This window comes from Drosophila yakuba, unplaced genomic scaffold (assembly GCF_016746365.2).
Source record: "Drosophila yakuba strain Tai18E2 unplaced genomic scaffold, Prin_Dyak_Tai18E2_2.1 Segkk4_quiver_pilon_scaf, whole genome shotgun sequence".
NCBI classification, from domain to species: Eukaryota; Metazoa; Arthropoda; class Insecta; order Diptera; family Drosophilidae; genus Drosophila; species Drosophila yakuba.
This window is the reverse complement of record NW_025048816.1, coordinates 540,665-684,843: the sequence shown is the minus strand read 5'-3', so window position 1 is coordinate 684,843 and position 144,179 is coordinate 540,665. Positions and strand designations below refer to the sequence as shown.

The 144,179-nt window shown below is 42.3% G+C and overlaps 6 protein-coding genes across 8 annotated transcripts in view; all 6 read right to left on the bottom strand.

The window, feature by feature from the left end:
* Positions 1-5,087, bottom strand: part of LOC26535034 (mitochondrial import inner membrane translocase subunit Tim17-A) — a 21,269-nt gene extending 16,182 nt beyond the window's left edge. The window contains exons 1-2 of the mRNA XM_015199087.3: positions 4,825-5,087; positions 4,546-4,723 (exon numbers count right to left, since the gene is read on the bottom strand). Coding sequence (XP_015054573.1) covers positions 4,546-4,723; positions 4,825-4,968 — 322 coding nt within the window. The 5' untranslated portion in view covers positions 4,969-5,087. The remainder of the gene's footprint in view (positions 1-4,545; positions 4,724-4,824) is intronic.
* A 47,051-nt stretch (positions 5,088-52,138) lies between these two features.
* LOC26536296 (programmed cell death protein 6) lies at positions 52,139-73,819 on the bottom strand. Of its 3 annotated transcripts, none has more exons than XM_039377315.2 (4): positions 73,686-73,819; positions 73,256-73,631; positions 53,190-53,340; positions 52,139-52,286 (listed from the first exon to the last, which is right to left on the bottom strand). In XM_039377315.2, exons 1-4 carry the CDS (start codon positions 73,742-73,744, stop codon positions 52,252-52,254), a joined length of 621 nt encoding a protein of 206 aa, XP_039233249.1. In that variant the 5' UTR covers positions 73,745-73,819; the 3' UTR covers positions 52,139-52,251. The 3 variants fall into 3 exon arrangements, with proteins under 3 accessions (XP_039233249.1, XP_039233250.1, XP_015054721.1); XM_039377316.2 differs by having other exon boundaries at positions 73,256-73,596; positions 73,686-73,816; XM_015199235.3 differs by lacking the exon at positions 53,190-53,340.
* Positions 73,820-84,980: 11,161 nt separating this feature from the next.
* Positions 84,981-85,895, bottom strand: LOC122319658 (craniofacial development protein 2-like). Its single transcript, XM_043207255.1, has one exon. The coding sequence runs from the start codon at positions 85,893-85,895 to the stop codon at positions 84,981-84,983; it is 915 nt and encodes a 304-aa protein (XP_043063190.1).
* A 5,842-nt stretch (positions 85,896-91,737) lies between these two features.
* LOC122319657 (craniofacial development protein 2-like) lies at positions 91,738-94,895 on the bottom strand. Its single transcript, XM_043207254.1, has 2 exons — positions 94,805-94,895; positions 91,738-92,735 (listed from the first exon to the last, which is right to left on the bottom strand). Exons 1-2 carry the CDS (start codon positions 94,893-94,895, stop codon positions 91,738-91,740), a joined length of 1,089 nt encoding a protein of 362 aa, XP_043063189.1.
* A 13,795-nt stretch (positions 94,896-108,690) lies between these two features.
* LOC120322271 lies at positions 108,691-114,503 on the bottom strand. The gene is made up of 2 exons (XM_039377322.2): positions 110,111-114,503; positions 108,691-110,014 (listed from the first exon to the last, which is right to left on the bottom strand). The coding sequence occupies exon 1, from the start codon at positions 113,449-113,451 to the stop codon at positions 112,525-112,527; it is 927 nt and encodes a 308-aa protein (XP_039233256.1). The 5' UTR covers positions 113,452-114,503; the 3' UTR covers positions 108,691-110,014; positions 110,111-112,524.
* Positions 109,405-109,827, bottom strand: LOC122319656. The gene has a single exon (XM_043207253.1). It carries the CDS (start codon positions 109,825-109,827, stop codon positions 109,405-109,407), a length of 423 nt encoding a protein of 140 aa, XP_043063188.1.
* Positions 114,504-144,179: the final 29,676 nt, after the last annotated feature.

Sequence of the window (144,179 nt, the reverse complement as noted above, 5' to 3'; positions counted from 1 at the left end):
AAGTATCTGTAAGTTCGTCGAAGAGTTAGAAATTAAATCATTCACAATATCGAATAAATTTATGTTAGAAAATAACATCAATAATACCGTATTATACAAAAATGCATTAAATAATACAATTAAAGTAATCATGAGAAAATTGCCCAGAAGATTAATTGTGACTCTTGCTGGATATGACATTATGGCACAACAAGAAGGTGGATACGAAATAACTTTTAATGGCCGAACAAAATCCCATAATCACTCTAACCCTAACACAACCCAACCCCAAACTATCAAAACTTCGTGAACAATGCTATGCAAAATACAAATAAATAAAATCCAAACACTAATTCAAGATCCGCTAAAATAAACCCGAGGTTAGCAAGTGAACTCACACAAAAACTAAATACAAGTAGAATCCAGAATCATTTAAATTTTAAACAACGAAGTAATAGTGCACCAAACACTCCCGTCAAACGACAGAGAAAAAGTGCTGCTAATGCCCAATACTGAATGAACACAGGATGCGAAAATTTTCTTCAACCTTCTTCAGCCTCGGAATCAGAAAACGATTCAGAGGAGGATGTCACACATTCTTAAAAATTAAAATGAATAATATAATGAAACAAAATTTCTTTAATTTTTCAATAAAACCTTCTATAATAAATGTCCACACCATAATATTGAACCAAAGCGTTTCATTGCATTGAAGCAAACTTTGTCCCATTAAACAAACATTCTATACTCACAACTTTTCAGAAAAATATGATTTACTATTGGGTAGAAACTATTTAGAGCCAACACTTAAATTATTTGTTCGACACAAACAGTCAATATAAATGGCTATTCATTCAAAATGTCGTACGATCACATCTCTCATCACAAACTCTCTACATACACCAAAAAACGAAAAACCCTCCGGAAAGTTAAGCGGAAACCCCACTTAAAATCTGATGAATTAAAGGTTTACAATGAGTGCCCCAGATAATCTATCCCAGAGGAAAACCCTCTACGTACCCCAAGAAAGGAGAAAACCCTCCGGAAAATTAAGCGGAAACCACACTTAAAACCAAATGAGTCAAAGGTTACTAACGAGTACTCCAAACCATCTAATTCAGAAGAGTCCAAGACTACCTATGAGTGTCCTAAGTCTTCTAAATCTGTGGAAAACCGTCTTATTGCCCCTTACATAGAAGAAGCACTATCCTCTATCTACGCCAAAATTTCGATTAGTCATAGACTATGGTAGTCTCAACAAGATAACCATTGATGACAAATGTCCTATTCGCGTAATGGATGAAATATTAGACAAGCTTGGACGCTGTTAATATTTCACAACCTTTGATCTAAATAAAGGTTTCCATCAAATTCAAATGGACCAACAATCAATACGCAAAACAGCATTCTCAACGAAACATGCACTTTATAAATATACTCGTATGCCCTTTGGTCTAAAAATGCACCTGCAACATTTTAATGATGTATGAACAACCTTCTAGAAGACATAATTGGTTAATTTATTTAGATGATATAATCATTTATTCCACTTCATTGGAGGAACACATAATGCCATTGAAAAGGGTATTTGATAAATTGCGATCAGCTAATCTAAAATTGCAGCTTGATAAATGTGAATTTCAGAAGAAAGAAACATAATTTCTCGGTCACATTATCACGACAGACAAAAAACCAAACCCTAACAAAATAAATGCAATTATTAATTTCCTTATTCCTAAAACCACAAAAGGAATAAAATCTTTCCTTGCACTCTGCGGAATCTACCGTACGTTCATTCTCAATTTTGCACAAATAGCAAATCCTATGACCCTCAAATTAATAAAAAGAAGCAGTAATTAACACGAAAGATAATGACTACTTGTCTGCCTTCAAGAAACTTTAATATACATACTTTAAATATACATATAAAACTATACCCCAAAAGTAATTATAAAATTCAAAAATCAAACCCTAAATAACGAAAATATTATAAGTCCTGAAACAGATAATATTGTACCCCCAATATCCCTGTATTGTATTCTAATCTAAATGCCTGAGGACAGGCTGTTTTCTTAAGGATGGGGAACTAACAAATCCATTTTTCACCTCCCCAACCACACACACTATTGTAACAACTCACACACACACATTAATGTCTAAGTACAAAATGTAATCAAAGATCGAGAGCCCCTTGATTAAGCTTAGCTGTTATTTACGCACAGTCTGACTCTGTGTCGAGCCACCGTCCCCTAAACATTCGATCACTTGGCGAGCCAACTGAAGTAACAACAACTTCCGCCCACGCAATTGTCTCAGGATTCTCCAATTCCTCCTATTTTTCAGGAGCTCATCTCTCCACGTGAGAATAGACGTTTATAACTTAATTCTCTTAAACTTCGTAACTAAACTATCCCAATCTGCCTATATAAACGCAAACATGTCTCCATGAGTTAGTTCATCATTAGCTATCAATTGCGAAAGCCGTGCTAAGCCAACTTCAATTTCGAAGTCCATTATCCAACCTAGTGACAATCCGAAGTTTTGTTATGTCGTCTAGTCGAATTATGTATGCAATGTTGGCAATGAATGAAAAAAAACTTAGGAACTGGCGTCTGCGAGACCCGACATACATTGTAAATTTCTAAATTTCTAAATTTTTGCAAAGCGTTGAAGTAGCACCTTCGCACTTCCATTGGCTGAGTAACCCGTTACCCGGGTTACATTCTGTCATTAAACTTTTCACTTAACATACTTTTAATTTCGTCAAAATCCAGTTCTTCGAGCTCGTTAAATTTTTTTTTTAATGTTTGCGGAAGCTCATCGGTCAGCTCACATGCAGAACGGAATCATCAAACGAAGTTAATGCAGCGCCTAATAAGGAGTCCACTAAACAATGCACGTGCTTGGCGCCCAAAAATGTCACCTTGTTTGTATCAGCGGTAACGTTCCCATAATTTTTAGCAGCTAAGGTAACAACAACAAAATGCCTGGAAGATGGGCGCACAGACAATTAATGGCTGTTATTTGGCTATGTACCCATCCCACTAGTTTAATACTTGGTTGGGTATCCCTTATTACCAGTAACAGAATCGCAACGTTTTGGTAAGGAATCAACCAAGTCCTGGCACCGTTTTAAGGATATTTGTCTCCAGGACTCCTTAATTATACCCAAAGTTATTTGTTGTTAGTTGGCTTGGAAGCTACAACTGCTTTTCTCATATCTGACCAAGAATTTTTGATGGGATTTCGGCCTGGGGACTGTGTAGGCCAATCCAAAACAGGAACAGATTTATTTTGGAACGAATCCTTGGCTTTCCCGCTGGTGTACTTGCGGTCATAGTCTTGTTAATAGTATTCGGAAAAGGGTAGCATCATCGTCACCAAAATATCCACAAACACATATTGATCCATGCTGGTTTTTATCCATGGTATATTATGGTATTTCCCCAACTACATAGTAGCTTTAAATGGATCCTTCTAGCTCTCGGACACTAGCCTTTTGAAGAGATGTGTGCCCAATGATTGTTTTCTCCCACGTTTTTCGGGATTCTCGTTGTAGGTGATTGCATTTCCTATCATTTTCTTTTCGCATTGAAGGATTAGACCAATATTTCTGTGTGATTTTCCTTCAGAAATTGGTTCTTTGACCACGTCACGTTTATCTGAAGTGCAATGCTTTCCTCGTCCAATTTTAATAATTTATTTAAGGTATGTTTAAAAAATAATTTTGGAAATAGGAATACAAATGTCAAGTTTTATAACCATGTGCTTTTCACTAAAACAAACCGCCAAAAAGGATTTGAAAAAATCGATAGTGCTGCTATTTTTGTTTTCGCCTCATTTCAAAACTTGCCGCCCAAAAAAAAAATAAAGGTATGGACAATTCAATTTTTTTGTTCATTTTTGGCTGGTAAATATATCTAGCAATATGCGAAAAATCTTTATTTCGTACCATCGGTACCGCAACCTTAATTTATTTGATCGAGAATAAAATACGTTATGATGCTGCTATTATATTTTTCGCAACTGTATGTCTTATAATTATGATTCTTTGTTTTTTGGTGGTTGATGTATGAGCGAGCGACTTAATTGCAGAACAAACAGAAGAACGCTTAGCCATAGTTGGAAGCGATCGAGATAAAAAAGAGAGCGCGAGAGAGTCTTTATCAGTAAATATGGTGTCCCACATTCTTAGAGTCAAAGATTCTTGCCCATTGCAAACGCTTAATTTTTTAAGAAGTGTTAGCAAGACGCAACAACGATCTAGGCCGTAATTGTCTTACTCATTCGCAAATAGGCCAACTATAAAGGTAAGCTTTTGAAAAAGTAGTGGTAATTTTTATGCTATCTCTTAAACCTATCGGTTGAATTAATTGGTGAAAATGCAACGAAACTTTTTATAGTTAAGAGAATAAAATTCTCTTTTCCACGACGTATATTGATATGCGTAATCTGTAATAGTATTGAAAAGGAAATGCAAAGGATTCCCAAATGCATTGGCAAGATACGGCTTCTAAGATTTAAATTAACGAATAGTTTTTGTTATTCAGTGTTTGCAGGACGTACCATTTCGAGCAGCTAATATTCCTCCTGTTGCAGCGCCGCTTATAATAGAATTCCACGGATCTTCTTTTTTTCGAAAGTGGACAAGTGTACAATCAATAGTACTGAACATGCCACCCCAGACAGCAAAATTTCCTGCTATAACAGGTGACCGAGTTTTTATAGCAATTATACTTCCGATCTAAGAAAAAAATTGTTTAATTGCATTTTACTTTTAAAAAATTAAAGAATGCTACAAACTTTTATACAATACTATTACACAATATATTGTAAAATTCTTACCAATCTTCTATTTATGCCAGAAGGTGCATTGCGAAATCCTTTAATTGCTTGAAATACACCGCCACCTATGCATCCCATAGCAAATGCACCACCGCAATCATCAACTATTCTGTACGGACATGGTTCTCGAGCGTATTCCTCCATATTATATTACTTTCAAATTTTCTGATTTAAGGGCTTGTGCAATGATTTCACGTGTTATTGTAATTAATCTGTCTTTTTTTCTGCAAATAGAAATGATTTAAAACGAACGCAGGGAAATTAATTGAATTTAGATTCATATATGTAAATATCGCTTCGGATACATAAAATTAAGTTTGAAACGGTATGAAATGAAACAGGAAATTAAGCCATTATGGTGTTTATACCCGTTACTCGTAGAGTAAAAGGGTATACTAGATTCGTTGAAAAGTATGTAACAGGCAGAAGGAAGGGTTTCCGACCATATAAAGTATATATATTCTTGATCAGGACCAATAGCCGAGTCGATATGACCAAAGACATTAGAATAACAAGATGCGTAACGGCCATATATTGGTTTTGCACTATGCAGCCACTTTTTTGGTGACGGCCGAAATTGCTCTCTTTTCGCTCGCCAAAAATTGAGAGCGTAAAAATCTAAAAATAGAATTGACTTGCTTGTGTGAGTAAAAACAATAAAGGAGATAGTGTGTATGTGTGCGTGCTTGTGCTAGAAGATGATTTTCGGGCCGAAATCAATTTTGATCTAAGAAACAAATTTGATTAATGTTTTGGTCAATTTCGATTCGTAACTATTATGGTTTGAAAGACTTTTTTTTAATATTCGTTTGATAAAAGCGCCGCTCGAATTAGCTACCGTTTACATATTTATATTTATATTGATAATTAATAATACGTAATATATTATAATCGGTACCCAGGGAACACCACGGGGAGGCCATTACAATTGTAATGGGGTCTTATATTTATATGACCTTTAACATTAAAACATTTCCATGTTCCCCAACTAAGCTAGTTTTCTAACTATTGCTTTTTATTATATATCGGCTCTTTTTTTAATTATATAATTTAATTTTTAAAGTCGTCAATTATTTGAATGTTTATATTTTTTTCACTTATGAGATAAAATGCTGAGTTTAGCTTGACTTTTTTGTCTATTAGCAATAAAAGTCCACTTGCAATACTTAAAAAGCAAAACTTTTATAAGTTTTTTTAAAAGATCTATTTTATGCTCATAACATTCATAATTTATCTGAATCTTATTTTCATTTTAATATTGAAAATTGGTAATTTTTATACTAGTAATTTGACTAAATAACTATAATAAATAATAAAAACATATACAAAGTAAATTTTAAAAACTACTGTAATTTAAAACAAAGAATTTAAAAAAAAAAAAAAGAAATTACATATAAAATATAAATATTTCATAAAAATAATTCATAAAGTAAAATATTATTTATAAAATAAATAAGAATATGGAATCTGTTTATTGCAAAATTGATTTCTTGAAGCACGAAGTGCGGACATAAGCACCGAAGAATCATTGTCTTCTTATATTTTTCACACGTCGCACGCTGAATACTCTAATGACAATTATTCTAATATAAAGTCATCTTTTAAAATTATTATGAATTTTTTTGTACATAGATTGTGCTATTATTACTTCTGTGTTAAATTTGAATAATTGTTATGTTAAGGCAATGCAAGACTAGAGTTTTTAAGTGGTGTCAATTTATAAAAAATAATATAGATTTAAAGTCTAAGAACTTCTAAGATGAAGGGCATATTTTGTCATTTTTACAATGCATGTGCATACGTGTGCACCAATACAGTAGTCAGCTGTCGCTGTATGCGTACAAGAGAGCTGGTGGCTCTAGAGCTCTCCGCTCTCTGGCTTTTAAATAAAATTTCGAGAGAGCGAAAAGCCACTTGAAAAGCCACCACGAAAAAATCGTGTGCAAAAAAATCGTATGGCGTTACGCATCTTGTTATTCTAATGTCTTTGATATGACCATGTCCGTCTGTCTGTCCGTCCGTATGAACGCTGTGATCTCAGGAACTACAAAAGCTAGAAAGTTGAGATTAAGCATACAGACTCCAGAGACATAGACGCAGCGCAAGTTTGTCGATTCATGTTGCCACGCCCACTCTAACGCCCACAAACCGCCCAAAACTGCCACGTCCACACTTTTGAAAAATGTTTTAATATTTTTTCATTTTTGTATTGGTCTTGTAAATTTCTATCGATCTGATAAAAAACTTTTTGCCACGCCCACTCTAACGCCCACAAACCGCCAAAAACTGTGTTTAAGACTCTCCTTCTCCCTTCCACTAGCTGAGTAACGGGTATCAGATAGTCGGGGAACTCGACTATAGCGTTCTCTCTTGTTTTTAATTACTGTTAAACGCAATACTAAGTCAAGAGATAATCTATAGGCGAGTTTCTCGACCATTAGATACCCACCACTCAGCTTGGGGGAGCACGTCTGGGATATATTTCCAATATTTGGAAAAACGGTCTGAAGGTGTGAAACCGGCATAACGTTACGGCTAAATTTGGTTAAATAACAATATATTCCACTGATGTGAATCATTTGCGGCAACTTTTGAGGGCTTAAGATTTGTATTTGATTGGTAATAAAGCGGTGTTGCTAAGCCTGGCTGTTAAAATGGGTTTAGTGTTTTGGAATAAGAAAGACCAATTGGTCAATGAGTAACAGACCCAGCGATAAAGCGGAAAAGAATTGCGTTTATATTTCTGACAAAACTGCCAAGGGTTATAAATTAACATTGCTGACTTTTAAGTCGAAATTAGCGCCGCTCTAGACCACAACGCTCCTAAGACTGAATTGCCGCTTACCTTCTCGCAGATCTCTGGCATAGAATCAAACCTTTATAAAAAGTACATCGAATTACAGAACGGATTCTTAAGTTACTCTTCACTGGATTCTATCTCATCCATCTTCGTGGTCGATACTAGTTTCGAACATGGTAGCGGAGATTAAAGATCCCAGCAATATTGAACCTCTACAACACTTTTGACGGACAAAGAGGAAAGCTGACCCAAGAATGCGCATTTCGAGCTGAACGATGAAGTCTTGCGCCAGGAAGCAAGGAAGACTGTAGTCGAATCGACCGCTGCTGTGCAAACTTCTAATTTACTGGTTATCATCGAGGGATTCTCGTCACGCCTCAAATTGCTTAGTGTATAGTTTTCGAAGAAACACTGTCACCGACTAAATATTGGAATACAGTAGAATCCGGTTATAGTGACTTTCAAGGGACCGACGATATAACGCCGTTATACCCAGAAGACGTACTAACAGAAAGGTGTAAAAGCAGAGACGTACTAACCGGAGGTGCTTTCACATAACTTTGTATGGGGACCCACCAAGCCATCGAGTTTCCGTTGCAATAACCGGACTGAAGCTATAAGCGGAGTCGTTTTAACCGGATTCTACTGTAGTTCAATAGCACGAGTATCAAAAAGAAATGGAAAAAGTTCGTAAAGGCTCCAAAGTTGGCCCAACTCTTTAACAATTGAACCCATTTATTCTTGAGGACACGACAACTTGGTGCAACCTTTCATTGTTGCGAGTTGGGGGTCGACTAGCTAACGACCCTATATCACACGATGCCCAGTTTACTATACAAAAATCAAATTGTTGATGACAACGGATCGTTGCATTCGACAGGCAATAGTTCAAAAGGGTTGAATCCAAAAAATGATTCAAATCGGTTCAGTATTTAAGAAGTTAACCGTGTTCAAATATTAACCTTTTTTGGATTGCAAAAGAAGGTTTTTTTTTGTAGAAAATTCGCACTTTGCGGTCGATTTTTAGGTAAAATATGTAACCGACCGGCTTGGTTATGGTCTGTATGGAAAGGGTCATCAAATCTGGGTAAAACCAATGTAGAATAAATGTATAATATTCTTTGCACGTGCAGGCATACCTGTTTTACCGAAGTACTAATTTTCACCTATTTTTCAACTTTGATGGAAAAACATCGATCTTACACCGACTAATTGGTTTGGCGTATGAGGTGTTTTCCTTGAATATGTTCTTTAACATATTCAAAATAGATCGGGTCCTCCGACGCCCCACCCCGAATTTCCCAGGCAAAAGATACTTTCAACACAGCTTAAAAAACGCGCGGCTTAGTGAAAACTCTGCTACAAGCGCAGTCGCTGCGCAGTCGAAATTGTATGGTGGGCAAACATTTTTTCCTGTATTGGTGGCTTGTTTTTCAATCCCTGACTTTGTAATGAATTTAAATGAATGTATAATGATTAATTATTCTATAAAAATATTAAATAAAGTAAAATTGAATGATTATTTCGAACAAAAAGTGCTTACATTTTAGCTAGCTGTTCCGTTAGCTCCCTCATCCCCCTTTTAATGTATTATGTGGTATGAAATATTGTTTTCGAGATTTATCGGTGCAGGTAATAAAGGATAAAAAGGGGTTGGCTAGATATAAAACTAAATATGTGAATTATAGTTATGGTTATAGATGAATTATTTGTAAAAAAAAGGTAAAAATAGATAAAAAATTTACAAAAAAAAATGTTTTTCCTTTTAAAATGTATTTATTTTTTGTTTTTAAAACAATAAATTTGTACCATATTAGCATTTTCAGAGAAAACATATAAAAAGTATTTGTCGAAATTGGATAAAAATTGAGAAAACTGCATCATAAAACATTAATTTACGAAAATAAAATCTACTATTTATCACTTAATCAAAAGTTAATAAAAATATATTTAAAAAAAAAAAGAGCTATGATTTTTGTTATCATAAAGTATCTCAGGCGACACAGTGGGACGGCATAATCAGAGTAGTTAACCTTAAAAGGAGCGATGGAGCAATGATTCGGAGGGCGATACACTTTCTGGCGCCGCTGAAAATTTGTTGATATAAAATGTTGTGGTTTATTGTTTTTTTTTTTTTGTGTGGAGTCAAAAATTTTGAAATGTGGAGGAAGTTATATTAGGGCATGGCGGGAGCATAATGAAGCTCTCTGTCGCTTTAAGTATGATCATGTGGAAATAAAAGTTATGTCGAAACCGTCAAGTGCACACACAATCTCTTCGTCACCCGTGAAAAAATTAAATATTTTTGATACCAAACTTATTAGTCGTTTTAAATAAAACTTTTGCCCCTCCAGCAAAAAGGCAGCTTAACCTAAAGACGCACAGTGAAAAGAGTCTCATTTGTGCAGTTGATAGCCAGCATGAAGGTTTCGAGGAGCCACCACCGCCATCGAGAACTGGTCTATTGGTGGGCCGATGAAATCGGGGAGGCCCGCAGAATTTGCCTACGCGACTCCAGCAGACACATCACATTTAACATTCCACCGGATATGCCGTTGGGAAATGGCCAGGGCCACATCGCTGTTAAGCTAGGCATAAATGAGCAACTCGAAGCATTCGCTAATGTCTTCAATCAGTGCCTCACGGTAGGAGCGCTGGAAAAGACAGAAGCTGATAAGAACTCAAGTCCTATTTCAGTGACCGAGTGTGACTTTACGACCCAGACGGACGGACACGTGAGCATAGGGTAACCTGCGGAGTCCCCCAAGCCTTAGTACCCGAGCCACTGCTGACGATATTGCCGTAGGTTTAGTGGTAAAAACCGTGTCAGAAGCAGAGTGCCTTGGATCTCTAATGCACCATAGTGTGGTGGCTCTTATATGTTGGCCTGGACATTGCACACCACAAATTGGATCATGTCGGCCAGAGCGAAAAGATACCTAGAGGTCATGCTAAACACTAGGCTGTCGTTCAAAGAACATCTGGCGAAAACGAACAGGAAGGCGGCAAGCGCCGCTATGCTCAACTGCAGAGGCCCGCGGCAGGGACGTACTGTCCTGTCTGAAGGACGACAGTACTGTAGGTAGCCACCATATGGGCCGGAGCTTCAGAGAAAAGTGTAGCACTGCTCAGAGCCGAGACATTAAAGCCAACGTTGGAGCTCATATCTTGGAGAGGTGGCAGAGACGGTGGCGGAATTCGACGAAGGTGCTTTGGACTCACAGGATTATCCCGTATGTGAGTATATTTACTTTAAACGTCATGGCGAAGTCAATTTTTGGCTTACCCAGTTTCTAAGCGGACATGGATGATTCAGGAGCGACCTAACCAGGTTTGCCCACGACGATGACCGCAACTGCCCAGAATGCAGCGTATAGCAGGAAATTTTTTATCCCCTACCACAGCCGGCCGAATAATTTTTCGTACATTTTGCGATGAGAAATACAAAAGATGTGCAAAACATTATTAACAAAAGTGAATCGCACTTTATCTTCGTAAATTGCCCATATTACATATGTATGTATATATGTACATATAGTCACCGTTTACCAGTTATATTCGCTGTTGCTAGACAAGCAATTTGACGGCAACAACAACAACCAAGTTGTTAACGGTTCCATTACGTCTCGACGCTGGTTACCTGTATAATTTTGCCGTAAAAGTAAAGGGTGTTTCTTGCCTCTTGGCTCGGTAGAAGTTGTACCGAGCCAAACGCTGATTCGGTTAATAAATTTGGCGCGAGTGGAATTGATCAATTTCCTAAACTTGGCGTTTGATTTGGCGCAGAAATCGTTGGAAAATTTGGATTTTACGGTTATCTCGAGTGACCATCAGTTTGAATTTTTCGCAGTTTTCATGGACGCAAAACTAAACCGAGGATTAGTTGCTCATCGCAGGTCGCGATGAATCTTCAATGGCTGCGAGTTCAACATCTATTGACGTTACTAACAATTCGGATCTTACTTTTCGAACTGGGAAGCCTCGGTTACCCAATCTGAAAACTGTTCGTTTGTGTGGATCCTATTTTGATTGGCCGGACTTTCTCGCAACTTTCCGATAAGCGGGAAATTATATTAAAAAATACAATATCTACCGTCGAGCTTTGGGGGCGTAGCACTGGAACCCTCGAAAGCCTATTATAAAACGGCTATGAATTTATTGATTAATCGATTTAATAATAATGATTTACACTTTCAGGCACATGTTCATGTAATATTTGGTTTAAAAGATGTCAAGAAGGGTTAATCAAAGGGTCTTCGGGAGCTCAGTGATTGTAGGAATTCCCATCTACGGGCAATTCAAACCCTGGCCACTGCGCAACAAATTTCGGATGGACTTCTCATTCACGTCGTCATTCGAAAACTGGAAAAATGGGAAGAGGATTTATCAATCAAAGACCTGTGTACCTGTGATACTATGAAGTCGTTTTTGGAGAAAGGAGGATGATAGAAAACACCAGGCCAGCATGTGGGAAAGATTTTGCAAAAATATGGCTTCTGCTACTAACTTAAATCAATCGTTATGTTTATTTGGCGAAGCAACGAATCATTCTTTGCAAAGTGCTCTCGATTTTTAAATTTTTGTCCGAAACTTCGATATGGAAAAGCAAAGAAGTTTCACCTTTGCCTTGAACTGTTTGTGCAAGGGGAAAAGTTTGCAGCAAGGCAAGTCGACTCACTGCAGGTATTGTCGCATGAAGCACCACTTCATCAACATTAGTATCATGCTCTCATTCAGCATAGCAACCGTATCATCAGATAGCAAACCCTCCACCAAAACCCTTAAATAATATGTAGATCGATTACGAGTTGCTTCCAACTACTATTATTTACGTAAAAAATAAAATTGGGTCACTTACCTTGCCCTGCAAAATCATGGAGGATAACTCAAAACATTTCAATCGCTGATGTTTATTTCAATCAATCACAAAGAATTGACCTTTTAATTGGCGCCGGTTTGTCTTTCGGAATAGTGGGACAACTTTAATTGGAGAGGTAGTTGCCAACACTTCAAAACACCAAAGCTGGACATCTGGAGGGATGTCGAGTATTCCAAATTATAAATCGGTTTTAGCAGCCATCATCAAGGACCTCGCTGATCATTTTGATAATAACACACCTACCGCAATAGTAAATCGATTTTGGGAAATTGAAAACTTAACTTCGTCAAAGCCATCTTTGTTGCCGGAAGACTTGCAATGCGGGCAACTATTCAATTAAAAATGCACTAGACTTGAAAATGCTCAATACTCTGTTCGCCTCTCATTCAATCCAGGATTCGAATCTCTAGGTAATTTCTATAATAATTAATAATAATATAATAATAATATAATTTCTATAAAGCCTATTATTAATTTTTAAGGGAGTATAGAGATCTAGGCCACATGTCTCTTGTAACAAAGGAACCATCGCTACCACAATTCTTTATGCCTCACCTATGCGTACATAAGAAGGACAACACAAAGCTTTGTGTCCTAAAACTACTTCTGGTAGCTATCTAAGAGCCTTACTTCTTGCAGAGCCAACAATTCAGCAAAAATCTGTAATATACTGCTTCGTTTTCGATTTTTTAATGTGTCCTTTTATGTAGTACGTGGATGATTTAATCTCAGAGAGGAAGACATTATAATAACAAGATGCGTAACGGCATACATTGGTTTTGAACTATGCAGCCACATTTTTGGTGACGACCAAAAGTGCTCTCTTTTCGCTCGCCTAAAAATGAGAGTGTAAAAATCTAAAAATAGAACTATCTTGCTTGTGTGAGTAAAAACAATAAAGGAGATAGTGTGTATGTGTGTGCATGTTTGTGCTAAAATGCGATTTTAGGGCCGGAATCAATTTTGATTTCACAAATTTGATTAATGTTTGGGCAACTTCTATTCGAAACTATTATGGTTTGAAAGAAGTTTTTTATACCCGTTACTCGTAGAGCTTTTTTACACCCATAATTGCGCGCTTTTTTAAAAACATAAAAATAAAATATAACAACATAATTCGACTGAATCTTATTTGCATTTTAAATACTGAAAATGGGTCATTTTCATACTAGTAATTTGACTAAATATCTAAAGTAAATAATTAAAACGTATACAAAGTAATTTATTTGAACTACTGTAATTTAAAACAAAGAATTTCGAAACAAAGAAATAACATTAAAAAAATAAATATTTCATAAAAATAATTTATAAGCATAAATATTATTTATAAAATAAATAAAACTGTGGAAACTGTTTATTGCAAAATTGATTTCTTGAAGCACGAAGTGCGGACATAAGCACCGAAGAATTATTGTCTATTTTTATTTTTCACACGTCGCACGCTGAATACTCTAATGACAATTATTTTAATATAAAGTCATATTTGAAAATTATTATGCATTATTATGTACATAGATTGTGCTATTATTTTTTCTATGTTGAATTTGCATAATTGTTATGTTATGGCAATGAAAAACTAGACTCTTTAAGTGGTGGCAATTTATAAAAAATAATATAGATTTAAAGTCTAAGAACTTCTAAAATGAAGGGCATATTTGGTCATTCTTACATTGCATACGTGTGCACCAATACAGTGGTCAGCTGTCGCTGTGTGCGTACAAGAGAGCTGCTGGCTCTAGAGCTCTCCGCTCTCTGGCTTTTGAATTTCGAGAATTTTTTATTTGAATTTCGGGAGAGCCTGGAGCCAGTTCTAAAGCCAGCACGAAAAAAACGTGTGCAAAAAAATCGTATGGCGTTACGCATCTTGTTATTCTAATGTCTTTGGTTGAGGAGTTGATAGAAATTCGTCGTCAGGTGAAGGAGCTACTGTCGAAAGCCCACTTTCCAATCCTTAAAGTGTGTTCGAATGAGTCAGCAGCACTGAAACGAGAGTTTGACAGCAACAAGGAGCAGATATTTAAATTGTACGATGCATCGGATATCGCCAAAGCATTGGGATTAGCCTGGGATTCTGGGGCTCTAACTGGAACCGTTTGCATAGACAATTCATCGAACTAAAAATTTCACAACTCTTTCGATAAGTTGCAGTGCGTATTTGCATATGGGCAATTCCACGCGAGGGTCAACCACTTCTTCCATTTTTCCCCGTGTGACAGCGGTAGTTTTTTGCAATTATCTTCAAAATGAAAAGTTGGCCGAACTCAACTTTTTCACCAATAATAGAGCTATGGAAGAGTAATAATTAAAACCTACTCGCCAAATTTAAAATGCTTTAATTGTGTATTTTTTTTCCTTTTAAAGCGTACAAATTTCCCCTGCGACAGCATGGAATTGCCCATATTTTCATCGTTTCATTTGAAATTGCGGAGGAGATCAACTCGTGAACTGTACTTCTTTTAAGAAGGTTCACTTGGCGATAAAGTATGGATTTCTATGCTATGTTCGCAGAAAAGCAAGCAGAAAGTTTCTCATAGACGTATACTTGGTTATGATGGGTAACTTCGAGTCGGCGGGAGGATTTAGAGCACCAACTTGAACTACGATATGATGCACTCGATACTTTTACCAAAGAATCATCCAGTCACTAAGGCACTCATTGTTTATTACAATGAGAAATATTTACATCCAGGACCTCAGCGGCTAGTTGCCACATTACGGCAAAGGTTCTGGCGGATCGAAGGCCGGAACTACTTTGCAAGTGTCATCAATAAATGCGTCCGATGTTTTAAAATTAATCCTTTCACACTGCAGATAAGTTAGAGACCAAAAACATGGCATCCTATAAGTGCTATATCGCGGTCTTTGTTTGCTTATCCAAGAAAGCAGTTCATTTGGAAGTTAGCCTTTGAGGCAGTCTGGGTACCATTTTGAGTGACAATGCTACAAACTTTGTCGGTGCAAAGAGCGAACTTGCCGAACACCAAGAGCTATTTACGAGCGAACCGCACACCGAATCGATATCTTCTGTCTGCTTAGCTGATGGTATAGATTGGAAATTAATCCCTCCGCGTGGGGGTGCTGTTGTGTCGGTTAAATTTCACTTCTACAGAGTCGTCAGTGCATTTATCTTAGCAATCGAAGAATTAAAAAACTCCCGTCCACCCTGTCCAAATTCAGAAAATGCTGAAAGTCTAACGCCGGCGAATTTCCTAAAAGGGTTCCAGCTACAGAAAATATCCTGAGCCTGACATCATTCATCTTTGCGAAGGCCGCCTTAACAGATGGCAACAACACTTCTGGAAAAGATAGAACTTCGAGTATTTGTCTCTACTGAAAAAAACGAGCAAAAGGCAATATCAAGGTTGGAAGCATAATTTTGCTAAAAGGTGGACAACATTCCACCATGCGTGCAAGTTAACACAAGCCAACGAACTAGAACAGTTGACTCAGTGTATGAAACATAATATAAAAGTTCTGACCCAGCATTGGGGCGGAAACCCGTTCGCAGCCGGCATATTTGCGTGGCCGCTGCGAGTCTTTGTTAGCTTTAAGAATGATTTTAAGTTTCAGTTTGAATTTGCATTTACCGGAATAAAGAGCGGCAGCTCGTCAACTTCGACTAAACGTCGTAAAACACATTTTTATCACTTACTCTGCCAGACCACAAGGCTGGCAATTAAAAGAGAAAAGTTCTTCTCAACGTAAATAATAATATTCTTCTGCTCCCCGGACCCCCCGGAGCAGCGAAGGAAGCCCTTCACCTCTGGAGAAAACCTGACGGATGACAATATCGCAAGACGGTGCGATCCATCTTCAAATAATTGGCGCTCAACTAGTGGTAAAAACCATCACCCAACACCAACACCGCCCACACAGCTTCTAAATTTGCAGCAAAGCAAAAGACAGCGGCGCCTGAAAAGTAAAGGGAATAAGTGACGAAAAAACACATACCGAAAAAAATCATGTGAGTGGGAACCGATGCTAAACGCATTTTAAGTCTGTTAATATTTTTATATACCACAAACCGCTGCACAGAAGCGTTTAAAAAAAAAAACAAGAGAGAACGCTATAGTCGAGTTCCCCGACTATCTGATACCCGTTACTCAGCTAGTGTAAGTGCGAAGGCCAGTTTTTGGCGGTTTGTGGGAGTTAGAGTGGGCGTGGCAAAAAGTTTTTTTGCAAATACATAGAAATTTACAAGACCAATACAAAAATTAAAAAATATTAAAACATTCTCCAAAAGTGTGGGCGTAGCAGTTTTGGGCGGTTTGTGGGCGTTAGAGTAGGCGTGGCAAAAAGTTTTTTTGCAAATCGATAGAAATTTACAAGACCAATACAAAAATGAAAATATATTAAAACATTTTTCAAAAGTGTGGGCGTGGCAGTTTTGGGCGGTTTGTGGGCGTTAGAGTGGGCGTGGCACCATGATTCGACAAACTTGCGCTGCGTCTATGTCCCTGGAGTCTGTATTCCTAGTCTCAACTTTCTAGCTTTTGTAGTTCCTGAGATCTCGACGTTCATACGGACGGACAGACGGACGGAAAGACGGACATGGCCAAATCGACTCGGCTATTGATCCTGATCAAGAATATATATACTTTATATGGTCGGAAACGCTTCCTTCTGCCTGTTACATACTTTTCAACGAATCTAGTATACCCTTTTACTCTACGAGTAACGGGTATAAATATAATAATAAAAAATTTGTGTATCCACGCCTATGTTACAGTGAAAAAAATTATTTCCAACAGAAATTATTTTAAACAAAAAAATTATTTTCAATAGAAATTATTTTGAAAAAAAAAAATTATTTTCAACTGAAAGTATTTTAAACAATACTTTATCGGGCCAGGCCGCCAATAATGAACTCGCACAAAATAAAATGCGTCAGAAAATTGAGCTGGCCAGCGCGTTGGCAGCAACACATGTCGCGTCCACCTCAGCCGTGGCCCCGTAATTAGAACCTACGAACCCATAGTGTAATTATTATATCCCATCATCATTAGATCCAGTGAATCAGTATCTTTATTTGATTTTTAATGCTTCACATTGTCTATATGGTTTTAGTTCTTGAACTCCTATTTTATCATTGCTCAAAGACTGAAGACTCATTAAAGACTGACTTTTACTTTGTCTTACAGAGTCCAAGCTAGACAAATGCAATCCGTCTGCGCCGGCAGAGAGGCTGTCGGCAAAGACGTTGCTTTGTTCATATGTACTTAACTTAGGCAGCGAGAGCGCCGCTGTTTGAGAGATTCATGTGCAAATAAAGATCAAGTAGTCGCGCATGTTAAATATGCCTGGTCTTCTGGTCTGAATAGCATTCTTGTGTGGTCAGATTACTCGAGATATGATTGGGAATTGAAGTCTTACATAAACATTGTTGCAAAACTGCTACAATGTGATTGTTCCCAATGTTCTGATTTGATACAGCGCATATTCGATATGTATGCACATTACAATAGATATAACTAATAATTCTCCATGTAGCGTGACTTTAGACGCTGTTAAATATTTGCCTGAATTCTCGGGGTCGCAGGAATCATTTGTTTCGTAGCGCAAGCGGCGATAGCTGCATATCGCATATTTAAAAATTTCAACGGCACCTCTCGCCATTACGAGGCAGTGACAATTATTAGAAACTAAGTTAGGGGCGCGGCCGATAACGTTTTATCCTCGTTTGGCACTGTACTGAATTTCGATGCTATTATAAATCGGCTCAATTTTACTTACAGAGACAAGCGTCTAATGCATGTCATTGAACAATACATGAACATTTTAAGACAGAGAAACAACATGACCCTGATACAGTATTATGATGAGGTCGAGAAAAAACTCACCTTACTCACAAATAAAGCTCATATGTCTCACGAGGCATCGACGGCAAAAATATTTTGCGAAAAATTCCGAGACGCCTTGCGTATTTTCATCTCGGGACTTAAACGCAACCTCACTGACGTGCTTTTCGCGGCAAAGCCGAAAGACATGCCGTCAGCTCTGGCCTTAGCGTAAGAAGTGGAATCTAACCACGAGAGGTACGTTTTTGCAGAAAGTCATGAAGACAAAGATCGCAAACCTACTGCAAATGCGCAAGGTCGTCAACTTGACGGGTAAGACCACCATGACCCACAACATAATACGAGTAATACCAAAAATCCGTATTTCAATAAGCAGCATAAGGCACAGGTTCACGCCCAACCGCAAAATGTCAAAAATTACAAAAACAACGGCACACCAGAGCCTATGGAGGTCGATCCCTCATTTTCTAAATTGCTGCAGCCGACCCAGGCAAATGCCTACCAGAACAGAAGACCAGCCATATCTGAGCGAACAGGCGCCTTGAGGAAAGAACAAAAAATCCCATAGCTGGGAGCCATAGGTCCAGGTCGTTTTTTGGACGGAGTTGTAGAGTAAGATCTTATATTCTAGTCTAAGTGAAGAGCTAATATTAAGAAGCCAATGTAGTCTATTGGCTTTTAGTTTGAGGTGTGTTCTTTTTGCCTCGATGTGTCTACGCCAAGTGAGTCGTCTGTCAAGATGAATACCTAGATAAGTAACTTCATTTGATTTTGGAATAACAGTGTTATTTAGTACGAGCGAATGGAAATCGTGTCTGTTGAGGGTTAAAGTTACGTGCTTACATTTCTGTTCATTGACTTTTATTCTCCAGTCAGAAAGCCATTTCTCAATATGTGCCAGGTAGAGAGCAAATTGTGCAGTAGTTTCCGTGGACATTTAGAGCGGCTCAGGATTGCAGTGTCATCGGCAAATGTAGATATGGTTAGCTGCCTCGATGTTGGTATATCGGCCGTATATATATATATATATATATATAAGTCTACACTCCCTGAATGCACCCATAAGCTTTTAAAGTCGTATTTGCACAATAGATATATATATATAAGCTTATGGGTGCATTCAGGGAGTGTAGACTTAATTTTATGCATTAGGCCATCTAACCAGACTCTGTCAAATGCTTGGGCCACGTCGAGAAAAATGGCAGTGCAGTAGTCTCTATTTTCGAATGCAGTTCGAATTTCAGATGTGATTCGATTGACTTGTTCGATTGTTCCACGTTTCTCCTGAAAACCAAATTAATACTCCGGTACTTTGTTAAAAGTTCGGAGATAGGATATAACAAAGGTCAGCAGACATTTTTCGAAGAGTTTTGGCATACATGGTAGTATGATGATGGAACATGATGATAATCGACTTTTTCCATATCGAAGGGAAATGACCAATTCTATTTATTGAATTGAAGAGCTGGCAAATAGTTTGGACGGCACAAAATGAAAGTTCGATGATCATCTTAGGTGTTATTAGATCGCTGCCGGGGTTCTTATTAGGTTTGTTGATCAAAATTCTATTTGTTGCTGGGTTTGGCTAAAACCCGTTTTGAAGGTGCTCCGCGAAAGTAGAAGCTCTATGTTTATTGCTGCGGATACAATCGCCTGCAGAATTTCTTATTGGCACAACAGATTCTACCAGGGGCTTAGAGATGGGCGTGCTCTCCATAATGGGTATTTTGTGCTAAAAGGTGATAATTGCTCTATGTAGCGGCGCATTCCTGCTCGTTGATTAGCTCCTTTCTTAATCTACGAGTTGTGTTTTTAGCCTCTGTTTTGCAAATGGCGATCTATAAGATTGCCATTCTCGTCGTAGGCGGCGCTTTTCCAACACAAGCTGCTCAATTTAAACATTTGTCTTACGTTGCATATACTGTACAGTTTGTTTTTCCGGGGTTGAGACATGGGCTGCTGCAACAAGGACAGACTCCAAAAGTTTATTGGTGTTTTCTATGTCAGCCTTATTGATCATTCTTGGGTTCAGTTCAATGTTCAATTTCTTGTATTTTAGCCAGTTAGTTCTTTTGGATGTCAATCGAAAGGGTGCATTTTTCGGATCCGGACATTGAAGATAATTAAGGAGCACCGGCGAGTGATCAGAAGATAGGTCTGGGAGGGATTCGGCCTTTATATGATTATATGAGATATCGTAAAGCGAGGAGGGCAGTATACAGCAGCAAGTGTTATTTGTCCGTTACCCAGCTGTATATTTAAAGATGTTGCCTGTAAGTAGTTTGTCGCAAAGTCGTTGCGAAAAGTATGTTTTATGCGGTTTCTAATCAGGACTCCAGTGCCTCCATGTGCCGTAGGTGCCGTAGAATATATAACCACTTATTTGAAACTTGTACTTGTTTGAAAGATGTGTTTCAGAAAGGAGCATTACATCGATATGTTTGCCTTGCTTTGTTCAGCAATTAGGAATGGAGTTGTAGGATTTGTAGTTGCAAGACCTGATTTAAGCCCATTGCAAATGTTACGCTCCTGTTGGATCATCATAGCATCATGGTCACTTGTTGGTGTAGCCGATCTTTTAGATCCTTATATACAGGGCAACCTCTGTAGTTTGCAGTGTGGTTACCTCCGCAGTTACTACACTTTTTCATGCCGGGGTCAGATTTGGGCAGTTAACAGAGCTGCGAAGCTCACCACATACAGTGCGAAGGGTACAATAAGTTTTTGTATGACCATATTCATGGCAATTTGCACACTGTACGGGTCCTTTGCGCTTATGCGGCTCTTTAACAGAGATTCTACTGTGTAAGAGATATTGCACTTTATAAATGGGGTGACTCTCGTTTTTCTTCAATGCCCAAGAGTCTGGTTCATGTTTGACCTTGAAAAGAGGTTGTGGCTTTTTATCTTTGTTAAACATGTTGTTAACTGTTTTCGGCTTAAAACCTTGTTCTATTAGGGCTCCTAATATTTCCTCAGGATTTATTTATAACTATTTGTAGTCCCTTGCTAATTTTTAGCTGGTACGTATACAAAGTAGTCAGTAGTAGCAGTTGCGATGCCCATAGTGTAAACCGCACGAATTTATCTGTACGGCGCTCATTCCTTCTTCTTTTTATTATCTACCTACATTAAGCTTGGGCGCAGCATTCGGCTGTCTGTCCCGCCAATTACCACTTCTTCGTTTTTCGGCAAAGACTTAACTTGTGCATTCGATATAGCTCTTGGTCGGCCCTAGCTGGCAGTATAATTAACCAAATAAACAATTACGGAAAATAGGCAAAACGCAACAGAAAAAGCTCAATAGCTAAACATTTGGTGACCCCGACGTGCTCGTGTTAATTTGCATGCATTAATTAATGTACATATCCCGTTTACATAAATATATTAAAAAGCAATCGGTTAGACAAGCGAGTGGATATTCGGTGATAGTGTCTGTGTTTAAGCAAGCCAGCATTGTAACTGTTCGAGCGCTTGCATGTACATACATATATATTATTACATACATACATTGCTATATATATCAAGTGCAGCCGCCCCGTTACGTGCATTGACTCCGCTTGCATTTTCGTCATTTGTTTTGTGCTCATCTTCCCGCCGAACCGAATTTAAAGCGATTTGTTTCTATGCTCGCTGAAAGTGACAAAAACAGGGTGACCTTTATAAAGCGCAAAGCCAATGCGTTGTTCAGCAGGTTGCAGAGGCTACAAACGTCGCTGTCTAATGAGACGCTAAGCTGTTACGACGAACCCACTCTTACAGTGAGGCTGGAGCAGATTGATGAGCTGCAAAGTGCCTTTAATGTTCTGCATACAGAACTGGAGGAATTAGATTTCGACGAAATTGGCAGTGAAATGAGTGAGAGTTTCGATGAATTCATTGTAGAATTCAAGGCTAGTGTCATCATCAGGCTAGTGGTCATCAGACGCAGCCGCGGCCGATGCCGTTGCCGCCTGTACAGCTGTAACAGCGCCCGTGCGGTAGCACCTTAATAGCTTCACGCGTTCCTTCCTCAGCCAGCGAGGAAAACAGTCCCGCCCAATAGTTCAAGCCACGAAGGAGGAGGTAGTCGTCACTCTGGGCGCATGGACCCGCCTATCTTATGGAGCCTGGAAGATATTGGCCAACAGCTTTTTGTCCTGAGGAACCGGTGCTTGAGCTTCGTCGAAGTGTGGTCATCCTAAAATCACCCTACGTGGATGTAGTTGCTAGCTTCAAATTTGCAAATTCTTACCTCTCACTGCAACGAGTGTTTGCATACATTTACAATATTTGTACTGGAATTCGTGATCCTGGGCTCACCGTCGCCCACATTTAAGAGGGTACTCAGATGATGCTGCGCTTAGTGCATCGTGCCCAGTTATGGGAGGACATGCAGTCCCTAAAAACGCTGGGAAGAGTTTTCTCGTCTAGTCCCATGTCCTCGCTTTCGCCGTTCCTGGACCAATTTGGGCTTCTCAAAGTAGGCGGTCGCCTCCGGAATTCGTCATTGGGCTTTGATGGCCGCCACTCGAAAATCCTTTTCCAGGTCCCGTCCGGTGACTCTGGCAATTATTTCGCATTACCATGAAACCAATCTTCATCGCGGACCTCGAGCTCTTCTGGGTGCAATTCGATCCCAATATTGTCCTATTGGGGGGGAGGTAGACGGTAAACAAGGCCGTGAATAGATGCATCAGATGTTTTCGGATTAAGTCGCGACTGATAGAGCACATAATTGCGGTTCTTCCCAAGGAGCGCTTGGCGGAATCTCACGCTGGTATAGACTGCTGTGGACCCCTTTTTCACAAGTCGGATAATCGCAACAAGCCTGCGGTTAAATGCTACGTCTGCGTATTTATATACTTAGCAACCAAGGCAGTGCACCGGACTCAAGAGGTTCATATGCACCCGGCGGACGCCAAAGCCAATTCGGTCAGACAACGCCACCAATTTTGTCGGCGCCAAGAATGAACTTCTGGAACTTCGAAGGTTATTTCTCTGCAGCGAACATCAATGGTCCGTTCAGAAATTTTGACTTTCGGAGACTAATGTCTGGCGGTTCATCCCTCCACGGTCGCCCCATTTCGGTGGACTTTGGGAAGCGGCTGTGAAAACGGCCAAGGTTCCCATTTCAGAGAACCCTGCCGATCTGGACGTCCTCACTCCGACGCATTTTCTCAATGATGGCCCGCCTTCGTCGTTTGACGAGCCAGATGTAACGGGCCTTAACTATAATCGGCATGACTCTTGGCAGCGCATCTCCTTTCTCCAGCATATCTTTTGGTCGCGATGGAAGGAAGAATATTTGACGCTCCAGCGGCGGTCCAAGTGGCGCCCCTCCAAGCCTGGCGTTGCCGTGGACAACGTCGTTCTCGTTACGGACGAGAATCTACCCCCAACGAGATGGCCTTTGGCGAGAGTCATACAGTTGAGTCCTGGCGGAGACGGCGTCGCTCAAGTTGCAGAATTGAGGACCGCGTCTGGAGTAGTAAGGCGGGCAGTAAACAAGCTGTGTCTGCTTCCCCTTGAGGACTCTGTTGAAAGCCAAGCTTCCAACGGGGGGAGGGTGTTGGGTCATGCAGCCTCCAAAACTGTGCAGTAGACTTATACTCTTAATATTGTAAGCCGAAGTAGTCAGTTGTAGCAGTTGCGATGCCCATAGTGCAAACCGCTGTTCTCGCACGAATTTATTTGTACGGCGCCATTCCTTCATCTCTTTGTTATCTACCTACATTAAGCTTGGGCGCAGCATTCGGCTGTCTGTCCCGCCAATTACCACTTCTTCGTTTTTCGACAAATTCTTAACTTGTGCATTCGATATAGCTCTTGGTCGGCCCTAGCTGGCAGTATAATTAACCAAATAAACAGTATCGGAAAATAGACAAAACTTTCTTCGGCTATTTAATATTCGCAACAGCTATTGAAAAAGCTCAATAGCTAATCAGGTCGCTTTGATGGATAGCAAGACCGCGCTCTCTCGATTGTTGTTGGTAAGTCGTGGTTTTTAATTGGGTCAGGGGTGATTGACCGTACGACTAAGTACGCGTTGTTTTGTTGCGAAGTGAGGCGACGTTGGTCATGCTCAAGTTGACGCTAGGCCCGAAGGTTTAGTTTATTAGTTAGCGTCTTTTTGCGTCTTTTTGAATTTTGCCTATTTCGGATATATTAAAAGGCAAAAATGGAAGTGTATACAGAAATAGATCCCGACATATTCAAGCACAATTCACTGAGGCGCAACAAAATTCTTTCGAAAAACTGCGCAACATTTTGGCATCCGAAGATGTTATGCTCAGTTACCCGGTTTACAAGAAACCATTCCATCTAACGACGGGTGCTTCATGCTACGGAATTGGAGCAGTGCTTTCACAAGAAAACCGTCCTATTACAATGATCTCGAGGACATTAAAGGATGAACTACGCCACAAATAAAAGGGAATTATTAGCCAAACGATGGCGTTGGCCAAACTGCGACACTATTTATATGCGGTGAAAGATATAACTATCTTCACTGACCATCAGCTATTGTCATTCTCGGTGTCAGATTCTAACCCTAACGCGGAAATTAAAAGGAAAGGTCGCATCGAGGAAACCGAAGGTATTATATAAACCGGGAAAAGAAAATTTGATTGCTGATGCCCTGTCTACCATTCGCCCATTCACAGTGAGATTTCCCTCACCCACACCATAGAAACAGGCCCGCTTTCCGCAAAAACGTTCTTTCGTTCTCTTTAAACGACACGCGATCAACTTCACCGACAAGAAGTCATTACTCAATGACCTTGCGGATGCAATAGTCCCCAAGGGCGTAAACGCCCTCCATTGCGATTTGCACACGTTGGCAAAGGTGCTGGACGACTTAGTGCGGAGATTCCCGACTACAAAATTCTGGCACTGCAAAAACCGTGTTACAGATATTTTTGGGGTCGAGGAAAGAAGGGAATTCATAGTAGCAGAACACAAAAGGGCCCACCGGTCGGCCCAAAAAAATGTGAAACAGGTCCTCACAGAGTACTACTTCCCAAAAATGGACAAACTGGCCAATGAAATTGTCCAAAACTGCAAAACATGCGCGAAAGCTAAATATGATAGGCATCCGAAGAAACAAGAGATTGGCGAGTCACCAATTTCTTCTCATGTACGAGAAATGCTACACATAACATTTTCTCAACGGATAAAAAATATTTTCTCACTTGCATTGACAAGTTTTCGAAATTCGCCGTCGTACAGCATGTGCCGTCAAAAACAATTGAGGATTTGAAACCGGCCTTGTTACCGGTCATGAATTTCTTCCCAAAGTGATTTACCGCGACAACGAGCCGTCGTTAAAATCGCACACGATCACGGCCATACTAGGCAAACATTGTCTAAACATGTGTTTAGACATGATAAGTAGATAAACAATAAAAATGTTCGATTTATGGGCTACAATAAACATGTCACGGGACAGCATAAGCGGCAACTATAGGTATGTACGATTGCAGTGGTCTATTGCCGAAGTGTCAAGAGATATGACGCGGAGGTGATTAGCGCGATCATAGGCCTCAAACATAGATTTAAGAATAAATCTCAGCTGCATTGACCAACGCAGACTGCAGCGTCTTACAAGCGTTGCATTATATATTTAGATGATAAGAACCTAAGTAAGAATGAATAAAAGGCGATGCCCTCGCAGTAGCGAGTCAGTTAGATTCAAACACCCGAATTGAACTCATTAAGTGTACGCATTAGTTTATAGTGTGAAGCTGCTCAATTTAAACATTTGTCTTACGTTGCATATACTGTACAGTTTGTTTTTCCGGGGTTGAGACATGGGCTGCTGCAACAAGGACAGACTCCAAAAGTTTATTGGTGTTTTCTATGTCAGCCTTATTGATCATTCTTGGGTTCAGTTCAATGTTCAATTTCTTGTATTTTAGCCAGTTAGTTCTTTTGGATGTCAATCGAAAGGGTGCATTTTTCGGATCCGGACATTGAAGATAATTAAGGAGCACCGGCGAGTGATCAGAAGATAGGTCTGGGAGGGATTCGGCCTTTATATGATTATATGAGATATCGTAAAGCGAGGAGGGCAGTATACAGCAGCAAGTGTTATTTGTCCGTTACCCAGCTGTATATTTAAAGATGTTGCCTGTAAGTAGTTTGTCGCAAAGTCGTTGCGAAAAGTATGTTTTATGCGGTTTCTAATCAGGACTCCAGTGCCTCCATGTGCCGTAGGTGCCGTAGAATATATAACCACTTATTTGAAACTTGTACTTGTTTGAAAGATGTGTTTCAGAAAGGAGCATTACATCGATATGTTTGCCTTGCTTTGTTCAGCAATTAGGAATGGAGTTGTAGGATTTGTAGTTGCAAGACCTGATTTAAGCCCATTGCAAATGTTACGCTCCTGTTGGATCATCATAGCATCATGGTCACTTGTTGGTGTAGCCGATCTTTTAGATCCTTATATACAGGGCAACCTCTGTAGTTTGCAGTGTGGTTACCTCCGCAGTTACTACACTTTTTCATGCCGGGGTCAGATTTGGGCAGTTAACAGAGCTGCGAAGCTCACCACATACAGTGCGAAGGGTACAATAAGTTTTTGTATGACCATATTCATGGCAATTTGCACACTGTACGGGTCCTTTGCGCTTATGCGGCTCTTTAACAGAGATTCTACTGTGTAAGAGATATTGCACTTTATAAATGGGGTGACTCTCGTTTTTCTTCAATGCCCAAGAGTCTGGTTCATGTTTGACCTTGAAAAGAGGTTGTGGCTTTTTATCTTTGTTAAACATGTTGTTAACTGTTTTCGGCTTAAAACCTTGTTCTATTAGGGCTCCTAATATTTCCTCAGGATTTATTTATAACTATTTGTAGTCCCTTGCTAATTTTTAGCTGGTACGTATACAAAGTAGTCAGTAGTAGCAGTTGCGATGCCCATAGTGTAAACCGCACGAATTTATCTGTACGGCGCTCATTCCTTCTTCTTTTTATTATCTACCTACATTAAGCTTGGGCGCAGCATTCGGCTGTCTGTCCCGCCAATTACCACTTCTTCGTTTTTCGGCAAAGACTTAACTTGTGCATTCGATATAGCTCTTGGTCGGCCCTAGCTGGCAGTATAATTAACCAAATAAACAATTACGGAAAATAGGCAAAACGCAACAGAAAAAGCTCAATAGCTAAACATTTGGTGACCCCGACGTGCTCGTGTTAATTTGCATGCATTAATTAATGTACATATCCCGTTTACATAAATATATTAAAAAGCAATCGGTTAGACAAGCGAGTGGATATTCGGTGATAGTGTCTGTGTTTAAGCAAGCCAGCATTGTAACTGTTCGAGCGCTTGCATGTACATACATATATATTATTACATACATACATTGCTATATATATCAAGTGCAGCCGCCCCGTTACGTGCATTGACTCCGCTTGCATTTTCGTCATTTGTTTTGTGCTCATCTTCCCGCCGAACCGAATTTAAAGCGATTTGTTTCTATGCTCGCTGAAAGTGACAAAAACAGGGTGACCTTTATAAAGCGCAAAGCCAATGCGTTGTTCAGCAGGTTGCAGAGGCTACAAACGTCGCTGTCTAATGAGACGCTAAGCTGTTACGACGAACCCACTCTTACAGTGAGGCTGGAGCAGATTGATGAGCTGCAAAGTGCCTTTAATGTTCTGCATACAGAACTGGAGGAATTAGATTTCGACGAAATTGGCAGTGAAATGAGTGAGAGTTTCGATGAATTCATTGTAGAATTCAAGGCTAGTGTCATCATCAGGCTAGTGGTCATCAGACGCAGCCGCGGCCGATGCCGTTGCCGCCTGTGCAGCTGTAACAGCGCCCGTGCGGTAGCACCTTAATAGCTTCACGCGTTCCTTCCTTAGCCAGCGAGGAAAACAGTCCCGCCCAATAGTTCAAGCCACGAAGAAGGAGGTAGTCGTCACTCTGGGCGCATGGACCCGCCTATCTTATGGAGCCTGGAAGATATTGGCCAACAGCTGTTTGTCCTGAGGAACCGGTGCTTGAGCTTCGTCGAAGTGTGGTCATCCTAAAATCACCCTACGTGGATGTAGTTGCTAGCTTCAAATTTGCAAATTCTTACCTCTCACTGCAACGAGTGTTTGCATACATTTACAATATTTGTACTGGAATTCGTGATTCTGGGCTCACCGTCGCCCACATTTAAGAGGGTACTCAGATGATGCTGCGCTTAGTGCATCGTGCCCAGTTATGGGAGGACATGCAGTCCCTAAAAACGCTGGGAAGAGTTTTCTCGTCTAGTCCCATGTCCTCGCTTTCGCCGTTCCTGGACCAATTTGGGCTTCTCAAAGTAGGCGGTCGCCTCCGGAATTCGTCATTGGGCTTTGATGGCCGCCACTCGAAAATCCTTTTCCAGGTCCCGTCCGGTGACTCTGGCAATTATTTCGCATTACCATGAAACCAATCTTCATCGCGGACCTCGAGCTCTTCTGGGTGCAATTCGATCCCAATATAGTCCTATTGGGGGGGAGGTAGACGGTAAACAAGGCCGTGAATAGATGCATCAGATGTTTTCGGATTAAGTCGCGACTGATAGAGCACATAATTGCGGTTCTTCCCAAGGAGCGCTTGGCGGAATCTCACGCTGGTATAGACTGCTGTGGACCCCTTTTTCACAAGTCGGATAATCGCAACAAGCCTGCGGTTAAATGCTACGTCTGCGTATTTATATACTTAGCAACCAAGGCAGTGCACCGGACTCAAGAGGTTCATATGCACCCGGCGGACGCCAAAGCCAATTCGGTCAGACAACGCCACCAATTTTGTCGGCGCCAAGAATGAACTTCTGGAACTTCGAAGGTTATTTCTCTGCAGCGAACATCAAGGGTCCGTTCAGAAATTTTGATGTCTGGCGGTTCATCCCTCCACGGTCGCCCCATTTCGGTGGACTTTGGGAAGCGGCTGTGAAAACGGCCAAGGTTCCCATTTCAGAGAACCCTGCCGATCTGGACGTCCTCACTCCGACGCATTTTCTCAATGATGGCCCGCCTTCGTCGTTTGACGAGCCAGATGTAACGGGCCTTAACTATAATCGGCATGACTCTTGGCAGCGCATCTCCTTTCTCCAGCATATCTTTTGGTCGCGATGGAAGGAAGAATATTTGACGCTCCAGCGGCGGTCCAAGTGGCGCACCTCCAAGCCTGGCGTTGCCGTGGACAACGTCGTTCTCGTTACGGACGAGAATCTACCCCCAACGAGATGGCCTTTGGCGAGAGTCATACAGTTGAGTCCTGGCGGAGACGGCGTCGCTCAAGTTGCAGAATTGAGGACCGCGTCTGGAGTAGTAAGGCGGGCAGTAAACAAGCTGTGTCTGCTTCCCCTTGAGGACTCTGTTGAAAGCCAAGCTTCCAACGGGGGGAGGGTGTTGGGTCATGCAGCCTCCAAAACTGTGCAGTAGACTTATACTCTTAATATTGTAAGCCGAAGTAGTCAGTTTTAGCAGTTGCGATGCCCATAGTGCAAACCGCTGTTCTCGCACGAATTTATTTGTACGGCGCCATTCCTTCATCTCTTTGTTATCTACCTACATTAAGCTTGGGCGCAGCATTCGGCTGTCTGTCCCGCCAATTACCACTTCTTCGTTTTTCGACAAATTCTTAACTTGTGCATTCGATATAGCTCTTGGTCGGCCCTAGCTGGCAGTATAATTAACCAAATAAACAGTATCGGAAAATAGACAAAACTTTCTTCGGCTATTTAATATTCGCAACAGCTATTGAAAAAGCTCAATAGCTAATCAGGTCGCTTTGATGGATAGCAAGACCGCGCTCTCTCGATTGTTGTTGGTAAGTCGTGGTTTTTAATTGGGTCAGGGGTGATTGACCGTACGACTAAGTACGCGTTGTTTTGTTGCGAAGTGAGGCGACGTTGGTCATGCTCAAGTTGACGCTAGGCCCGAAGGTTTAGTTTATTAGTTAGCGTCTTTTTGCGTCTTTTTGAATTTTGCCTATTTCGGATATATTAAAAGGCAAAAATGGAAGTGTATACAGAAATAGATCCCGACATATTCAAGCACAATTCACTGAGGCGCAACAAAATTCTTTCGAAAAACTGCGCAACATTTTGGCATCCGAAGATGTTATGCTCAGTTACCCGGTTTACAAGAAACCATTCCATCTAACGACGGGTGCTTCATGCTACGGAATTGGAGCAGTGCTTTCACAAGAAAACCGTCCTATTACAATGATCTCGAGGACATTAAAGGATGAACTACGCCACAAATAAAAGGGAATTATTAGCCAAACGATGGCGTTGGCCAAACTGCGACACTATTTATATGCGGTGAAAGATATAACTATCTTCACTGACCATCAGCTATTGTCATTCTCGGTGTCAGATTCTAACCCTAACGCGGAAATTAAAAGGAAAGGTCGCATCGAGGAAACCGAAGGTATTATATAAACCGGGAAAAGAAAATTTGATTGCTGATGCCCTGTCTACCATTCGCCCATTCACAGTGAGATTTCCCTCACCCACACCATAGAAACAGGCCCGCTTTCCGCAAAAACGTTCTTTCGTTCTCTTTAAACGACACGCGATCAACTTCACCGACAAGAAGTCATTACTCAATGACCTTGCGGATGCAATAGTCCCCAAGGGCGTAAACGCCCTCCATTGCGATTTGCACACGTTGGCAAAGGTGCTGGACGACTTAGTGCGGAGATTCCCGACTACAAAATTCTGGCACTGCAAAAACCGTGTTACAGATATTTTTGGGGTCGAGGAAAGAAGGGAATTCATAGTAGCAGAACACAAAAGGGCCCACCGGTCGGCCCAAAAAAATGTGAAACAGGTCCTCACAGAGTACTACTTCCCAAAAATGGACAAACTGGCCAATGAAATTGTCCAAAACTGCAAAACATGCGCGAAAGCTAAATATGATAGGCATCCGAAGAAACAAGAGATTGGCGAGTCACCAATTTCTTCTCATGTACGAGAAATGCTACACATAACATTTTCTCAACGGATAAAAAATATTTTCTCACTTGCATTGACAAGTTTTCGAAATTCGCCGTCGTACAGCATGTGCCGTCAAAAACAATTGAGGATTTGAAACCGGCCTTGTTACCGGTCATGAATTTCTTCCCAAAGTGATTTACCGCGACAACGAGCCGTCGTTAAAATCGCACACGATCACGGCCATACTAGGCAAACATTGTCTAAACATGTGTTTAGACATGATAAGTAGATAAACAATAAAAATGTTCGATTTATGGGCTACAATAAACATGTCACGGGACAGCATAAGCGGCAACTATAGGTATGTACGATTGCAGTGGTCTATTGCCGAAGTGTCAAGAGATATGACGCGGAGGTGATTAGCGCGATCATAGGCCTCAAACATAGATTTAAGAATAAATCTCAGCTGCATTGACCAACGCAGACTGCAGCGTCTTACAAGCGTTGCATTATATATTTAGATGATAAGAACCTAAGTAAGAATGAATAAAAGGCGATGCCCTCGCAGTAGCGAGTCAGTTAGATTCAAACACCCGAATTGAACTCATTAAGTGTACGCATTAGTTTATAGTGTGAAAATTTTGGTGCTTCGAGAGATTCTGTTGTTTTCCCCCACCAGTGGTAAGAAACACAGAAGAAAAAACCAGCGCTTCAAAATAAAAAGAGCAAGGTCCTTCGAGAAATTCGGTTGTTTTCCCCACCAATGGTAAGAAACACAGAAAAAGACCACGCCTTAAAGTACTAGGACGATAAGGTGAAACATTGTGTACTTGCTTTTCCTTGGCTGATCAATCAGCTGTGAGTCGAGGCACAGCTAGGTCAACTGGGCGACCAATCAAAAAATCCTCCAACGGATCACGCCAAAGAACACAAGCAGAAAGCACAAAAAAGTCACAGTGATTGTTTTCCCAAGATGTTGTCGGAAAGATCTGTGAAATTGATGCAAGACCAATGAGAGCTGCAGAACAAAATACTGCAAGCCATCAAGGAAAAGGCATCTATACCAGTAATAGAAGCATTGGTAGTCCGATTTACTACTAACAACAATGCGCTGGTAAAATCGGGAGTTGGCGATCATCAATATTTTAATGATAAAATATTTATTAAAACTATGGTTGCTATCAAGGCCTACAAGAAGTCGTAATTAAAGGTAGAAACACTTGAAGAGATAAATATACCAAGTGGATTAAAATCGAATCAGCTCGGAGCTCCAGTCCAGTTGATATTGGTGGGCAGAAGAGCGGACAGGGTGAGACAACAGATGAGCCTAATCTACGAAACCCTAGATAGTTCAATGATGATTGCCACTAGTGGCAATGATGAAAATTCATTGGTCCAACGTGACGGACACACTATAACTGCTTGAAAACAAGTATGACAGAACTGCCTTTGATCAAGATGAGGCAGACATTCTGCAATCTGAAGTTTCCGCACTAGAGATGGTACTTCAGAGGAAGTTGGAACAGTTCAAAAGTTCCAACTACGACGGGCCAGAACTCCCAAAAGTGGACATTCCAACGTTCACTCGAAATGCGAAGGAATGGCCAATATTTTACGAGCTTTTCTCTGAGCTAATAGACAGCAGAAAGGATCTCAGCAACACAAGGAAGCTGGGATATTTAAGAGCCTACTTAAAAGGAGAAGCTCAAATGGTGGTTAGCCATTTGATAACGACATCAGCGGCTATCTATGTAGCAGCATGGGAGCTTATCTGCAAACGCTATGAGAATAGCAGTAAACAAATTCTCCCAACACTTCAACAAATTAATGGAACTGGAGTGCTTGCTGCCCCATAATGAGAAAAATTTAGGGAAGTTTTTGGATACTGCGACCGAGAGCATATTCATCATAAAGCAAAAAGGAAAAATAGGAAGCTCTACTGACGCAATTTTAGCAGAAATTCTGCTGCGGAAATTTTCGCCAGAAGCCTTGCAGCTGTATGAACAGCATGTAAATAAGGCAAGAGATATACAGTCCTTACAAGATGTACTGGAGTTTATTGAGCAACAACACAACTCATTAAATGCCATTACCAAAAATACCGCTCAGCTTGCTACAAGAAAAGTGTCTCAAATTCAAAGCACAATCAATCGAAAAGAGAAAAGAATTCGTTTAAAAGAACAGCATGTGCTTTAGATGCTTTGGAAAGCATAATGCTATCGACTGCAGAAAGGAAATTACATGCAATAGATGCTCCAAAGGACACAACAGCCTTCTTCATGGAGACACAAAACGCAGTATCAACAGCAATAGCCTTAAGCAAGGCCAAGACACACTATTGGCTACAGCTGATGTTTTAGTGAAAAACAAAGCTGGAGCTTACAACGAGTTGAGGGCGCTTATTGACGGTGGATCCCAGAAGACGGTGATTTCAGAGAAAGCAGCACAAATATTAAGGATTTCCACAGTAAGGAGTACTATAGAGCTCGAAGGTATCTCCCAGACTACTCAAATATCAAAAAATAGTGTCCACGATCAAAACAAAAATTCCAAGCAGCTTCAATACATCAACGGAAGCATTAGTTTTACCAACACTTCATAGAGCGCTTCCCAGCAAAAAGTTGATATCAACAAAAAGTGGAAGGGCTACAGGCTTGCAAATCCACGATTCAACGAGCCAAGCAGAATTGACTTGATGATAGGTGTGAATCTATTTCCCCTGATTATGATGGAGAAAATAAAAATCGTGAATGGAATCTTGGGACAAAAAACCAATTTTGGATGGATTGTGTCCGGAAATATAACTCGAGCAGCAAAGCAAAAAATTATATGTGCCACTACAACAATAAATCTAAAGGACCGGGAACGCTTTTGGGAATTGGAAGATGAAGCCGATGAGACGATTACAGACAATGCAGAATGCGAAAGAAAATTCCAAGAAACAACTGTCATCAACGAGGAAGGCAGATTTGTGGTTTCAATTCCATTCCACCAAGAGCCAAAGCTGGGGGACTCTCGCAAACAGGCAATGGCAAGGCTTATGCAAATGGAAAAGAAGTTTTAAAGAAACCCAAAGAACTGGGCTGCATACAACGAATTCATGAAAGAATACCTTAAGATGGGCATATGGAATCTGTACAGACAACGGGTCAAGGTAAATACTATTTACCCCATCAAGCAATCATCAGGCCTGGAAGCTTAACTACGAAGCTACGAGTAGTTTTTGACGCATCCGCAAAGACGACAAATGGACTAAGCCTACATGAAGTTATTATAGCTTCAAAGGAAATTGAGACAAGTGATGGAGAAAGCCCGCATGCATCTGCGAAAATGGGTTGCAAATGACGAACTTATTTTAGCCGACATTCAGGACGACGGTGCTACGGAGAAATCCTGCATTGAGGAGAATGAATCGATCAAAATCTTAGGACTTCAATGGGATCCAAAGAAGGATACATTTACGTTTTCGGCAGAAAACCTAATGCTAACACGCATAACAAAGCGGTTAGTGTTATCACAGTTGTCCAGAATTTTCGACCCACTAGGATGGTTGGTACCTGTAACGATTCAAAGCAAATGTTTCATTCAGGAACTGTGGAAGTTACCGATGACTTGGGACGTTGAATTGGAATCCAACTTAGCTAACTGGTGGATGGAATATGCTAAAGGTCTATCATATTTAGAAGAAATTAGCATTTCACGCTGGACTGGATGCTCCAAAGGTATTCTGCGATGCATCAGAGAAAGCATATGCAGCGGCTGTGTATACAAAAGTAGGCGGCAGAGTTACTTTGCTAGCAGCAAAAAGCAAAGTAAATCCTATAAAAAACAGGAAAACAATTCCAAAGTTGGAATTATGTGCTGCGCATTTACTAGCAAAGTTATTAGCGAAAGTGCAGGCTATATGGAGCAACAAGATTACAACGCATGCATGGAGTGATTCGAAAATTACTATTGCTTGGATACAGAAGAAGCGCAGCAAAGATAAGTTCATCAGAACTAGAGTGGAAGATATCAATAAACTAATTCCCAGTGTCAACTGGAATTACGTTAAATCGGAAGAAAATCCAGCAGACGTGGCTTCAAGAGGGATATCACCTCAAGCTCTTAAAATCTGTGAAATTTGGTGGAGAGGGCCGAATTGGCTTTCTATAGATGCACAACACTGGCCCACTCAAAAGAAATCGGAAATTGTTGTGGTATCCACATTGATAAAATCCGAATATCTGCAAAACCATCTTTTATCGAAGTATTCATCGATCGACAAACTTCTTAGAGTAATGGCGTATGTATTACGCTTCATAACAAAGCTGACAGGAAAATCGCAACAGCCGTCACATCATACGGTGGTGGAATTAAAGCTAGCGAAGATTGCGGAGGTAAAGATACAACAACAGCTAGATTTTGGACACGAAGTCAGACTACTCCAAAACAAAAGACCATCAGACCCAAAGAGTAAGTTACAGGCGCTAAATCCGTTTTTGGATAGTGATGGCGTACTTCGAGTTGGTGGACGACTACAAAACTCAATGATACCGTATAATGTAAAACATCCAATTATACTGGATAAGTCACATTTGACTTGGTTAATTGTAAAAGATTCTCATAAAGAAACTCTGCATGGCGGAATTAACATTATGAGAACTTATATTCAGAGGGAGTTCTGGATATTTGGCATACAAAGTTCCTTAAAGAAATATTTAAGGGAATGTATTGTATGCATACGATACAAGCAAGAGATGTCCAGTCAACTGATGGGAAATTTATCAGTTTATCGAGTAACGGCTGATTACTCGTTTCAAAATACTGGAATCGACTACGCCGGACCGTTCCAGATTCGCTGCTCAAAGGGAAGAGGTCAAAAAACGTATAAAGGATACATTTGTGTATTTGTTTGTATGGCAACAAAAGCGATACATCTGGAAGCTGTTAACGACCTTTCGTCAGACAAATTCCTGGAAGCTCTTCGACGGTTCTTTGCAAGACGAACCTATACTCAGATAATGGAACAAACTGCGTGGGAGCTTCAAGTGTATTGGACAAAGAATTTGTAGCTGCCATTAAAAACAATAATGAGTTAGCACCTACACTAGAAAAAGAGTGTCGCCTAGGCCGATAAGAGCCGGAGTACCCCAAGGCAGCGTTCTTGGACCAATACTGTACACACTCTACACAGCAGACCTTCCTATCACACCCTCCCGAAGCCTAACAGTGGCCACATACGCCGATGACACCGCCTTCCTAGCCTCCGCCTCAGACCCCCAAGAAGCATCAGCCATCATTCAAAACCAGCTGGATGCCCTCGACCCATGGTTGAAGCGATGGAACATTGCCGTGAACGCAGACAAATCCACCCAAACTACTTTCTCCCTGCGCAGAGGAGACTGCCCCCCAGTCACGCTCAACGGGGAAACTATTCCATTTTCAAGCACCCCGAAATACCTCGGATTGACGCTAGACCGGAGGCTCACTTGGCGCCCCCACCTAATCGCCAAACGACACCAGGCCGACCTGCGCCTCAAGCAACTCCATTGGCTCATCGGGAAAAGGTCCAAACTTAGGGAGAACCTAAAACTCCTCCTGTACAAGGCCATCCTGAAGCCAATTTGGACTTATGGGATTCAATTGTGGGGCACTGCAAGCGTCTCTAACCGAATCCGCATACAGCGCTTTCAAAACAAGTGCCTAAGGCTAATCTCTGACGCTCACCCATACCACGAGAACTCGACAATCCATAAGGAGCTAGGAATACCGTGGGTAGCAGAGGAAATCTCCCGATTCAGTGCGAGATACGCCAAGCGTCTAGACAACCACCCAAACCATCTGGCTATCAACCTCCTGGACAATAGTAAAACCACCAGGCGCCTCCAGAGGAAACACCCGCTTGATCTCCCCCACTTATAACCCACTACAATGAACCCCCGACCTATCTACAACTTTGTAATCCCTTAAAAAAAAAAAAAAAAAAAAAAAAAAAAAAAAAAAAAAAAACTTTATTCCCCCGGGAAGCCCCCACATGGGAGGTTTATGGGAAGCCGGTGTAAAATCTGTGAAGCATCACCTTAAACGATTTATTGGTGAGAACAGCTTTACATATGAAAAATTTGCATCGCTGCTACGTCAAATCGAAGCAGTGCTAAACTCGCGCCCATTAGTCACTGTAAGGACGATGGTGAGGACATATTAACGCCGGGTCATTTTCTGGTGAGTAGACCTCTAATTGGAGCTCCTGAACATTTTCACGAAAGTAAGACAATCAGCTCTTTGGATAGATGGAAGCTTATTCAACGCATCAGAGGTGATTTTTGGAAGAAATGGAAAGAGGCGTATCTGGTGTCATTGCAACAGCGAACCAAATGGCGCCAAGAAAAGCCAAATCTCAAGGAGGGATAGCTGGTTCTTATAAAACATGAGAACACTCACCCTGCAAGATGGCCAATGGGAAGAATCATTAGTACGACTAAAGGACAAGATGATAAAGTGCGGGTAGTCACGGTTAAAACAAACGATAGAGAAGTCAAAAGATCGCTAAACAAGATCTGTCAACTTCCTGTTAGCGAAGCAAAACCAGCTGGAGCTGCAACGCCATCTATCACGGAGTCAATGCATAAATGAGAGACGACTACTGGCCGTACATTATCCCCCCGGAGAATGTCTAAACATGTGTTTAGACATGATAAGTAGACAAACTATAAATATGTTCTATTTATGGGCTGCAATAAACATGTCACGGGACAGCATAAGTAGCAACTACAGATAAGTACGATTGCAGTGGTCTATTGTCGAAGTGTCAAGAGATATGACCACGCGGAGGTGACTAGCGCGATCATAGGCCTCAAACATAGATTTAAGAATAAATCTCAGCTGCATTGACCAACGAAGACTGCAGCGTCTTACAAGCGCTGCATTATATAATTAGATGATACGAACCTATTTAAGAATGAATAAAAGGCGATGCCCTCGCAGTAGCAAGTCAGTTAGATTCAAACACCCGAATTGAACTCATTAAGTGTACGCATTAGTTTATAGTGTGAACAATCATTTTAGCGTCAGCATCACGAATGCGCCACCCCTTCACAGTGTCTCAAACGGGCAAGTGGAACGTTTTGACAGCACTCTACTAGAGCTCGCCAGGTGCCTAAAAATCGACAAGGGCATGAGTGAATCTGTGGAGATAATCTTATTAGCCACAACCAGATATAACAAACCAATCCATTCAGTCATCGATAAGAGGCCAGTCGACGCAATACAAGAACACACAAGAACGGATTGCCGACCAAATTAAGAGTGCCCAAGACACGCTCAAGAATGCATCTCGACAAAACAGAGTCCTCAAAGTGGGCGAAAAGGTTTTGGTCAAAACTAATAGAAGGCTTCGCAATAAACTCACTCCCTTGTGTGAGGAAAGACCCTCTCGGCAAATCTTTCGGAATACATGTGCGTAATAGAAGAAACAAGCAGCATGAACGAGATGTTTCCACAGTCTTACATGAGGAAGTTGCTAGAAGTGGACACCTCGTACCTGCGGGACACGTTGGATTCGTGGTCCACCACAGAATCGCAAGGAGCCTATATTTTCTGGGCCCAATGTTAAAGGTAGTAGTGGGGACGCCGGATGCCGGCGGTCTAGAAAGAGTAAGGTTCACAGAGTGGCAGTTGACACAGTCAAACAATAGGCAAATCAAAATTAATACTAGAATGCAAAGTCGAATCAACCAATTAACAACAACTGTAAATCAAATCTTGCAAACACATAAAAATACCCAAATAGAAACCGGCCATTTATATAATACACTGCTGGCTAGGAATAAAATACTAATTATGGAGTTACAGAATTTAATGTTGGCTGTAACACTGGCGAAAACCAATATTGTCAGTCCAAATATCATAGATTATGCAGACCTAAAATCAGTTTGGCTGAAAGAACCCACAGATACCCCTATGGGGGATCTTATGTCCGCATCGTCTGTAAAAATACTACAATCCTCTAACATGATACACTTCATTATCAAATTCCCCAAATTCCCAGTCACTTGCAAAGATGTTATGCTGCGAATAAGTCCATACAATCAAAAACTGCACCCCAACAGCCAGCTGGGGTGCACAGCTTTTGCCAGCTATCAATGGAAAGCTCATGAGCTAGGGAACTACACGAAGGCGTTCTAGAGCATTGCGAGTCGCAACCAAGCTTACCCGCGTGGATGAGGGAATCATCATCATCAATGACCGGACAGCCAGGGTCACGGTGGACAACGGAACAGAAGTCTATCTACGTGGCACACATATCAACGATCGCGTCGTGATAAATAAGACGACATAAGTCACGACAAGGTCCAAATACGAGCTCCAGGGGTAGCTAGTTCCCCATCATTGAATATCACCGCTGTTTAGCTATTGAGCTCTTTCAATAGCTGTTGCGAATATTAAATAGCCGAAGAAAGTTTTGTCTATTTTCCGATACTGTTTACTCGGTTAATTATACTGCCAGCTAGGGCCGACCAAGAGCCATATCGAATGCACAAGTTGAGTCTTTGTCGAAAAACGAAGAAGTGGTAATTGGCGGGACAGACAGCCGAATGCTGCGCCCAATCTTAATGTAGGTAGATAACAAAGAGATGAAGGAATGGCGCCGTACAAATAAATTCGTGCGAGAACAGCGGTTTGCACTATGGGCATCGCAACTTCTACAACTGACTAATTCGGCTTACAATATTAAGAGTATAAGATTAGTCTACTGCACAGTTTTGGAGGCTTGTCTTTCAACAGAGTCCTCAAGGGGAAGCAGACACAGCTTGTTCACTGCCCGCCTTACTACTCCAGACGCGGTCCTCAATTCTGCAACTTGAGCGACGCCGTCTCCGCCAGGACTCAACTGTATGACTCTCGCCAAAGGCCATCTCGTTGGGGGTAGATTCTCGTCCGTAACAAGAACGACGTTGTCCACGGCAACGCCAGGCTTGGGGGTGCGCCACTTGGACCGCCGCTGGCGCGTCAAATATTCTTCCTTCCACCGCGACCAAAAGATTTTCTGGAGAAAGGAGATGCGCTGCCAAGAGATTATAGTTGAGGCCCGTTACATCTGGCTCGTCAAACGACGAAGGCGGCCCACCATTGAGAAAATGCGCCGGAGTGAGGACGTCCAGATCGGCAATGGGAACCACAGTGCGGTAGAAATGACGCTTGGCCGTTTTCACAGCCGCTTCCCAAAGTCCTGCGAAATGGGGCGACCGTGGAGGGATGAACCGCCAGTCATTAGTCTCCGAAAGTCAAAATTTCTGAACGGAGCCTTGATGTTCGCTGCTGAGAAATAACCTTCGAAGTTCCAGAAGTCAATAGTCAATAGTCTCCGAAAGTCAAAATTTCTGAATGGAGCCTTGATGTTCGCTGCTGAGAAATAACCTTCGAAGTTTTAGAAGTTCATTCTTGGCGCCGACAAAATTGGTGGCGTTGTCTGACCGAATTGGCTATGGCTATCCGAAAACATTTGATGCATCTATTCACGGCCTTGGTAACCGTCTTCCTCCCCCCAATAAACCAATATTGGGATCGAATTGCACCCAGAAGAGCTCTAGGTCCGGCATGAAGATTGGTTTCATGATAATGCGAAATAATTGCCAGAGTCACCGGATGGGACCTTGGAAGGATGTTCGAGTGGCGGCCATCAAAGCCCAATGACGAATTCCGGAGGCGACCGCCTACTTTGAGAAGTCCAAATTGGTCCAGGAACGCCGAAAGCGAGGATATGGAACTAGACGAGGACTCTTCCCAGCGTTTTTAGGGACTGCATGTCCTCCCATAACTGCGCACGATGCACCAAGCGCAGCATCATCTGAGTACCCTCTTGAATGTGGGCGACGGTGAGCCCGGGATCACGAATTCCAGTACAAATGTTGTAAATGTATGCAAACACTCGTTGCAGTGAGAGGTAAGAATTTGCAAATTTGGAGCTGAAGAAGGAATGCGTGAAGCTATTAAGGCGCTACCGCACGGGAGCACGCAGCCTATAGATACAAATCAGCCCAGACGAGTTTTTTGAAGCAGTGGCAGTCCTGGCAACAACTTTATCTGACCTACGCACAGAGGCTCATAAAACAGGCTAGCTCCTATTAAAAGGTCAACACGCTGAGCTTTATGAAATTCCGGGTCAGCGAGCTGCACGCTTTCTGGAATCTTCTAGTCCCCAATGTCGACATTTAAGCTTGGCTGGCGATCCGTGATATTGGGAGCGATAACTGCTTTTATGCTCGTTAAGAAATTCGAAGTGACAGACCGCATCGCAATTTCTACCGAGAATCCATCAGTCGCAAAATTGGAATCCCCGATTCCAGTGACGGAGCCAGACAACCTCGACCTCTTAAGTTGCAGTTGATTTGCAAACCGAGAGGTGACCAAGTGCAGTAGAGAGCCAGAATCTAACAAGGCCCCGCAGGGAACGAACAGTCCCGACCCAGAATCGGTTGCAGTGGCTAGCAGCACAAGGTCACTACCGAGATCCTGGGCAATTAGAGTAGAAGAAGTCGGAAGCGGGGCGGAAGGCTCAGTGTGGGAACTTGAAGGCACCGGAACATGTGGCTGCGAGGAAGGCGGACCAGCTAGATGGAGCAGCGTATGATGCCTGATTCCACAGGTGCGGTGATGCGCTGATGACCTGCCTTTAGGCAGTTTAGGCAAAGTGCTAGCCTCATTGCCTCGCGCAGACGATATACTGGCGCTAAGTCTCTAAATTGCGGGCAATAATATATGGGATGCTCTGCACTATGGCACAGCATGCAACCAAGAGAATTTTGGGTGGTACCAACTAGCGTCGAACGATTTCTGCCCACCTGAACGCGTGGCGCATAGGTTGCCATGGCGCAATCCACGGCCTCCAAAGTCCTACATCGCTGCTCCAAGAATGCAGCCATCGATTTTAAAACATGACCGAAGATGCTAAAATTTCTCAATGTTGGAGAGGTCCGGATGGCTGTCGATTATGCTCCTAAACACGGAGTAAAATTCCGCCCATTTTGCGTAGCCTCCGCCAAACGTTGGCAGCTGCACAGGCGGCAACGGCATCGGCCTCGGCCGCGGCTGCGTCTGATGACCACTAGCCTGATGATGACACTAGCCTTGAATTCTACAATGAATTCATCGAAACTCTCACTCATTTCACTGCCAATTTCGTCGAAATCTAATTCCTCCAGTTCTGTATGCAGAACATTAAAGGCACTTTGCAGCTCATCAATCTGCTCCAGCCTCACTGTAAGAGTGGGTTCGTCGTAACAACTTAGCGTCTCATTAGACAGCGACGTTTGTAGCCTCTGCAACCTGCTGAACAACGCATTGGCTTTGTGCTTTAAACAGGTCACCCTGTTTTTGTCACATTCAGCGGGCATAGCAACAAATCGCTTTAAATTCGGTTCAGCGGGAAGATGAGCACAAAATAAGATTAGTCTACTGCACAGTTTTGATTTGAATCGGCATCACCTGTCTACGGTTCATCGGAGCGCGGAGATCTGCTATCCAATTAAACGGGATGATCGCCGAATCAGGACCAGCCGAGGACGGCCGTAATCTTGAAGAGGGAGTAGTTAACACAAACCAACGAGCTAGAACAGTTGGCTCAGTGTATGAAACATAATATCAAAGTGCGGACCCAGCATTGGGGCGGAAACCCGTTCGCAGCCGGCAAACACAGCATATTTGCGTGGCCGCTGCGGGTCTTTGTTAGCTTTAAGAATAATTTTAAGTTTCAGTTTGAATTTGCATTTACCAGAATAAAGAACGGCAGCTCGTTAACTCCGACTAAACATCGAAAAACTTTTTAACTTACTCTGCCAGACCACAAGGCTGGCAGTTAAAAGAGGAAAGTTTCTCTCAAAGTAAATAAAAATCTTCTCCTGCTCCCCGGACCCCCCGGAGCAGCCAACGAAGGAAGCCCTTAACCTCTGCAAAATAATTTGCATAGATATATCATTGCAGCCCTTTTCGAGTCTCTCTTTTTGTTCATCTTTATTCTCTCGCTAAATCTGTCGCATTATCTATTCAGGTTTTATAGGTAAAGTTTTATATTTTAGAGCCAAGATTTCGCTTAGTCGGTCTGCATCTCCGAATAAAACAGAGCCAACAAATACATTTATTAACTTATTTGTGTTTTTTTATTAATTATCCTAAGGGTGGCATATTGGTTGTCTTCCCCATAAACAAAAGCTTTAGGAATAATTAGAGCTTACCAAGTCACAGAGAGCAATTTCGAAAAGGCACTTAAAAAAGGTTTACGATAACGAATGTCTAACCTTTATGAATAATATTTCAACTTTGCTAGGCCTTCCGAAAATATTGCATCAGTCTGCATCCTCCTTGAAGAACCTTATCGAAACCGTTTCACTCTATTATCGATAGGAGAAGGTATAAAAATTTCGAATGCAGTATTCATTTATTTGTTATTGAATAGAGTGACCAAATGGGAGGAACAGCTCGATTATCAGTGTTTACCGCTTTGGTGCAAGACAAATTATTGTCGGGCAAGCCACATAATCGTAGCTCATTTTCGTGTTCTTTCTCCAACAGCAAGCATCAACTTGCAGCTATGGCAATGCAGCAGATCATTTACTGCAGAACTGTAGCCCGTTTAGGCGTCTCTCTGCGATGGTTTGAGTTTGTCAAGTCTGCCTTCTTATATATTAATTGTCTGCGAAAAGGCCATACCGTTTCAAAATGCAAAGGCAAAAAGTGGAGAGATTGTGACCGCTCAAAACACATTTTTCTACATAGATACATAGTGCATGATTACATCTTAGCGTTGGCATATCCCGAAGAACGTAGCATTACCAGCCCCTCATTTCTATAAGTCGCAAACAAATTTTATGTTGAATTGTAAATTGAATCATTTATCGAAATGCCAGCTGTTGGTCAAATTAGACGAGGTCTTGACTATGAAACATTACAACAGATCCTTCTTGTTTGGGGCCGATAAAAATCTGCCGTTAGCATCGATTGACAGCACACTACAGAAATTTTGGTCACTGGAGGAAATACCAAATCCAAAGAAAATTCTGTCATCTAATCATATGTTACGTAAAGAACATTACAGGAAGACTCATGTATTGCCATCAGGTCGGCTTAAAGTTAGGCTGCCGTTCGAAATGGGTTGGACAACTACTTCGATGTTTCGAAACGTCACTTGAGCGAAGGATGTCTCCAGATCCTACTTGGAATTTCATATGTCGCCCTATGTCATATGTCGCCTACAGACAACAAAAGTTAATCTCTAAACCCAACGTTGCCGAATGGGTTAATGGTCCGCGTTTCCAAACCCGCCCACTAGATACACCGTTTCTGATAGCGTCCGTAACGAGATTTGAAAAACGGTCTTGGTAGTAAAGGGGGCTTACATACCACATAAACGTACAGGGTATTTCCGACTGGAAACACTTATGTATATAGAGGGACCGCTACGTTCCTCCTATACACAGCGATCCTTCGAGCTAAACGCAAACTTGAAAAAATTGTGAAGACTGTAACCTTTAAACAAATATTATGCGATTTTACAACAGAAATCGACAACTTTCAGGCAAACGTAGTCATAAAAAAGCCGAGCTGAGCGCAATCACATCACTCATCTTATAGTAAAAGACATCCACAAAGGAACACCTTTTACACAGTTTTAATTCCGATGTTCGCAATTAATTTTTTACTGCACTTTGACCATTTAGGTAATTAAATTAAATAGCATTATTTACAAAGAACACGTGTGGCCCTCCTTTTAATTAATTAATGAATTTTTTTTATATTTTATAAGTATTTTTATCTGCCTGTTTCGTTTCACCAACAGTATGGCAACCTTCGTAATAGCTTTTGGCGACGTACTTATCGACCCCTTACCAAATAGTAAATTGTTCTTGCCGACGGTAACATTTTGTTTGTCAAGTATGAGCTGGGGTCAGAAATTATTTTTTTATAAAATAACTAAGTGGCAGAATGATTTTGTGGTGATGAGGAATAAACATCAATAGACCACTGAATAAACTATTTTTTTCCCTTAGTAAATAAGGCTTATACTTTTTATTTCGGCCAGACAAAAGTGTCCGTTTTACAAATCGAAAAATTCTTACGATTTCAAAAATCGGAGCACCAATTTTTCGATTTCAAATTGAAATCGTAAAAGTCTTACGAATTTGATTACCGGAGCATGCCTGAATACTTTCGATTTAACGTCGCAACTACTGAGTCAAGGGTCACAAGGCACTGAACCAGTGCCGCCGCTGAGCCACTCTGATAAAAATAAAACTAGAAGAGAATTTTTGTTGAACAGTTTTATTTTTATATCAGTTTAAGACTGAATTAACAGTTTTGATTTTATTCTATTGTAGCCACAAGTGGCCTTATGAAGGCCAGCTGGCCAGAGTGGGATATGCTTACCTAGTGACAATTCTGATTGCGCATGTAGCCACAGTGGAGCGGTTGCGAGTTTAGCATCGGAATTCGCTGACTTAGCATCTGACTGATTGGCGGGCTGCGTTGTGGTTATTGTAGATACATATGTCACTTCCCCTCCCTTAAGAGAGAAGCTAATGCTTCTAGCGGCGTTTATGAATATAGTCGGGGTAGGGCTGTTGGATTAGTTACCTCCACTTTTATTGTTTACTTGTTTTTAAGTTTTATTGGTAAACAAAAACATAGTTCGACACCTGTAAAGCTCACAGAGCATCGTCATGTGTTGGTGAAGATCTTGAGCAGGCGTCGAAAATATTAACAGGTAGATTCCTTTGGGGCTGCTTAAAGTTTGGGTTCAAACGCCGCTAGTCCCGTGGGCATTATTCAATAAATATATCAAGAATAATGTTATATTCCCAACAGAAGTTGACTCGGTAATAATCGAATCATCGGAAAAAACCCATAGCCACTCTGCGTGGGTACTTTAGGATTCCAATTTAAATTCGGAATTTGTGGATTTTGGACCCAATCGACTCTTATATGCTGCCGAATTTAGTTGTTAAGCTGATGAGCATCATCAGTTTTACGACTTTCTACGTGTCATTTACAATCGATACTCGAAGACCGTGTGTCCGATTAAAATCTTCTATTTCGCAAAAAATGACTACGTTTTCCTTTGTACAAGTTTAAAAGTTGGATTTCATTTAATTTTTTTTCCTGAGCATACAGACTCCAGAGACATAGACGCAGCGCAAGTTTGTTGATTTATGTTGCCACGCAATTCTACTTTTCTTACTGTGAGACTTGATGCTCGGTACTTTGGCAGACAAGGCAAAAAATGTTTGGTGACGGTTCGAATTCGTTTGATTCGATATGCTGAAGATATCCGTTATTGAAACTGGTGTGAGTGTGCAAGTTATTCGGCTTTGCATATGAAGTTGTACTACAGTGGAGGCTGCTTCGGCGATACAGCCAATCGCTAAAAACATTTACCCTTGATATGGTTCGTTTTTTGGGTGCATTGCTCAGTTTACCTTATATTGATTTAGAAGCCTGTTGACTATCTGCCATGGGCTACTACTTCACGACTAGCAAGCATGCGGTTGCTTAAATGGGCATCAAGATGGCATAGTAGCATGGTAGCACAGATGATGCGAACTGCAAGGGCATAGTCAATTAACGAGTCCAGCCTTTCTTTGTTCACTGATATCCCTCTAGATTTTTCGATCATCGATCATAAATTTAATCTGGGCAAAAACAATCTTTAGTGTGCTAATGACCTCGGGAACCATTATTGATTATAAAATGCTTTTGTCTAACTAGGTGGTATGCTTTTCCTTTCAGGAAATTGGAGAAGCCAGCATCACCGGACTGTTGTGCTAATATATTGTATTTCCGTTCTATATCTCGTTTCTCCGTAACATAAGAACGTTAGTGGAGTTGCTATTATTTCGTATTTTTAAGTACTTCAAACTCCTTTTTTATAAGCTCGACTTCTGCTATGTTGTTTTGCTGTACGCCTTTGGGCAAGGGCTTTCCTGCGATCAGAGGCGGCACCAGCTGGACTTTCGTTTTTTTGTGGGTGGTGGTCGAAATTTCGAATTGTAGGCTCTGTTCGGCTGAACCCTGCGTTGAATTGTCTACCGATGCGATCTCTTTTTCAAACTGTGTACACCGAGTTATTGTAGTCCCGAGAAAACATAGCTTTTTCGTAGAAAACGCGTTCACTAATACCCGGATGAGATTCTAGGATAACTGTTACATTCTTTGTGTGTATTGGTAAACTAAAATTAATTAATTAAAATAATGCACAAGATTCACTCGCGAAGCGAACGGAACTTTTACTAGTACTGATTACGAAATTTAATTATTCAAGAATTTATTAAAATCCACCGCTGGATTTGCCAAACAAAAATAAATTAGCGCAAAAAAAACACGACCGTTCTCTTTGAAGCTAGAAGACGATGTGGAACTTAATTGTTCTAAGCGTATAACATATATGTGTGTGTGTATATATTTATTATTTTTTACTTGCTTACGCGGATCTTGATGGTTCAGTGCGCGTTTACCAAGATTTTTAAAGGAATGTTGCAGCCGACCCTTAAATAACAAGCGTTTAACACCACTTTTTAAATTATAGTCATTTATTTAATGAATTATTTAATTTAACAAGTAACAACAAATCTTTCTCCTTCCATTGAGATCGCACTATAACTGTCCTATTGATTCTTCTCGATATGATACGTCCATTGGCGTAGTCACGATTCGGTCAAGCCGATGTTTGTTTGATGATTACCAAGTCGACTTCTGCTAATAATATGACAGTATACTTGATCTATCTATTTAATAATGCCGACGGGAGTAGCGACGCCTAAACGCACTCTTTACACAACCCCAAAGGAGTCAGTACATGACGATGCTCTGTCAGCTTTACAGGTGTCGGGGTTACCTATGATCGTTTCGTCGCCGCTTACAGAAACATCTATAAGTCCATCCATCAATTCTCGCTTTCGCAGCTTATGCATGCGCGCATTGCCACCCAACTTCGCACAACAAAAATCGTTTGAAACATAGCTAATTAAAAAGCTTATTAGCTCAACAACGGATATCCAGTTAATTTTAGACCCTTTTGCTTGCCCTATCTACATTATTAAATATATTTACAAATCCCAACGATGTATATCAAAGTTATTGCGAGAATCAGCCAATGACAACAAAAGAGACAATTCAAGCGTTCGTCAAAAGCTACAATTTAGCAAGCTCATTTCAGTTACTGAGATATCTGCTTTTGTTGTCTGGAAATGGCGTTGTCAGAAGCTAGTAAAAAGTGAGTTTATATAAACCTTCCTCCAGAACAAAGAGTTCGTATGCTTTGACCTAAACCGACCTTCAAAATATGCCTCAGAATTTCACTGGCATATTTCTTACCCGATTGCTGGATAAATACAAACAAAGCAAGATTTCTTGTGTCTAGCCGATTTTTTAGCAAATTATGAGTTTTTTAAAAGCCGTAGAATTTACCGCCAGAGAGCAAATAGTGACGATGAATCTGAAGAAGTGAATGAAATTTTAAAAGATGTATAAATTCAATGGAAAGAAACAAGTCTAGTATTAATAGGTATAGGTATTAATATTCAGAAGCAGAGATCCCAGAATATTTTCGATAATCGACTATCAATCCAGATCAAGAATATTTATACTTTATGGACGGTCCCTTATTGGAATAGGCCCTAGAGTGGCTACCTTGACACATACGTACATATGCTGGTACACACATATATATGCAATATGTAAATGTTAGCGCCGATGGTTGTTTTTAAAATTTGTTTTTTTGTTATTCTTTTTTTTCTTACTGCGCTGGAGGTTGTGTTCGTGGATGTGTTCGTCGCTAGTGTTGGCTGCAGCCGGTTCTTATCTGCCGGTCCAACAAATCGTCTGTGCTTGTCGTGTGTGTGGAAGCTTTCGTGTATGTGAAAATAAACAATAACATTAATATATGTATGTACATATGTTGGATGATATTAATGTCTGTTTGAATGTTTTGAATGTTTTGGCAATTAATGAAACACCCTATGACCATGCAGATGTACGACGTTGCGTATGTGCCATGTACGCAATGTATGCAGATGCAATGGACATATGTATGTACATCGATCGGCCAACATACATGGAATGTCTGTATGTTTTTGTGTATGTGAAAGTTTGGGTGGCGAATTTTGTTTTTTATTTGGTGTTTTTATTGGAAAGTTACAGAATATACACACGAACATATATTATTGCGCAGGTGGCCACTAGTTGATAGTGAGCGGATTTTGATCGCAGCAATATATATGCGTATGTATATACATATATGGTGGGGATTTTGGCACCGTACTTATCTCGGCAAAGCGCTGGATGATTTTGGGCGAAAAACCAAAATGTAGAGATGTCGGGGGCCGGAAAAGCTGGTGTCGCAAATATTCCCAGAGTTTAATGAAACAAAAGGTGTTGGAGTTCGTCCTTCTCGTTTGGGGTTTTATTTTCAAGTGATGTCGTCATATAAAATAACGGCTTTGTCGGTCCAACTTCCGAAACATTCCGCCAACAGCGATGCTCCGCTGGCGGGATACCGGACTCAGCTGTTCGGCATGAACAAATTCCATTCCACGAAGAGGCAAAGCTGGGGGACTCTCGGAAACAGGCAATGGCAAGGCTTATGCAAATGGAAAAGAAGTTTCAAAGAAACCCAAAGAACTGGTCTGCATATAACGAATTCATGAAAGAATACCTTAAGATGGGACATATGGAATCTGTAAAGACAACGGGTCAAGGTAAATACTATTTACCCCATCAAGCAATCATCAGGCCTGGAAGCTTAACTACGAAGCAACGAGTAGTTTTTGACGCATCCGCAAAGACGACAAATGGACTAAGCCTACATGAAGTTATTATAGCTGGTCCTAAGATTCAAAAGGATATATTCGATATTCTAATTAAATGGCGCAAGTGGCAATATGTTATGGTAGCTGACATTGAAAAAATGTATCGCCAAATAAAGGTTGCTGAGAAAGATCAAGAATACCAATATATCCTATGGAGAGATGATCCAAAATTGCCGATCAGAGAGTTTAAGTTAACAACCGTAACTTAAGGCACCTTCGGCAGAAAACCCAATGCTAACACGCATAACAAAGCGGTTAGTGTTATCACAGTTGTCCAGAATTTTTGACCCACTGGGATGGTTGGCACCTGTAACGATTCAAGGCAAATGTTTCATTCAGGAACTGTGGAAGTTACCGATGACTTGGGACGTTGAATTGGAATCCAACTTAGCAAACTGGTGGATGGAATATGCTAAAGGTCTATCAGATTTAGAAGAAATTAGCATTTCACGCTAGACTGGATGCTCTAAAGGTATTATGGAGCTACACGGATTCTGCGATGCATCAGAGAAAGCATATGCAGCGGCTGTGTATACAAAAGTAGGCGGCAGAGTTACTTTGCAAGCAGTAAAAAGCAAAGTAAATCCTATAAAAAACAGGAAATAATTCCAAAGTTGGAATTATGTGCTGCGCATTTACTAGCAAAGTTATTAGCGAAAGTGCAGGCTATATGGATCAACAAGATTACAACGCATGCATGGAGTGATTCGCACATTACTATTGCTTGGATACAGAACAAGCGCAGCAAAGATAAGTTCGTCAGAACTAGAGTGGAAGACATCAATAAACTAATTCCCAATGTCAAATGGAATTACCTTAAAACGGAAGAATTAGTAAGAGCTACTACGATAGAAGCAAACCGGAATTTGGGAAAACTGACCCAACAAGTCAATATTATTGCAGAAACGATGAAGGAGCACTTTATGGTATATAAGGAGTCAATTAAATTCCTTATGTTATCAAATCAAGTGCGAAACTGGATTGAAGAGGCAGAAAGCCTACAAGCAACAGCGATCTCAATGGTAACGGACATTAGTGAAGGAAGAATTCATCCTACACTAATTGCGCCTAACAAAATGCTGTAGGAGCTCGAAAAAGTTAAGCAAAAATTAGAACGAAAACAAATGCTACCGAGTGGAAATTCAGTTATACAATTACCACTGATCTATAAACTGATGAAGGCACAAGCTATGTTGAAGGATAATGTCTTATTCATTGAAGCAAAATTGCCGATATACAACAATCAGGAAACGGATCTCTTTGAAGTAATCCCAATACCACTGTGGACAAACGGAACAAAGCTTATTCCGAAATTGAATTCTAAATATTTTGCGTTCAATACAGACATAAACGCATATCACCTAATGTCTGAAAAGGAAATGAACCAATGCAGACAAGAGGATTCGACAACATGGCTTTGCGAAAGTAATTGGTCATGGAAAAACGCGGATAATCATTCTTGCGAAATATCTCCATTGAAACCAAGCAACCCACTCATGCGAAATGATGGAATTCCAAAGCAATTCGTTCATCAAAGAGATAAGATGATCCAGCCGTTGGCTATTTAGACCGTTTCGGAACATAACAGCTAATAAACGATGCAACGAACAGCATCAAGTTATAAGACTGCCCAATCAAGGAATTATACAACTACTTGCAGGATGCACAGCAATATTAGGGGATACAACAATAATTACTCCTCAAAAAGTAATTTCGACAGCGTCTGAAATGTCTATCTTCCCCAGTTTACGAATTGTAGATGACAAGGAGACATGGAACGTGGTCCCGCTGAAGCACTTGATTGTCAACAACACTAATGAACTGCAAAATCTTCAAATGCGCATCAAGACTCTGAAAAATAACAAAGTACACATTGATGACTTGATTTTCCACACGGCAGGCGGACACTCGGCTCTAGGGTTGACAACGATTATCATAACTAAAATGGTCATATATATCCGAAGGAACCGCATAAAACACTGCTGGTGCAACGTCGTCATATTACCTCTTAGAGCCACGAAACAATCAATTTTTTTCCAATGTAGGACGTACTATTTCCATTTCTAACGAATTTAAAAAAATCCTTTAAGTCGGTCAAACAAATAAACATATTTATTTAGCTTAGATTATTTAACACTATATTTTTAACGAAAATACCATACTTAAAAACTGTTCGTAATGTATGGTTATGATCCCATCCATGTCAGTGTCGTGCTGGCGGAACGCAGTTGTTAACGTCTGAAACAGAAATATGTAATAAAAATTGAAATATATAAACTATATATATTTATGTATATATACTAGGTGTTGGAATTAATGCGTAGCGTTTTACGAAAGATGACTCTAGCCAACTATTCATACTACTGACATAGCGCATCTTTACCAGTACATTTCCTTATTGTGTTCATAGCAATTGTTGTGCAGTATCAAACATGTCGAAGTTTGTGCCTGAAAAATCGTTCTTGCTGGGAGTGTTACTTTATTATTTTAACGTTGCTCGATGAACACCCGTGCCAAACACTTCTGGAGTTGCATGGCCATTCTATTAAAGTCTACGCATATTTTTTACTTATGAAAACTCAAAAACTATTGTTATTGCAGGGAGAAAAATTAATTTAAAACAAAAGAGTTTCCCGGCTATCTGATCAGCTTGTGGAAGTACAAAGAAAAAAATTTAAACACTGACTGTTCTCAACGGTTTGTGGGCGTTAGAGCGGACGTGGCTAAAATATTTTTGCCAAATCGAAAGAAATTTACTAATATCTTAACTTTTTTAAAAGTGGGCGTTGCAGTTCTTGTGAGCGTTAGGGTGGGCGTAGCAAGAAGCTCTTCTGCAGATCGATAAAAATTTACAATACTGATAAGAAAATGAAAAAATATCAAAACATTTTAGAAAAGTGTGCGGTCAACAGCTTTGAGCGGTTTGTTGGCGTTAGAGGGGTCGGGGCACAAAACTAAACACAAAACGAGGGGTACAAAACTAATACAAAAATTAAAAAATTTAAAGGCTAACAAATATGTGCAAAAATATCTAAACATTTTTCAAATGTGTGGGCGTGGCAGTCCCATTTTGATATTTTTTACATTTCTGTTAGTCTTGTAAATTGCTCTCTATTTGCCAAACAACTTTTTGCCACAAACCTCCAAAAACTGTCAGTGTTGAAGTCCCTCCTTCCTTCTCTAGCAACGAGTAACAGATAGTCGGGGAACTCGAATATAGCATTATTTGCATTTCTGTTGTTTTATCTTTTATATAAGATAATACATCTGATGATGTTTGATCAGGGGAAAGCTGAAAAACAAAAATTTGTTTCTTTAGTGGAACTACCGTACTGCAGATTGTGTATTCGAAAAGCCATCTTGTGCTGGTAGTCCGCACTCACTCAGACAACATTAGTTTTCTTTTTTTCGATTCGGACCGCGGTACAACAAAAAAGCACACAGTTAAAACATGTGAGCGAGCTGTTACATGTACCGCAAGGGAACAGTCTGCACACTTAAAACTTTAGATTTTTCGTGGGATAGTGAAACAAACAGCACTGCAGAAAACGCACGAAAAAGAGAGTAAACAAAACAGAAATACAGAAAAGCACAGATTTAATCACTCGCAAAGCGATCGTAGTTTTAATAATTATGTTTACAAAATAGAATTATAAAATATAAAATATAAATAATATATAAATATAAAATAGAATTATAAAGAATTCATTAAAAACCGCCGCCGGTTTCAACAAAAATAAATGCGAAGGGCAAAAAAAAAAACGATCGTTGGTTAATAAGAACTTGAAGAACAATAAAGTAATCTGACCGATTAACGCTAGCATCTTGCAGAACAATAAAGTAATCTGACCCATAAACCAAAGACATTAGAATAACAAATTGCGTAACGCTATACGAAGTTTTTGCAAACGATTTTTTCATGCTGGCTCTAGAACTGGCTCCAGGCCACTATGGGGAATTTGACCTGTTTTTTTGGCATAAATGTATTTTTTAAAGTGTTTCAAATTTAAAAATTTTTTTTTTTAACATATTAAGAATTGATTAAAGATTTATAATCTGTAACGCAAATGTTAAATTAACAGTCCTCTGTTAAAATTAACAGCTGTAAAGTCAGCTGTTGCAAACACAAAGCACATGCCATCGGAGAGCTTCTTTTTTTAGTGCTTACTAAAATTAATATTTCTTGAACCACAATTCCTAAACCTTTGAAATGAATACTCATTCTTGAGATGTGTACTATTTTTTTCTACTAATATGTTGCTTAGTTCGTGCGCGTAAGCTTAACAATTTGTATATTTATCAAGTGATGTTCTCGTCCAACTTTCAAAATAAAATTTCAACTTTGAATAGAGTTTTAAAAAATTGTTCAAATTTGTTTAGTAAGTGTGTTAGTCCATGTTGTAGAGTGATTAATTCCCTATTTAGAACACATAGGTTTCATTTGCGAATTTTTGCGACTTTTCGCGAAAATTAAATTATTAGGTAGCAACCTCTCAATTTTCAATGCGGCCCTCCTAGTAGCAAGGCGCACGCATTGTTGGGCATATCGACGACAGTCTTCTTGAAATTAATCAAGATTACTTATGGCATGTTTCATAACACTTTTTTGCATAAATGAAAAATAAAAATAAATAAATAAATGAAATAAAAAGCTTTATAATACCCGGCCTGGACGGAAGGCAAGGCCCGTTGAACATCATATGAAAACTAGTACTGAAACGGCTCTTGCCTTATGACGAACAAAAATGAAAAATACAAATTTCATATTTTTCAACGTTAAAATAGATACTGAAGAATATATTGGGTAGAAAAAAAAATCGTAAAGATAGGGGGCGGGAGGCTGATGTGGGCGGTTGTTCGAAGGCGGCAACACGCCCACTTTGCCAAAGTGATTGTAAAGGTGTGTATAAGAATAGACAAAAAAATTATCATCGTATCTTAAATATTTTACGAGATATTAATTTATGCCAAAAAAAACAGGTCGAATTCCCCATAGTGCAGGCTCTCTCGAGCCGTACTTTTGTACGCATACAGCGACAGCTGACCACTGTATTGGTGCACACTTATGCACATGCATTGTAAAAATGACAAAATATGCCCTACATTTTAGAAGTTCTTTGACTATAAATCTATCAGGCATGCTTCGGTAATCGAATTCGTAAGATTTTTACGATTTCGATTTGAATCGTTAAATTTGGTGCTCCGGTTTTAAAAATCGTAAGAATTTTTCGATTTGTAAAACGGGCACTTTAGTCTGGCCGAAATGAAAAACAAATTCCTTTGTTTATATCAAATCAGATCTTATTTACTAAGGGAAAAAATATTTAACTCAGTGGTATATTGCTGTTAATTTCACATCCCCACAAAATCATTCTGCCACTTAGTTATTTTATAAAAAATATATATCTGACCCCACCTCAGATTGGACAAACAAAATGTTGCCGTCGGCAATAACAATTTACGATTTGGTAAGGAGTCAATAAGTACGTCTCCAAAAGCTATCGCGAAGGTTGCCATACTGTTCGTGGAACGACACTGACAGATACAAATACTTATAAAATATAAAAGAATTAGTTAATTAATTTAAAAGAGGGCCAAAAGTGTTCTTTGTAAATAATGCTATTTAATTTACTTACTTAAATGGTCAAAGTACAGTAAAAAAGTAATTGCAAACATTGAAATTAAAACTGTGAAAAAGTTGGCAGCTCAAGATTTTCTCAAGCCCTCCAATTTCTGCCTTTTCTTGGCTTCAAATATAACAATTGCAAATATAACAGCCATTTCTGACGTACTTTGATTTTGACAAATAATATAAAACAGGCGTTTGAGCAGCAAGAAGCAATGAGAAACGAAACATTCCGATAGCAAAACGATAGCAAACATTTTGCGAAAACCAGAGCACCTAGAAACGAAATCGTACGATTTGGCCCAAATCGAAATCAAAAAAAACTTACGATTACCGGAGCATGCCTGTATATTATTTTTTATAAATTGCCACCACTTAAAAAAACAAATAACTACCAAATCCTCATCGACCATCTATATAATCACTTCTTACCAAAGCAGAACTCAACGTTTAAGAGACATCTATTGCTGACGGAGTCGCAGGAAGAAATTCGCAAAGCTTTCTTTCAAGAGCGACTCCTGGAAGCCCGATACATTAACAAACATCTATCCGTTTCCTAACGAGCTCTCAGCGGGAAAACGGTATATTCATTCCAACATCTTTGAGAGTAAGAATATTGGACGAAGGCCGGCATTTGTCTTTTCTTTGCAAAGTTTTTCGAAATGGGAAATTGTTACGAATGACGTCAAGTAAATATATGAAATTTTGTATTATGTTGCAATTGTTTACGAGCTTAGCTGTTTTGTAAATTGCCTTGTAAAATTTTTCCATAACGGTAAAAAGCTGATCGACAACAAAATAATGGGTTTAAGCAAAGACATTAGCATAACAAGATGCGTAACGCCATACGATTTTTTTTCCCACGATTTTTTCGTGCTGGCTTTAGAACTGGCTCCAGGCTCTCTCAAAATTTTGTCCAAAAGCCAGAGAGCGGAGGGCTCTAGAGCCAGCAGCTCTCTTGTACGCATGCAGCGACAGCTGACCACTGTATTGGTGCACACATGGACATGCATAGTAAAAATGACAAAATATGCCCTTCATTTTAGAAGGTCTAAGACTTTAAATCTATATTATTTTTTATAAATTGCCACCACTTCAAAAGTCTAGTTTTACATTTCCTTAACATAACAATTATTCAAATTCAACATAGAAATAATAATAGCACAATCTATGTACATAATAATGCATAATAATTTTGAAATATGATTTTAAATTAGAATAATTTTCATTAGAGTATTTAGCAAGCGACGTGTGAGAAATATAAGAAGTCAGTGATTCTTCAGTGCTTATGTCCGCACTGCGTGCATCAAGAAATCAATTTTGCAATAAAGAGTTTCCATATTTTTATTTATTTTATAAATAATATTTTAGTTTATGAATTTATTTTTATGAATTTATTTATTTTTTAAATTTAATTTATATTTTTTGAAAATTTATTTTTAAATTACAGTAGTATGAATAATTTACTTTGTATACGTAGTTTTAATAATTTACTTTGTATACGTTTAAATTATTTACTATAGTTATTTAGTTAAAATTACCAATTTTCAGTATTTAAAATTCAAATAAGATTCAGTTAAACTATTTTTTTATATTTTATTTTGATATTTTTAAAAAAGCGCGCAATTATCAAAAGTAAGAAAAGTTCTACGAGTAACGGGTATAAAAAATTTCTTTCAAACCATAATAGTTACTGTGGCGACCGGCGTTGCCAACAACCAAGCAACGGAGAGACACTACCGATCGCCTTGTGTCTGAGTGAGAGAATGTATTACTCCTGAGCGGACTGGCAAGCAGCGTGGATGTGCGAATACCATAGATCTGAATAAACGAACTGAATATATATAACTATAAATCATAACGCGTGTTACTCATAGTAAGTGGGTCATTACATTGGCGACGAGTGGAAAAGTCGGTAGATGATAATGATAATAACTAAAACTTTGGTAAATTTGATGAATTAGGAAAAAGGCGCGAAATTACGGTAAACGAGTGGCGTGATATAGGCTGTGCGTGAGTGTGTGTGTGATGGAACGTGCCTACCGGCATATACATACATAAAAATGTGGAAAGAGGAGAGAAGGAATAAGCTGCGTGAGTGCAGATTGCACGTTGCCAACATAAAATGACGTTAAGCACAAAGCGGAATGAGTAATTTTATATGCACAATTTTTCGCTCACTCTCATCCAACACACATGCACTCCGACAGATAGGCTGAGTGAAGAGAACTCTTCGCAAGCTTAAGAGAAAGTGAGATAGAGAGACACTCTCTAGCAACCAGGATATAAGAAAAATAACCAATAATAATAACTCTTTACAAGCTTAAAAGGTGAGCTGGAGAGAAATTTCTCTAGCAACCAAAGAGTTGCAAGGGCCGAGTACGCATTATAAGCTCTAAGAGAGGAGCCGACTAGTGGTACAAGCCAAAGCATATTTTGAAAAAAAAAGAAAAGAAACAGAACACGAAATATATAAATAAATAAATATTTTAATAATTAAAAAAAAAATGTAATTTAAAAAAAAAATAAAAACGGAGGAAAAAGGGAAAAATATTACAAGCTTTTAAGAAAGAGCTGGGTAATCGGTTTGAGTTGCAAACAAAAAGGTTAAAGGTCGGGTGGAGCAGTATTCTCTCCACAAGCCAAAAGAATTCATAAAATTTAAAAGAAAATACGGAAATAACAAAACACAGGCTCCTAAGAGAGCCGGGTATTAATTACAAGTCAAGTCGTAAATCTAATAATGTCTTTCGTCGTAAACTCCAATTCTAGGTCCCGTATTGAAAATGACCGACAGTGTCATGAAACCGTTTCTGTGCGAGGTGATCGACAAGGCAATCCTCCGAAATGAATGGGAGAAGTGGTTGAGGGCATTTACAATATACCTCGAGGCCGAGGGTATTGATACCGAGAAGCAGAAGAGGAGTAAGCTACTGCATTTGGGAGGAGTCCAGCTACAGTCAGTAGTATACTCTCTACCTGGTGCGCTGGTGGAGCCCAGCGACGGAAATAAAGAAGACATCTATAAAATCCTCATCGACCATTTAAATAAACACTTCTCACCGAAGCAGAACTCAACGTTTGAAAGACATCTATTCAGAGGCCTGACACCGTTGGACACAGAAAGCTTTGGTGATTTCATGCTGCGACTCCGCCAACAAATGCAACGATGTGCATTCGAATCCTCAAAAGCGGAGATTGAGAATATATGTCTAAAGGATAAAATCATTGATGTGTGGGCACCTCTAGACCTCAAGAAAAGACTTCTGGGAAAGGAGTATTCACTAGAGGAAGTGATCGAAGCATGTCAGGTTGAGGAGCAGATCAACAAGGAATCAAAAGAAATGACATCAAGACCAATTGCGGAACCCATCTGTAAAATTACACATCGTGGTTTTAAACAGAGTGGGGAGTGCCCCAGATGTGGAAAATTCGGACACACACACAAAGACCCATCAGGTCCGGCAAGAAATGTGACTTGCAATAAATGCTCGAAGCCTGGACACTTTGCCAGGAAGTGCCGAACTAACTTGAACGGCCGATTTCTTAAGTCCCAAAGGAATAACCTGAAAAGGCATCGCACGTATATTCGCTCTGTCGAAGAGGAGGCCACCAGCTCCAAACTCAAAAAGGGCGAGGCACTTTGCTTTAAAGTGTCAAGCGAAGATGAAGAGGAGTTCATACGATGCCGAGTGGGAGGCCGTGAAATTTCTTTGATTATTGACTCGGGGTGCAAGTTTAACCTTATCAGCCACGCGGACTGGTCTCTGCTAGTGAAGAGAAAAGCCATAGTCTTTAACGTAAGAACTCATACAGAAAAGCAATTCCGAGCCTATGCCTCTAATAAATTACTACGAGTAATGTATATTTTCGAGGCCCCAATTTCCGTTGAGCCGGGTACCGAAGAGATTGCCTCATTTTATGTGATTGAAAATGGAGAACAATCTCTGCTGTGCCGAGACACGGCTATAGAATTAAAAGTCCTCCGACTGGGAAGAAACATTAACCGTATTGAGGAAATGGAGCCTTTTCCAAAATGGAAAAACATTGAAGAAAGCCTTTCCATAGATTATGATGTGAAACCCGTTTAACAACCAGTGAGACGAATCCCGGCAGCGCTCGAGGACAAAGTTATGGAAAAACTGGATGAAGCCCTGAGTCGAGATATAATTGAACCAGTCACGGGCCCGAGTGCTTGGATATCTCCCATCGTGCTTGCGTTTAAGGAGAACGGGGACATCCGCTTATGTGTCGACATGCGACTGGCAAACAAAGCAATCCTACGGGAAAACTACCCATTACCAACTTTCGATTGCTTTATGACCAGACTCAAAGAGGCTAAAGGCTCAAGGACGCCTATCACCAACTGGCCCTTGATGAATCGAGCCGGGAAATAACAACGTTCATAGCTCCAAGGGGACTTTTCCGCTATAAGCGTTTGATGTTTGGAGTAAATTCTGCTCCCGAAATTTTTCAACGCCTTCTCGAGCAGATGCTATCTGCGGTACCTAACGCCATGAACTTCATCGATGATGTCATCATCTTTGGCGCAACTGACCTCGAAATCGACAGCGCCGTAAAAGAAGTATGCCAGATCTTTCAGGAAAATAATGTCCTACTGAATAAAGAAAAGTGCATCTGGAAGACAAGCAAACTAAAATTCCTCGGACATATTTTATCCGACAAGGGAATAGAAGTCGACCCTGAGAAAATTGACGTCATCCGATCTTTCAGAGACCCAAAGAACAAAGAAGAAACGGGGAGCTTCCTCGGTTTGGTGACCTACGTCGGGAAGTTCATTCCGGACCTTGCAAGTCATACAGATCCTCTAAGAAAACTGCTGAAAACTGAAAGCAAATTCACCTGGGGCGAAGCCGAGAAAAATGCTTTCAGCAACCTAAAGAATCTCCTATCCAAGGTACCCAAATTATCATATTTCAATCCAAGGCATCGAACACGGGTGATTGCGGACGCCAGCCCGGTTGCCCTTGGGGCTGTGTTATTGCAATTCAAAGTCGACAACGAACCTTTAATAATTACCTTTGCTAGCAAGGCGCTGTCGGAGGTGGAGAAACGCTACTCCCAAACTGAAAAAGAGAGCCTAGCGCTGGTTTGGGCAGTGGAGAAATTTTACTACTATCTGGCAGGCCTGCACTTCGAACTCGTAACTGATCACAAGCCCTTGGAAGCCATTTTCAAACCAACATCCAAGCCCCCAGCTCGCATTGAAAGGTGGCTGCTGCGGCTCCAGGCATATACGTTCACCGTTATCTATAAATCCGGAAGAGACAACATATCAGATGCGTTGTCTCGACTCTGTCAACTACCGGCGGTAGAACCAATCGACCACAAGACGGAATACAGCATCCTTCGCGTCGCACAGAGCTCTATCTATAGATCTATGACAATTCATGAAATAGCAGAGTCTTCCAAGAGGGATGAAGAGATTATGGATGCAATCAGTTGCCTGGAGAACGACTCCTGGAAGCCCGATAGTTCAGTGGGCTTCTACCCGTTTCGGTATGAGCTTTCAGCGGTTGGCTCGCTCCTTTTGAGGGGAAACCGCCTAGTCGTGCCAACATCTCTGAGAGTAAAAATACTGGAGTTAGCCCACGAAGGACATCCCGGCGAGACAGCAATGAAACGCCGCCTGCGATCGAAAGTATGGAGGCCACAAATAGACAGAGAGGCAGAAAAGTTTGTCAAAGCTTGCAGAGATTGTTGCCTGGTATCACAAGACATCAGGCCACCCCCTATGGACAGGAATCCTTTTCCCTGGCCCTTGGATTTGGGTAGCGTCGGATTTACTAGGTCCGCTTCCCAACAATGAATATGTTCTAGTCTTCATTGACTATTTCTCACGATATATGGAGCATAAGTTTCTTAAAACCATATCTTCAACGACCCTGGTAGAGGCAATGAAAGAGATCTTCTGTAGACTGGGATATCCTGAGCACCTACGAACGGATAATGGACGCCAATATGTTAGCTAGGAGTTTTCTAACTACTGCAAAGCGTGCGGCATTAAACAAGTTCGAACTCCACCGTATTGGCCGTATTGGCAGCCGACAAAAGAAGAGGGGCAAAGGAAGTCGATATAGAAGTGGGCGACAAGGTGCTTTTGAAAAACGTAGTGTTCCCAAACAAACTTACACCAAACTTCGACAAGACGGAATTTACGGTTTTAGAACGACACAATAATATTGTGGTGATCGAAGGGGGTGGTAGAAAACTAACAAGAAATGCCTCACATCTTAAGAAAGTTCCAGCTAGCCAAACGTATCCAGCCTCCTGCCCAACGCCGCAACCAGATGACAGCTTACCGGAATCAACACCTACCTCGGAGAACGCAGTACTCCAGCCCACAGAAGGAAGCCCCGGGATCCAGCCACCCCTGCCGCCATTAAAGCTAAAACTCGTTAATAAAGGAGGGATGTGGCGACCGGCGTTGCCAACAACGAAGCATCGGGAGAGCAGCGACGGGAGAGACACTACCGATCGCCTTGTGTCTGAGTGAGAGAATGTATTACTCCTGAGCGGACTGCCAAGCAGCGTGGATGTGCGAATACCATAGATCTGAATAAACGAACTGAATATATATAACTATAAATCATAACGCGTTTTACTCTTAGTAAGCGGGTCATTACAGTTACGCATCGAAATTGACCAAAACCGTAATCAAATTTGTTTCTTAGCACGCACACATACACACTATCTCCTTTATTGTTTTTACTCATACAAGCAAGACAATTATATTTTTAGATTTAAAGGCTCTCGATTTTAGGCGAGCGAAAACAGAGTAATTTTAAGTTTTGAGTTAGTCGAGTTGAACCTCTGTATATGACACGGCACGCAGAAAATTGGGAAGTAACACGAGAACTTTGCTGGCTTAAGTCCGCAGGTTTTCTTAGCGGAACCATAGACATCTTTCGTTGCGCTATAGGGAATTACGGCCTTCAGCTACGGTATAGCTATTTGCTTTTGCAATTAGTGGTGCAATTCTTGCATCTTTCGTTGCGCTATAGGGAATTACGGCCTTCAGCTACGGTATAGCTATTTGCTTTTGCAATTAGTGGTGCAATTCTGGCAGCACTGTCCACATACAGGCAGTAATTTCACGTGTGGTCAAACGAATAACATTATTATATTAAAAATTGTATGGCTCGACGGTTAGGATCAGATTTATGTTGCCTGCTAATACAGTTGAAGTCAACGGTTTTATTGTTAGGGGGGCCGGTTAGTTTGGTTTGCGAACCAAATGCTAAAGCGCAGTCCATAACTAACACTCTCAGACTTTCGGCTGCTGGACCTGGCGACTTTCCTCTTTTTAAAAAAATTTAAAAAACTCATAATGAATATTTGGTATTTCGACACTGAGCGAAAATTGGTATATGCGACACCAAATTATCAGAGAAGAATTGTAACATTAATGATTTCATACATTTTCTTAGAACTTTTTATTTATATATTATCAAAACTTGTGTATATAAAATTTTGAACAGAATAGAAAAGTTCCGTTCATTATTTATCTTGTCTTTTAAGTAGTGGGGTTTCGCAGTCGCCAGCAGTTTCAAAAATTATATTTTTGTTTCGTGCCAGCATTGAAGACACATTTTATCTATACGGCACGTCAACTGTGCTTTTCTTATCTAAGCTTGCAAAAAGTTTTTTGGAAAATCGATAGAAATTGACAAGACTAATACAAAAATGAATAAATATCTAAACATTTTTTAAAAGTGTGGGCGTGGCAACTTTGGGCGGCTCCTGGGCGTTAGAGTGGGCGTGGCAAAAAGATTTTTGGCAAATCGTTAGAAATTTACAAGTCCAATACAAAAATGAATAAATATCAAAACATTTTTCAAAAGTGTGGGCGTGGCAGCTTTGGGCGGCTCATGGGCCTTAGAGTGGGTGTGGCAAAAAGATTTTTGGCAAATCGATAGAAGTTTACAAGACCAATACAAAAACAAGAGAGAACGCTATAGTCGAGTTCCCCGACTATCTGATACCCGTTACTCAGCTAGTGGATGTGCAAAGAAGAAATTTCAACACTGACAGTTTTTGGCGGTTTGTGGGCGTTAGAGTGGGCGTGGCAAAAAGTTTTTTGGAAAATTGATAGAAATTTACAAGACTAATACAAAAATTAAAAAATATCAAAACATTTTTCAAAAGTGTGGGCGTGGCAGCTTTGGGCGGTTTGTGGGCGTAAGAGTGGGCGTGGCAAAAAGTTTGTTGGCAAATCGATAAAAGTTTACAAGACTAATACAAAAAGGAAAAAATATTAAAACATTTTTCAAAAGTGTGGGCGTGGCAGTTTTGGGCGGTTTGTGGGCGTTAGAGTGGGCGTGGCAACATGAATCGACAAACTTGCGCTGCTTCTATGTCTCTGGAGTCTGTATGCTTAATCTCAACTTTCTAGTTTTTGTAGTTCCTGAGATCTCGACGTTCATACGTCGATGGACATGGCCAGATCGACTCGGTCAAGAATATATGTATATACTTTATATGGTCAGAAACGCTTCCTTCTGCCTGTTACATACTTTTCAACGAATCTAGTATACCCTTTTGCTTTACGAGTAACGGGTATAAAAATATGTAATAATTGGTACCCAGCAAACATACGGGAGGTCATTAAAATTGTATTGGGGTCGTATATTTATATAACCTTCGAGTCGATTTGAAATATTTCCATTTTTCCATATTATGCTCCGATATATTTCAATTATATATTTCTTTTTATTAATTATCATTAATTTCATCATTTATGAGATAGAATGCTGAGCTTAGCTTGTTATTTTTTCGATCAGCTTGCAATGCTTGAGAAGTATATAATATAACATACATATATTATGTGTATATATATTATATTATAGAACATACTTATGTATATACATTATTTAAGTATATATATATATATATGTAAGATGAGATTTACTCAACTTTGGTTTTTATTATTATAGGTATCTAAATATCAGTATTATTATTAACGATGAATGTTACAAGTTTAGTTTAAGTTTTCTGCTTTTGATTTTTCTGCTTTCTTAACTCGTTCTCTGACGTCCGTATCTGCTGACTTCTACTCTCCGAATCCTCTTCTCTCGCTCTGCTGCTGTTCTGCTGTCGCTCTGCTGCTGCTCTGCTGTCGCTTCTCCTGCTTCTCCGCTGTCGCTATTCTCTTCTGTCGCTCTGCTGTTTCTACTGCTCTCTTCTGTCGCTCTGCTGTTTCTACTGCTCTCTTCTGTCGCTCTGCTGTTGCTCTGCTGTCTTAATACTTTTTCTGCATCTCTTCTTAAATCTACTCGAGTACTGCTTTTGTTGAGAAGTCCCAATACCCCGTCTTACATTCGGCCATTCCTGACTATTCATCTGTCCCAGATGACCAATCATCCTCATTGTCCTGGACATACCTCCACAACTTCATGTAATCACAACTTGTGGAAGTCTTACATGGGCCTTCAAAACCTGCTGCCTTTCGAACTTCGTATCTGCCGTTCCTCTTGACAGTTAAAACTTCGTACGGTCCCATATATTCTCCAGCCAACTTCTTTCCCGCAACAAATTGTGTCCGGCGTATAGCGACTAGGTCTCCTACTTTATATGCGACTTCTGGTTTCCGCTTAAGGTCAAAATTCCTTTTATAAGATTCCTGTGCGCGTTGAATCTCGATCTTTGCATCCTTTCTCAGTTGCTGTCGTTGGTCGTCAAAATTCAAATACATCTCCTCCTCCAAAAGCTGAAGCTTATTGTTCATTTGCACTCCGAATAGCAGCTCAAATGGTGACTTCTTGGTTGATGCATGTACGTGTGAATTGACCGCTCTCTGCACGTCTGGCACTGCCTTAAACCACTTGGCTGGTTCATCCGCCGACATCTTTGAAATAATCGACAAAATTGTACGATTCACCCTTTCAACTTGTCCATTTCCACGTGGAACCCCTGTTGTACTCCAAACGTGCTCGATTCCGTTTTCCTTCATATGTTCCGCAAACAAGTTGGCTGTGAAAGCGGAGCCTCTGTCCGAAACCATCCTCACGGGGTTGCCAAAAACTTCTGACCAAATCTTCAACTTCTTCAGTGTCTCCTCACAGCTTGTAGTTTTCGTTGGGAACAGCCATATAAACTTTGTAAATGAATCCACCATCGCAAATATGTACTTGTACTGTTTTCGTAGCATCCATGGGGCCCAAATGATCAACGTGCAGCGTGTGAAGGGGTTGATCACCTTTATCAATACAGCTTAGGAATCCTTCCTTCTTGCCAAGTTTCTTGTTGAAAATGATGCATCTCACACAGTTGTTCACTACCTGCTGAGCCTTCTGTTCTAAGTGAGGAATCCAATACAATTGTTGAACAGTTTTCTGTAGTGCAAAATGACCTGCACTATGGGCTTCAACAATTACTTCTTTCTCCATCGATTTCGGGATCACAAGGAGGTCATTGCCGTTCACCTCCTTGAAGACAAGTCCAGCTTTCATCTTGTAGCCCTCATATGGCCGACTCTCCAGAATTTCCATAATTGCCTTTAGCATCTCATCTTTTCTTTGTGCGACTTTGATTCGAGCTGTGATCTCAGAGGACACGAGCATCACACGATCGGGATAGCGACAAAGGCAGTCCACATGCTTCAACCGTTCCCCAGGGCGATGTTCCACTGCAAACTCGAAATCCTGCAGGTAAACAATCCACTGCGTGACTGCCCTCGGCACATCCGCTTTCTGTAGGGTTTGTTTAAAAGCAGAGCAATCCGTAACCAGCTTAAACGGCGATCCCAGCAGATAATGTCTAAATTTCTTCACCGCTAGATAAACGGCCTTTGCTTCTAGGATATAACTGTGCTGGCGGGACTCAGCTTCTGACGTCTTCTTACTCCAGTATTGTATTGGATGGAGTCTGCCATCGAACCACTGCATTAAAACCGCTGCAAATCCATCTTTTGATGCATCCGTGTGTAATTCAGTTTTGGCCGCTCTGATATACAACTTTAAAAAGGGTTCCTTTGTCAACGCATCCTTCAAACTATGGAATGCATTCATCTGCGGATGGGCCATTTGAAAGCAAACATCTTTTCGCACCAGGTCAGTTAATGGGCGTGCAATCTGCGAATAATTCAATACAAATTTTCTGAAAAATCCAGTCAGCCCTAAAAAAGCTTGGACTGCTCTGACGTTTTTTGGCACCGGAAATTTGCTGACCGCAGCTGTCTTTTCCTGTCCAGGCCATATGTTTCCGTCCTCAATGTTGTTGTGTGCAAGAAGTGACATTTTCGCCACTTTATCTTCAGGCCAAACGCTCCAGCTCTGTTAAACACGAGTTTAATCTTTTCCAAACATTGCTCTGCAGTCTCGGCGTGGATAATTATATCATCCATGTACAAGTCGAGTACATCTCTGCTCATCAGCTCTTGGAACACGTGATTAACGTAACGAATAAAAACAGCTGGCGAGTTCCGAAATCCAAACGGGGTTCTATTGAATTCGTACAATCCGAATTTGGTGATGAAGGCTGTGAATTTTTTGCTATCATTTTTGAAATCATTCTCCAAGTCCATTACAGTAAAAAAGCGTGCTTTTTGCAGCTTTTGCAGAACGTCGTCGATTATAGGAACGGGAAAACAGTCTCTCAAAACCATCGAGTTCAGCTTTCGAAAATCGACGCAAATACGCCGTGTGCCATCTTTTTTGTTCACCAGTACAAGACGGCTAGCAAAGTTAGATGTAGATGGGCGAATGATTCCAGTATCTAACCATTCGTTGATCTGCTTTTCCACGTCATTCTCTTCGGCAATCGCAAATCTACTTGGGGATTGACGAAATGGGATGATTTCACCATCCGGAACGATTCTTAGCCTCACTGGGACTTCGGCTACCGAATCCACCGCCTTGTAGTTATTGATCAGCAGCGACACCTCTTTAGCGAACTGCGGAGGAACATCTAATTCATCATCTGAATTTATTATGTTGTAAATACTCATCTGATTTGGTTCCTCACAAGCTTTCTCCCCCAGCGGGGAAGAAAACTTGTATCCGTCGGCCGACAGCGAAAAGTCAAACTTCGATACAAAATCAAAACCGAGCAGCGCATCATACTCGATGTCTTCATCCTCCACTACGACGAAATTGTGTCTAGTCATCTCCTTGTCCACCGCAACCTCCGCCAAAAAGTAGCCAACTGTGCACGTAATCTTCCTTCCCAGCCCACGAAGCTTCGACGCACATCTCTCCAGGGTAACATTTGGTATCTTGTTAAAGATATACTTGCGCAGTATAGATACATCGGCTCCCGTATCTACCAGACACTCCACTGCCACATTGTTGATAGTGGCATTTTTCATGCGACTTGAGCTGCGTACGACTTGGACACCAGCAGCTGACCCAGGGCAATCTCTTGACATGTGACCCTCTTTGTTGCAACTGAAGCATTTTACAGCAGACTTGCAGTCCTTACGATGATGATCTAATGATCCGCAGTTAAAGCAGTGACTCTTCCTGTCGTGCTGTCCCTCGTGCTGCTTTTTCTGGCTCGACGTCCACTTTCCCTCGTTAGGATTAAATGGCTTCTCGACCACACGGTCGAACACCTCATACTGCTCCTGTAGTTCTTTGTAAGACTTGCAACTGTAGAGAGAGTATCTGAAATCACTTCTCATGTTCAAGCCGTCAACAACATAGCGGATAACTGAACGTACATCAATGTTGCCAAGTGAAGCGATCTTTTTCATCTGTAGTAGGTATTCGTGAAAAGATTCCTGCTTGCGTTTCTTGCGGTCGCGGAGCTGCTCGTGTACATCCGCGCTGCACACATATTGTCGACTGAACTCTGTCTCCATCAGCATACGCATCTCTGAGTATTGGTGTACATACGTAGAGTCCAAAAACAACTTCGCTGTGTTCGTCATTTTGGCGCGAGGCTGAACATACATCTGCTTAATGTTCAGATCGTAGGCTGCCGCATTCATCTCAAAATTTTCAAACCAATTTTTAACCGGCATGGACTCTCCGTCAAACTCTGGAATGATCTTCGCAAAGCTTTCTGCCGTAATCGAGCAACCGTTGTTTCGCTCCTCCGCTCCAATCTTAATAGCAAGAAGCTGCACTAAATCTTTCAGCGTTCTTGTATTTTCGTCGATCGAGCTGCTTTCGATTAAACCAGCTGCGCCACGTTGCTCTCCACTTGTCCCGACATGATTCTGCATGTTGTTTCTTGCATTCCCACCTTGCTCTCCGCTTGTTGCGACAAGGTTCTGCATGTTGCTTCTTGCATTCCCACATTGCTCTCCGCTTGTTGCGAAAAGTTCTTGCACGATTTTCATTTCTTTCGTATTTTCATTTCCACTTATTTCGCAATCGCTTTCCAACGGCGTACTCATTTTAATCTGTTTGTCTGCTGCAGCCACTGACCTTGTGTAATATGGCTGTTTTCCTTTTGAAATTGGAATCCGCGACGGCTCTTGCTTAATTTCCTTCTCACTCACACGCATTCCCCGTTGCTAACCGGCGTCTGTCAAACTCTTCTTCTTCGTCTTTTAAGACTTCTCGGGGCAACGTTGAGACTTTTCGGGACGGCGTCACTTGCAATTTTCAGGTTAGGACGAGCCCCCAAATGTAAGATGAGATTTACTCAACTTTGGTTTTTATTATTATAGGTATCTAAATATCAGTATTATTATTAACGATGAATGTTACAAGTTTAGTTTAAGTTTTCTGCTTTTGATTTTTCTGCTTTCTTAACTCGTTCTCTGACGTTCGTATCTGCTGACTTCTACTCTCCGAATCCTCTTCTCTCGCTCTGCTGCTGTTCTGCTGTCGCTCTGCTGCTGCTCTGCTGTCGCTTCTCCTGCTTCTCCGCTGTCGCTATTCTCTTCTGTCGCTCTGCTGTTTCTACTGCTCTCTTCTGAGGCTCTGCTGTTTCTACTGCTCTCTTCTGTCGCTCTGCTGTCTTAATACTTTTTCTGCATCTCTTCTTAAATCTACTCGAGTACTGCTTTTGTTGAGAAGTCCCAATACCCCGTCTTACATATATTATATTATATATGTTTATAACATTAATAAGATTATCTTAAAAGATCTATTTTATGCACAACATTTATCATTTCAGAGAAAACATAATGAGAAATCATTACTTTTTTTTGTGCACTTAATACATTGCTCCGATTCTATCGAATGTATGTTTTAAGAAAATATTTTATAACAATAATACATAATTAAAATCTATTATTTATAAAATAAATACAAATATGCAACTTGTTTATATCTAAATTGATTTCTTGAGGCACGACGAGCGTACATACATCAGCATCTAAGAATCTCTACCCTCAAATATTCTTTGTACGTCGCAAGCTGAATACTTAAACGACAATTGTTCTACTATAAAGTAATTTATAAAATTTATTATAAATTATTATGTACACATATTCTAGAGCCCAGCAGACAAGGAGCGGACGTAATGCGGATGGATCTGAAAAATGTCCGCTAGATATTAAATACGGACGTAGAATCGGAGTTTCCGCACTAGGTTCGTTGAATGCTCAAAAATGAACGCTAAAATGGAGAAAAATCGGAACTGTGGCGCCCCTAAAAAAAAGTCCGAAAAAGTATTGGTAACGGACACTGAAACGTACAGTAGGCGGACAAATAACAAACTTATCGCAAGAGGTTATCCTAATTAATGAAACCTGGCGCGAAAACGGCGCTGTATAAGTACCGCAAATGTCTCGCTAACTGACACTAAAACGGACGGCACGCGACATTTGCCAGCTAATTCTCTAGAAATCGGTGATCAGTTCTCCTTCTTCCTTATTTTGTTGCGTGCCTGTTTTTTATTATTTTTTAAATAAATGAATGAGAGAGAAGATGTTCTTGACCGGCAAAGAGTGCAGACGTGAGTTTTGTTATTTAGTGAGTGCATGTGTTTCAAACGGTAAGTATTAAATTTATATTTATTATTCCTTATTTTAATCAGTATATATTTAATTAATTAATATCTATCTATATTTTTAATATCTATATGACTAAATTATTCAATTACCTCTTGCAAGCGCCACAAAAGAAAATTAGCCGACACAAATCTTCGTTTGAGGCGCTTGGCAACAGGAATGCAAAAATGTTGTGTTTTATTTATTCTGAAGAAATTTTTTTGTACTTTAACCATTATCAACGGTTCATGCGACTTATTTGCAACTTATAATGACGCTAAAGGCCTTTAAAAATATTGACGAATTGAAGATATTTGCGGTCACTCAAAGACTCCAATATTTTCTCAAAACTTTATTTAAGATAATACTTAATTGAAAAGAAAAACTAACAGGATATATGTATAATTATTTACATGTAATAAATTTATCCGTCTATGTTGGCAGGAATTGCTTGCGGATGAAGTGGCGTGCCAATGTACCTGGCGTGGGACTGATGCCAAATTATGTATTCGTGGGATGCTTATAACGTCATCCGTCAGAGGTATCTTTTTTATCGTTTACCTTTTTAATAATTATTTACTTATAATAATTTGTATTCTTACAGTCGCTTTCAAGAATAAATTTGCGTTGGAGGACGCCGATTTCGACCGCATTACCCAAAATACTTTTCAATATGCACAGTATAAAATAACATAAACAAGAGAGAACGCTATAGTCGAGTTCCCCGACTATTTGATACCCGTTACTCAGCTAGTAGAAGTGGGATGGAGAGTCTTCAACGTTAAAGTGGGCGTGGCAAAAAGTTTTTTTGCAAATCGATAGAAATTTACAAGACCAATACAAAAATGAAAAAATATTAAAACATTTTTAAAAGTGTGGGCGTGGCAGTTTTGGGCGGTTTGTGGGCGTTAGAGTGGGCGTGGCAACATAAATCGACAAACTTGCGCTGCGTCTATGTCTCTGAAGTCTGTATGCCTAATCTCAACTTTCTAGCATTCGTAGTTCCTGAGATCTCAGCGTTCATACGGACGGACAGACGGACATGGCCAAATCGACTCGGCTATTGATCCTGATCAAGAATATATATAATTTATATGGTCGAAAACGCTTCCTTCTGCCTGTTACATACTTTTCAACGAATCTAGTATACCCTTTTACTCTACGAGTAACGGCTATATGTAACTAACAATAAGAAAATAAAAACTATTCTATAAATTATGAAATTGTTATTATTAGTAAATATTATACAAATCAAAATAACATTCAAATAATAATAATACATTCAAAAATTTTTTATTACTGGAAGTAGTTTTTAAAATAGTATTTAAAACGAAATTATTCGAACACTTTTATACACTTTTATACACTTTTATATACATGGTATAAAAGTATCTCAAGAGATACCAATTCCGTAAATCGTAAATAATATTAAAATGTATCGCGAATAATACAAATCCGTTCGGTAAATAATTTTAAAAAAGTATCGCGAATGATACAAATCCGTTACTTAAATAATATTATAAAAGTATCGCATTTGATATCGTAAGTTGTCCGCAAACTCAATCATTTTCGGGTTCGAATACGATAGCATTTGCTGCCACACAACCACTGACAGATGATTAACTAAAGTATCGTGTTTGGATCTGAAATCGGACGTTTTATCGGCCTAAAGTTCGCAAAACTATCGTTTGTAATATCATAAACGAAGTTTGTGTCTTGTGCAGTCATGCTAATTAAGCCTTTTTTCGTACAGATCTGTCCTGTTTTTTACTGCTTCATCCGGAAAAAATGTCAAACATCCCCAACCCGGAAATTTGTCCTTTTTAAGTTTTTTTTTTTATCCGGAAATCTGTCCTTTTTAGACAATGTTACAATTTTTAAAATTTAATTAATATAATTTTGTATAAATTCAATTTTATTTGTTTGTAAACCAGGTAGCATCTCTTCTAAGCAAAATGTTATCGATATTGTGTGTATTCGAATGAATATCGGCAATTTTTGGCAAAGAAGAACACATACAAAGTACATACATTTTACCAAAGACGGATAAACAAAAGTTTCGCGATTTCTGGCTTTACCAGCCAGAATTTAAAAACTTGTTATCTAAAGACCTAAGTGATAAAAACAAAGCCTTTTGCAGGTACTGCAGATGCAGTATCAATGCAAAACGTGACCAAATTCGTGCTCATATGGAGACCAAAAAGCACGTGCAAAATGCCAAGTGGTGGTCAAGCAAAGAAAATACATTTTTTTGCCTCTTAGGACCGATGATGTGTGTCGCCAGGAAGCTGCAATTGCTATGTTTGTAGCACAGCATTGCGCTATTGAGCCGGTGGCACACCTCGGTGAATTATGCCGAACTTATTTAAATAAAAAATTAGCAAAAAAATCTGTTCTGTTTTCCATCCATTTTTGAAATTTTCAATTTTTCAATCTATTCTTTTTTTCAGAAAAATATTGGCATCACTGGTCTTGTGGGAGCAGTTGGCTTTAGAGCGCTCTCTCTCTAATGTCTTTCGTCAGACGGAAAAGGCCGGATTGTGTCGTCTAGATATTTTATTCAAGAATATTAAAAACGCTTCTGCTACCTATAATATACATTTCAACAAACCGATTATACCCTTATTCTACGAGAGAGCAATATTTTTTCATTGTAATATCAGTCATACTTACGTATAGTACAATACAACATTGAATAAAATCATCAAAAAGGATTGTACCACGTCCAAAGCGATCAAATTTTCGAAGTAAAACGTCGATTAGATGGTCAGATAAACGATAACCAAATGATGTCAGTGCTGTTTTCAGTTCAGTTTTGTCAATGTTTCCAGAGTTGTCTCGATCAAAGGAACGAAAACAGTTTTGCCAATCCGTCACATACTTCCACAAAGCTCCAAAATCTTGAAAGGACACAGTCCCTCTATTTTCACGATCAAACATTCCAATCATCAAACGGATAGTTTCCGGATTAAATGCAGACCATGTACCATTCGAAAGGGCCACTTGTAGCTCATCTGCCGATATATGACCACTGCTATCTTTGTCCACTCTAAAAATAATCTCACTTTTTCTTACGCCCTAATATTTTTTTGACGTGTGTTACCTTTGAAAAACATCCCAAAGAAATTGTTGATCTGGCATTCCACTATAATTGTACGCCATTGCTATGTGCAATTACACTATAACTTTGCTAAATTAGTCAGGAATATTTGAGGTTATACAATTTTTGATTAATATCGATTTGCAAATATTTGACATTTTCAATTAAACTATATTCCAGCAGATCTAAATTATTAAATATAGGCTATTTCCACAGAAATAATATCTTAAAAAGTATTAAGTAACTATTAAGTTTTCTCGAATATAAAGGGAAAATATAAATGATTGTGAAAAGTGCTCCAACATCAGCAGATAATTCTGATGATATATGCACCAAATTGGATTTTGCGATTTCCGGAATATAGATTAAAAACCCCTGTAAATAACGAAACTTTCATATCTCTAAACCTGAAGGCTGAACCTATAAAAAATTTTTTAACATTATACTTTTTAAGTTATTAAAATTACCAGAATAGTAATTACTGAATGTTTGCGTAATGAAAACACCACCAAACCACTGCTCCAATTCTGTAGTGTTCAGGCGTTTTTCATATGCTATTCCTGCTTTGCCCGTGGTGCTTTTTATTTACATTCCTTCATTATTTAGCCAAACATATGAGTTGCCTGCTTTGGCACTCTTTGGTTTTTTCATGTTGTTTAATATTCTAGTTATGCTCCTTTGGCTTCTAGGCAATCTACTACTTGTTTTTATAAGGGATGCAATTTATAAATAAACGTCAATACAAAAAAAGCTTTGTTGGTAATATGCTTGCAATATGTTATTTATGATATTTTAAAATCATTTGTTAAAGTCGGAAATATAGTGAGTTTCTTTATAAAGTCAATATTATCATTATTTTCGATACCAGTAAAAGGTTTTCCTATTTTTGCAAGATTTGGACTGAAGAGCGATTTCGAGATTTTTAAAATGGGACTTTCACATTATTGTACTGCCAATAGAACATATAACAACATATGCAAAACAAAAAAACATCAAAATCATAATCAACTCCAAGTTCTCACCAATTGAAAAAATTTACAACAAAATTAAAAATTCCAAAAGAATACCAAAAGTCCCGTCTTCACTACACAACACAATAGAACAATTAAAAAAAAGTAAATATTGATGTATCACCCGAAACAAGCAGGAAAGAAATAACCCCACACTGCACTATGGGGAATTTGACCTGTGTTTTTGGCATAAATGTATTTTTTAAAGTGTTTCAAATTTTGAAATTTTTTTTTAACATATTAAGAATTGATCAAAGATTTATAATCTGTAACGCAAATGTTAAATTAACAGTCCACTGTTAAAATTAACAGCTGTAAAGTCAGCTGTTGCAAACACAAAGCACATGTCATCGGTGAGCTTCTTTTTTTAGTGCTTACTAAAATTAATATTTCTTGAACCACAAGGCCTAAACCCGTCAAATTTGAAATGAATACTCATTCTTGAGATGTGTACTATGTGTTTCTACTAATATGTTGCTTAGTTCGTGCGCGTAAGCTTAACAATTTGTATATTTATCAAGTGATGTTCTCGTCCAACTTTCAAAATAAAATTTCAACTTTGAATAGAGTTTTAAAAAATTGTTCAAATTTGTTTAGTAAGTGTGTTAGTCCATGTTGTAGAGTGATTAATTCCCTATTTAGAACACATAGGTTTCATTTGCGAATTTTAGCGACTTTTCGCGAAAATTAAATTATTAGGTAGCAACCTCTCAATTTTCAATGCGGCCCTCCTAGTAGCGTGGCGCACGCATTGTTGGGCATATCGACGACAGTCTTCTTGAAATTAATCAATGTTACTTATGGCATGTTTCATAACTCTTTTTTGCATAAATGAAAAATAAAAATAAATAAATAAATGAAATAAAAAGCTTTATAATACCCGGCCTGTACGGAAGGCAAGGCCCGTTGAACATCATATGAAAACTACCACTGAAACGGCTCTTGCCTTATGACGAACAAAAATGAAAAATACAAATTTCTTATTTTTCAACGTTAAAATAGATCCTGAAGAATATATTGGGTAGAAAAAAAAAAACGTAAAGATAGGGGGCGGGAGGCTGATGTGGGCGGTTGTTCGAAGGCGGCAACCCGCCCACTTTGCCAAAGTGATTGTAAAGGTGTGTATAAGAATAGACAAAAAAATTATCATCGTATCTTAAATATTTTACGAGATATTAATTTATGCCAAAAAACAGGTCGAATTCCCAATAGTGCACTGGCTGGTGCAGTAATACAAGCACTAACACCTCACTACACACCTCATCCAAAGCAGAAACTGCACCATCAATATACCAACCAACTTTCAATGAATTAAAAAACACACTAGCAGGCAGACCCTTTCTTTACACAGATGGATCCAAGTCAGCTAGCGGAGTCTCATATACGAGCGTAACAACGGAAACAGAAATTATTTACCACCATATACTTCCACAATACTCCTCCATATATACAGCCGAAATAGCACCAATTCTGACAGGATGCAACCACGCCAGCAAACAACGAGGAAAATTTGCAATCTGCACAGATTCCCTATCAGCCCTAAAAGAAATTGAAAACATAAAAAGCCAAAACTACTACACCACCTGCATCAGAAATATCCTAAACAAATATAAGAGAAATAAAATCTTAATTCTATGGGTCCCGGGACACTGCGGGATTCCAGGAAACGAGCTCGCGGACGAAACAGCAAAAAACGCACATTATTTCCCTTTGATTACCCAAAAAAACTTCAACACATCAGACATCTTGGAACACATCAAACTGAACACTGAAACCTTTAAAACTTCAATTTTTAACAACTCCTCCTACAACTACAAAAATATTAGCCACGACAGCACTCCGACGAAAAATATCTCACGATCAGACTCAATAAAATTCGCAAGAATAAGACTAGGACACACCAATCTAACCCACAGCCACAAACTCCACCACCAATCTGCACAACCTGCAACACCAACATAACATTACAACATATATTACTCGACTGCCCTTCAGCAAAACAGATCGAACCTCTTGAAACAAACAATTAGAGAAATCACCTCATTTGAAAACATTCACCAAGCAATACAATTCTTAAAAAATACAAAACTTTACCATACAATATAAGCAAAAATAAAAATAAATAATCATATCCATTAATATCAACACTACACATAGCTACACGTAGCTTTAAAAAACTACTACATAGTTATTAACCGTAAAATAAGAACCTCACTTATACATATAATATAAGCAAACCCAAAAAAAATGTATATAACTTAGCTTAAGGCCCTCAGCTGCTATAGCTAATCCGAAATTCCGCATAATTTTAATTATACGTTAATTTCTCAATAATAATAATAATAATAATAATGTACTGCTAGAAAGTTGAGCTTAAGTATGCACACTCCAGAGACATAGACGCAGAACAAGTTTGTCGATTCATGTTGCCAGGCCCACTTTAACGCCCACAAACCGCCCAAAACTGCCACGTCTGCCAATTTTGAAAAATGTTTTAATTTTTTTTCATTTTTGCATTAGTCATTTCTAGGACTTCTTTCGATTTGCCAAAAAACGTTTTGCCACGCCCACTCTAACGCCCACAAACCGCCCGAAGCTGCCACGCCCACACTATTGAAAAATGGTATGATATTTTTTCATTTTTGTATTAGTCTTGTAAATTTTTATCAATTTGCAAAAAGCTTTTTGCCACGCCCGCTCTAACGCCTAAAAACCGCCAAAACTGTCAGTGTTGAAGTCTCTCCTACGCACTTTTACTATCTGAGTAACGGGTATCAGATAGTCGGGGAACTAGACTATAACGTTATCTCTTGTTTTTATTGTGGTTGCCATTGCTTGTGAATAATACATTATTGTCATCCGTCTAATGCCAATTTTGTAATAATAATAGTTGACTGACTTACACAAAACAAGCTTCGTAAATGTTCCTCCAGGAGTTCCGGTTTGATCTTTAAACTAGACGTTGCACTGTTGTTTTTTTCACCTTTTTTTTCAGAAATTCGAAATGTTGACCTATCTTCATCAATTTTGGTTTGTGTTACTCTTTCTTTCCCCCAAGATGACTCACAAAGTTTCAAACGATCTGGTCAACTTATTGCTGCCACATATAGGTGCCATATAACCGATCTGGCCGATATGCCATAAAAATATTTATCTTACCAAAGAAAAAATTTTTTTTATCTATATTTAATTATTTACCAATGAAATACAACATTTATTTAAATTATTCTGACGAATTGTTTTGAATATATGCTGCCTAACTGCATCCTCAGAGCGACTATTGTTGCTTCAAATGTCTAGCAGCTCTGCATGCACAAACAAATATTCAACTACAAAAACGTGATTTTTTCAAAAAGGAACAAAAAGGAGCATATAAAACTAGTTGTATAATTTTATACACATGTTAGTTTCTTTTGAAGTGGTTTGCCATACAAAAGTTATATTCCACGAAACACAGCTACATTTGTTAAGTTGACTGTAAAAACGGCACATAAACCAAACACGATAAAACTACACAAAAACATACACAAAAATGTTAGTGAACTACAAATCTACATACTGTGCTACTGTTTTCCATGAAAACACCTTAAATTTTTTTAATTCTCTGAGGAAATATAAATATAAATAAAATGATTTGCCGCCAATTTTGTCTTACGCATATTATCGACAATCAGCTGTCTTTGAGAGGTGGGCGATAAGCCTGTCTTGCATATAAAAGTAAAAATCGGCTTTTTTTTATCTAATTAGACTATCCTAAATATAAAAAAACCATAAATGGTTTTATTCCGTTCAAATTTTTATTTGACTTTCTGCCAAAATAAACAGAAAAAAAAAAACACTCGTTGTGAAATCCTAGCTATCTGATCTTCTCGGAATCTCCGCATATCGTTTGTTAAGCGGTTAAGCACGTATTTAAATCGTCTGATAAACGAACTAATGTTGATTGGCACAAGCATGCACAAGCTGAAGGATACTTTGTTCTTACAATTATCTGTTTACTTGATTGTCAAACAACTACGAAATTACTAGGACCGACTGCGCCAATAAAATATTAAGGAGTTCATTTTAGAAAAATATATAATTTGTGTTTTGTTTCCGCTCTTGTTTCCTTCTTATATCGAACGCATTTTTATTTTCGTCCTGTATCTTTTGATGTTCTCTCGCGATTATTGAGACTTCTCTCTCCAACTCTTTTATGTAATGCTAATACCAATTGTTGTTTTTAAAGTATCAATTTGGAGAGATACCTTGAATAACCTTTCAGGTTATACGACAAAGGCCCAGCAATGGATGTGTACCCGCTTCTGAATATTTGGAAATACGAAGTGAGACCTAGGAATCACTGAATATTTGGATATACGAAGTGAGACCTAGGAATCACTGAATGCCTTATTTGTCACGTGGTTGTAAAAAGTTGTTTATAGTTTTTTGGGTCGCGATTACGAAAATGACAAAAAAAATTCAAAATGGCGGAAATTTTCGCAAAAAATCGTGCGTTTTTGCTGAAATTCATATTGAAAGTGATTTTTGGGTCGCTGATTACGAAAATGGCAAAAGAAATTGGTGGAAAAGGACGGGCATTCAAAAAATGTTTATTTTTTGTTTATTTGAGGATTTACTAGCACATTCATCAACAAAAAAGGCATTGTTTCGCTACTGTTTCAAAGTAGAATCATTAAATATGCTAATAATAGATCCATCTGTAACATTGCCACTGCCATCTCCTACGCTATCATCACTATCGTCACTCTCGTCACCCTTTTCATATGATAAAAGTTTAAGCGCTTTACAAGCCAAATTTTTGCCTTTTTTTGGCCGAGATTTTCTTATACTGGAGATAAGGGGATCTGAAAAAGCGAGGATACGCATAAAAATATCCTTAATGTTCTTGACTCTGAAACATTTCCGCGAAAAACTCAATCGATAGTTTCTGACATCCTTATTCCGTGACTCCTGCGCTTCTTCTGACAATTGCCCTATTGTCATAATTGATGCCTCGATGATCTTGGGTCCATGAATGAGTACCTTGTGCACTGTGGTAGACATATTATACTATTTATATTTTGACACAAACAACTGGGCAGTCTCGTGACAGTATTTTTTGAATAATTGCACTTTCACATTATAGGCACTCGACAAAACTTGTAAAATTATGTGGAATCTTTCAACTAGTTCAAGATCAATACCCAAAATACTAGCTAAAACAGTGTATTGTTCAAATAACGTGTTTCCATCATTCGAATTTCCCATTCCTAGTTTGGGACGATCAATAATCAAATGCAATTTGAATCGCCTTTTCAATCACGGCTTTACCGTTAGCAAGCGATTGTTTCACTTCTTCACTTCGAAACTGCCATGATTTTGTATCCTACATGCAAAAGACACAAAAACGTATCCAACAGTGCAAAGTAGATAAGCCGTATTGGTAGTTGGAAGTGTCGACGACAAGTTTTTTCATAGCTTCAACGTAGCTGAAATTTTTTGAAGTAGTTTAGCACAAATAGCATCTCATCGATGATGTTGTTTTAGTGACCACATAGCAATCTTTACCGTCTATCATTGTAAAAGTGAGTTCAAAGTTGACGCCTATACTTCTACCATCTTGAAAAGTATTAAATTTTGTAAGAGATGTTATTTGCTCGTCAACAAAACGCTTCTCTTCAATTACGGGGTACGAATTTTCATCGTAATTGGGTAAAAATTTACATTTTTGTCCGCCATATTGGCGACGCCATTTTGAATTTTGCAATTTGACTTCGAATTCGGATTCAGCATACCAGAAAACCCCAAGTATTTCTCAGATTTGAATTCTGAACATGCAATGCGCGCCAAGTTGCTCTGTACGTGCTCACGCACGAATGAACCAACACTGCCGCAAAAAATTCGATTTTTCAGCCAAGGGGCAAAAAAGGGCAGGCAATGGCAGCGGTTTCGGATAGCACATTCCTTGTTACGCGTAATACCGTTGCCACTTTTTCAGGATCTATTGGGATCACAACTAATTCTCTACAGATGTAAAAGAAAAATATTTCGGCTCGCTGACATTTCATTGTTAATAACATCATCAAAATTTCACGTATTTGAGTTATCACCTGGCCCTTCTGCTGCCTCATATTTTCGGAAAGAGTTCCTGGTTTTTCAAAACAAACAATTTGGCAAGTAGGACATGTGGTATGCGACTTGGAGTGCCCTGTGATAAAGGACTAATGAAATTCATGCCCTCATTTAGTTGTATAAGTTTTGTCTGAATATAAATAGCATTAGAATAGCGAACACTGTCGGCCTTCTGGAACTTCCAACTTCGGCATTTTAATTGTTTGTGAGGACCCCTTTTGGGTCCCTCGCCCTATACATAAAATTCATTTGTAGTTTGTAGGAATAAGTAGGGCTTAGGTAGGTAGGATTAATTGGTTGGTTTAATTAGGATTAATTCGTAGAGTAAATTGCTAGGATTAATCGGTAGGATTAGGGCTTAGGATTAATTTGTAGAATAAGGGCTTAGGATTAACTGGTAAGATAAGTAGGATAGGCCTTAGATTTACGGATAGGATAATTTTGGGATTTAGGGTATACATATAAGTTAGAATAAAAGACTGTGCCCTATGAAGGGCACATAGACTAAGCACCCCATACACACACCCACCCGCGCGCCAGCGCAACATCAAGCCCGCAATACCTGCAACACGGGCCCAGCAACATCGCAACCGCAACACCGGCGGCCAAGCACCGGCCCCACCGGCCAGCAGCCCCGCAACATAAGTGGCCAAGCCCCGCCACACGGACCCCGCAACATCGGCAGAGCTCCAGCGACGCAAACAGCCAAGCCACGATCAGCCGATGCACATGGTAGCCGGCAAGCCGAAGCCCGACGCCGCCACGTGGTTTTCCACTTCGGGTCGGCCGAGGCGACAACGCTTGTGCGGTCGGCGGCTGGACGAACCGCTGCCCGCCCAGCGGGACACTTAAATTTGTAAATACCAGCGGCCACGTGGACAGGAGTGCGTTTTTGCTGAAATTCATATTGAAAGTGTTTTTTGGGTCGCTGATTACGAAAATGACAAAAGAAATTGGTGGGAAAGGACGAGCATTCAAAAAATGTTTATATGAGGATTTATTAGCACATTCGTCAACAAAAAAGGCATTGTTTCGCTACTGTTTCAAAGTAGATACATTAAATATGCTAATGATATTTCCATCTGTAACATTGCCACTGCCATCTCCTACGCTATCATCACTATCGTCACTCTTGTCACCCTTTTCATATGATAAAAGTTTAGGCGCTTTACGAGATAAATTTTTGCCTTTTTTTGGCCGAGATTTTCTTATACTAGAGATAAGGGGATCTGAAGAAGCGAGGAGTCGCATAAAAATATCCTGAATGTTTTTCACTCTGGAACATTTTCGCGAAAAACTTAACCGATAGTTTCTGACATCCTTATTCCGTGACTCCTGCGCTTCTTCTGACAATTGCCCTATTGTCATAATTGATGACTCGATGATCTTGGGTACATGAATGAGTACCTTGTGCACTGTGGTAGACATATTATACTATTTATATTTTGACACAAACAACTGGGCAGTCTCGTGGCAGTATTTTTTAAATAATTGCACTTTCACATTAAAGCAACTCGACAAAACTTGTAAAATTGTGTGGAATCTTTCAACTAGTTCAAGATCAATACCCAAAATACTAGCTAAAACAGTGTATTGTTCAAATAACGTGTTTCCATCATTCGAATTTCCCATTCCTGGTTTGGGACGATCAATAATCAAATGCAATTTGAATCGCCTTTTCAATCACGGCTTTACCGTTAGCAAGCGATTGTTTCACTTCTTCACTTCGAAACTGCCATGATTCAACTTCTTTTTTGTATTCTACATGCAAAAGACACAAAAACGTATCCAACAGTGCAAAGTAGATAAGCCGTATTGGTAGTTGGAAGTGTCGACGACAAGTTTTTTTATAGCTTCAACGTAATTGAAATTTTTTGAAGTAGTTTTGCACAAATAGCATCTAATCGATGATGTTGTTTCAGTGACCATGTTACGTCGGTGTATTCGTGCATGTGACCTGGGAAAGGACTCAGGCCGAGGGATGGGCATCCGATGTTCAGGCACCAAGATGCCGGCGTAAGCTCGTCGATTTTGGGTCGTGGGATCTTGGTAAGCTCCTCACCTCTTCAACATAACGTGAATAAATATTAGTGGTGCTTGAAAAAGTTTGTACCGTTCGTCGGTCAGCAGTCCTCACTGGCCACCAAGCTGTAGCTTGATCGTAAAATGATCGGGCAATATTTTGGCCACGTTCCCTCTCCTTCATGCATCCGCGTGCCTGATGGATCGTCGCGGGCCGCGCAATACGATCCCCTTTTGTCAAGGTTGTCCGTCAAATTTTATGTCATCGTTTTTGACCTACTCGACCACTTCTCGCGTCAACACCCCTTCTGGAAATGTTTACCTACTCATTTTGTTGTAGTTAAAATAGCATAATTTTATTGGGTAATATATTGTTGGCTAGTGCCATGTAATACAAAGAATAGAATTAAAAAGCTAGTATAAAAAAATTATGATACGTTGGCTATAACTGTTTTTAGCGAGGAGTATCGAATTCATCAACAAGCAAAGGTGTGCACGTCAACAAAAATTGTTGGCTATTCACGTCTACAAACGTCGCTCTGAGGGCTCTTGTTTTTGCATAACCAAAACAAGGCGGAAACTCGTCGTTGAAAAGTAATTTTTATTTATTTAAAGTTTATTTGTTTTTTTTTTTTATTCTTATTTTTTATTCCTCTCGGGAACATAGGGCTTCTACGTGAGCTTTCCATCTAACTCTATTTTGAGCTGTCTGTTGTCGTCTGTAACGCGCCAAAGTTCTGTGTTGGCTATTCTGTTTGGCCAGAATACCCCACATATGACTCTCAGGCATTTGTTGCTGAAAGCCTGTAGCTTATGCGTTATTTTCTTCGTGGCGAGCCATGCTATACTTCCGTATAGCAGTATGGATTTCACACACGCATTGTAGATCCTGAGCTTTGTTGGCCGGCTGATTTGTCGGTCTCTCCATATGCGGTATAATCTCCCAAATGCTGAGCGGGCTTTGCCAAGACGGCTGGAGACATCATCATCCACTCCACCACTGTTGGATATGATGGTGCCAAGGTACGGGAAACTGGTAATGAACTCGATTGGGTTCCCATTTATGTTGATGTTTCCTTCACTGGAGTGGTTGAAGCGCATAGCTTTTGTTTTCGCTATGTTTATTTCGAGCCCTACGCTGCTGGCTATCCTGACAAGGTCGTCACTTTTCCTCTGTATGTCGTCGAGTGTGTGCGATATGAGACAGATGTCGTCTGCGTAGTTCGTCCTCAAGGTGTCTGGTGAGGTTCCACGTAATTCCGCGCTTGGAAGAGCATACTTCGCTCATTAACTCGTCGACTATGATGTTGAAGAGGAGTAGTGACAGCGGGCATCCTTGCCGAATTCCGGTGTTTGTCTGGAAAGGTGCACTAGTTTTTCCATTGTGCAGTACCGCCAAGTTGGCATTGTCATACATCAATTTGATGATGGCGATGAGATTCGCAGGTACTCCTTATCTTGCAAGTGCTCGCCATATTGCTGTTTTTTCAACTGAGTTGAACGCCTTCTTGAAGTCGATGAACAGGAGGTAAAGCGGGGCTCTCCATTCCACAGCTTGCTCGGTTATTATGCGTAGTGTATTTGCCTGGTCTACGCAACTCCTGTGTGGTCTGAAGCCTGCCTGTTCGTCTCGGATTGATGGCTCAATTTTTTCCTGGAGGCGTTCGTTCAGAAGTGTAGCTAAGATCTTGTAGCTGGTGTTGATCAGTGTTATCCCTCTCCAGTTGTTGCAGTCACTAAGGTCGCCTATTTTTGGGAAGGTTCACAATGATTCCGTTTTTCCAGGAGGCTGGCACCGTCTCGCCTTCCCATATGCGTGAGAAATGTGGATGCAATATTTCAGCCATCAGTTGGGTGTCAACTTGAAGCAATTCGGCTGGTATGTTGTCTTCGCCAGCTGCCCTGTTGTGCTTCAGCTTCTTTATTGCATTCACGATTTCTCTTACATTCGGGGGTGCAGAGGGTATCCTGCTACTCCCACTTGGCGGCACAACACTCCTGTAGTCTATGGCCACGTTTGGTGATGTGGTGTGGCTAATTCCCATGAAGTGTTGGCGTCATCTTCGGATTTGTGCGTCATCATTGGATAGGAGGTTACCTTCTAGATCTCTGACTGGTTTGTTCTGTTTGTGATGGGTGGTGGTTCCTCCTTCTAATCAGGTCCCAGGTTCTTCAAATATCCAGTCCGATCTTCCGCGTTGTTGCAGGCCGTGGTCCTTAGTTGCCTGCAGGTGTGCTCCCATGGGTGGTCTTCTAGGGGGATCTGCTGTTCTCGCAGCGTGGACGTCATTCTCGTCTTCAGAGTAGAGTCGCTAAGGAGGTGCAGGTTCAGAGGGGGCGCTCGCCGGTGTTGACTGTTGCCAGTGTTCCTTGAGTGGTTGCGGTTGAGCTTTATTAAATGTTCTGCAATGACCAACTCATGGTCACTGTCTATAGATGCTCCCCTTTTGTTCCGTACGTCCAGTAGCGAGTGTCTCCATTTCCTGCTAATGCATATGTGGTCGATCTGGTTGCGCGTATTACCACTTGGAGATGTCCAGGAGTATTTGTGGACATCTTTGTGTGGGAATATTGTGCCGCCGATGACCATTTGGAATAGCTGGCAGAGTTCCACTAATCTTTCTCCGTTATCGTTGCGAGTCCCAGTTCCATGCTGGCCCATGACAGATCTTAGTCCGGTGTTGTTGGGGCCAATTTTTGCATTGAAGTCACCCATGAGGATGTTAATATCACCTTGCCGTAGCTTGTTGAGGGTTGCTGCAAGGGCAGTATAGAAGTCGTCCTTAGTGTCGTCGTTTGCGTCTTCCGTCGGGGCATAGCATTGAGTGATGTTTATTATGTATCTAGCTCTACATCTGAACCTGGCGGTCATGATTCTATCAGAAATGGGTTTCCAGGAAACCAGTGCCTTCTTTATGCACTTGGACACGAAAATTCCCACTCCATATCTTCTGCCGTCACTGTTGCCACTGTGTAGGACTAGATTGCTATCTAATGTTGTTGTTTCCCCACTGCCAGCCCACCTTATCTCGCTGATTCCAGCTATTGCAATGTGAAGTTTCTCCATCTCCGCCTCGAACTGTGCTAACCTAGATGGTTCTCTTAGAGCTCTAACGTTCCATTGTCCAATTCGTGTCCGTTTTGAGATGCCTACGGTCGTTATCGAATTTGGGGAGCCGTTTATGTTTAAATTTCTCGTATTAGTTTCAGTAATCGTTGTAAGTTTTTCGACCGATCTGGTGATTGGCCAAATGCAGCTTATCCCAGTGGTAGGGCTGCCACCTGTCGCCATCGGGGATTGACGTCTACGGTCTTGTGATGTTATTCGTAGAAAAGCGAACAGTCTGGTGGCGCGCTCGCCCTGCTGGGTGTTGTTGCTGTTCGCAGAAAAACACAGGGTGCGCTTGGTACTATGTGGGTGCCCCCGGGGCGTTGGGGAAAGTGGAAGTTGCCGAAAATTGTTGTAATAATCATTTATTATGTGGAAGAATACTTTCTAAAAGTTAGAAAAGCATTTCAGAGAGGAAGTTTTTGTGTGGCCATGCTCTCGTCATGGGTGGGGTTTGAACCCACGACGCCGTGGTTAGCAGGTAGTTAAAGCAATATTGAAAACAAAATATTTAACTTCTATAAATAAAATAAATGGCCTGGAAGAGGCTAACAATAAGATATTTTCCTTTACACCTGACACAAATATACTTAGATCTACTAATGTTGTAAAAATAAAATGAGATCGAGAATATATGTATATATATATGAATATAGTAAAAACTTGGGAACAGGGTTCTGTCAAACTTACCCCATTTTAATCCGGAGCGAAGAGATCTCGACGCGTTGGATCCTGGGTGTTGCTATATATAGTGATGGAGTTATACATACATATACCTTTGTGCACCAATTAATTGTAACCGAACAATAATAAGATATACACAAACACAAAATAAAAAATAATACACTAAGTGGAGTATGCATATATATATAATATAAAATGAGTTGGGTTTCTGTTTTTTTGAAGCGCGGTTTGGCTGTTATTGGGCTCCCAGGTTACTTGGAGCGAGCACTTGCTGTTGTTTGTTTTTGCTGATGTTCACTTTAACGGCCATGCACCGGTTCACAGTCAGGAAGATCAGTATAGCAGCGATGAATTCCAGGGTATGTTGTACTCCTTCTATTTCCTGTAGCGGCATAGAGCTTTTTCTGATCTATTGGTCTTCTATGCCAAGTGTTCCCACCTAGGAATCATATTTCTCGCTTTACCCTGTTTTGGGGAGTCAATACCCCCTTCGGTGAAGTGTGCCCGGAACTGGTGTAGATTTTCTTTACTTTCTGCAATCTATTGCGGCCGCTGACCGGGTCATCGGAGACTCGGTAATTGTCGACTTGCATTTTCTTTGTCGCAATCCAACTGAGTGAACGGGGTAATGGTACCCCTTCCCCTGCTTTTAGATTCTGGTTTTGAATCTTCAAAGTCATACGATAAGAAGAGTTTCTCACGCCGATCGATAAGCACTTTTAGTTTTGTTATGTTATGTGTTATATAATGCATCTACAATCACGAGAATAAGAATTACATCACTCCAAAATGACTTGTTATGTGTTAGTCATTTTGGAGTGATGTAATTGAACAAGTACCGTTAAATTCTTATTCTCGTGATTGTAGATGCATTATATAAGTATGTGTTGCTATATCCTAATAGAAGTAAAAAAATTTATTTATTTGTTGAGCCCCCTTTAGTTATCACCTGGCCCTTCTGCTGCCCCATATTTTCGGAAAGAGTTCCTGGTTTTTCAAAACAAACTTGGAGTGCCCTGTGATAAAGGACTAATGAAATTCATGCCCTCATTTAGTTGTATAAGTTTTGTCTGAATATAAAAAGCATTAGAATAGCGAACACTGTCGGCCTTCTGGAACTTCCAACTTCGGCATTTTAATTGTTTGTGAGGACCCCTATTGGGTCCCTCGCCCTATACATAAAATTAATTTGTAGTTTGTAGGAATAAGTAGGGCTTAGGTAGGTAGGATTAATTGGTTGGTTTAATTAGGATTAATTCGTAGAGTAAATTGCTAGGATTAATCGGTAGGATTAGGGCTTAGGATTAATTTGTAGAATAAGGGCTTAGGATTAACTGGTAAGATAAGTAGGATAGGCCTTAGATTTACGGATAGGATAATTTTGGGATTTAGGGTATACATATAAGTTAGAATAAAAGACTGTGCCCTATGAAGGGCACATAGACTAAGCACCCCATACACACACCCACCCGCGCGCCAGCGCAACATCAAGCCCGCAATACCTGCAACACGGGCCCAGCAACATCGCAACCGCAACACCGGCGGCCAAGCACCGGCCCCACCGGCCAGCAGCCCCGCAACATAAGTGGCCAAGCCCCGCCACACGGACCCCGCAACATCGGCAGAGCTCCAGCGACGCAAACAGCCAAGCCACGATCAGCCGATGCACATGGTAGCCGGCAAGCCGAAGCCCGACGCCGCCACGTGGTTTTCCACTTCGGGTCGGCCGAAGGCGACAACGCTTGTGCGGTCGGCGGCTGGACGAACCGCTGCCCGCCCAGCGGGACACTTAAATTTGTAAATACCAGCGGCCACGTGGACAGGAGTGCGTTTTTGCTGAAATTCATATTGAAAGTGTTTTTTGGGTCGCTGATTACGAAAATGACAAAAGAAATTGGTGGGAAAGGACGAGCATTCAAAAAATGTTTATATGAGGATTTATTAGCACATTCGTCAACAAAAAAGGCATTGTTTCGCTACTGTTTCAAAGTAGATACATTAAATATGCTAATGATATTTCCATCTGTAACATTGCCACTGCCATCTCCTACGCTATCATCACTATCGTCACTCTTGTCACCCTTTTCATATGATAAAAGTTTAAGCGCTTTACGAGATAAATTTTTGCCTTTTTTTGGCCGAGATTTTCTTATACTAGAGATAAGGGGATCTGAAGAAGCGAGGAGTCGCATAAAAATATCCTGAATGTTTTTCACTCTGGAACATTTTCGCGAAAAACTTAACCGATAGTTTCTGACATCCTTATTCCGTGACTCCTGCGCTTCTTCTGACAATTGCCCTATTGTCATAATTGATGACTCGATGATCTTGGGTACATGAATGAGTACCTTGTGCACTGTGGTAGACATATTATACTATTTATATTTTGACACAAACAACTGGGCAGTCTCGTGGCAGTATTTTTTAAATAATTGCACTTTCACATTAAAGCAACTCGACAAAACTTGTAAAATTGTGTGGAATCTTTCAACTAGTTCAAGATCAATACCCAAAATACTAGCTAAAACAGTGTATTGTTCAAATAACGTGTTTCCATCATTCGAATTTCCCATTCCTGGTTTGGGACGATCAATAATCAAATGCAATTTGAATCGCCTTTTCAATCACGGCTTTACCGTTAGCAAGCGATTGTTTCACTTCTTCACTTCGAAACTGCCATGATTCAACTTCTTTTTTGTATTCTACATGCAAAAGACACAAAAACGTATCCAACAGTGCAAAGTAGATAAGCCGTATTGGTAGTTGGAAGTGTCGACGACAAGTTTTTTTATAGCTTCAACGTAATTGAAATTTTTTGAAGTAGTTTTGCACAAATAGCATCTAATCGATGATGTTGTTTCAGTGACCATGTTACGTCGGTGTATTCGTGCATGTGACCTGGGAAAGGACTCAGGCCGAGGGATGGGCATCCGATGTTCAGGCACCAAGATGCCGGCGTAAGCTCGTCGATTTTGGGTCGTGGGATCTTGGTAAGCTCCTCACCTCTTCAACATAACGTGAATAAATATTAGTGGTGCTTGAAAAAGTTTGTACCGTTCGTCGGTCAGCAGTCCTCACTGGCCACCAAGCTGTAGCTTGATCGTAAAATGATCGGGCAATATTTTGGCCACGTTCCCTCCCTTTCATGCATCCGCATGCCTGATGGATCGTCGCGGGCCGCGCAATACGATCCCCTTTTGTCAAGGTTGTCCGTCAAATTTTATGTCATCGTTTTTGACCTACTCGACCACTTCTCGCGTCAACACCCCTTCTGGAAATGTTTACCTACTCATTTTGTTGTAGTTAAAATAGCATAATTTTATTGGGTAATATATTGTTGGCTAGTGCCATGTAATACAAAGAATAGAATTAAAAAGCTAGTATACAAAAAATTATGATACGTTGGCTATAACTGTTTTTAGCGAGGAGTATCGAATTCATCAACAAGCAAAGGTGTGCACGTCAACAAAAATTGTTGGCTATTCACGTCTACAAACGTCGCTCTGAGGGCTCTTGTTTTTGCATAACCAAAACAAGGCGGAAACTCGTCGTTGAAAAGTAATTTTTATTTATTTAAAGTTTATTTGTTTTTTTTTTTTATTCTTATTTTTTATTCCTCTCGGGAACATAGGGCTTCTACGTGAGCTTTCCATCTAACTCTATTTTGAGCTGTCTGTTGTCGTCTGTAACGCGCCAAAGTTCTGTGTTGGCTATTCTGTTTGGCCAGAATACCCCACATATGACTCTCAGGCATTTGTTGCTGAAAGCCTGTAGCTTATGCGTTATTTTCTTCGTGGCGAGCCATGCTATACTTCCGTATAGCAGTATGGATTTCACACACGCATTGTAGATCCTGAGCTTTGTTGGTCGGCTGATTTGTCGGTCTCTCCATATGCGGTGTAATCTCCCAAATGCTGAGCGGGCTTTGCCAAGACGGCTGGAGACATCATCATCCACTCCACCACTGTTGGATATGATGGTGCCAAGGTACGGGAAACTGGTAATGAACTCGATTGGGTTCCCATTTATGTTGATGTTTCCTTCGCTGGAGTGGTTGAAGCGCATAGCTTTTGTTTTCGCTATGTTTATTTCGAGCCCTACGCTGCTGGCTATCCTGACAAGGTCGTCACTTTTCCTCTGTATGTCGTCGAGTGTGTGCGATATGAGACAGCTGTCGTCTGCGTAGTTCGTCCTCAAGGTGTCTGGTGAGGTTCCACGTAATTCCGCGCTTGGAAGAGCATACTTCGCTCATTAACTCGTCGACTATGATGTTGAAGAGGAGTAGTGACAGCGGGCATCCTTGCCGAATTCCGGTGTTTGTCTGGAAAGGTGCACTAGTTTTTCCATTGTGCAGTACCGCCAAGTTGGCATTGTCATACATCAATTTGATGATGGCGATGAGATTCGCAGGTACTCCTTATCTTGCAAGTGCTCGCCATATTGCTGTTTTTTCAACTGAGTTGAACGCCTTCTTGAAGTCGATGAACAGGAGGTAAAGCGGGGCTCTCCATTCCACAGCTTGCTCGGTTATTATGCGTAGTGTATTTGCCTGGTCTACGCAACTCCTGTGTGGTCTGAAGCCTGCCTGTTCGTCTCGGATTGATGGCTCAATTTTTTCCTGGAGGCGTTCGTTCAGAAGTGTAGCTAAGATCTTGTAGCTGGTGTTGATCAGTGTTATCCCTCTCCAGTTGTTGCAGTCACTAAGGTCGCCTATTTTTGGGAAGGTTCACAATGATTCCGTTTTTCCAGGAGGCTGGCACCGTCTCGCCTTCCCATATGCGTGAGAAATGTGGATGCAATATTTCAGCCATCAGTTGGGTGTCAACTTGAAGCAATTCGGCTGGTATGTTGTCTTCGCCAGCTGCCCTGTTGTGCTTCAGCTTCTTTATTGCATTCACGATTTCTCTTACATTCGGGGGTGCAGAGGGTATCCTGCTACTCCCACTTGGCGGCACAACACTCCTGTAGTCTATGGCCACGTTTGGTGATGTGGTGTGGCTAATTCCCATGAAGTGTTGGCGTCATCTTCGGATTTGTGCGTCACCATTGGATAGGAGGTTACCTTCTAGATCTCTGACTGGTTTGTTCTGTTTGTGATGGGTGGTGGTTCCTCCTTCTAATCAGGTCCCAGGTTCTTCAAATATCCAGTCCGATCTTCCGCGTTGTTGCAGGCCGTGGTCCTTAGTTGCCTGCAGGTGTGCTCCCATGGGTGGTCTTCTAGGGGGATCTGCTGTTCTCGCAGCGTGGACGTCATTCTCGTCTTCAGAGTAGAGTCGCTAAGGAGGTGCAGGTTCAGAGGGGGCGCTCGCCGGTGTTGACTGTTGCCAGTGTTCCTTGAGTGGTTGCGGTTGAGCTTTATTAAATGTTCTGCAATGACCAACTCATGGTCACTGTCTATAGATGCTCCCCTTTTGTTCCGTACGTCCAGTAGCGAGTGTCTCCATTTCCTGCTAATGCATATGTGGTCGATCTGGTTGCGCGTATTACCACTTGGAGATGTCCAGGAGTATTTGTGGACATCTTTGTGTGGGAATATTGTGCCGCCGATGACCATTTGGAATAGCTGGCAGAGTTCCACTAATCTTTCTCCGTTATCGTTGCGAGTCCCAGTTCCATGCTGGCCCATGACAGATCTTAGTCCGGTGTTGTTGGGGCCAATTTTTGCATTGAAGTCACCCATGAGGATGTTAATATCACCTTGCCGTAGCTTATTGAGGGTTGCTGCAAGGGCAGTATAGAAGTCGTCCTTAGTGTCGTCGTTTGCGTCTTCCGTCGGGGCATAGCATTGAGTGATGTTTATTATGTATCTAGCTCTACATCTGAACCTGGCGGTCATGATTCTATCAGAAATGGGTTTCCAGGAAACCAGTGCCTTCTTTATGCACTTGGACACGAAAATTCCCACTCCATATCTTCTGCCGTCACTGTTGCCACTGTGTAGGACTAGATTGCTATCTAATGTTGTTGTTTCCCCACTGCCAGCCCACCTTATCTCGCTGATTCCAGCTATTGCAATGTGAAGTTTCTCCATCTCCGCCTCGAACTGTGCTAACCTAGATGGTTCTCTTAGAGCTCTAACGTTCCATTGTCCAATTCGTGTCCGTTTTGAGATGCCTACGGTCGTTATCGAATTTGGGGAGCCGTTTATGTTTAAATTTCTCGTATTAGTTTCAGTAATCGTTGTAAGTTTTTCGACCGATCTGGTGATTGGCCAAATGCAGCTTATCCCAGTGGTAGGGCTGCCACCTGTCGCCATCGGGGATTGACGTCTACGGTCTTGTGATGTTATTCGTAGAAAAGCGAACAGTCTGGTGGCGCGCTCGCCCTGCTGGGTGTTGTTGCTGTTCGCAGAAAAACACAGGGTGCGCTTGGTACTATGTGGGTGCCCCCGGGGCGTTGGGGAAAGTGGAAGTTGCCGAAAATTGTTGTAATAATCATTTATTATGTGGAAGAATACTTTCTAAAAGTTAGAAAAGCATTTCAGAGAGGAAGTTTTTGTGTGGCCATGCTCTCGTCATGGGTGGGGTTTGAACCCACGACGCCGTGGTTAGCAGGTAGTTAAAGCAATATTGAACACAAAATATTTAACTTCTATAAATAAAATAAATGGCCTGGAAGAGGCTAACAATAAGATATTTTCCTTTACACCTGACACAAATATACTTAGATCTACTAATGTTGTAAAAATAAAATGAGATCGAGAATATATGTATATATATATGAATATAGTAAAAACTTGGGAACAGGGTTCTGTCAAACTTACCCCATTTTAATCCGGAGCGAAGAGATCTCGACGCGTTGGATCCTGGGTGTTGCTATATATAGTGATGGAGTTATACATACATATACCTTTGTGCACCAATTAATTGTAACCGAACAATAATAAGATATACACAAACACAAAATAAAAAATAATACACTAAGTGGAGTATGCATATATATATAATATAAAATGAGTTGGGTTTCTGTTTTTTTGAAGCACGGTTTGGCTGTTATTGGGCTCCCAGGTTACTTGGAGCGAGCACTTGCTGTTGTTTGTTTTTGCTGATGTTCACTTTAACGGCCATGCACCGGTTCACAGTCAGGAAGATCAGTATAGCAGCGATGAATTCCAGGGTATGTTGTACTCCTTCTATTTCCTGTAGCGGCATAGAGCTTTTTCTGATCTATTGGTCTTCTATGCCAAGTGTTCCCACCTAGGAATCATATTTCTCGCTTTACCCTGTTTTGGGGAGTCAATACCCCCTTCGGTGAAGTGTGCCCGGAACTGGTGTAGATTTTCTTTACTTTCTGCAATCTATTGCGGCCGCTGACCGGGTCATCGGAGACTCGGTAATTGTCGACTTGCATTTTCTTTGTCGCAATCCAACTGAGTGAACGGGGTAATGGTACCCCTTCCCCTGCTTTTAGATTCTGGTTTTGAATCTTCAAAGTCATACGATAAGAAGAGTTTCTCACGCCGATCGATAAGCACTTTTAGTTTTGTTATGTTATGTGTTATGTGTTATGTGTTAGTCATTTTGGAGTGATGTAATTGAACAAGTACCGTTAAATTCTTATTCTCGTGATTGTAGATGCATTATATAAGTATGTGTTGCTATATCCTAATAGAAGTAAAAAAATTTATTTATTTGTTGAGCCCCCTTTAGTTATCACCTGGCCCTTCTGCTGCCCCATATTTTCGGAAAGAGTTCCTGGTTTTTCAAAACAAACTTGGAGTGCCCTGTGATAAAGGACTAATGAAATTCATGCCCTCATTTAGTTGTATAAGTTTTGTCTGAATATAAATAGCATTAGAATAGCGAACACTGTCGGCCTTCTGGAACTTCCAACTTCGGCATTTTAATTGTTTGTGAGGACCCCTATTGGGTCCCTCGCCCTATACATAAAATTAATTTGTATCTTGTAGGAATAATTAGGGCTTAGGTTTAAGTAGGTAGGATTAATTGGTTGGTTTAATTAGTGGGATTAATTCGTAGAGTAAATTGCTAGGATTAATCGGTAGGATTAGGGCTTAGGATTATTTGTAGAATAAGGGCTTAGGATTAACTGGTAAGATAAGTAGGATAGGGCTTAGATTTACGGATAGGATAATATTGGGATTTAGGGTATACATATAAGTTAGAATAAAAGACTGTGCCCCATGAGGGCACATAGACTAAGCACCCCATACACACACCCACCCGCGCGCCAGCGCAACATCAAGCCCGCAATACCGGCAACACGGGCCCAGCAACATCGCAACCGCAACACCGGCGGCCAAGCACTGGCCATACCGGCCAGCAGCCCCGCAACATAAGAGGCCAAGCCTCGCCACACGGGGCCAGCAATATCGGCAGAGCCCCAGCGATGCAAACAGCCGATCCACGATCGACCGATGCACATGGTAGCGGGCAAGCCGAAGCCCGACGCCGCCACGTGGTTTTCCACTTTGGGTCGGCCGAAGGCGACAACGCTTGTGCGTGCAGAGCGGTCGGCGGCTGGACGAACCGCTGCCCGCCCAGCGAGACACTTCAATTTGTAAATACCAGTGGCCACGTGGACAGGAGTGGGACGCCGACCACCACGACTGGAAGATCACAGGAGGATCAGGGCGAAGGACAACTGGTGCTGGCAGCCACCATGGATAGGCTGGCCACCATCCCGGAGGAGTAAATTTGGGTGAGCCAGCGACTAGTTCTAGGAAGTTAATATATTAATAAAAAATTGTAAATATATGAGACCGAAAACCGGAAAATTTCAATCCTTTTTCCGCAATCACTCTTCTTTCCCCCTCTTGCCCCGTTCGGGTGCGGCCCGGACGAGACTTTTCCCCTCGAGCCCCGTTCGGGTGCGGCCCCGCGCATTGCAGCCGTTTTCCCCGGACGAGACTGTTTCGGCCCCGCGTATCGCAGCCATTTCCTGTGTGGGACATTATATTCGCAACGCCCCTGCGGCGACCCCTACATCCCCTACATTCTCGCCCTTTTCCATATTAAGACCCCGGCCAGCAGGTCCCTTTAGCCCACCTGTCTCACAAACAAATATTTCTGTGAAGGATCCTGGACTGGCTTAGTATATATCTTGGCCCGTGATTATAAACCTTACATCTTAAAACGCTTGGCTAGCTGTAATGTTTATATTAATATAATAATAAATATTAATATTAATAACTAAAGTAATAAACAAAATTTCGCAATTTTTAAATCTATGTCTAAGTTTACGTGTCTTTAATCTCCCAACTAGTTGCTTAAACCAACCATTTTCACGTCGATCAGCTGCATGCGCGTAATGCGACAAATTATTCAGGGATCGAAACGAACCAAACCATATGTGCATACATCAAACAGATTTATTTGATAGAGAGAAAATTTGAGAGAGACAAAATTCAAAGATATTTTGCACACCTTTTGTGAGTGTTTCTAAATATTAAAGCTCCACACTAATACAGTTGAGTTTTAAAGAATCGAAACAAGATACAAAGTTACATAAATTTACTTGACGTAAGCCGTGACAATTCCCCCATTCGACAAACCCAACAAAGATCAGACAAGTAAACCAAATAAAAAACTACATCACATGGGCTTCGTGAAGACATGAAGACAACAACAACGTTACACGCGCTCGCCCTTTATGCTTTCCTAAAATGACAACAACAACAAGCGCGGCAGACAGGCAGCGGCTAGACGATCAGGCGACCATGGGGTCGATGCCTGTAGACATCTGCTTCGCACCATGCAATTGCTGAGCATGTTTGATATGCCTTTCGTTGTTGTCAGTAAAAAACAAGAGAGAACGCTATAGTCGAGTTCCCCGACTATCTGATACCCGTTACTCAGCTAGTGTAAGTGCGAAGGCCACTTTTTGGCGGTTTGTGGGCGTGGCAAAAAGTTTTTTTTGCAAATCGATAGAAATTTACAAGACCAATACAAAAATTAAAAAATATTAAAACATTTTTCAAAAGTGTGGGCGTAGCAGTTTTTGGCGGTTTGTGGGCGTTAGAGTAGGCGTGGCAAAAAGTTTTTTTGCAAATCGATAGAAATTTACAAGACCAATACAAAAATGAAAAAATATTAAAACATTTTTCAAAAGTGTGGGCGTCGCAGTTTTGGGCGGTTTGTGGGCGTTAGAGTGGGCGTGGCAGCATGATTCGACAAACTTGCGCTGCGTCTATGTCCCTGGAGTCTGTATGCCTAATCTCAACTTTCTAGCTTTTGTAGTTCCTGAGATCTCGACGTTCATACGGACGGACAGACGGACGGACAGACGGACATGGCCAAATCGACTCGGCTATTGATCCTGATCAAGAATATATATACTTTATATGGTCGGAAACGCTTCCTTCTGCCTGTTACATACTTTTCAACGAATCTAGTATACCCTTTTAGTCTACGAGTAACGGGTATAAAAAGCTGACTTGCAGTTCCTATGCGTTTAATGACCAAACTTTTGGCTTTTAAAAAAATATAAGGGAATAATACTTCGGTTTCTCTTAAAAAACGTTTCGCTCAATCGTGGGCGGAATTCTGGGTGAAGTTCGAAGTTTGATTGAGTGAAAATACTTGATATTCTCAAACCGTAGCAATACGAGCCTATTCTGGTCGATTTTGCCCAGAGAAATTTTCTGTATTACTAACTTGGCCAAGAGTCCGTCAGTCGGGTGATGGACAAGGGGAATAACGTGTAGTGTCAAGCTTGCTAGAAGAACGCGCCGTAACTGTCTATACACCCGGAAGTGCGACTATACTCTCCACGCGAGGGCGGCTGGAAACAGGTCCCCTGGCAAGGTTATGTTCCTGCCAAATGATGCAGGCAAAGGGTAGTCGGGCGTCCCGGGCCGGACTAAGGCGTCATTCGACCCGTGCCGAGAGCCAGCCTGACTGAGGGCCCGGGTCACAAAATAGATCAGTCTCAAACGGAGAGCTCAGGGTACCTGGCGACCCCTGTTCTAAGAAGCCCTACCCAGGCGTCGCGAATCTCCTTTCTTAAAAACGGGTCCTTCGGCTGAGTGGATGAAAAAGGTGGAATGGGCTAAATCCGTTTTGCCAAACTTCGGCAAGGAAGCCCCCAAGCCACGCAAGCCCACAGAGGTCAAAAAGCGACCTCCACCTAAGAGGGAGCGCTCCCAGGACGTCCCCTCCCAACCCTCGGCAAAGCGGCAACGCGTGCAGCCAGGGCGATCCTTTGCGGAGATCGCGAAAAACCGCATTTTCCCGGACGTGGTCGACAGAAACGACCCGAGTGGCAGGATTCCACGTAATAAGTGGAAGTGGGTAGAGGCAGCCCTAGCCATCTCAATGCTTTGAGATTCTGGCCAAGAAACCTGGCCCCCCTCCTGTCTGCTAAGACGTGGGAGGGTTCCAAGCCGGCGTCAAGGTAATCGCCTGTGACAATGAACGCTCTGCGGAGTAGCCGCAGTAAAAGAGTTGGGGGAGTTGTATGAGGAATTGTTTCGCTAAGCTGGTCCGACGTATCTTACCGGCCCCGGGCATCCATCAAGGCGCCGGACCAGATCCTCACCATGCTGCAGCGCTGCAACCTGCACCTTCACACCTCGGACTGGCGAGTGGTGAAGGTTGACGAAATGGAGGGACCAACAAACCAGGCCATCCTCATTCTAAACAAGGAGTCCCTAGCTCCCATTGAGGCCGCTCACGGGGAGCTAAACTTCGGGTTTAGCTCAGTGACCATAAGGGCCTACAAATCGGACTCCGCCAAGGAGGATCAGGAAGGCAGTGGAAGAGGGATCAAGGAGATCGCCTCCGAGATTGATTCATCAAAAACCGAGGTCGGCTACTCGACCGATGCTTCAATCCTCCACAGCCTTGCGAACATGGGTCAATAGACAGACCTGGACACATCGGACGAGGAGGGAGCCGATACAACCGTGGTGGAAAGGCCCACAGCAGATGTCCGTGAGGCTTCTGCAGATAAACCTCCACCACAGTAAGGCAGCTTCTGCTGCTCTTCAACTCCATCTGGCTGAAGATGGACTCGACATAGTCCTAGTCCAGGTACCTTGGATAGTGGGAGGAAAGGTTTCAGAATTAGGGACTAAGGAATATATATTTCTAACAGCTCCCAGCGAAGGTAAAATAATAGCCTAAGGTAAAATAATTCTAGCCAAAAAGCACCTTAGCATTTTTCTGCTCCATAATTACAGCGATGCAGATAACGCGGCAGCTACCGTGGAGAGTCACCCATCTCCGTTCCGAGTGCTGTCATCATATATGGCCTACGAAAGGCAAGAACCGCCGGATGAACTGGTTAGGAAACTGGTAGAAGACAGCGAAAAGCAAAACATAGGCCTACTAATAGGCTGTGATGCTAACGCACACCATACACAATGGGAAAGTACAGACACAAACGACCGCGGTGAGTCTCTTTTTAACTTTATCTTTAGTTCAAATCTCTTGATATGTAATAAAGGTAATCACCCCACCCTTATCATTAAGAACCGAAAAGAAGTAATAGACCTAACTCTCGTCTCTAAACCACTATTAGAGACAGTAACTCACTGGAGGGTGCTAGATAAGCACTCTTACTCGGACCACAGTTACTCACTGCAGGGTGCTAGATAAGCACTCTTTCTCGGACCACAGGTAAATAGAAGCGACCCTCACAGTCAACCCCTCAAAACCAGAAGTTTTCACAAACCCAAGGAAAACGGACTGACAAAAATACAAAAATATTTTACGGAAAAAAATCCCAACGGATCCCTCTCACCCCCCAACAAACAAACGCCACACTGGCAAGTATCGAACTGTTCATAGACCCAAAGGTCGTGCCTTGGACCATACACAGCTTTAAACCATACAAATCTGCAGGTACAGACAAAATCATACCCGCACAAATCCAGCATGCGGGAAATATAGCCATAAACTGGCTTCTTGACATTTTTAAGCGGTCCCTACTTCTTGGACACCTACCACAATCGTGGCTAGAGTCCCGTATTGTCTTCATCCCCAAAACTGGGAAACCATCACACACGATCCCCAAGGACTTCACACCAATCAGTCTGTCATCCTTCCTACTAAAGGCCCTTGAAAGAATCATCGGCCTGCATCTGAGATCAACTTTCAACCCTAGTCTCATCACAAACACGCAACACGCCTACAAGAAAGGGAAATCGACAGAGACAGCACTACACTCAGTAGTATGCGCATATGTAATATTAAGAACATTAAAACATTAAACATTAAATTAAGAACATATTAAAAGTAGCACACTTTGTTTCTATGTTTATGTCAATAAACTCCAAGACGGATGCAACATGATCGTTCGCTTGAAGGCTACAAAGTATAAGTGCATGGTCAGCATTCCCACGCCGACCAAATGTACAATACATATGTGCATAACTCACTCTCGCGATAAGCAAAGATATATAAGATATACATGGCGTATCCGGCAGCGCAGCTACGCGGTTTAGGCTTAGCCGAAATATACTTAAGATCGAATATGCAGATACTTGTGAACCGTTGAACGGGCAGAACCTTTTCATTAAAAAGAAACTTGTGACTTTAAACTGATGACTTGTGACATTTCTCTACAACTCTCTCGTCCCCAAGATAGAAAAATCAATGTCCCAAAAGGAATAATAACTGGTAGCTATCCTGGACATAAAAGGAGCTTTTAACAACGTCATCCCAACGGCGATTACCGGAGCCCTGACAGACCTTGTGGTGGACCGCCACTTGGTGGGACTCATAAACCAACTGCTCACCTGCAGGAAGGTTATGTCTTCACTAGACGCGTCAACCCTCACTAGGCACGTCAGCAGAGGCACTCCGCAAGGAGGCGTCCTCTCCCCACTTCTATGGAACATAGCAGTCATCTCGATACTACGCGACATTAAAGGGGGGCTGCCTGATAATAGCCTATGCGGATGACGTTGCTATCATCTTTACAGGCAAATACCCCCAAACGCTATGCGATCTCATGAGCGAAAAACTCAGTGTTTTGTCCAGCTGGACCAAAAACAACGGATTAGGAATTAGCCCCTCAAAGACCGAGCTGGTTCTCTTCACTAGGAAGTATAACATACCAGACTTAGTCCCACCTATCCTCAACAATCAAAGACTTTCCTTCAGTAACAGCGCAAGGTACCTGGGCGTAATACTTAACAGGAAACGAAACTGGAACTTGAACCTCACAGACAGATATAAAAAAGCTTCAAAAGCACTCTTCACGAGCAAGAAAGCAATAGGGCTCAAATGGGGCATGACACCCTAACTGGATATATACGGCCATTGTCAAACCAATACTACTGTACGTAGTCGTGGTATGGTGGCCGGCTCTGAAAAAAAGTACAGCATTAAAATGCTAGCAAAAATGCAAAGAGTTGCGGCACTCTGCATCAGCAGTGGTTTACGTACCACCCCAAACAAAGCCCTAAATGCCATACTAAACCTCCCAAGCCCAGAACTAGCTGGCATGGAACAGGGCACAGTAGCGGCAATCAGGCTTAGAGATACCAAACAGTGGAACCCACAAGAAGTGGGTCACTCATGTATCCTAAAAAACATTCAAATAGTCCCCTCCAGGACAGACTACTGCACTCCTACGGAGTACATACACTCACCTTTCAACACAATCATCCCAGAGAGGGACGATTGGAACTCACAAATACCTGGCCCCCAGAATGCTATATGCTTCTATACGGATGGGTCAAAACTACAGAACAGAGTAGGAGGAGGAGTTTACTCCGAACAGCTAGGCCTACGCACCTCGTTCAGACTCCCCGATCATTGCAGCGTCTTCCAGGCTGAAGTGGCAGCAATAAGTGAGGCCCTAAAACACTTAAAATCACTAAAGCCATAAGGCTCACATGTAAACATTTTCAGTGACAGCCAAGCAGCTATCAAATCGATTGGCTTAATCTCAAGTCACTCGAAAACAGTATCGAATTGCCGATCATCTTTACACGAGATGACACAACAATTCGTAATAAGCCTTATATGGGTACCCGGACACAGGGACATAGAAGGCAACTGCATCGCAGATGAACTAGCTCAAGAGGGCACTTCCGCGCCACTCATACAAGAGATGGAGGGCATGAGTATGCCTTTAGCCACTTGTAAACTACTACTTAGGGAAAACCTAAACCTTAAGAAACAGACAATATGGGAAAACACCCAGAGCAAACCTCAAACCAGAGCAAACCTCAGCACTGCAATGAGAGTCATCACAGGGCATTGGTTGATAGGCACCAATGCCAGAAGACTATATGCCCCGTATAATGATTTCTGCCGTAGCTGTAGGGACGAAGAAATGGAAGAAACAGTAGAGCATCTACTATGCCACTGTCCAGCACTGCAAACGAAAAGACTTTCTCAATTAGGAAGCAGATTCCTGATACACAAGTCCGACCTGTCCGACACCGATCCACATCGGATACAAAAATTCACCAGCGCCTCTGGCTGGGGAAACTGCTAGCTTCACACGAACCTCAGCGGGCAAAAGGGGAAAACATACACGGTATCACAACGGACCTCTACTGGTCTAAGTGCGTCGGATAACCGACGGCCGGTAAAACCTAACCTAACCTAACTTGGCTAAGACAGAATTGTATTTCGTGGTCCTTACGTTGGGCGCACTTAAGTAATAATGATAACTAATTATAATTATGAATGTAACAAACATTAAATATATATCTAAATATATATTATCTTCAATGTAACGCTCACGGAAATATTCTTTGGATGGGCTCGTCGACTGGTGTAGGTCTATGCTACTTCTTTCCCACTGCGAAGATCTACTACACATCTTAGCCAAAAGTTAACAAAAACACTTATAGGGGGTTTCATACATTTCGTTCTCACTTTTGGGACCATAAACCACAAACTTTTCGGATGGATTTAAGAACATTTTACCTTGCTGCCTTGTAATTATAATTACTCATAATTTTGTTTTTGTTGGGCGGCCTCTTCTGGGTTCAGGAGTCTTAAGGGTTCATGTCCCGGTGAGAATTAAAACATTATAACATTTATTTCAACGCCACAATAATGGAGATGTAATTCATGGGTATTAGCTTAGTATATTAATAAATATAAAGATAGTGCAAAGCTCTGAAAAAGCGTCTGCAACTTTATTTTCTGTTCCTTTTATGTGAAGGGTGGTCGCAGGTGTCGAGGTGATGCTTTTTCCAGCCACTGTTGGAATGCTTGTGATCAGTGGCTTGTGATATATATCACAAAAATATGGTGTCTAAAATATTTGATTGAGTCGTATATGGCAAGTAGCTCTCGGTCGTACGTGGAGTAATTTCTCTCAGAGTTGCTGAGCTTCTTGGTAAATAATCCTAGAAAAAACCTAGTTGGCTAAAAGTTTCAGGACGAGCATAACTGAGGATGGCGTCGACCTTTATCGTGTAGCTGAGAAAATTAACTTGCGTTTGCGCTAATTGACATTTGCTTAATTTGATGCGTAGCCCGTGATAACACTGCTCGAAGATGTCCTTTTTGTTCGACGATCGATTTTGAAGTTATCCATATATCTGAATGTCTTTTTCCGACATGGGAATTTGGTAGTACAGCCGTTACCAAATCAAGCGTTGAGAAGACTTTCCCACCATGTAGCTGTTCGGTGAAGTCGTGAATGTGTGCAATCGGAAAGCGATCTGGTATCGTAAACCCGTCAGAATCGGGTGTCTTATATGCTTCCTTGTGGTGTTGTACATCATGTTGCTTTGCATTGTGAGGAGTTAAAACTCCGCACAAATGCTGATGACGATTGCAGGAGGAGGGCCTGCCGTTGCCAGTTACGCAACAAGACAATGCGTAGTGACGACAGTGCAAAACTGAGGAGAAAAAGAGTTTGGAGACTCTTAAACTGTAGAGAGAGAGTTTGGAGTAACTGAACCGGTAAAACGAGAGTTTGGAGAACCGAAGGGTTTGAAGAAGAGAACGTGGACAGCGAGAGGGAGACGGCAAGTCAGCAGTAGGCGTAGACGTACCAGGGAAGGGACTATAACGATACAAGCTGGACTTTGGAACGAGCCAACGAGAGAACCGTGGACTTTGGATCAGGAGACTGGAGGCAAAAGAAATAAACCGTTAAAGTAGGCCGATATACGAGTATACAAGTCAACAACGTGAAGAAACGAAGTCAGCAGAGGAGCTACAGCCGTGACAGTCCGCAAGGAACTACATAAGACCTAATAAGACCCCTGGGGTACAGGAAAAAGGAAACGCTAGAGATCATCAAGGAGAACTGCACGCCAGACCTCCGAATAGCGTTGAGATCCTACCATGTGGACGACCTAGGGGCACTCATGATCGTGGCAGCCGAGTACGAGGAGCTGCACAGGGAACGGGAAGCCTTCGCGGAAGAACATAAATTCAGCCGCAACACACGTCACGTGTAGAAGGTGTGAGGACGTAGGCGACCTAGGTACTCAGGCCCAGGAAGAGTGAGTGGGGAAAACTCGGGTCAGAACTCAACCCATGTTACCAATCCGCCTGAAGCATGTCGCAGGTGCGGAGGACATGACCATTGGGCAAGAGAATGCCGAAACCAGAGACTTCTGTTCTGCTGGATGTGCGAAAGAGTGGGAATCCGAAGTACGGAATGCTGCCAAAGAGCGGGAAATGGCCATGGTTCCCAGAGAGGCGAGCTGGGGTCGTAAGGTGCCGTCTCTCCAAACGAACTGGCAAATTAATCGAAGAGGAGCAGCAGTTGTCCGCAACGGTAGCCATCGATGTGGACACGTACAAGGCCACGATCGACACCGGGGCGACAGCAAGCTTCATAAGCGAGGAGCTGGCTGCACGTGCAACGATTACAAGGATACGACGCAGGTTAGGTTGGCAGATAGAAGGTGCGGCGAAACCAACGCATAGCTCGAGATAGGAGTGAAGTTCGGCAACAGGTGATTCATCATGCAAAGGTAGACGAACTTCTGAAGATGGGACTGATAGAACATTCAAGGAGCCCGTAAAGCTCGCCCATAGTCATGGTAAAGAAGAAAACGGGAAAATGAAGACTATGCGTGGACTTCAGGCAGATAAACGCGAAATCCATAAAGGATGCCTTCCCGATGCCACGGGTAAAATATATCCTCGACCAACTTAGGGAGGCGCGCTTCATAAGTAGTCTGAACCTTAAGGATGGGTATTGGCAAATACCTTTGGAAGAGTCAAGCCGGGACATTCACGGGTTTCACGGTACCAGGGAAGAGGCTGTTCCAATGGAGAGTGATGCCATTTAGATTACACCGCGTCGACCACATTTCAACGGGCACTGGATTAGGTGATTGGACCAGAAATGTAGCCACATGCCTTTGCGTAAGAAGATGACATCATCATGATTGGCCGCACGCTAGAGGAACACAAAAGAAACCTCAGGGAAGGGTTCCGCCGCTTCAAGAATGCGAATCTAAGAATAAACGCAGTATTTGCCAATTCTTTAAGCAAGAACTACTGTACCTAGGGCACCGCGTCACAAGCCAAGACATAGGCACGCACTCAGAGGGGGTAGCAGCTATAGCCCAGCTACAACCACCGTAATTGGTCCGCGAACTGAGGCAATACCTTCGAGTCGCATCTTGGTACCGACGTTACGTGCCTGACTTCGCGCGCAATGTAAGGTAACTCAACGACCTCCTCAGCAAGGGTAGCACGTGGACATGGTCACAGAACCACCAGCAAAACTTTTAGGAGGTGAAAGCCAGATTAGTTACCGACCCAGTCTTGGCGCGCCCCGACTTCGGAAATATGTTTATCCTGCAAACGGACGCTAGTGACTACGGGATTGGCGCGATTCTCACACCGGATACAGAAGATGGCGAAAAGGTCATTTTATACTGCAGCCGGACCCTAAACGGAGCCGAAGGAGTGACGGATCATATGGCACTGAAGTGGTTGAACAACATAGAAAGCCCTTCGAGAAGAATTGCCAGATGGGCGTTAGAGCTAAAGCTGTATGACTTCGAAGTCGCGTATAGGAAAGGCTTGTTGAACACTGCCAGAATTGGAGTCAACAGAACCAGAGATGCTGCGAAGAACGCAGAACACAGTGCAGCTGGATTTCGGAAATGCGTGAGAAAATAAAAGGGCATCCTCAAAAGTTCCCAGACTACGTATGGGAGGATAGCACCCTTTACAGGCAGATTCCGCATAGAGCAGGGAGGGAAGATGTAGTGACCTGGAAGCTATGCGTTCCGTGGCAGCCACGACTCCCCAGCAGCCGACCATGTAGGCAGCCGTAAGACGATTGCGCGGCTTGCAGCCCGGTACTACTGGCCAAGAATGCAGAGAGACGCAAATGCGTACGTTCGCAAGGTTCAAACCGAATCAACGGCAGGCGGCGGAAAAGATGTTGACACAGATCCCGGAAGAGTTGCGGTTTTTGACACAGGGCCGCGAGCCAAGCCTACCGGACGCACTATATGACAGAGAAACGCTAGATACAGGAAGGCAACCAGAGTCACCGGAAGGAAAGGCCTTGAAGATGAAACAGATCTTCGAGATAGTGGGGACTAAACCTGGAGAGAGTGTCTTAAGACCAGGCAAGAGACTACAACCTGCAAAGGAGGCAAGGGAAGCCAAGAATTGGTGAAGTGGTGTGGGCCAAAGAGCACCGTTTGTCGAAAGCGGCCGATGGATTTGCGTCCAAATTGGCTCCGAGCTTCGATGGGCCGTACCCGATTGTAGATTTCGTATCGCCAGTGATCTGTAAGATTCGCCACCGGAAGAACAAAAACGAGCGCACGGTACACATCAGCGACTTTAAGCAACAGGATCTGGTGGAGGATGATGTCGAGGACGAGGATGCGGATCAATCGGGAGAAAACAGGGAAAGCATGCAGTAAAGCCAACCGAGAATGGATGGAGCCAGTCATTCCCTTCAGCGTCAGGCCAAAGCTCAACGGAGATATGCCGCGAACAAACCGGAATACTGCGTCCAACGAACATGCTTGAAGACTAGCGTTTTTTCGTCTGGCCACCGCCTGAGTCAACGGCCCCACCACCTGTGAAAGGTGAGAGCACCACTGTCGGGGTGGAGAAATGGGAGGGACCCGGGAACTGACGCGACACGACTCCCATTTCAGCATCAGGCGAAGACGAGAGTAGAGGGGACATGCAGCAAGCAAGCCGGAATACTGTTTCTTCCACGCGGACATCAGGACTCACCAACTAACGTCAGGCACAGGCCCACCCAACGTATCTTAAATACAGGCAGTAGAGCATTCCACAAGTAAGCGGGTACAGAGGAGTAATGCACTCACCAGACCAAGGAACCCACATACTCCCGAGGAAAGGGGAGGGGCGGTACAGCAGTACCGTAAGACACGGCAAATAAGGCTGCAGGGAAGGAAAAGTCAAGGTTTAGCAAGGAAGAAAAGTTTTTTGTTTATAATCGAACGTACCGGCAAAAATTAGTTTATAGTCATCGGAAGCTTCAATCACAATGCGGTCGATAGTGTCAATCGATGGGGAAAAATATCGGAACTAGCAGCACATGTCGGATCACACTGCAGGAATACTATGGTCATCGAGTGGCCACGCCGCACCCACGGGAGTTATCGGGATTTATCGGCAAAAATCGATCGACAGGAAATAGTGTGACCAGATGACGAAAGGACTAGAATACGGAATGCGGAAAAAGAGTAAAGAAAGGAGTGGCTTCATGGAAATAAGAATCGGTGGCCAAATTTGAAAAGTAGGAACGGGGAGTACACTGTATGACGCGCCGAACGCGCACATAGTAGTAAGACATAGATAACGAAAATTAAGTAAATGAAAAAAATGAAATGAAGTAAAGAAACACATACACAACATGCATTTATATTCAAACACAATGCGCGCGCGCGCCAATATCATGCGTCAAGGGTCACACTGGCCCGCAATAGATCGGCCACACTAATGCAGCCCAAATTCAGTTGGGATATGCGGGCACACTATCCTCCGCCAAACCGCTATATAAGGTAGTCTTAGTAGTCCATAGTAGTCTTTGCGTATTACGTCTAATTCTCCGCCATCTCGGAAGTCAGGCATCAATTCGTATCCATCGTAGAGCTGTACGGCCCCAGGAACGAGACAAGACGCCCCGAGCCAACCAGTCGCCGATCTCGCCACGAGGACTGCAGCCACCCTGAAGCGACTGTGAACACATTGTTTACTTACGAATAAAGACCCCATTACTGTATCATTCTACCGGCTTCTCCTCTGGGACCTGGGTCGGATTCTCTTCCAGCAACCCCACGTGACTCAAATAAAATATCTGAGACGAATCCCGGCCATCCTTGAGCCATCCGAGCACTGACAGATCGTCACAACTGAAAGGAGATCGGCGTTGTGGAACTCAAGACAGAGCTGTGGGCGTCGTCGGGATCTCAAGAATGTTCCGCAGAAACAGCAAGGTCGAATTTAAATTTTCCCGAAGAAAGGGGGAGTTAAAACTCCGTACAAATGCAGATGACGATGGCAGGAGGAGGGGCTGCCGTTGCCAGTTACGTGCGAAACTGAGGAGAAAGAGAGTTTGCAGACATTAAAACTGTTAAGAGAGAGATTGGAAAACCGGAAGGCTTGAAGGAAAGAACGTGAGGAGCGAAAGGGAGACGTCACGATCTGGACCAGGACGAAAAGTCAACAGTAGGCGTCGTCGTACCAGGGAAAGGAGAACAACGGTACAAGCTGGAGTTTGGACCGGGACCGGCGATCCAAGCAGGCGTGGTACCGACGCCACCAGTCAGAGCAGACGTGGGGTTTGAGGGTTGCTGTTCCACCAGGCGTTTGCCTTGGGGAGCGCAGCCGTTAGCTGCCGTGAGTCCGCATACGAAGCAGCGAAGCCGCTGAGCGGACCCCCAGGACCGTCCGCACCAGCTAGAGAGAAAAGGTAGGGTGGAACGTTCGTCTTTTACTGGGACTGCAGCGTAAACCGGACGATTGCGCGGACAGTCGGTAGGAACTGAACAGGCGTCTGGCGGGACCGCCCGGGACAGAAAATCCGGATGATCACATTGCATTATACAGCTAGGCCAGAATAAATACCCATGTTGTGACTGAGCCGTTAAATCGGAAGTCAAAGAAAAGCAAATTCCTGCTTTTGGGGACTTGCTGCAGCGATAATGACAAAAAACTAGGTTTAATTTCCTATTTAAATACTGATCTTCATTTGAACAGTGACTCAAAACAATGGTTGGGGATGTTATTATGAACGGATTTAAACGCGGCCAGCAAGTATGAAAGTAGATGGTCGCAATCGCGTGATGTCCAAATTCAGATTAACTTTTCAAAGTTAATATTCTGGAGTCTTCTTCAGAGGTGGACAAATGCAGTGCGGGTGGGCCACTTTTAACTGCTTCGGGTAAAGGGTACTCCAAAAACGACTGTACATGACGCCCCCAATGCTGGGTCCAGTATTAAGCCATTGTTCGCAATACCTGAAAAGAGGAAGTGCTTGCATTGGGATATTTGTAAGATCATAGTGTCAATTTAATTTTCAACTTCTTCTTGAAGAGAGGCTTCCGTATTTGTAGAAAACCAGCAAATCTTGATAAGCGCGATGAAGATGGGCTTTAACGGCTTTGACGTATGCTTCCCGTAGTCCTCCGAAACTCGGACTGCGCGGTGGGTTAAAGTGCCACTGAATCATACGTTTAGTGAGCTCTTGGATGACCGTCTCGTTAACGTCCTGGCGGAACCTCTCGCTCCATAACTGTAACGATTTGTCCGCTGCAATAAAATTAGTGCCGCAGTCGCTGTAGATGTGCGTTGGAAGCCCAAGTCGACCGATAAAGCGTTGCAGTGCCCACGGAAAATGTTGTGCTGTGAGTCCTGTTACCAGTTCCAAATGGATAGCTTTACTCGCAGATAGGCAGATGAATAACACGATGTAGGCCTTGTAGGTGGTGGGACCTTGGAGGCCTGGAGGCCTTGACTTCGATGGCTCCTGTGTAATCCACATCTGTAGCTTCAAAAGCTCGTTTCGGCGGGTTGACCCGGGGAAATGGTAGATCCCCCATTAGTTGTCTGGAGGGTGAAGGTCGATGTCGGAAGCAAGACACACACTGGCGAAGCAGTCTTTTGACTGCTTGCTTGCCATTGACTATCCAGAACTGCTTCTGAGTGACCGCCCAAGTGAGTTGTGTTCCTCCATGCTGCGTGCTCAGATGTGCATTTCTAATGACCATGTCTGTAAAATGATGCAGCTTGGGTAAAATAATGGGCGTGCGTTGCTGAGTGATGATGTGCAACGCGTTTCTAAGCCGGCCCCGCAGTCTCATGATACCGTCGTCGTCAATAAAGGGAGATAATTGACTGAGCTTATTGTTCTTGAAGAGTGCTTTCAAAGTTTGTAATTTCGTCAAATCATCAGCAAATGAGTCGCGTTGCACTAAAAAAACTATAGTAGACACTCGTAGTGGTCCCATTTGGCGTACAGTTCCCTCGCATCGAGTACTATGAGCGAACCTGTGGATGAAAGCGATACAAAATACGAGTCGGTTGTATGAAGAAAAAGACTAAATTAGCGAGGCTGAAGTAGATCGCCTTGATGATTTTTTTTACCTGTTCTTTTAATACGCTGTCCGGTTCTGGAGACATGAGTTTGAGAGTGGGCCACTGATTTTCAGTAGCCAGTTCTTTGTAGCCAGTCTGGTCCGTTCCACCATAGCTTATGTTGGGCAAGCTGTGCTGGTGTTAAGCCGCGAGTTTCACAATCCGCTGGATTCTTCTGTGTAGCATACTGCCAGTTTAGTGGAAAGGACGGCACCAGAGAGTTCGACTCTCAGTATTGGAGTGACATGACTGCGTGATGCCATTAAGGATGTGGTCGCGGTACCATCCAGGCACACCGCCCTGAGGTACGCACACGATGCATATGCAGATAATGATCCATCGCAGAACATATGCAATTGAAGAGAAACAATCTTGCTTAAGTCGAAACCAAACCAACGTGGTACTTTAATCTGTTGTACGTATGGAAGATGATCGATGTACTGCTGGCAACGCTCGGCGAGCGAATTTGACAAATTATCGTCCCAATCAAGTATACCTTGTGTACCATCGCCTTGTTGAAGGCGAAAGCTCCAAACATCCTTTAGTAGAACGACGATGACGGGTGCTAAAAAAACTTAAAAGTTCGAAAAGACGTGCTACGGTGAATAAAAGCGATCTTTTAGTCATTGTGGGTTTAATTGTGAAGTTTATTTTAAATCCGTAGTCGTCGTTGCTGGATTGCCAGTACAATCCTAATGTTTTAATGGCGCCGTTGTTGTCTACCTCAAAGATAGAGTTGTTGCATAAATCTGCTTTGGGAATATCACGAAGTAGGTCTGGATGGTTCGATGCCCATTTCCGGAGCTCCATGCCAGCAGAACTGAGGGCTGATCTGACATCATTCCGTATTTGAAGAGCAATATCTATCTATCCCGTTGCAATATCTTTTCCGCGAGAGGATAGTTATGGCGTTTGTCTTTGGCGATCTGGTGGATCATACAAATGGCACTGTATGGTGCTGATGCGGTTCCGAAGGTGACTGTCGTGAGGCAAAATTCCTTTAATTCCCCATTGGAATCGCGCCACCAAATCCGCTAATATTGAGAATCATTTGGATGCATTGCAATGCATGTATACATCTATTGAATATCAGCCACAAACACGTACCGAAAAAGCTCCATTGGAGCTTCAGCAGGAAGCGTCGAACACTACTCGGAGTTTAGTGGTAAGGCTTTCTTCCTTTAGGACTGAATGATGTGGGATTGTGCTGCAGGAGACAAGTAGTTGTCCATTCGCATTGCTTGAGTGTGATATTCTTCACTTAAAGTTATGTCCTGTGCGAGTATGTTGTTGGTGAAAATCAGGTTTATTCTGAAGTTTCCGTTCCATGGCGTGGAAGCGATTCAATGCTATCTTGTTCTTCAGGAGTGAGCTGGCGTTCAGTGGGAACTTGATCCAATTCAAAGAACTTCTGCACCATATCGTCTAGATTTGTTACGTTACAGCGAACGGTGACTGTTTGTGACACGGGAGACATGACAGGCCCGAAGACAATCCAACCTAAGAGGGTATTCTGTGCGATGGGATCCTCGTGCATGCCTCGTCGAATCTCCGGGAGCATTACCTGTGGGATAAGATCAACACCTATTACTATGTCTATACGTGCACAACGGGTAAAATTGGGGTCAGCAAGCTGCAATCCTTGCAGGTATCGATACAAGTTGATGTTAATGTCCCGCTTCGGAAGAAGTCCTGTCAGGGTGCGAAGAATAAAAGCGTTGGACACGAAAGTCGTGAAGTGCGACCCGGAGCACAAACTTATCATAACTTCTGCGTTGTGTCGACTCTTGGTTTGAGAAGAGCCACCGATTCCTATTATTTCCGCTGACGTAAGACGGCGCGCAAGGCCCAGACTCTGTACAATGTTCTGTGAAATGAGTGTTGCTTCAGAGCCATGATCAATTAATGCCCTCGTCAACATTGATTGTCCCGTGCTGTTGTTGACAATTCGGACTAGAGCGGTAGCAAGGATCGTTGCGGAGGGACTCCGTTGTTTGGCAACTGCGCTGAGGAGTTGCGTTTTTGTTGGAGCAGATTAGCCTTAAGCTGCGCTCTGCAGGTTAGAGGGAGCAGATGAGCCGTAAGCTGCGCTCTGCAGGTAAGAGGGAGCAGATGAGCCGTAAGCTGCGTTCTGTTGGATGCCCTGCATCGTACGGAAACCATTGGCAGTTGGATGTCGCGGTAGAGCTGGGTTATGTGCTCCACTTGGAAAATGTAGCAGCGTGTGATGTCATTGGCCGCACTGTAAGCAATTGCGAGAGCTGCTGCAATGGCTAAGAGCGTGGGCCGAGCTGAGACAGTTGAGGCATGCCTTGACGCGATCGTCTTACGAGCAAAGCAGTCCTTGGCAAGAAATTCTGGGCATCGTCTCAAAATATGATTCCTTTGGCAAAGCGTACACCGTGTGGTTCCAGTGTCGGTGATCACATGAAAACTGTGGTTTCTGTGAGTGGCGCTGTTAAGTGGTCTGCTGGCTGCCCTTGGGAATGAAGACGGTGTCGTGGTGAGATAGGCTGAGAGCGACTCTGGATTAAGTCAAAGCTGATTAGACGCTCCAGCAAAAATTTCTCTAGCATTAAGAAGGTAGGAATCGCGACGCAGCTTTCCATAGAATGCTTCCTTGCGTTGTAGTTGTAGGGAGTTTTGTGAGTAGGTGGTGCACTAACCAGTGGTCGCAGGAAGCAATGTTTGGTTTTAAAAGATGAAAATCGCTGATACAGACGTTTGTCAGGTTGAGAACCCAGCGCAGCCCATCTAGGAACGTCACAGCGTTTGACGACGACATCCCAGGCAACAACATATCCATTTTCCGTCAACGCCATGTGGCTGACGTCTTGATCCCGTCCTTCTGGAAAGGCTTGCTTCAGGAAATAGAATTTCCTAATGCTGGAAAGTGAGGCATTCTCATGCACCAGCTGAGAGAAACTGTCGAAGAAAGACGGCCAGTCAGTAAAACTGCCTGTGAAACGAGGGACGGGAAGTTTTGGCATCGGAATGTTTGGCGCAACGCTGACTTCGGTGTTGAAGCCTCTGATGGACCTTGGAGGAGATGTTTGAAATTTGTTCTCGCAGTCTTCCGAGACGCTGCAAAAAATCCGTCCTCTTCGGCAAACTGGTTGTTTAGTTGCGTGGAAAAATATGGCTGTAGCTGTGGGCAAAGCTGGTCCACTAATTTGCTGTGGTTGGAATCGTTTTGATACGTCCTCCAAAGTGCTGAGGCGTTGAGCAAAATAATGCTTCGATTTTTCACATTGCGTTAACCTCTCAATCAAATCCAGTTTCCTCGCATAAAGGCCAGCGAAGACATCGGAAACGGAATCCGAAACACCAACTTTATCTTCTTTGCCCATGATCTTTTAGTCCGTTATATGGGCAGAATCTGTCGATAGTCCGTGTTCCTTCTGTCCGTCGTTTGCAGAACCGTTGCTCCGTTGTAAAATATGAACGTATCGAAGAGAGGAAGCGTGGTGTTGCAGAAAGCTGGGCTTTGTTAATAAATCCACCGAAACCGATCGTTTGCCTCCAGTGCAGTTAAAAAAAGATTTCATTAAATCACAGAAGTTCCCCTCATGGGCCACCAAAATGTTATGACTGAGCCGTTCAATCGGAAGTCAAAGAAAAGCAAATTCCTGCTTTTGGGGACTTGCTGCAGTATAATGACAAAAAACTAGGTTTAATACACTATTTAAATACTGATTTTTATATGAACCGAACAATGAGCAAAACAATGGTAGGTGGAGAGAGGCGGGCAGGGAAAGGAGGCCAAGTCAAGAAAGACTCAGGGCCAGCCAGCCGGATTACGCAAAAATAGCAAAACAAGTTAGGGAATGGTCTTATCGCTACTTACTACTCGTTGATTTGTTGCGTGACTGGGAACGACAGGCCCTCCCCATGCAATCTTCATTTGCACTTGTGCGGAGTTTTAGCTAATGGAGACTGCGAGTTGCTCCACACCCAATGTCTTCTATTTGGCCATAAGCGAAGTAACCATTCGGCTTCCATGTAACGAAAGGCACTCGCCTTCCGCAGGGTGTCCATTTAGCAAAAACATAACTGCTGCCGCTAATGTATCTGTTCTCGCAAAATGTTGCAGAAACAATGAATGTAATGAATGAATGAAACTTGAATGTACTCATAATTTAAAGCCATTTAATGTAATGTAAACATTGACGAGCGAGAACATCGACGGTGAGAAAAATTCATATTGACTTTATCTGCATGTAAATATATATTTTCAGCAATATAAACAGTTTTTGTTTCAATTATGCGGTTAAGTAAATAAAGCCAAAATAACAACAAATAAAAAAATAAAACAACGATAAGTATTACTTATATTTCACAATACTTGCTAGTCCTTCGTATCCGCGCACTACTACATCAATAAAATAGAATTTTTATAAATTTAATTAGAATAAGTAATATAAAATAGAATAAAAAAAACTATAAATTAGTAACGCAGACTTAGGGAATTAAGACATAAGAGTATGAAAAGATTAGATTGGATCCCATACTTATTATATTTTTTAAAACGATCTACACCGCAAGAAATGAAAGCCGAGAAAAAAAGAACATTTTATGTTGATAATTAAAATTTTTTTATTAAGATGAAAATCTAAGTCTAACATCTTTATGGCAGGAGAGCATAATTAAATGATGCATATTTAATTACATTAGGGGTCTTCAAAAATAAATATTACATGGAAGACTACGGTTGGGAGGGTAATGATGGTAGAAGTGGCCCCACCTGGCTTAAATACAAATTCGTGCCTAATTTTCTCACATTATATTTTAATTAATTTTAGCTTTGCTATTTTGCTGCTGTTGTTTTCGTATGAGGATCGTCTCATTGTGTAGATTTAGGAGGGACTCTATAAAAACATCTTTGGTGTAGCCCCATTATGCACAACAAAAACATCCACACATTTCCCGCGACCACTTAAGAAAAGACTAACGTTCTAAAAAATTTTGTCTCGAATAAAAACGAGAATTCCCCTTTGTGGTCGTACTCCGCTTCCTACGGACTCGCAATCTAATCTCGCTGCTGTGGTAAAGCCAGGAATTTCATATACTTTTTTGAGTATTTTAATGCATTAACGAAAAACACAAAGACCTCAATTAAAACAATAACCATTAGCCGATCGGAACAAATATCGCTATTGTGGCAGTGGGCATATGTTAATATTATAATCTATACTTATCGCTACTGCAGGTTGCTTCGGCAAATTTGCCTAATTAGATTTAATTTGAAAACTTTCAATAATTTTTGAAATCGCCGTTCATGAAGCCGTTCACAAGTCTGCGCTTAGATCGCCCATCTATTCCTATATATCTAAAAATATTTTAGACCCTTTTTGACAGCAATAACAACGAAATTTTTTGTGAATGTCTTGACCTTTGTTCTCGGAGCCTATTTGACATGATTAAATTTCCAATTTCGAAAGTATTTTAGTTTATCGACGACAAAAAACCCTCCCGAGTCGGAAAAAGTTTGGTTTGTTCATTTTAGTCCAACAATGTGTCTAACATCACCTACACAATCTACGATGTCAGCGAAGATATGACTTACAAGATCCTTAAAAAATATGTTAAATATTTTCACTTTATTTAAATATTTTCACTTTTGTAAAATAATTGTATTTATTACCTCAGGCATTAAAATAAAACTGTCTTCTTTCCCCTATAAAGCGACTTTAAAAATGAATTTTTTTTCAAGCCTCTAAAGATAATTTCCCAGCTAAGCATCGACGACCCAAGGTACGAGTAGTAATACAAGCACGTCAACAAAATTCAGCAGGCTGTGCATTCTACATTTACCAGATTTGGCGCAATAGACACCAGAATGAGTATCAAGGAAGACGAGTCTTGATAAACAAGGAGGCGCTAGCAGTATAAATCGACGAAAGAACCGATTTAGCTTTTAAATCCAAAATTTCAAAAGTTTTCTTATAACCAAATTCATATATGTATGTATGTCGGAGCATAATTATTATTTTCGTTCACTACATCGATGCCGAGGGCAGCGCGTGTCCTAGCCAATGACATGCTGAACTCGCAAATGAAGACTGTGTCATATCGACACCACACTCAGTATTTATAGGCTTGTGACAGATCAGCATAACGGACCTGGCACCCCAAATCTACGCGACTGCGTTCTTGCATTTTTTTTCGCGTTGAAGTTCACTGGAATTCAGGCCCTAAACTACTCGAAGCTCGCCACACTTCTTACAGCCATGTCGCGCCTAGGCTACGCAAAACAGAAACAACCGTTAGCCCAGGCATCGAACGGACACAAGACGATTTGTATAGAATTCTGCGAATTGATTTACATTTCATCATTTATTTAAATGAACATTAACATGGTATAATGCTTCAGCATGACAAATATAATATAAAGCAGCTACATATAATGTAAAGCGGCGACACTAACCAGCACACGCCCTCGCGTGTTACAAAAGTTATTATTTTCGCTTTTATTATTTCATTTATTAGATAGCAGATTATGTAGTACTCCCTGAAAATAACAATTATAGCAATTTGTAAGTATTAGTAAGGTTGTTTGCCTTTATAATTATTTTGGTTCATTTGACCAACTCAATGACAGAAAGGCTGTGGATCATGTTTTTTTTGTTTTTTTTTTTACTTGAATTTGTTATACAATTTTCATCAGCCGGACAGTGAGTTACCAAAAATGGCAATGTACTCTAAAATTCAGGTCACCAATCAAAACGGCCTTTTGCCACACGTCAATCGGCAGACATCTATCAAGCCAACACAATAACTCGTGTGCCTGTTAGCACTGTAACAACTCCATAATGTGCACTGCCAAAGATATAGTATCTGAACCACAATCGTCCATAGCAACTCTTTCAACACTTTCTTTAACGTCTCTTTCAACGTTTTATCGTCTCTTTCAACGATTTGGCGTCTCTTTCAACACCTTCTATAGTTCAAATCCACGAACATGTCTGTAACGTCTCTTTCAACGTTTTCACTCTCATTGGAATCCACCAATGCGTTCTCATTAAACATATCCAACATTCCAGGAATCTCTTCTGTCGGCATACTTCCCAAGGCTTCATGCGAGTACTTATTTTTTCGCTCAATAACTAATGATTTCAAGACATAATGGTCTCCATCCAGCACCTCTGCCACAAGGAATGGACCTTTAAATTATTGTCTAATTTGGTCTGATGTCTCTCCTCGTTTCTAAGCAAAAATAATCGCCAACTTTAAAATTATTGATTTTAGCTTTATTTTTATCATACCTATGTATCTTCATCATACAACGCGTTGTTTTGCGTATTTTCTTTGGCCATTTTTCTTACAAAATTTGGTATACATTTTGTACTTTACTATTTTCTTTAAAAATCGGTAGCATGTTTAAAGGTCTTGCCCCTTTCCCAATTAACAATTCAAGAGGACTAGATTTCGTTATTCGATTTACAGAAAAATTCATAGCTAGTTGAATTTCACCTATGGCATCTTGCCAAGAACGCCACCTACTTTCGACTGCAGTTAACATACGTTTTAAAACGCTAATAACGAGTTCTACTTGGCCATTTGCGCATTTTAGCTTTGAACAGAATTCATTAAAACTTGATCCAGTAAAAGATCTACCCTGATTAATGTGTGGTACAAATAAATAAACTTTGTAAAGCATCTATCTGGACAATAATATACTCCTTTTGATTCCTCTTTCCGCTCAACTTGCCCGTAATATCAATATGTATCGTATGCCATGGGATACCCTACTTTGGGTATGGGATAAAGTTCAATCGGCAACTTTCCGGATGGATGTTTAGTCAATTTGCGAGTTATACAATTTTCCACAAACTTTCGGACATATTTTCGAACCAATAAAATTCGTAAATTTTATCCAAAGGTTCACTACCACCTCATGGACATGGTTTACTATTGACCTTTTGAATGGTCTGGGGACTACAGGTAGGCACCGAGTTTGGATTTGGCGTTAAAGCATTTTCGAACGTAATTCATAACTTTTTGCTAAGCTTTCTCCGCGTTCGTTTTTTGAATTTTCAAAACGATAGCTGAAGTTTCAAGATCTTTTTGTTGCTCGGCAAGAAGCCAGTTGTCTGTAATTTCGGCTAACAAGACATGCTTAACTAATGCTAACGAACATTTTGCGATATTCAATGAAAAACCAACTTTGGATAGAACTCCTTAAACCGTTCTTAATCTTTCATAGTCTTCTTCCTTAGTTTGTGATACTATCATAATGTCATCCATATAAACCATAACATATGAGTATGCAAGTTCAGCCAATGCTTTTATTACTGTACGTTGAAATACGGATGGAACATTTTTTAACCCGAATGGCATGGTTAAAAATTCGAATTGGCCCTCCGGAGCAACGAATGCAGTACGTTCAATAGAATTTGGGTGAATAGGGATCTGGTGAAAACCGCTAGCCATATCTTAACAAGTAAAGTACGTAGCGCCGAGTAGCCCATATCGTTGGTCGCTTACTAGCGGCAAGGGGTAATTTTCGGCAATGATGTTTGCATATAATTCACGGTAATCCACGCAAAGTCGATCAAAACCATTTTTCTTTTTAACTATGTAGGGGCCATATTGAAAGACTGGCGAATATATATATATAATATATAAGAATTTATTTCAATATAAAAATGTAAATATAAACTTTGAATATGAATATAAATAACCTAATATCGATATGACCACCTTATCAAGCGAACCAAGAATATCGGTTACTGATTTTTTTTTGCCCATTATGGCGCCCAACGTGTGGCTAGAAACCGTTACTGCAATTGAGAAAGGAGAGTAGAAAAGAACCTCAAGGTAGTATGCGACTGCAGGACCGTCAGAAGTTACTAGTCCCTGACTACTGCTGCACTAACCGACTGTTCACAGGCGGAAGCTTAATCTGCAGGCGTAAGCACAGTACGCGTGCTTAGGAATATCAGTAATTAGAAGAAACTTCGGTCATCAACCAGTACTGCGAATACGAGCCGATAAAGGCACAACAATATTGCCGATATTAGAAGAGAGTTTTTTTTGAGAGCACACCTAGCGAGAAGGAATTTGACAGAAGCTGGCTAGAAAACACAGACCGTATTTTGAGAAAATATAACCAAACAAAACTATACAGAAATTAGCGGAAAATGCCACTTCATCATAGCTTAAAAAATTTGGCAACCGCGCCCAATAATGACGAAAGGGATTGCAGTTTATGCGCCCGATCATTGAACGTGGATGATCTGACAGCAGCATCTCCATGTCAACATCGATTCCATCATCAATCAGGGTGGAACATACCAATATTAGACCAAAACGATAGGCTAGCAAATCAGCAGCTTAGTCAAAACTCAGAGAGATCGCACACTTCAATACAGCCAAGAGAAGGTGCCCTGTGTTATTCAGAGTTGGCACATCAGATTTGATGGAGCCAAAGATCGCTTGCAGAGAGAGGACTTTCTGTACAGAGTTCAAGCCTTAGCACAACCAAACCTGAATGGGGATCATCAGCTTTTATCCGATCCCTTGCATCTGTTCTTTAACGGCAAAGCGAACGAGTGGTATTGAAAATTCCACCAAGCTCGTGCACCCTTTACTTGGGCAGAGTTTTGCAGAGAATTTAGGCAGAAATTCAAAGACGTCGATACAGACATGGATATATGGGAATCCATCAATAACGTCAGTCAGAGAGAGAACCATTTGAGGAATACCAATTCCATATAGAAAAGTTAGTTTCGCGTTTGAGTACTCGAACTTCAGAGCAAACTTTAGTTGAACTTCTGATTCGACATTCAAACCCGTCACTTAGATACGAACTTATGCATTTGCGCATAACGTCCTTAGTTACTTTAAGGGAAGAATACGAACACATGAGCAGTTTTGCAAAAAAAACCAGACCGCTACATGGTAAGAACTAAATTGCAACGCGGCCGTATATTGCTCAACTAGAACAAGAATCTGCGGATGTAGCCCTGGATGATATTTTAGCCATACAGCCTAGTCAGATTAAATGTTGAAACTGCGACAAAATTGGCCATCGGTTCGATGAGTGCCTTGAAGCCCGCAGCATTTTCTGTTACGGATGAAGGGCTAAAAACACGTTTAAGCCAAAATGTCAACATTGCAGACCATCGAAAAACTGTCAGCGGGATGCGCCGATCAAAATCCTCGCGTCGCATCCGAAGAACTAAAACCCAGCTGTGGTACGCAGAAAGATCCGCGCGAGTTTTCGAATCTGCGTGAATCCCAGGAGGATATATCAAAATTTAACCAACCATACCATATACGTGAAGCATCAAGAGCACGATCATTTTGGAAGAAGGTACGTCAAAATCGCAAGAAATTAAAAGCAGTCGTTTTTATGAACTCCGATAACCGTTTATACACGGAAATCGATTTGTTGAATAATCGCTACGTGGCTTTACTGGATTCAGGAGCGTCAATCAGCTGCATTGGAGGCGACGCTGCCAAAGATCTAAATCAAAACTCAAAATTACGAAAATGTTCAGGTCGAATTAGAACCGCAAATTATGCGTAATGTCCAGTAGTAGACTTGTGGTAGACATCAATTATCGCCATCGTATTCATCCAGTCGAGTTTTTTGTGATTCCAGAACTCAAGCAAGACGTATATCTGGGAATTGATTTCTGGCGAGATTTCGGTCTTTTGACCAAGATAATGGAAGAAACCGGAAGCATATCCGAACTTGACGTAGGCAGGGAAGAAGATCCCGATGATATCCCCAAAACACACGTTCTTTCGACAGAACAACAGAAAAGGTTAAAAGCAGTCATCTCAAGACTTCCCTCGTATGAGTCAGAAGGATTAGGTCGAACCCAATTAATAGAACATTCCATAGATGTGGGTCAAGCAAAGCCGGTGAAGCAACGGCATTGGCCCATATCTTCTGCAAAGGAGAAGGCGTTACATTACGGGACTCGATATGAAACACTCGTTTTGGCAAATCCCGCATGAGGAGAAGTCAAGACAGTGCACAGCGTTCACGATACCCAATAGGCCTTTATACCAATATATGGTAATGGCATTCGGCTTGTGTAATGCAGCGCAAACGCTATGCAGATTATTGGACTTGGTAATACCAGCTCATTTGCGCACTAGGGTATTCGTATATCTAGACGATTTTCAGATCCTTATCGCTAAGGTTTTATAATGTGACGAATGGCTTCCACTTTAGTTCCAGATGGTTTTAAACCGTGCTGGCTGATGTCATGACCCAGGAACGTGAGTTGCGATTTTCCGAACTGACACTTCTAGAAGTTCACGGTGAGTTGTGCCTTTCGGAGGAGGTCGGTATGTACAAGAATTCGAATAACCCAAGAGGCGTGATAATGACTGTTTTGGGAATATCTTGCAGCTCGACAGGGATCTGGTGATCTGCTTTTTGCAGATCGATTTTAGAAAATATATTCTTACCGTATAGAATGCTCTTAACTTTCAGTATGTACGGAATCGGATATCGATCAGGCACTGTTACATTGTTTAGAGCTCGGTAATCTTCGCATGGACGTTCGCTTTCTTTACTATGTGTAAAGGGCTTGACCAGTTGTTCTTTGAGGGACGACATATTCCTTTATCCAAAAGATAGGAAAACTCCCTCTGCGCTGCTTTGAGTTTGTATGCTGCCAGTCGTCGTGCACGAGCGGAAGTGGGCGGTCCGTTTGTCGTGATGATAGGGGTTACTTTTGATGTTATTAACAGCCTGTTTTAATTGATCGTTGCGAGATATCGAAACTCGTGAAGTTGCTTGGCGTACGTAGGATAAACGCATCGTAGGGTAAAATCCGAGCTATTTTATGCGGAGGCGTGCCACAGGTCGATTCGAACAGCGTTGCTCGATCGATAAGTTTACGTCGCTTAATCTCAACGAGCAAGTCGAAGTATTGAAGAAAATCGGATAGCGCAATTGACGTTAGCTACCACGAAAGTCCAAACAAAATTTCGCCTTAGTCCAAGTGATAATGTTATACGTTTTTATACCCGTTACTCGTAGAGTAAAGGCTATACTAGATTCCTTGAAAAGTATGTAACAGGCAGAAGGAAGCGTTTCCGACCATATAAAGTATATATATTCTTGATCAGGATCAATAGCCGAGTCGATCTGGCCAAGTCCGTCTGTCCGTTTGTCTGTGTGTCCGTCCGTATGAACGGTGAGATCTCAGGAACTACAAAATCTAGAAAGTTGAGATTAAGCAGACAGACTCCAGAGACATAGACGCAGCGCAAGTTTGTCGATTAATGTTGTCACGCAATTGTCACACAATTGTCGGGCAATTGTGCAGTGGCCCTCTTCGAATTTGCCTCCCGAATCCGAAGACTGCGTTAGTTTCTGTTTGTGACGAAAAAGAGTATGGTTGGCGGCATTTCTGGGCGTCACTACCGAATTTGCTGTGGTACCAACACATGCTTGAGGTTTGACCTGCGTCTTGGGTTGTGGCGTTGCTACTGCGCCTTGTTGATGTGAACCGATTGTTCTTGCGAAAACTGTTTTCGAGTAGGGCGTTTATCTGTTGCTCGATGCGTTCTAAACGGTCGTCAACAGCAGTGTTGCGGGGTGGCAAAGTCTTAGAACTGTACAACCGTGCGTACATTGTGAAAGTCGCCAACATCTACTACTTTTTTCTGCCAAATTAGCCAAGTCTGATACGCTGGCGACCGATACCTGCAAGATAGTTTGCGCTTGTGTTGGTAAGCGCTGCATCCAAAGTGCTTTTAATAAGCTTTCGTTAACTTTATTTGCGGCGAGCGGGCTCAACTCATTAAGCAATTGTGAAGGACACTTATCGCCAAGGTCGATCTCCGATATTTACTTCTGGATTTTCTTATGTTCGCTTTCACAGAAGCGTTCCAGAATGCATCGATACTCGTATAAGCTGTCGAGTTCGATAACACTATTGTAAGCTGCTGAGAGCTGCCACCAGAGAACTGCAGCAAGCCACCGGCACCCTAAGTGCACCCGCTAAACACCGGGAGTCTCCGCACCCGGGTGTTTGGAGACACCCTATTTTTAGCAATGACAAACACCCGGGTGTTTTGCCACCAGGGTGTTTTTTTGTACTTGCACATAAACACCCGGGTGTGTAGTGTGCGAAGAAGTTTAGGGTGAGTGACGCGCAAGCAACGATCGGTCGCAGGTACTTTTCTGTATGAATAAAAATTGTATGGGTGGAAGCAAGACGGTTCAAAAAATGAACTGTGAATGGAAACAGCCAAGAAAAAGGTCGTGCACATGTTTTTGCGTTTTGATGTATGTATGTATGTATCTAATGCCTTAACAAAAAACAAACTTATGTATTATTAAATAATATATTATATATAATATTAAATAGTATTTATACTTAATTAACACAATTCTATTTCTCTTGTTTTTTTATCATTTTAAAAAGAAGAATTATTCATTTACAAAGTTAAATATGGTAATTAAATATTAAAAATTTGAACAAAGCACATAATATAAGATATAAAAAAGAAATGTCTATTTCGTGTTGGTTAAATTTCTGTAAAAATAATGCATAAATCTACAGATTTTGGGCATAATCTATTTCGTTTTTCAGTAATTTTGTTACCACAGGCAGTCGAGTGTCTAACAGAACGGTGTTTACCAAGAGAAAAAAAAGCCCTTGTCGTTTTCTGCATGTTTTCCTTCTCTACCCTTCGTTATGAGTGGCGAGTGTGACCGGCACCCGCGACGTAGGGTGCCGCATTGATTCGGGTGCGCAGGCAGCAGGTGCATAAGACGAACGGTTGCAGGGCGGATTATCAGACTTCTGATAGACACAGGGGCCTCAAAAAGTTATATAAATCCCCTTCCCGAACTGGCAATTCATGACGCAGATGTCCCTCCTGCTATCAGACCCTTTTTTGATAGTATGATAAAAAAAATGGTAAAGGCTTTTGCGGACGTTAATTAGTCCCTACCGCACAACATAAATACGGTTGCCACCATACCGAACCAGTTTACTCAAAACTGTATCCGTATCCAAAGGGCGTGTCTGACTTTGTCAATGCAGAGGTTAAACAACTTCTAGCGAATGGCATAATACGACCGTCAAAGTCTCCTTACAATAATCCGATATGGGTCGTCGACAAAAAAAGCATCGACGAAGCGGGTCACAAACAAAAGCGCCTGGTTATTGATTTTAGGAAACTAAATCATAAAACAACCGACGACAAATACCCTATCCCATCCATTTCGACTATATTGTCAAATTTGGGCGAGGCTCAGTATTTCACTACGCTGGACCTCAAGTCAGGTCTTGAAAAACCTTAGGGACGCAAGCATGCGGGTGTCTCAAGAAAAATCCAAGTTTTTTAAGGAAAGTGTGGAATATTTGGGATTTACAGTGTGCAGAGGCGGGATTCAGTCCTCGCCCGATAAAATTAAGGCTATTAAGGACTTTCCCCCACCAAAAACAATATTCGCTCTTAGGTCATTTTTAGGTCTAGCACGCCACTATAGCTGCTTCATAGCGGGCTTTGCCAACATCGCAAGGCCCCTAACATATATCTTGAAAGGCGAAAATGGCAAAGTAAGTGCCAACTACTCAGGAAAGGTGATAATCGAGTTGTCACCAGAGCAAAATGAAGCCTTCGATAGGCTTAAAAATATACTGGCCTCCGAAGATGTAATGTTGTCCTACCGAAATTACAAAAAGCTTGTGACCTCACAACAGACGCGTCTGGCTACGGACCCTACGGAGCGGTACTGTCTCAAGACGGCCACCCGATAACAATGATATCGCGAACACTGCGAGGTAAAGAGGTAAATTTTGCCACATATGAGCGTGAGCTTCTCGCTATCGTATGGGCACTCAAGAACCTCCGAAATTACTTGTATGGTGTTAAGAATCTTAACATCTATACAGACCACCAGCCATTAACCTTTTCGGTATCGGACAAATACCCGAATGCAAAAATAAAGCGTTGGAAAGCCTTTATTGATGAGCACAACGCAAACATAATTTATAAACCCGGGAAAGAGAATTTGGTAGCAGACGCTCTGTCTCGCCAAAATATCAATGCACTAGAGGACTCAGTAGACTCGGATGTCGCCACCATCCACAGCGAAGAATCCCTCACGTATACCATTGAAGCCACAGAAAAACCGGTGAACTGTTTCCGGAACCAAATTATTTTGGAAGAAGGAACTATTCTCCAACAGAAGACGCTTATTTTGTTTAAGACAAAAACTCGTCACATACTACATTTTTTTTTGATCGCAGCACATAATTGCAAAGCATTAAAGATGCAGTAAATGCTGACGTAGTCAACGCAATTCATTGCGAGCTACCCATACTGGCTTTTATCAAACACGGACTAGTTGCGGCATTCCCTTTCACCACCTTTAGATATTGCAGGAACTTGGTAACAGATATTGTAAACCCAACGGAACAGAGGGAAATTGCGACAGCCGAACATAATGGCGCGCACAGAGCAGCGCAAGAAAATGCGAAACAAATACTTAGTGACTACTTTTTTCCAAAAATGGGTCACTTAACCTCAGAAATAGCTTCAAACTGTAGAATCTGTACTATGGGTAAACATGATCGGCACCCAAGAAAACAGGAAATAGGGAAAACCCCGATACCGTCGTTCGCCGGAGAAATGTTGCATATAGATGTTTACTCCACTGCCGGTAAATATTGTCTAACCTGCATCGATAAGTTTTCCAAGCTTGCAGTAGTACAACCTATACGGTCTCGCGCAATTGTGGATATAAAAGCTCCACTTTTGCATCTTTTGAACATGTTCCCCAAAACAAAGGAAATTTACTGCGACAATGAGAAATCCTTGAACTCAGAAACCATTAAATCAATGCTCAACAATAACTTTGGCATCGTGATTTCAAACGCCCCACCCTTGCATAGTCTCTTTAATGGACAAGTAGAGCGGTTCCACGGCACTCTTGGGGATATAGCACGCTCTTATAAGTTGGAAAAACAGGTAGAAGACACTGTCGAAAACATTCTCCTTGCACCTATAAACAGGTCAATCCATTCGGTGACAAACGAGAGACCCATAGACGTATTTCATGCAGCCTTTAAAGGTAATACAGTTCAGATCAAAAAAAAAAATTGCATCAGCACAGCAAAAGACACTTGACCAAATGAATAAAAAAGCGTCTATAAGTCGTATTTGGTAGGCGATCGGGTTTGGATAAAAAACAATAAACGATTAGGAAATAAACTATCTCCCCTATTCACAGAGGGTATAGTGGAGGCAGACCTAGGTACGACGGTTCTTATTAAAGGGAGGGTGGTCCATAAGGACAATCTTATAAAGGCTTTTGACATTTAAAAAATCATGACAGCTATTTTTAACTAATTACATTTTTTTAGGTTATATCTTTTCAGTTTAACAATAGCAACCATGACCTTGACCGAAGCGACATTGGGACTCAACGACTACTCCCACGCGGACTACATACCTATAGTTGACGGAGACGTAACAATCTGGGACTCGTACACTTACTTGGGACACACGACGAACTTGACATCTTTCGAAACTTACATCAACGAGACATGGAAATTAATAGACAAACTACCCAAAGATCATATGAGACAGGTATTGAAAACGGACGTACAGCACATAGCCACCTTAATAACTTCCTTGACCGTTCATTACCGACAAGCACGTAGCATTAACATGATAGGTAGTGCCCATAGGGCAATTGCAGGAACCCCAGATTTTGATGACTGGGAACATATAAAATTCAAACAAAATCAGTTAATAGAATCCAAGAGCAAGCAGATAGAGATCAACACTAAATTCCAAACAAGACTCAATGACGTTTCAAGGGCCATCAATAACATTTTGAAACCAAATGCAGAGGTCGAACATTTTTATGCAACTATTTTGGCAAAGAATAGAATGATAATTACTAACCTTGAGGACTTAATCCTCACTGTTACACTCGCAAAAATAAATTTAATCAGCCCCCTTATACTAGACAGCATCGACATTAAAGAATTATTAAATGAACAACTCACCAATATTAGTATAACCGACCTTTTAGAGGTCTCCCATATAAAGGCTTTTCAAAATTTTGAATTATTGTACTTTCTGATCAAATATCCCAAACCTCTGTTAAGCTGTAAAAAAATAGATATTCTTCCTGTCTAGCATAATAACGTAATATTAGATCTAGAAGAGGGTAATACGGTGGCCGACTGCGGAACAAGGACCTTCGCTGTACGTGACTGCGCTGCTACTGTGAGCACCACTTTCTGCAGAAGACTACAAAATACTTCATGCGCGCAACAACTGGTATCTAGAACCGTCTTACACTGTGCCACACGCCCCGGTCACCTGGCGCCCGTTATAGTAATCGGAGAGGGCATTTCAGTAATAAATAACGCGACCATGAATGTAGTGGACAGCACTGGACACAAACAGATAATCGCGGGAACCTTCCTCGCGACTTACGACGATTACGTCTCACTAAATGGCACCCGTTACGTGAACCACCGAGGCATCCTGAAGAAGAAACCTGCTGTATCCACGTCAACCGTGGTCAACGTCACCCTTTTCAGAGAACATCTAAGCCTCCCATTCCTACATGACCTTTCCATGAAGAGTCTCCGCCATATCGGGGATCTTAGAACAGGATTATCTTCACGATCATATGGCGGCTTGGCACTCATCGCCCTATTCCTACTCTTCCTGGGCACCTGGAAATTGTACCAGCGCAGAATGAGAAAGAAGAAACCCGATGTTTCAAACTAGTAGGGGAGGAGTTAACACGCGCAAGCTTAAGTTTGCTGACAACGCTGTTACGCCGGATGCCGTCGTGACAAAATTGCAGCCGAAACCAGGGACTCGCACTCGTAAGCTGCCGAACCGCCCGTTGCAGACGCTGACACAACATTCAGCCGACTTTCCAGCGGCAGCGGTGGCTTCGTGGTCCGACGGAGCTTGCCCTAAGTTTCAGTTTTAATTTTGTTCTCCAATTGTCAAGTACAATAAATAAAAACAAATAAATATACCTTGCCGAAATATATTAAATAAAACAAATAAAGACTCTTTATTAAAGATAAACGGTCCATGCTAATTTATACACAATTAACTTCGGCAATTTAAGTTAAGTTAAACATTAAAAAAGATCTCTCTAAATATTTCAACTCCCTTGCTAATGACAAATTCTTGCATTCCTCAAATTGGTACCAAATCATCAAAAAAAATAAAATAAAACATTTCACATTTTTTAACAAAAACACAACGAATATCTCGACTAGACGAAATAAAATTATTTCACCTGAGATTATGTCACTCAAAGTTAACGCCACTTATTCTACAGAATTTAGGATTATCTGTATATCTTTTATTTAATAAGACCAACACAATAGATTATGTACATATGTATATTTACACCAAGACATTAAGGTTTTGAAGTGGAGTGGGCGGATTTTCTGTCCAAGATAAGTTGACTTCTGACGTCGTTGTTGTTGCTGTGGTGGCTGCTGCTGCGGCTGCTGCTGATAAGTTCCTCCAGAAAAAAAGTCACGGGATCGACTTCAATTCGCACTTTATTCCAACACTTGTAAATTAAGACTAACTTAAAACTAACATTAGGAGTACCGCGGGACCGCGGAGTGGTGAATAGAGCGAGAGGAGAGAAGGAGAGCGCGAGGAGAGAAGGAGAGCGCGAGGAGAGAAGGAGAGCGCGAGCAGCGGTGCTTGCGAGCCGTGGGGGAGCTTTACACTGCTTACACTGCCGCTCAGTTGTTTGCGCCCTTCTGGCGTGAACATTCTCCCCCCCTTGCGTATGCAAAGGTATCCCTGGCCGGCTAGACAGCAGAATCGGCCTCTTCATTCCGCGCACGCTCCAGAAACGGTCCATCCGAACACCGTGTTCTGCGCGACGGGCAACCCATCCTCAATCTTTAGGAACCCCGGTTGGATCAGATTGGCATATACATCTGATCCCAACACGAAGGAGATGGTGGTCGGCCGGTGGAAGCGCTCGTCCGCGAGACGAACACCATCAAATTTGGCCCTTGCGGTGTCGCTCAGAGCTCGGATGGGTGCCCGGATTCTTAGGCTGGGTTCGATCTTCAGGACGACGTTGAGTCGGAAGGTGCTTGTTCGGGACCGGAGTGTCACCGAGCAGACCTCGTCGTCTCCCAGCCGTGTGATGGGCAGCCGGAACGCAGCCGCCAACGACCTGTCGATGCTGCTCACCGGCATGCATGGGTCGATCATGGCCCCGGTCTCGAAAGTCTTCGAGCCCGTGTCCAGCACGACGACGGCTGTAGGCAGGATGGGGACAGCCTTCTGCTGCCCCGTTGCCACCGACGGAGACGCGACGGAGACCTTCGGACGCGGGCGATTGTTGGCGACTGGGGCTGGTGGCGGAGTGCGGGAAATCCGGACCGGACGAGGTGCAGCTTGATGGCGCTCTCTGCGCGTCGGAGCTGGTAGCGCTGCCGGGGTCGGAGCGGGGAGGACCTCGTGCATGTGGAGTAGAGTGTGGTGGTCTCCTCCACACTTCTTGCATCCCTCTTGTCTGCGGCAGTTTCCTCCTGAGTGCTGATGGGCGAGGCAGTTCGAGCAATACTTATTAATAAGTACTGCCTGAAGGCGCTTTTCAGCGCTCAGTTTGTGGAACCTCTTGCACTTCCGAAGAGGATGGATTCCAGAGCAGACTCGGCAGCGGTAGGATTTAATACCTCGAGTACGTCTGCTCTCCAACGACTGGGTGGCACGAGGACGAGGAGCCATTATTGTAGGAAGACAATAGTAAGTCTGCCAATAAAAGAAATAAAAAGCTTAGTATGAGCCGACTACTATTTGGGCCCCGGAATTGGGGAAGTGCCCTAATCCCTAGGAACGGAGGACTCTTTGTCCTCCATCGGTAGAAGAATAACCTTGTGGATAGGGCGTTTTATGGTGCCGCGAGACGTACGGATCTCAACGACTCGAATGCGGTCGTCGGCTCCTGGAAAGGCAGAAACGATTCTGCCGAGCCGCCATTCGTTCGGTGGTAGATTGTCCTCCTTGACAACTACCATATCGTCGGCTTGGAGGTTCCTGGTCGGAAATTGCCATTTGTTTCGTTTATGGAGTTCTTTAAGATACTCCTCTTTCCACCATGCACTAAACTGCTGATGTTGTGCCTTGAGGTGTTGCCATCGATTTATTATCGACTTGGCTTCGCCCTTTATCTCGGGTTCCGCCGTGGAAAGCAACGGCCCTCCAATAAGGAAATGGCCTGGTGTGAGGGCCAGCAAATCTGAGGGATCTTCGCACATAGGGGAGAGGGGTCTAGAGTTGAGGCAAGCCTCAATCTTAGCGAGAAGCGTCGCCAGCTCCTCAAATGTGTATTTGCGGGCTGACGTCGATTTAAGGAACAGGGTTTTGAAGCTTTTCACCCCTGCTTCCCACAAACCCCCCATATGTGGAGCCCCTGGTGGGATGAACCGCCATACGAGTCCCTGATGGCTATATGCATCAGTCACGGACTCTTTGGTAGCTTGGAGAAAGTCCCTGGAAATCAAAGTTGCCGCCCCCACAAAAGTCTTACCATTATCCGAATGGACCCGCTGAGGACAACCGCGCCTTGCTACGAAACGAGCAAAGGCCGCTAGAAATTTCTCGGTTGTTAGATCGGAAGTGGGTTCCAAATGGATAGCCTTCGTGGAAAAGCACACAAACACACAAACATATCCCTTCGTTATGAGACACGCTCTCCCTGTATAATTTTTTATTTCGAAAGGGCCGGCATAGTCGATCCCCGTGTAGGTGAACGCCCTCGAGAAGGAGACTCTATTTGTCGGGAAATCGCCCATTAGCTGTGTTTGGAGTCTCTTCTTGTAAATCGTGCAAATCTTACACGGATTGACCACAGCCTTCACCAGATTCTTGATTTTAGGAATCCAATACTTCGATCGGATCAGGCGTACGATCAATTGACTACCGCCATGAAGAGTAATCTGGTGGGTAAATTGGACGATGAGGCGCAACAGTCTACAGTCATAGGGGAGAATAATCGGATGACGTTCATCATATTGCAGGGTTTTGAAGGCAGTGAGACGGCCGCACGCTCTTAAAAGGCCGTGTTGGTCAATGAACGGGAACAAATTCACCAAAGGACTTGACACTGGAAGAGGCCTTTTCTCGGTCAAATGCTGAAGCTCTTGGCCATATGCTCTGCGCTGCGCAATGGAGGTCAGAGTTCGTTCTGCCTCCCGGATCTCTTCACTTGTAGGGCGTGAATTGGGCAAGAACGAACCTTTGCGGCAGCGTTTAAGAAAGCGTTGAACATAGACCAGAACTCGCAGGGCCTTGTCCAATTTGGAGAAACGTTCGAGAAAGTCGATGGACGGGGCCTTGACAAAATGCACTTTGACCGCGCGCTGTTCTAGCTCTGTCACTGGAAGAGTGTCGCTTTGTGCTGGCATTAGCTCTCGTGGCCCTTGCAGCCACTCTGGTCCGTGCCACCAGAGATGGTTTTCTGCCAATTCATGTAGGGATACGCCTCGACTGGCTAGATCGGCGGAGTTTTGTTCTGAGCGAACGTGTGCCCAACAGTCGACTGGCGTCGCCTGCGTGATCTTGGCAACTCTGTTGGCCACAAATGTGGTCCAGTTGCACGCAGGCTTTCGTAGCCAGGCTAAGACGATTGTGGAATCTGTCCAGCAGCGGATATCTGAACTGGCGGAGGGCATGTGCGGAAGGATTGCTGTCACCATTTCGGTTAACAGCACGGCACCACAGAGCTCTAGCCGAGGAAGGGAGACGGTTTTTACCGGGGCCACTCGTGTTTTGGCTGTAAGCAGGCGAGTCAGGATCTTTTGCCCCATCTCGACGCGGATGTATATAGCCGCTCCATAGGCTCTCTGAGACGCGTCACAGAAACCGTGGTGCTCTATGATTACCTCAAGCTGGTACCAGATCCATCTCGGAACGCGGATCTGGTTGAGGTCGGAATACTCGTCTAAAAACGATTGCCACCGCTGACTCATTTCAGTGGGAAGCTTATCGTCCCAGCCTAAGTTCTGCAACCAAATCTCCTGCATGAACATTTTTGACCGGATTATGAACGGCGCGAGCCACCCGGCAGGATCGAACAACCTAGCGATTTGGGACAAAACTTCTCGCTTTGTATAGGAGGGTTCCGCAACTATTTCGGGGGGAACGAAATAGAATTCGTCGGACTTTGCCCTCCACCGAATACCGAGCGTCTTGGCCGTGCTTTCGGCATCGATGTCGAGGAACTCGCTATGAAGGAGGTGTTCGGCCGGGACGTCTTTAAGGACGCTTTTGTGGTTCGAGGTCCACTTTCTTAGCGGAAACCCGGAGGCACTTAGGGCTGCTTGCAACTCTCGAATCGAACTTTGGGCTTCGTTTACGGAATTCGCCCCTGCCAGAACGTCGTCGACGTACATGTGCTGCTGGATGATGCGGCTGGCTTTTGGAAATGGCACTTGGATATCCTCTGCCAGCTGTTGCAAGACTCGAATGGCGAGGAAGGGGGCGCAGTTGACCCCGAAGGTAACTGTTTTTAGTTCAAAGTCTCGGATGTCTCCTTCCTTGTTTCGGAACAGAATTCTTTGAAACGGGGTATGTTTTGGATCGACCCAGATCTGACGATACATGTCTGCACTGAAGACGTATTGAAATTAACGCCATTTCAGGACCTGGATCGTTAGATCGGATTGTAGGACTGGACCAGCATGAAGGATATCATTTAAGCTGGTCCCATTTGCCGACGGACTTGAAGCGTTGAATACAACGCGAAGCTTTGTAGTGGTGCTTTCGGGCTTAACTACCGCGTGATGAGGAAGATGATACGAGGGAGAATTGTGAGTCGGCGGAACTTCTTTCATATGACCCAGATCCAGGTACTCCTGGATCACGCTGTCATATTGCTCTTTTAAGGGAAAGTCTCTTTTTAAACGATTTTCGTTTCTAAGAAACTGAGCTAACGCAATGGATCTTGAATATCCCAAATCGGATCCGGTATTCTCGGGGTCCCGGAACGGGAGCGTCACCACGTACCTCCCGCTTGCGTCTTTTGTTGTTATTTGCAGGAAGTTCCTTTCACAATAGGAGTCCGACTCTTTTACCATCTTTACTGGTAGATCCTCCACCTCCCAGAACTTGCTGAGAAGCGTGTCGAGCGAATCAGGGTCGCCTATTTGGTCCACCTGGGTCGTGAAGGATTCGACCCGTTTCGGCTTACCCTTGGAAATCGGCCCCGTTAGCACCCACCCGAAAATAGTTTCTTTGCCCAGGAGCGAGCCGCAAATATTTTGTTGGGTGCCATCCATCATTATGGATGGTAGAATGTCAGCCCCGATCAGTACATCAATTTGAGAGCTCTCAAAAAAGGTAGGATCTGCCCAGCGGAGTGCGGGCAGGTCCTTCAAAGAATTCCGAGGGATCGGATAGGAGGGCAGTTTGCCTGAGAGCTCCGGAAGGACGTACGCTTCAGTGTCTAACTGTAGACCTGGCTTAGTAGGAGAGCGATTCCCGAAGTGACACAGCTTCGAGGATTTCGCGGAGACCGAATGATTTAACCCGGAGACTTGGGTCTGGGTGTTGCGGAATGGCAACTTGATGAGGTTGAACAGGCGTTCTGAAATGAACGTCGCCTCGGACCCCGAGTCGATTAAGGCTCGGGCTCGGTAGTTCGTCCCCAAATGGCACACGTCAATGATCGCTGTGCTCAGTAGGACGGCTGAAGTGCCGGACGCGAAAAAAGTTTGCACCGCTGAGGTGCTTGCCGATGCATTTCTGCTGGAGGGTCTCGGAGGTTGCTGTGTAGGGGGCGAGGTTGAGGAACTCGCATTTTCGGAATTTGGGGGGCTGCGATGCAGCAGCGTATGTTGCCTGCCCTTACATGTAAAGCAGCTGTGTGTGCTTGTGCAGTCACGTAGCTGGTGACCTCTGGCAAAACAATTCAGACATAGCTGCTTCTTTTTTATATAGCCGGAGCGCGAGTCAACAGACATTTGAAGAAAACGCGGGCACAATCTGACCGGATGGTTCTCCTTAAAACATAAGTCACACCCTTTCTGTTTGATGCTGTCTCGAAGGATTGAAGCCTTTTTGGAACTGCCTGAGTCGGTTTCATATCTTCGATGGCTTCCAATGTCCGATACCTTTCGCTCAGGAAGGCATTCATTTCTTCCCAAGCTGGGATCTAAGATTTGGCAGTTAGCGACTGTTCCCATAAGGACAGGGTCTGCTTGGGCAGTTTGCTCGCGCAAAGGAAAACCAAGAGACAATCCCAGTTTTCTGTGGATACCTGGGAATGCGCTAGTGCTGTTAAACACCCCTGAATCGTGGATTGTAGCTCTTTCAGAGCATGACCAGATTCCTGCGAAATTGAACTCAAGTTAAAAAGGAGCTTAGGCTGGCTGTTGACTAAAAGTCGCTTGTTTTGGAACCGATCTCGAAGCGCCTCCCACGCTGAAGCAAAACCATCATTCGTGAGAGGAGATTTCGCCACGATGGCTTTTGCTTCGCCACTTGTTTTCGTTAGGAGATGGAATAGCTTCTCGACCGGAGTCAGCCTGGGGTTGTTTACGTAAATTGCCGTGAATAGGTCCCGGAAAGTGGGCCATCGGAGGTAGTCGCCATCGAAGACTTCCGTGTCGCATGGAGGTAAGCGGCAGCCGGACGAAATTAGCGGCTGAGAGGGTGCTTGCGCGACTTGAGGCGTTGCTCTGTCGATTGTTTCACCAATTTGTGCTGCACATGACTCGTATACTGAGTAGCAGTAGTCATATTTGGCCTGGAGAATAGACACAGTGTCGAGGGATCCTTCTTGGGCCATTAGGTCAGAGCATGTTTCGTACTCTCTTTCCACTTTGTCCCATAAGGCTCGCACCTGTTGCAGACGGACTTGTAACGTGTGTAGGGACGGAGAGGCTTGATCAAGAGTGTTGATCTTCGCTTCGAAAAGGCTTACGCGATCGCTGACGGCGATGAATTTATGCAACGCTGCGGTTGCGGGCGTTGGCTGCTCAGAGGATGCCATTTTCTTTGTGGTAGAGCGTGTGACGCGGAGGAAATCAGTCCCGACAGCGGAGGGACTCTCGGATTTTCTCGATAGAGAAGACTCACTAGACGCTCGCGTCACTGGTCGGGAAATGACAATCCTAGGAGTTGTCTTCGAACTGGTCGATGGCAAAACCTTTGCTTTCGGAGTGGGAGTCGCGGTTTTGACCCTGGAACTAACGGACTTGGGTGCTGGCTTACCGCGAGTGGATAGCGGAGATTGCGGGTTCAACTTTTGTTCTTTTCCAAGTGCGGGTGTCTTTTTCTTGTCTCCCTCTAGGGGCATGCTCAGCTATGCCCTAGGAGAAGGAAGTCAAGAAGGCCTGCCCGCCGCAAAAAATGTGGAATCGAAAAAGAACCGGACACAGAGAGCACCCAAATCTGGATGGACAAAGAATCCCGTCGGAATTCGGGAGAAAGTTGCAATTGGGATCTGGAAACATTAGCTCAAATTTATAAAAAAAACTATGAATTGCAATTTCTAGAAAAATAGCTAAAAAAAAAGCTACCAGCTGGAGTCTGGATAATAGTCAATGATTTATAAAAAATCGCTACCGATTGGAAATCCCGAAAAAAAAACTAATATATAGAAAATAGCTATAAATTGAAATTTATGGAAAAAATAGCTAAATAATAGCTACCAGATGCAGTCTGTGTAATAGCCAATAATTTTTAAAAAATCGCTACTGACTTGAGATCCCGAAAAAAGTAGCTAATATATAGAAAATAGCTATAAATTGGAATTTATGGAAAAAATAGCTAAATAATAGCTACCAGATGGAGTCTGGGTAATAGCCAATAATTTATAAAAAATCGCTACCTACTTGAAATCCCGAAAAAAATAGCTAATGTATAGAAAATAGCTATAAATTCGAATTTATGGAAAAATAGCTAAATAATAGCTACCGAATAGAGTTCGGATGATAGCTAATAATTTATAAAAATAGCTACCGGATTTAGGACCACAACGAAAAATCGCGACAAACGGATGCGAAACATAAACACCAAAAAAACCAACAAACACGCCAAAAAGCCAAGTTGGGAGGCTGATAACTTTGGGTGGAACTGATAAATAATTATTTTAATTTAGGAACCAGAAATAGGAGCCAGAAATAGCTTGTAAAAAATTATTATTTGGCTTAAATAATTATTAAATAATCGGGTCAGTCTTTTTAAATTTTGTCGTCGGACTTATTTATTTTATGTTTCGATTCTAGGGTATTCTCTCGTCGCTATGCGCCGGTTTTTGTCAGGGCAATAAAGAACAAAGAGGAGACGAAAGAACTTGCACTTGGCAAGCCTATGTAAGTCGCGACTGTGTGTATGTATGTATGTATTATTTGGAGTCTAAACATATATATGTAATGTAATAACGGAAGAAACAAGTCAGGTTTTATTTTATTCTGTATGTCGAGATTTGTGTTTTATTTTGAGCCAAGAGATAAAAATTGTTCTCAGTTCGCATTCGATGTTATTTATTATTTTTGGTAATATATTTATTTTGTGTATTAAATTGGTTAAATCTATGGAGTGATTTTTATATATGTATGTAGATGTAAATTTTATTGGAATATGTAATTGTATATTTATATGTGTATGGATATATGTGTATGGATATATGTGTATGGATATATATGTATGGATATGTATTTTTATGGGTATGTATAATTTTATGTGTATGTAAAATTTTGCTGAATATGTATATGTGGTTTGTATTTTATATTGAGGCAAAAAAACAGCAGCTTAGCAGCGGACGATAATAGTGAATTTTGGACAGTGTTTTAAAAAAATGTATATATATATATGTATATGCGCTTGGATACCAGCGGATCACCGTGAGACGAATTTGGGGGCCGGTATTGGCAAAGTGCTTTTTTATGCACTTAAAAAAAAAAAAGTAATCACGGTGGCTGGGCGCATGTACTTATATATTTTCACTTAATTTTCACTTTTCACTTGATACGGATGGACGGAAAGAATAACGCCGTTGGAAAAAACGAAAATGGCGACCACGGACGGATAGGATATAAAGCCGTACTTATCTTGATTTCTTTCCGCAAGGAGCGCTGGTAGGATGAGGATGTCGCGGGCTCGAAGGACCATGAAATGGAGAGCGCGAGCAACGGTGCTTGCGAGCCGTGGAGGAGCTTTACACTGCTTACACTGCCGCTCAATTGTTTGCGCCCTTCTGGCGTGAACAGGTTTAATAAGATATATCAAGCATTATATTGTACTTCTTCAGCTGAAGGCCTGAGTTGCCTTGGGTCCTAAAACTCAGTAGCCCAGACTTTTCAAGTCTTAGTCCACCTTACTTATAATAATAATAATAAATTCAAGATCTCTAGATGATAATGTCAAGCAATCGCAAGACAAGCGAACTGAACCTGATAGTACAGAACAGGTTGTTTGCAAAATAAAAACTAAAATTTTGATGAGTGTATAAATGAGAAATCTGATAATCTTGAGTCAGATATATAGTTTAGTGAAAATTCCACACATTTTAAGAATGCCGATCCAGTTGATAGCTCTAATGACAAACTACAGAATTTACAAATAGAGGATAAAGAAATTTGAAAAAGTGAAAGAATAAAAGGTTAACGATTAATACGAAAATGTCTAAAATATACAGTTGTGGAGAACAATTGAACTCAAGTCAATCAGCATGGATCAATACTCTTTTAAAAAAGGTTAATATAGGTTAGCCGGTCAGAACGCCTGTAGATTCTGATTGGGCTGGATGTTAGACAGACAGAAGAAGTACTACCGGTTTACTTTTTAAAATTTTCGAATCTTGCTTGACATGTTAGAGTACCATGAAACAGAAATCAGTTGCACCTTCATCAACAGAAGCAGAATATATGGCATTCTTTAAAAGTGTACGTGAAAATAAATGGAATTAAGATTGAGTTAAATAAACCAATAGTATTACTTTACCAGAAAACAAATTGAAAAAAAAGAAAGAACAATAAATCTTTTGAGGAGGTGTGTTGTAAATGTCCATATGTATATGTAACGAACTGATTTTGTTTGTCTGCTCGCTACGGAATACGTGCGGCTAGCTCAGTATAGTTTGTGCGTTCATCCCACCAAATTTATAGAATGACGTGATCACCCGGTTACCAGTAATAACACTCGCAGTTTCGTTCTTGGATCTTTATTTGTGCTTGGACTTACAAAGGAATCTTATTATCCGGCCTTGGTGCTGGATGAATTGTCCACCGGCCTCGATCCGCTGTCTCGCCGCTCCTGTCGTCCTGAGTGTGGTGGACCTTCGTTGTTGGGCGCTCGTCACTTGGGCTGAGAGTTGTTGTCTTACGCAGACTCACGGCAGCTAACGGCTGTGATCCCCAAGGCAAACGCCTGTGGAACAGCAACACGTCAACCCCACGTCTGGCTTGGACTGGTGGCGCCGGTATCACCCCTGTTTGGATCGCACGGACACACCTAGGCAATCGCCTGGTTCAAGTTCGCGGTCTCTTACAGAGTTTTCCGGTTCTCCACCACAATCCCTGCCGCTTATCCTGTGCCCTCCTTGGTTTGGCTTTGCCTGTTGGGCGCTTCTGGACTACTCGGTCTTCGTCGTACTGGACCTCAGCTACCTGCGTCTCAATTCGGAGACCTTCTCGTCCCGAACGTCTTGACATAGCGATCTTGCTCCTTGTTGACTACCACGGCTGTTTGCTGACTTCACGGTTCACCCCTTTGGTCTCCAGTCTCCGGATCCAAAGTCCACGATTTTACCGTTGGCTCGGTCCAAAGTTCGATGTGTCCCGTTACTTGCCTTTGAGCCTGCTGACTCTCCAAACTCTCTTCTCAGTAAGTCCGGAGTCTCCACTCTCTCTCTCTCCATTTCCCAAGTCTACAAACTCTCTTCCTCTAGAGTCTCCAAACTCTCTTTCTCCAGCCCAGAGTCTCCAAACTCTCTATCTCCGGGCTTCGCACTGCTGTTACTACGCTTTGCTTTGTTGCGTAACTGGCAACGGTAGGCCCTCCTCATGCGATCACCATCCGCATTTGTGCGGAGTTTCAACTCCTCACATCTCCCCCTTTCTTCGGGAAAATGTAGAATCCGGCCTTGCACTCCTGAGATCTCGTTGACGCTTTCAGCTCCATCTCGAGTTCCAACGCGCCGATCTACTTCCAGTACGTTCCTTGTTCCTTTTTTTTAAATTTGCCGCCCATTCGAATTTCCGTCACGCTACTTCGTCCACCACTCTTCTTCCCGCATTCCGCGTTTTCGTCTTCTCGCCATCTGGTCACACTACTAGCCGTCGATCGATTGTTTCCGATAACTTTTGTTGGCGCGGCGTTGCCACTCGATGACCATAGAGTTTCCATAGTGTGACCCGTCATGTGCCTCTTTTTTCGATGTTTCTGCCCATCGATTGACACTATCGAGTGCCGATCGACCGCCTTGTGATCGAGGCGCCCCCAACAAGCAAGCTTCGACAACAAGGAATTATTAAGGTTTTTTTTTTTCCATTTCTCTTACTTTCACCGGGAGCGTGGCTCTTTTTCTTCCAGCACCTGGAAAACAGCCCTGCGGACGGAAACTCTGTCACCGGTCCCACTCCGGCATCTTCAACTACCTGTAAGTCGACTCCCTTAATCTCCTTCTGCGCATACTAATATTTCCTTTTTTTGTTTCAGATCGTAATGTTACCATGAAATGTATTGCTATGCTGTTATTTTGAGAATATACCTGGCGACTTTTTTTTGTTGTGTGCGCGTTGTGATCCGTCCCAAAAAAAAACCGTAATCCGTGTTCTGTGTCTGTTTTACAAAGGCCTTATTCGGTGCTGATCAGACGGAACAAACGGATCTCCGCCGCCAAAACTCGGACCCGGAACCTCTCGCTGCCGTGGTGCATCATGACGCACCTGCGGCTGGCTCGGCGTCTTGCGTTCCGGACCACCGGTTCCTCCTCGACCCCTTCTGGCCAATCCGCCTTCGGGATCGGTGTCCATCGGAGGGCATCCGACGTGGACGCCATCCGCACCCATGACGGCCGGGGAGGCGAGACACCCACCGCTGGAGCAGATGCCTGCCTCCGGAGTATGGGCTTCTGGCTGTCCACGGGTGATGGCCATACCCATGGCCCTTTCTCCAGCTCCGCCGATGCCGCGCTGTTGGGTGTTGGTGGAGCCCAGCCGCCCTGGGCTGACGCTAACTCCTCCTTCTCCACTGGCCATGTCCAGGTCACCGTGCGCTGCCGCCACAGGGTGCCTCCCTCATCAAACTCCCGCACCTGGTGCGCCACTCTGGTGCCCGGGATCGGGGAATCCGGGGGCCCCGGGGGTGTCGCCGGGGTCGTGGCCGGACGGACGGTCGGCATCCTCGCTGGGTCGAGTGGGGGGCTATGCGGCCAGTGCCGTGGCCGGGGCTTGCGTGGGATCCCTGCGGTCGGAGTGGGTGATGGGGTGGGGATGGCTCCGGGGACCCCATCCGGATCACCTTCGCCGAGTGGACGTACCGCGGGGTAGCGGGTACCTCACTCGCTTCCTGTCTGCCTGCTCCCTCCTCCTGCCAGGCGAAAACATTACAGGCCGCTCGCTCTTCCGCCTCTGCCCTCTGTAGCTCCTGCCGCTACCTTCTCTCGGCCTCCTCCTTCCTCCTGGCTTGATTCTGCAGCTCGTCCATGGCCGCCATCGCCGCCCGCTGCTGCATGCGATTGCGTGCCGCCTTGGCGTCTTCGTACTCCTCGCGGGCCGCCACCCGCTCGCGGGGCTTTGACTGCCACCAGCCGGTGGTAGCCAGCTTCCACATCTTCACGACTGCGACCGCCATCGCTGCCGACGTCTCCCCGCTGCCTCTGGGGTTCCGCTTCGCCTCCTCGAAGACCGGCACGACCCCCGGAAGGAACCGGTCGTCTGCCGCGCTCCTGGCTCTCCTGAGTCTGCAGGTCCTCCTTTCTCCTGCGGCGCCCTCCTCCCACTCCAGCTCACTCTCGTCGGAGGTGACCACTGGTTCTGGGTCTTCGCCTCTATCGTCCTCGGCACCTCGCCTTGGAGTTCGGGTGGGCCGTGGGTTAGGCAATCGCCTACCCCCCGAATATCCTTTCCCCTTCGGGCCGTTCGGGACTCTGACCCAGAGTGGACAGCATTGAGTACTGCTCCTTCGTACATGTGTTCATGGCGGTTGTCGAACTTTTTGTGTTTCAACCCCTCTGCCAACGCCTCCACTATACCTCAGTTTCGCGCCTCCTCTTTGGCGGTCACCGTTATGTCCCTCGGCCTTCTTGTGTCTTCCCACTCTCGACGCCTGACTTTTCGGTACCGTTCCCTTGGGTTGTACCGTCTCTCCTCTTTCCTCGGGAAGATTTTAGGCGGTCTTTCTACCGAACGGTTGTGTCGTTTTATTGTCTCCTCTGCCCTGAGCGGGATCGGATCCTCGCTCCTTGGTGGTGGGTTCTTTGACCCGCTTCGCTCGGTTTGTCCATGGCCGCAATATTCCGGTTCGCTCGTGGTCTGCCTCCGTTGATTCTCGCCTTGGCCTGACGCTGGAACGGTTGTCGGTTCTCGTCCGCTCTCAGGTGTTGCCGTCATTGTACATCCCGCTACTGGCGACCTTCCTTTCCCTTGGCGGTGGCCCCCGAGGCAACGCTCTGGTCCGCTCGCGGTCCGCATCCGTTGACTCTTGCCTTGGCCTGACGCTGTGATGGTTGCCGGAATCGCTGTCTGCATCCGTTGACTCTCGCCTTGGCCTGACGCTAGAACGGCTGCCAAACCCCGTCCGCTCTCAGGTGCTGTCGTTTCCTTTTCCTTTCTGCATGCCTTCCCTGCTTTCTTCCGAGGGATCTGCATCCACGTTCTCGTCCTCCTTCTCCTCTTGACCCTGCTGTTTCAGGTCGCTGACGTGTACTGAGCGTTTCTTTTTATTCCTCAGGTGGCGAATCTTACATATCACTGGCGATATGAAATCCACAATTTGGTACGGCCCATCGAACCTCGGAGCTAGTTTGGCCGCGAACCCTTCAGCCGCCTTTGACAGATGGTGTTCCTTGGCCCACACCATTTCACCAATCCTCGGCTTCCACTGCCATCTCCGCAGGTTGTAATGCCTTGATTGGTCTTGGGACACCCTCTCTAGGTTCCTCCGCACAGTCTCGAAGACCTCTATCATCTTTTCGATCTTGGTAGTGGTCCGACGAAATCGGCGCACACTGTCGCCCAGGGTTCCTCCGGGATCTGTGTCAACATCTTTCCCGCCGCCTGGCGCTGATTCGGTTTGAACCTTGCTCAGTCCTCGCATTTCCGAACGTAGGCTCTTGCGTCTCTCTGCATTCCTGGCCAGTAGTACCGGGCTGCAAGCCGTGCAATCGTCTTCCGACTGCCTACATGACCGGCTGCTGGGGAGTCGTGGTTTTCGCTCAAGACAGTTTCTCTCAGCCGTGGAACACATAGCTTCCAGGTCACATCTTCGTTCCCTGCTCTATGCGGAATCTGCCTGTAAAGGGTGCTACCCTCCCACACGTAGTCTGGGAACTTTTGAGGCTGTGCTTTGATCTTTTCTCGCATTTCCTTGATGCAGCTGCACTCTGATTCGGCCCCCTTGTCCTGCGTTCTTCTCAGCATATCGGGTTCTGCTGAGACCAACCCTGGCAGTGGCTGCCTCGACAACGCGTCTACTACCACGTTCAATTGGCCTTTCCTGTATGCTACCTCGAAGTCGTACTGCTGCAGCTCCAACGCCCATCTGGCAATTCTTCCCGAAGGGCTTTTTTATGCTGTTCAGCCACTTCAGCGCCATGTTATCCGTCACTACCTTAAAGTGGTAGCCCTCAAGGTACGGCTTTAGCTTCCGAATGGCCCACACAATTGCCAAGCACTCCATTTCCGTTGTCGAGTAGTTCTTCTCGGCTCCGTTTAGGGTCCGGCTGGAGTATGAAATGACCCTTTCGCCCTCTTCTGTGTCCTGTGTGAGGATTGCGTCAATCCCGTAGTCACTGGCGTCCGTTTGCAAGATGAACGTTTTCCCGAAGTCGGGGCACGCCAAGACTGGGTCGGTAACCAATCTGGCTTTTACCTCCTCGAAGGCTTGCTGGTGGTTATGTGACCATGTCCACTTGGTACCCTTGCGGAGGAGGTCGTTGAGTGGCCTTACAATGCGCGCGAAGTCAGGCACAAAACGTCGGTACCACGATGCGACTCCAAGGTATTGCCTCAGCTCTCGGACCGATTACGGTGGTTCTTGCTGGGCTATGGCTGCTACCTTTTCTGGGTCCGTGCCTATCCCTTGGCTTGTGACGCGGTGCCCTAGGTACAGAAGTTCTTGTTGAAGAACTGGCATTTCTCCGGGTTTTTCTTCAGGTTCGCTTTCTTCAAGCGGCGGAATACCTTCCTGAGGTTTCTCTTGTGTTCCTCTAGGGTGCGGCCAATCACGATAATATCGTCTTGATACGCAAATGCATGCGGCGACATTTCCGGTCCAATCACCAGATCCAGGGCCCGTTGAAATGTGGCCGACGCGGAGTGCAACCCAAATGGCATCACTTTCCATTGGAGCAGCCCTTTCCCTGGGACCGTGAAGGCCGTGAAGCCCCGGCTTGACTCTTCCAGCGATATTTGCCAATACCCATCCTTTAGGTCCAGACTGCTTATGAAGCGCGCCTCCCTGAGTTGGTGGAGGATGTAGTTTATCCGTGGCTTCGGGTAGGCATCCTTTATGGACTTCGCGTTTATCTGCCTGAAGTCTACGATAGTCTCCATTTTCCCGTTTTCTTTTTTACCATGACTATGGGTGAGCTGTACGGGCTCCTTGAATGCTCTATCATCCCCCTCTCCGGCAGTTCGTCCACCTTCGCGTTGATCTCCCCTTGAATCTTTGGATTCTTGGTAGTAGTATCTCTGCTTAATTGGTTTATCGTCCTTCATGGTTATCGTGTGCTCGGCTATACTCGATGTTCCGGTCATGGCGTGAAACTCCGCGAGCTCTGTTTCCAGGAATTCGTTCATGTCGTCCTCTTCGCCGTCCTTTTGGACTACTGCAACCGACAACTTTTAATCGAGCCACCCGTTGCGTCTGCCTCTGGCCGGTATTCGGATTTCCCGGCGCACTT

What these genes read in the sequence shown, in the direction of transcription:
- LOC26536296 (XM_039377315.2), bottom strand. Translation starts at nt 73,744, where the DNA reads ATGGCGTACAATTATAGTGGAATGCCAGATCAACAATTTCTTTGGGAT. An exon ending in CTTTGGGATGTTTTTCAAAG is followed by an intron (nt 73,632 to 73,685) that starts GTAACACACGTC and finishes GATTATTTTTAG; the next exon opens with AGTGGACAAAGATAGCAGTG. An exon ending in AACACTGACAGTTTTTGGAG is followed by an intron (nt 52,287 to 53,189) that starts GTTTGTGGCAAA and finishes TTTCTGTTTCAG; the next exon opens with ACGTTAACAACTGCGTTCCG.
- LOC122319658 (XM_043207255.1), bottom strand. Translation starts at nt 85,895, where the DNA reads ATGGAGAAACTTCACATTGCAATAGCTGGAATCAGCGAGATAAGGTGG.
- LOC122319657 (XM_043207254.1), bottom strand. Translation starts at nt 94,895, where the DNA reads ATGGCCAGTGCTTGGCCGCCGGTGTTGCGGTTGCGATGTTGCTGGGCC. An exon ending in GATGTTGCGCTGGCGCGCGG is followed by an intron (nt 92,736 to 94,804) that starts GTGGGTGTGTGT and finishes TAACGACCGTAG; the next exon opens with GCATCTCAAAACGGACACGA.
- LOC122319656 (XM_043207253.1), bottom strand. Translation starts at nt 109,827, where the DNA reads ATGAGACTGCGGGGCCGGCTTAGAAACGCGTTGCACATCATCACTCAG.
- LOC120322271 (XM_039377322.2), bottom strand. Translation starts at nt 113,451, where the DNA reads ATGGGCAAAGAAGATAAAGTTGGTGTTTCGGATTCCGTTTCCGATGTC.